This window comes from Erythrolamprus reginae, chromosome 2 (genome assembly GCF_031021105.1).
Source record: "Erythrolamprus reginae isolate rEryReg1 chromosome 2, rEryReg1.hap1, whole genome shotgun sequence".
Lineage (NCBI taxonomy): Eukaryota > Metazoa > Chordata > Lepidosauria > Squamata > Dipsadidae > Erythrolamprus > Erythrolamprus reginae.
Genome location: NC_091951.1, coordinates 121,355,751 through 121,499,929, shown reverse-complemented (window position 1 = coordinate 121,499,929; position 144,179 = coordinate 121,355,751). Strand labels below are relative to the sequence as shown.

Below are 144,179 nucleotides of genomic sequence, written 5' to 3'. Positions count from 1 at the left end.
AATTAAGTTGCACCCATATACTTTTGTGCTTCAGAAGCCAGCAAAAGTAACCAGAGGGGCCCTCTTGCAGATGGAGCCATCAGCTGCCAGTCACACCAGTTGGTCCCAGAGCTCTCAGATCAGAGGAATTGCAACCTCCCCTCCTCCAACATTTAGTATAGGAGAGCAGACTCTCCCTGTCTGAGATGAAATTGTGATATTGATGAGGTAATGCCTGATAGTTCAACTCTCCATGGAAGGACTTAAATTCAGCACATCAGGTCAGCACCTAAAGATCTCAACCTCCAAATTGATAACCAGGAAGAAAGCAAAGAAGTGAAGTGACAGTGACACAGGTGGTAGTCCTTTTATTTATAATAGTTAGTGATCGTTCAAAGCTACAGCAGCACTGAAGAAAGTAACTTATGACTCTTTTTCACACTTACAATGGTCACAACATCCCCATGGTCTCATGATCAGTGTTCAGGGGCTTGGCAACTGGCATGTATTTATTCAGACTTGAACATTTTACATGCTTGTTATGGAAATAGGAATTCTGGGTGTCTTTGACAGTCTTCAAATATTTAAATAATTCAGTTTGCACTGAAAAAGTAACTCTCAAGTTATACAAAATTCTTATGCTGCCCTAAGGATCCTGTGCTGTGTAAACTGAAATTGTCTACTTGTAAGTCAACTACTAATAAATGTGGCAATTCCAACCTGGCTATGTCAGATTGTGGCCAATACTGGTTTGGGACAATATATGATAGATAACACATAAACACTTCAATTGGGGCAAGCAACAGAGAACTAAGAATGGCAAAATCTGAAATTCAGAGGCATGTACCGGTCTTGAATATTAGATAAAAAGTTGTTTTTCTATCTTTTTATTGGGACATTTTCAGAGATTATAGCATATAACTACTTCTGTCTCCCCTTCCTCTGGGCGAGGAAAAATGTAGGCAATTTTGTAAAGCTACAAATAAGGAAAAAAATAGTTCACGTTGTTTATTCTCCTGTTTTTCAATACAGTGGTGTCAGACTTTCATGGAGGATGGAGGATGGATTTTGAATCATAGGGAAGGGTTGGTGTTGAGTGTCTGAGTCTTGTTTGACTCTTTGTAACCCTGTGGACCATAGCACACCAGGCTATACTCCACTATATCCCAGATTTTCCCCAAATTCATGTTCATTGCATTGAGGATACTATGTAACTCAACCTCTGCCTTCCCTTTCTCCTTTTGCCTTCAATCTTTCCCAACATCAGGGTCTTTTCCAATGGATCCTCTCATCTCTATTAGTGACCAAAGTATTTGAGCTTCAGCTTCAGTGTCTGTCTTTCTAAAGAACAATTAGGGTTGATTTCCTTAGGAAGAGTATAGAAAGTCTATAAAATATTCTGCCTAATTTTAATTGTTCCTTTAAAAGGTTTAAAAAAAATTGAAAAAACTTATGGAGAAAAAAATGGAAACCTTTCTTTCAGTCTCTGGAGTTACAAAATCCCGTAGTAACCAGGAGTGAGACAATAGCAGAGCAAGACCTTTTCATAGAGTCAGGATGCACCATTGCTTTTGTGGCCTTGATGTGATTGTTTAAGTCATGGGTGTCAAAATCGTGAACTGCAAGCTGGATGCATCACATGCTGGTCACGCCCACCCGTTTACCAAAAGGGGGGAAAGTTGCAATATGTCACATGATGACAATGTGCCTCTGCCAGTTTGACACCCTTGATCTAAGTGAAGTAAATTCTCTCTGTGTGAACTCAGTATCCATATCTGTATCTTTCCTGCTTAAGGTCTTTTCTAAAATTTTAGAGAAGATCAGAACCATTGCTGACTACCCAGCTAGGATTGAGGGATTGTATGAATGTGCCAAAATTGTTCAGTGTGACTTGTTTATAATTCTGACTAACTTCCAGTCCTCTTGGGCAGAAAACACATTAATTTGAGATTCTCTTGACTTTAAACCTTGGGGATAAAACTCTGTCTCAATGGGATGTATGTTCTGTCCCAGCAAGTTCTGCTTAGTGGTTTTTCTTTTTAGATTTTTATGTTATTTTTTTCATGTATAACACAAAATACAAACATACCAATGATCCTTATTCCTTCTATTTTCTCAAATGAGCCCTGTGAGCTGAGTTTTTGAGATGGGGGAGGGAGGGGGAAAGAGACACAGAGAGAGAGAGAGAGAGAAGGAGAGAGGGAGACCCAAAATCACCCAACCAGTTTTCATGCCTAACATCTACTTGTTTCTAGGCCAACACCTTAACCACAACACCAAACTGGTTTTCACTTCTGAAATTTTTCATGGGGACCCTCAGCAGCAGCCATAGCATCTATTAAGCATGATACTCTATGATTGAGGAAAGTAACAGGTCCACAATTGAGGAAGAGGATTGGTACCAGAACTGCAAACTCTTGTAGGTCTACTCTAATTTCTAGACAGTTTCTATCCACTGCTTTATTTTTGTTGTAGTTAGCTCTGGCCCAGCTCCTGCCCCAAGGACTGTGGATATGGGGGAGACATCCACATGCTGCAGGCCTGTTTTGCCCCCGGTGGAATCTGCTGATGAAGGCTCCTCTGACCAAGAAGACATGAGTGACAGGGAGGAGGAGAGTGTGGCAGACAGCTCAGAAGGAGATCAATTATCTAGCTCCTCCTTGGATTCAGAACAAGAGTTAATCCACGCATGCGGAGAGCCGTGCATAGGCAACAACAACTGAGAGATTATTATCAAAGAAAATGAAGCCACCTGTGGTTGGGTGGGGCTGTGGTAATTAGTGAGGCTGCTATAAATAGCAGCCTGTGGGTTTGGCCATTGTGGAGGATTATCTGATCCTTGTGTTTCCTGACTGCTTTACTGACTTAGACCTTTTGTGTGCTGATTTTCCCCCCGCTTTGAAACTAAACCAGGGCAAAGTGTGTTCACTTTGTGAAAAAAGGACTGTGAATTGCCTCACAGCTGCAAGCTAAGTATCACAGAACTGATAAGGGACTTGTACAAATTACCAGTTTGTTTGGAGACAAGTGCTCTTTGCTATCCCAAAAGAGGGCTTGGTTTAAGTGAATTTTCATTATAAAGAACATTGTTTTGAATTTTCAAACGTGTGTGTGTCTGGAATTGTATCTGTGCAATTTTGGGAGGATTCTACCAGAGAGCTCGACAGAACAATTTTACTCAAGTTGGAAGCTGCCTCTTCAGACCACAGGAAGTTATGAAAAAATGGGACATTTCATTCGGTGGAAAAATATCATAGTATGTGCTAAGTCCTTGTTTATAATGACTTATATAATGAGTCTTGGTCCTCAAAATATTAAGCAAATGCAGCTTTTCTTTACTGCTGCTTTAGATGTTTTCAACTCTCATTCCTTTCCATTATTATTGGAAGAGGGATTTACTTTGTACAATTCCTGCTCTAGAAAGCAATTATATCATTTCCCCAAAACAGATGTTGTAGCTATTCTAAATCGAGCAACACACTGAGCCCATAAAGTAGTCAACCACATCTGTGCAATCCCAGCTTTATTGTTTATGATTCAGTATGTCCTGACAAGCACCCCATTAAAATTTTCTCCACCGCTGAGTTAAAGTACACTCCACCCATCTTTGAACTGGCATAAAACTCTGTTGGCATGAAATCTCTTTCCGGCCCCTTTTGCATATGTTTTGAGTCACTGCTGAAAGATGAGTGTGCTACTTTTACTAGCAACATTGTTGGGTTTTGTCCTCTGATTTTGTTACTTTCCCTTGACACCGCCAGCAGGGAAAGCATCCTCCAATTAGGACACTGCAGCAGGAAGTAGAAGAAAATCTGACTTTAAACTCTGTCTGGGTTTTTCTGAGCTGATCTATCTTCTCATCCTCTCATTTGGACACCTCTCCACATTAAATTAACAGAAAAGAAAAGAAAAGAAAAGAAAGGCATTTATGGAAGGGCACCAAGACACAATTAGATGTGGAGTTGCATTTGCAAAATTTTCTGAACCACAAATTAGTCCTTGCATTTTAGCTTAATGTTTTGGGCTAATCTAGTTTTACAGTTAGATTTCAATGTCTGAGAGAGCTATTATAGTATAGATATTATATTATAAAGAGGGCTTCAGGATATCCCTGGTTAAGAGTGTCAATTTTTCTATGATTTTGTCTTGATTTTGGCAATGACATGGACAAATCCATGAAATTTTCTTGAAAACAATTTTAGAAGTGGTTTATCACTGCTCTCTTCCTAGAGCTGAGAGAGTGACTGACCCAAATTCTCCCAGCTTGCTTCCATACCTAAGACAGGATTGGAATTCCGAGTTTGCAGCTTACACCAAAGTGAGCCTTAAATATATCATATAAACATAATCATGACCAACTAAAAGACTAAGAAAAGGAGCCAGGTGATCATGCAGTCTTCCCATGCTATGTTTTCTAGCTATAGGATCAATGGGGAAATTCAAAAATTTTCCCTACCAGTTCTTTGGGGGGAGTCATGTGACTGGGTGGGTGTGACCAACTTTTTTTTAACTTAGTAAAGCATTTTTAACCAGTAGTTTAAAAGGTTTTTAAAAAGTTGTGACGGTCAGCAGTGCCTGTGATCATCAGAAACTTTTTTGTTAATTTTTAAAATATTTTCACTACCTATTCATGGGAACTGGTAATAAAAAATGCTTTAAAAAGTTTTTTAAAAAAAAGGTTCCAACGATTGTGCGGCCCAGCTGATCATTGGAACCCCTTTTATTAAACTGTCTAAAAGTGTTTTTTACTACCGGTTCGGGTTCCCCTATGTAGGATGGTATGATAATGAAGAGAACTTTCAATGGGAGAAATGAATAGGGACAAACAGACCCAGATTTGGAGGTTTTTGGAAAGCTTGGTATTTAAAAAGTCTTCTAAATTGATTTGAATGCCAATCCAGCAAGTATTTTCTTTTAATCTAGGGACTAAAGGAAAGGGCCAAGGGCCAAAGAGAAGTCTACTGTGACCAACAATTGCTTTTTTCCTTTCTTTGCCCAGGGAGAGCAAAAGAGTTTCTTCCCCTTTAAATCTGCTGGCAGCAAGGGAAGGCAGCCAAGGGGAAGGGAACAGAGGACTTGATGGTAGAAATGTCTGCTTTCTTTGCCATCACCTCCTATTCCATCAAGCCCAAGAACTGGTCAGGTGGAACATGAACTTGGCTTTAAAAGGCAAAAGGCGGAGACACAATCTCTCATTGGGGGGAACTGGTGTGTTACTGCATTGCTTCATGCCTTGATTTATGATAAAAAATTTAAAAGAAATCATCTATATTTCAAAGGGCCTAAATAGCTGCATGAAAGTTTTATCTAAAGTGGCACAGTATTTACAGGCAACCTCATCACACCAGAGGTAATTAATAGATGGATAAATTTCAGTTCTAGTTCTCATTTGCTTTCCTCCTTTGGAAAAAGAAGCATATTGCTTAGAAATAAATAAATAAAATTGCATGCCAAGAGCCTTGCATGCTCATTTTTCATGTTCAGCACCTCACTCTTAACCAATGAAACAGAGACTTATCCTTCAGAGTTTTTGACATATAAACTCACTTGTCATAGTGCTAATTACAGGGTTGGGTTCCTTCCAGTTTGGACCAGATCGCCCAAACCATTAGCAACCAGTCCATGCACGCCACCATATTTTTGGGGAATTTTCAGCATTTTTTTCAGTATTTGAATGATTTCTTTGAAAAAAGCCCTCCCAGCCACCCCCAGGTTAATACCAACTTTTATGTAACTTCAGCTGTATTTGGGGCTGAAACCATCTTCTGAGAATGCACAGAAGTGAATTTGCCCAAAGGAATGTGTGCAAAATGTGCAAACCAGTGTTGAAGGTAAGTGGAACCTACCCCTGGTGCTAAATGTGATGGGCTGCCACTGGGGAACTTCAGGCCTGATCTACTTTCCTCCACCAAGGTAATTTTGAGCTCATCACTTTTTCTCAGCCAAACCTACCTCACAGGGCTCTTGTGGCAGAGGGAAAGAGGATCAGTTGTGGGGAAGGCGGAGACGCTAATGAGCAGAATCCTGAACTCCTGCATAAAAGGTGAGCTATATAACTCTAACAAGCAAATCACCCCTTTACAAATTATATTGGGCTTAAGATTAAACAAGGTTTCTTTTGAGGGAACTTCAAAACAAGGCATGGTTTTAAGAACACATCCCAGCAGCACTAGCAGCCAACGTGAGAGCCAACTGGAATGTTTCTCCTGTCCAACGTCTGATATTTTCCCAAACCAAAATGTAGCCATATGCTTTCTCCCCTCACTCCCACTGTTTTGGCTTAACAGTAAACAGTTAAGCTGTCTCTTCATTACACATGTAAAATATTAATGTATCTGAACCTGCCTCTTTTGTCTACACCTTACAAGCAGGGGACTTCAAAGCATAAACAGGGACAAGTTAGGAGCTCAGATGTTTTTCAACCAAGAAATTATATTTACCTGAATAAAGGGGACACTGCAACAGATTTCAGAGATCATTCCATTTCCACAAATTAATAGTTATTTCAGAGGTAGTGAGAAAATGAGGAGGAAACACTAGTGTTAATGATACTGTAGTGATAATTTGTTGTGAACATAATAGATTTAAAAGGTTTTTTGATTGCCTATTTGGGATGCTTTTATTCTCTAGTTCAATTCATATTCAGAGAGAAAAAATGGTGGTATGTAATGGAAGGTTCCCCTTATCATTAGAATAATGTTAGTAATGGGATTCATGGTTTTCCCAGTTTGGGATAGATAGATGGATGGATGGATGGATGGTTGATCTGAAATTAAACAATCTTTCCATAAACCTCATAAAGTCTCTGATTTAGTTTATTGATAATAGGTTATCAATACCATCCTTACCTGATTGATAACCAATTTGTTATGATTCTTATTAAATACCCACTGATTCTCCAGCCAAATGTTTATACTATTCCAGAAATATTAATACTATTGTTGTTTTATACATGATAGTTGTATATTCTGTACTGACATTCTTTTAATTTTGTGAAGTTATTCAAGTATTGTTTGGAATTAAAATTAATTTATCAATTAAATATTAATTTATTAATTAAGAATAAGTTTTTTTGTTTATCTTTTAAATATGTATAATTAATTGTAAGAATCTGGGACTGTTAAAAAGGGTTGCAATGCAATATAATGGTATGATTTTATAACAGTGTATGTTGTTAATGCTATGTTACTTTTAACATGAATTCCAATATATGGGGTAAGAATCAGAATATAGTGTATATGTATTTGTGTATGCATGAGAGAGAAAGAGATAGAGAATGTATACTAAGAAGAATTTTCTTGTGGGGTATCTTTTTGTTATTACTAAGGTTGGATGAAATTATTTGAATTTGAAATAGCTGTTTTGAATTTGAAATTGCTCTGACCTTTCCAGAATCTAAAACTGGCTGCCAGGACTCAAATGAACCTGTTTTAAGATCAGAAGGTCAGAAATGTCTGTCTCAAACAGGAAAACTTCTGATTAGGAAAGTTTTCCACATCTCTAGAAGCCCAACTTCAATAACATATGGATAGGAGATAAAACAAGGTATCACTATTTTGAATATAGTTGGGTTTCATATCTGTATTGACAAACACTCTATTAACAAAATCAATATTGTGCTACAATATTTTTATTGTCAACATTTCTGAAACAAAACAAGTTATAAACATGGCTAAATATTGTCTTCCCTCAAGGCACAGTAATTCATTGGCAATTAATATGTTAGTATAATTGCTCCTTTATCAATGTAAATATACATTGGCCTCCGAAACCTCACCCTGAGCATCCTGTTTTAGCCAAAAAACCATCCACTAATAATATTCAAATTCTATCATTCTCTGAATGTATAGATCTGAACACTGACTGTAGCATCTGATCCAACCAGAAGAATTTAATTACCTGACTTTCATACCATTGCAAGTTAATTCCTTCCTTCCCTTCCCTTCCCTTCTCTCTCCTCCCCTCCCCTCTCCCTCCCTCCATTCCTTCCTTCCTTCCTTCCATGAAATGAAACAGTACTATATTTTTATCACTAATTTTGGGTCAACATATTGCTTGAGAATGCGCCCCTAAAAATGTGAATACATTTTGGACTGTAGTCTAAACACAAGTTTTTCTTGAAATTAAAGAATATTAAATTCATGACAACATGTCTTTCACCTTTCATTTTAAAAGCTGATTTCCATGATATTAAAAAAAATGGAGAGAAACTGTTTGAGAGGTGACATTGCTATCCCATTGTACTATCTGATTGGGGAAATGTCTAATGTTACCCACACTGTCAATTATTCATCAGCTAAATAGCCAAGCATCAATTACCTGGCTTGATTCTCTTATTCATTAAGGAGATTGAACAGCTTAATTTAACAAAGCAAAAGGAAAGTTGCTAAGTTACAAGGACTACCTGGCTGAGCTCCCTGAATGTGATGAAACGTCCTAGTCTGATTCAGTGAGAAATGTATTGAAAACGTCCACATCTAAGTTCTGGGAACATTTACAACAATTTACAGTCAGCTAATATTGTTTATCATCCAACTGGAGTACTCTTCTTAGGAAAATGGCCAGGAAAAATCAGGAGAAAGAATGAAATTATTAGATATACTGAACCATTGTTTAGAACATAAAAGAAATGACAAATAATGGATATCCATGAATTATACAATGCCTTTCCAGATGCTTTTTCAAACCCACCTTTACCTGGCTTAACAGATGGTCTATAAATGAAATTGTCCAATGGGGTAGCTAGACACTCAATGACAAAAGTGACTCTTCTTAAATACCAATTTGGCATAAGAAGATTTCCCACAAAGCTATAGTATCTTCACAATTGCTTGATTCTGTGTATGAATAGTTAATCAAATATGAAATGATTAAAGTCCTACTTCTGATGCCATAGTTAATTCTGACCCAATGCCATATCTGTGTATATGTGATGAGATATTAATACCTGTGTGTAACATCATTATTTTATTTTACACAAATACAAAAAATGAGCAGAATTTGTGTTGCAATGATACAAAGGGCATTTCAGTATTATTAGCCCTTCTTTGCAGTCAGGCTGATGCCCATGTAAAATTCTTAGTCTGTTTTTACAGTAGTAGTAATCTGTTTGGGTCCTCTCTGATCTTTTATACTCAAGTCCTTATCGAACCCAGCCAGGGCAGCCAATAGTAAGGGATAATGCAAAGAAGTAGTGTAGCAACTTCTGGAAACCCATCAAGTGTTCACTGTCTAATACTTATAAGATTTATTCATTAAATGTATTAATTAAATTTGTATTACCGCCCAATCCTGAAGGACTATACAGTATATGACTTTCATAAGTCATTTTTATATTTTCCTAGTACATTGTATATAAGGTGTAATTTTGATTTAATTTTTTTCCAATTACTGTATATAATAATTATAATTAATAATATCATAGCAAACAGATACATAGCAAATAGATGCAGCAAACAGCCCAAACTAACAAAATGATGTCCAACGTCTAAAAACACTTAAATATTATTCTTTAAAAAGTCCAAAAGAAGAAAATAATACAACAAACAGAACCAAGGTGGCACAGAGGTTAGCAGGCTATTTAAGCTGACTGTTAGCTGCAGTTTGGCAATTCACATCTCACTAGGCTCAAAACTGACGCAGCCTTCCATCCTTCCAATGTGGGTAAAATGAGGATTCAGATTGTTGGAGGCAATATTTGACTCTGTAAACCACTTAGAAAGGGCTGTAAAAGCACTATGAAATAGTATATAAGTCTAAGTACTATTGCAATTGCTAAACAAGACAAATATAACAAACGGGGGAAAATATTAACTCATATATACCTTACACCAGTGGTTGTCAACTTTGCTGGAGAGACGGAGTAACGACACGGACACAAGAGCTGGATTTAAACGGGGTCATTTTTATTAACATAAATTTGCATAATTTATTCATTACTTTGCATAAATTAGCATAATCAACTATGACCTGGAAATGGACCTGCAGGGTCAAACAAATACTTCCGGGGCGGAAATGACGTTATGCCAAAACATTCCTGGGCAACTCATGGGCGTATCTCAATGCAAGTCCAGGTGAGGGGCCAGACCATCACCTGCGACCCTGCCATGCTGTGCATGAGGGGGGTCCCACCGGCTAACCCGAATCCGGGAATTAAAGGTGCAGGACCCAAAGACAGGTTCCCCCCAGCTGCTCAGGCAGACACTCCCTCCATGAGCTTGCGGAGAACCTGTCAATCATCCCCAAAGATGCCCAAGGGAGAACGCGCGGTTGCTAAACCACCCCAGTTTTCCGCCCCTAACCTGCCACGGAGCGGGGGTCAGATCTCTATCTTGGCCCCCCGACTCCCCCCTCTAGCTGCGCCAGCTCACGCAGAGACCGCTGCAGGTCCTGTAAGAAAATGGCGTTCCCCAGTTCTGACAGGTGAACGCCGTCGGCCCGGTAAAGCCATGGCTATTGTGATAAGGGGATGGGCCACTACAACCCCACCTAGCTCCCTCACTGTTTTACCCAGAGCCCTATTCACCCTACGTCTCGCCCGGTGAATGGCCCTAAGGGAAGAGGCGTCCCTCCACACGATCCTAGGTAGGATCTCTGACCACACCACTTGCGTGGTGGGCCATACCTCGCGAAGCCTTCGCAGGTCTTCGCGTGCCTGGATGATCAGCGCCAGGCCTCCCAGCATGCACAGGTCATTGCCTCCTAAGTGCAATACCAGCCACCTGGGTGCGGCCACAGGACGCTGCCCACCCAAACCCACCTGGGCACGACCCCGAGGAGCCGCCCCCACCATACTGCCGGGCGCAGCCACAGAATGCTGACCGCCCAGCAACGCCGGTAGGAGACTCTCCCACCGCATACCTCTCCGGCCCATCCAGGCAACCTTGACTCACTGCCCCAGGGACAGCTGGGTCCCGATGGCGCTCCTGGCTGCTGAGTGGCCGGCCCAAAATATCATGCTGTGGCCACACAGCAGCGCCGTCGGTTTCGCGTTAGCCTGGGGACCTGCAAGAGGACACACACAGAGAGGTTACCTAGCCTAAGCCCTGCCTAGGGCCGAACATAACCCAAATATGCCGCTGACCGCCAGCGGCCGATCTCCCGAATCCGATGGGCCGGGAAACCAGAAAGTGCCGCACTAGTGGCGCCGCCGATGCGGAACGAATGCGTTCCATAACCGGCGGGATCCATGCCTACCCAGGCCATTGCCCTGGACACTAGCACCCAAAATTGGTAATGGGTCAGAGGGGTACTGTCCCAATGCCTAAACAGGTACCCTTGCCCTGACCCACGCAGACCACAGTAAAGCTGTAGGGCGACCACCGGACACACCGACTGGTCGGCAGCCGCACTAAGCTGGATGGTAACCCCTCTGTGTAGCTGATCTGTCTTAGACTGCCTTACTACAAGGGACACCCCCCCTTGCCTAAAGGCCAGATCAGCATACTGGAAGGCTCGGAGCGAAGTGTCAGCCTGAGACGAAGCCATGGCCTTGCTGACCCTGAGGGCCCCAAAAAACATGACACAAGTCACTGCCCTAAAAAGACGGGCCTCGTACACTGAGGCACACAGACTGTCAAAAACCCCATTAATTAAAGACAGCTGCTCCACCGTCAGAGCCCGACGAGTGTCACCAGGGGCCCCCGCTTGCTCCCTCAGCCAGCCTTCCAGCATCTTCCGGATGCGAAAGTCACCCGAAAAATCTGCAAACCCCCCCGCCTTGGACAGAAAGGCGAGGCCGGCTAACCTGGACCGGATCGTCCTAACTGACAGGCCACGCTGCCTAAGCTGGACGCAGAACTCGGCCAGGTGCTCTACAGGGACAGGCCAACAAAGCTGGTAACCCCTGCCCTGCCTGAAATCCCCAAACTCCTTACCTGCACGCTGGTATGCCCTAAGGGTGCCGGGCGCTACAGACAAGGAGATTGCCCTGGATGCCTCGTCTCTCCACCACTCTGGATCCCCCCCAGACTCCAGAGGTGGCCGGGGAACTCTTCTGGCAACTCTCGGGCCCACAGGGCCAGGGTCCGAAACCTGGACAACTGACCACGGGACAAGGCATCAGCGACCCCGTTATCCAACCCGGGGACGTGCCTAGCCAAAAACAATGCGTTTAGGGACAAGGACCTGTGCACAAAATGGCGGACAAGCCGCATGACCCTGTCGCTCTTAGAGGACAGGGCATTCACCACATGGACAACCGCTAGGTTGTCACACCAAAAGTGCACGGTCTTGTCCCTAAACTGCTCCCCCCAAAGCTCCAAGGCCACTATCAAGGGGAAGAGCTCCAAGAACGTCAGGTCCTTAACCAACGAAGAGGCACTCCATTCCGGAGGCCATGCCGACCAGCACCACTGGTCACCTAACACTACCCCGAAACCACAAGTCCCCGCGGCGTCAGAGCAGAGCTGCAACTCAGCTTCCAAAAGGAGCTCGTGCCTCCAGAAAGACAAACCATTAAACCTGACCAAGAAATCCCGCCACATGCCGAGGTCAGCCCTGACCCCAGCGCAGAGGCGGGTACGATGATGGGGCAAACGGAGCCCCTTCATCGCGTCATACAACCTCCTGGAAAAGGCCCTACCAGGAACGACTACCCGACAGGCAAAGTTAAGAATGCCTGCCAATTCCTGAAGCTGCCGTAGGGTAACCTTCCGGCAGCCCAGCATCTCATCAAGCTTCCTTCTAATCTTGAGCAACTTCTCTAGGGGCAATCTAGAAGATTGCTCCTCTGAGTCCAATTCAATACCCAGAAAGGTAATCCTGGTGGCGGGGCCTTCGGTCTTCTCAGAGGCTAAAGGCACCCCTAATTGAGCACAAAGGGCTTCGAAGTCCCGCATTAGAGCAAAACATTGCTCCGATTGCGCAGGCCCCGCCAACAAGAAATCATCAAGGTAGTGAACGACAGTGCCCAGACCACTTTGCCTCCTGAGCGCCCATTCCAAAAAGGTGCTAAAACTCTCGAAAAGAGAGCACGAGACAGAGCAACCCATAGGCAAGGCTCTGTCCACGTAATAACCCCCCTCGAAATGGAAGCCCAACAGCCCAAAATCGTCTGGGTGTATGGGGAGGAGCCGGAATGCCGACTTAATGTCGCATTTACCCATAAGGGCTCCCACCCCACACTTCCTAACCATAGTCACAGCTGCATCAAAGGATGCATACCGGACTGAACAAAGCTCGTCAGGAATGAAGTCATTCACTGACTCCCCTTTTGGAAAAGACAAATGGTGAATCAACCTAAATTCACCACTCGCCTTTTTGGGGACCACACCCAAGGGAGACACCTGAAGATTCGGGAAGGGCGGCTCCGCGAAGGGCCCGAGGACCCTGCCCTCGGCCACCTCCTTCCGAATCTTCTCCCTAACAATGTCTTCATGACCCACAACCGACCTAAGGTTGTCAGACATGAAGGCCCTCCTAACACCCATGTAAGGGATCCTAAATCCCTCCGAGAATCCTAGCAAGAGAGCGGCCGCTCTCGGGCGAGGGTGGTAGTCTCCCAACCAACCCTCATGCACTTGCAAATTGATTGGGCTGGGCCCCTTTACCCCCAACAGGTGGTGGAGGCTTTGGGGGACCCCCGCCCTTCTTTTCCGCCCCCTTCTTGGGGCGGGGACACACGGCTGCGGAATGGTTCCCCCCACAACTCCCGCATGCATGACGAAACCTGCAAAAGGGATGAAAACACGCCCCTTTTGCGGCGAACTCGTGGCACACCAAAGAGGCCCCTTTTCCGACTCCCCCCGCCACGGCCTTGGCCGGCGCGGGCGTCACAGGCTCCTCTTCCATAAAGTGACCGCTGTCGGTCCTATCACAGCCTTCCTTCCCTGACATATGCGTGGCCTGGAACCAAAGGTCCGGGACCACCATATCCCAGGGCAAGTAGGGGTCATGGGCAATACGCATCCTAAACCCCTTATCGTAGTGCCTCCATATTGTACCTCCGTACTCAAAGTGGGCTCTCGCTATGAGGTCGATGTATTTCAGCAAGGCAGCGGCCCTACCCGGCTGCCTCTGAATTACCACCGACGCGAAGGTCAAAAAAGCGTACAGCCAAGAGCTGAAACACTTTGTGACCTTCATTTTTTTAACCTTCTCCCCAGGCACCACCTCCTTGTCCTGTTTGGGGACCTCCCTGTTTAAAATGGAGAAAAGGTCGACATACTCCCCCCGCCAGATTGCCTCCTTTACCGACGGGTGGAGATGATAACCTAAAGGAGTCGTGGGCAACCCACAAGGGATGGCCCCAGGCTTGATGCTGGTGAACTGTCCCACACCGTGGTGGCCCCCGACCCCAGCACACTAAGCCCCGGTGGATACACAAAAGGGGGCGGCGGCATAATGGCCGGCGGAGGAGGGATCCAACCCCCCACCCCTGCCCCAGGTGGGAAAGATACCCGTGGCGCCCCCACTGGCGGGGCCGGCGGGGCCCAGACCTGCCCACATGTGCCCGCAGTGGCCCCCATGAAGCTGTTGCCACTCCCCAATGCGGGCGGGATGAACCCGGGACCCTGCACGGGAAGGAGCGGTGAAGTGCCTGCGTGTGGTGCGACCTCACCTGCCCCGTAAGGGGTAGAAGCCATCCACGGGGGGCCCATCCTTGCTGGGCCCTGGAACGATGACCACTGCCCCGACTGGGCCATCTGCCCGGTCTGGGCCGTCTGTCCTGCGTGGGCCAGCTGCGTAGTGTGGGCCACTTGCCCCTCCTGGGTTGGCTCCTCTTCGGGATCGGTGCCCCATGCTGTGGAGGCAGTCATGGGAAGCCCCTCCGGGCCTGCACCCGACCGCCACCACTCCAATTCATCGAGCCGCTCCAGGACCCTGGCCCAGGAGAGAGAAGGGGAAACCTCGGTTTGAGGGACTGTGGGCATAAATCCCACCCCCCCTGCCACCGGGACCACCCCCGGGGGCCCCTCTGCCGCAGCCCGAGCCCGGGCAGACGGCCTGGCAGCCCTCCTAGGCCGCACTTCTTTACCAAGAGAAGGGGAGAGGGCGTGACCAACCCCCCCAAAGGACCCTGCACTCACAAGGCAAGGCCTGCCCTAAGCAGCAGGCCTCAGAAGTGCAAACCCCCCAGGAGGCCAAACCACCAGGCCTTTTATGTACAAGGCCTCAAGCCACCCAGGAACGCCCGCGGGCCCGCGAGGCCACCAAAAGGCAGCACCCCACACAACCCCCCAACGAGGACAATGGGGCTCCAAACCGGAGCGGAGTCCAGCTGATGCTGGCTCCGCTGTAGCAAACAAGGCCTTTCGCTCCCCAACAGGCCACAAAATGGCACCCTGCACGAGGCTGCACACAAAATGGCTGCCGCGAGCAGACTACCAAATGTCTGCTTGAGGCTCTGCTGTCCGGGCGAAAAGGGAGAGCCCCGGGCCTGCTCGCCCTTATATAGGGCGAGCAGGCCCCGCCCGGACCAATCAGCAGCTGGGCCAATCAGGCCCGAACTCCCGAGCGAAGTCTCGCATCGCGAGACTTCGCTCGGGATCCAAAATGGCGGCCGCCATGAGGGTCCGGTGTCTCCTGGTCCCTCCAGCAAAGCCTGCCGCCGGGTAAGTCCGGCGCTGCTATTTTCTTTACCCTCTTTAATATCTTTCATTGCAACAAACTGGATCCCCAAGACTTAAGTTAAGATTTAAATCATAACATTTTTCAAACCTTTGTGGACCCCCTGTGATGACCTCCATGGACCAGAGGTTAAGAACCACCCCCCTATATCATCGCTAGTTGAATGCTGATTAATATCATATAATACAACAATGTTAGTTTCCCACTCCTTGCAAAACAAGTCAGAAGAATTTTAAACTACTAAACTACTAAATCTGTTTACACATTGTTTCTGTAATCTACATGCTATATTAATAACAGAATAGTTAACAATATAAAAAACAATAATAAAATTATTATATAAAAAAGTAATAAAATATTAATTATAATAAAAGAAAGACAAGATTGAAATTCCAAAACTCCTCTGTTAACAAGCAGTTATAGCAACCAAGTCATAGAAAATTTACCATGGCTTCAGTCCCAAATCATCCCCCAAATTAATCCTAACTGATTCTGGATCAAATATCCATATTTGCTTTTTAATGCCATCTCTTATAAATTGCTGATTGATTGATTAAATGCATACAATAAATTCAATCTCCAATGTCAACCTATCTTCCTAAAAAAAGACAAGATGAAATTACAGTGGTACCTCGTCTTACAAACGTAATTCATTCCGTGATGAGGTTCGTAAGTAGAAAAGTTCGTAAGATGAAACAATTTTTTCCATAGGAATCAATGTAAAAGCGAATAATGTGTGCAATCCCAAAACTCACCCCCTTTCTTTTGCGTTGCTGGGAATCCCTGCCTCTGGACTTCCATTGCCAGGTGAAGCACCCGTTCTTGCGCTGCTGGGATTTCCCTGAGGCTCCCCTCGCTGGAAAACCCCACCTCCAGACTTCCATTGCCAGCCAAAGCACCCATTCTTGCGCTCCCCTCGCTGGGATTCAAAACAGCGCCGGCAAAAATGAAAGGAATCCCAGCGAGGGGAGACTCAGGGGAATCCCAGCACTTCGACTGGCAACGGAAGTCCGGAGGCGAGGCATCCCACAGAAGCTTGGGTTTGTAAGGTGAAAATAGTTCGGAAGAAGAGGCAAAAAAAATCTTAAACACCTGGTTCGTATCTCAAAAAGTTCATTAGAAGAGGCGTTTGTAAGATGAGGTACCACAGTATTCCCCAATTAAATGTTACTTCTGGGTTCCGGGGTAGCGGCGAGAAGATGGAGGATTCGCTGCTCCTCTGAGACAACGGCAAAATTCATCAAAAAATGAGTCAATCCAGATCAGATGTTGTCTGATTCCTTCTGGTTTGTCAGCCTTTCGTGCTGGGAACCCAAAAAACCGAATGCTGCTGTGTGTGTTTGTGGCTCTGGGGACAAAATAGCCTTGAGAAACTGCTGGGAGTGATCAGCTGGGGAGCGGAAGATGGCGTCTGCTCCTACCCGATGCCCGATGCCAAGACGGAGAGGAAAGAAACGCGAGGCACCAGAAAGTGAGAGTGATTGGGGCCGTAGCGATGGAATGACAGAAGAGATGGAGGAGTCGAGTGGACGGAGCGGAGACCACCGTCGAGGCTGGGACGTGCCTGCCTGTGCCTGCCTGTTTTGTGAGACCGAGGACGCCGAGGGCGCCGAGGGTGCGGTTGGTTGCCGGCGCCGGAGGTCGTTTGGGAAGAGCGGAGGAGTTGGGAATGTCATCTGGTGGACAAGGAGCGGCAGCTTAATCCCCTGTATGGCACCAGTGAGTGAGAGTCGCTGGTGCCGAGGGGGGATGAAGGGAGCGGCGTTGGAGCTCAAGGGAAGGAGACTGAGGCGAGTTGGGGGCTGTCGTGTGGAGCTGAGGCCATTGGCTGAGATTGGACTAGAAAGAACAGAGTGGATATAGCTGGGGGAGAGTGAACAGTGGAAACTGAATTCTCGAACTTTGAGGGTGTTGGTATCATTGCTTTGCCATCTCCTCCCCCTCTTCCTCCCCCTGCTCCCATTTCTCATCCTGTATTCCCTATTGCATTACATTGAAGAACTGCGCCCCTGGTGGATGGCTCTATAACTACAACAGACTTAATGAAGGATTTTACTAAAGACATTATTATCATCCTGTTCTGGATTGGCTGATTGACTGATGAATTTTAATTTACCTATTTATTCAAGAACTGGTTTTATATTAATTGATTCTATTTATATAATTGTCTCAGATTAATTTTATAACTGACTGGTTAACCTTTTTAATTAATTAACTATTTTTAATTTTTATACATTTTTAAACTAATTTATTGGGGGGTAATTTTAGTGATGGATATTTGGGATCAGATGGAAGGTATATATGAAATGAATCGAATGAATGGTGGGACTAACTTGTAGGATGGGTGGGGTATGGATGAGGTAAATGGTAATTGCAATTTTTATAATATGAACGGGTGGGGTGAGTGGGACGGTATGTATGGGAACAATAGGGTCAGTATGAATGCAGAATTTAGCCTACCTGGCGGTAGAGAGACAGGAGAGATGAGGGTATCTTTCTCTGGGGTGACAGAGGGCCAGAATATCCCGGTCCTGCTGGGGAGAGGTAGATATGGCGGGAGTCACGGGGCTAGCCATTCTGGAGGAAAAAGAGATCGCTGCTTAATAGTGATCCCTTGTTCCGGTCCCGTGAGCTCAAACCGGACCCCTGGTGACGAGTGTAATCCGGGCCCTGGGCTCAAGCTGCTGCTACTCAATGCCAGATCGGTCGTGAATAAAGCTCTCCTCATCCGGGATCTGATCCTGGATGAGGAGGCCGATCTGGCATGTGTTACTGAAACCCCGCCCAGAGGGAGGGGTGCCTCTCTCAGAAATATGTCCAGCCGGGTTTCAGATATGGCACCAGCCTCGACCCCAGGGAAGGGGGGGAGGAGTGGCTATTGTAGCCAGGGAGAGCCTCCACCTGCGTAGACTCGTTGCTCCTGAGATCGCGGGTTGTGAGTCACTCCTTGTGAAGTTGGACTTAGGGGTTCAGGTGGGCTTGTTACTCACGTACCTGCCTCCCAGCTGTGTGTCAACAGCCCTGCCTGTGCTGCTCGAAGAGGTGGCCGGGCTGGCGGTGGAGTTCCCCGGACTCATTGTCCTGGGGGACTTCAATCTGCCGTCGCTCGGCGGTTCCTCAGGATTAGCACAGGAGTTCATGGCCATCATGACAGCCATGGACCTGACTCAAGTAGTTCAGGGTCCGACTCACGAGGGTGGACACACACCCGACATGGTATTCCTCTCGGAGCAATTGAATAGTGGTCTGAGACTAAGGGGCTTAGAAGCATTGCCTTTGTCATGGTCAGACCATTTTCTACTGTGGCTCAACCTCCTGGCTCCAATCCTCCCCTGCAGGGAGGTGGAACCGATTAGGAGGTTCCGCCCCAGATGCCTGATGGACCCTGAGGGCTTTCAGAAGGCGCTTGGGGTTTTACCAGATTCGCTCGTCCACAGCTCGGCAGAGTCTCTTGCTGAGGCCTGGAACAAGGCTGCAGCAGAGGCTCTTGACCGAATTGCGCCACTGCGACCTCTCTGTGGCACTAGACCCCGTAGAGCTCCATGGTTCAACGAGGAGCTCCGGGAGTTGAAACGCCAGAAGAGACGTCTAGAGAAGCGATGGAGGAAGAGTAAGTCCGAATCCGACTGAACACTTGTAAGAGCTTTTATTAAGACTTACAAAGTGGCGCTCAAGGCGGCAAGATGCGCGTACCATGCTGCCTTGATTGCATCAGCGGAATCCCGCCCGGCTGCCCTGTTTAGGGTGACCCGCTCCCTTCTAAATCAGGGGGGAGTTGGGGAACCCTTGCAGGGCAGTGCTGAGGAATTTAACTCGTTTTTCGCTGATAAAGTCGCTCGGATCCGAGCGGAACTCGACTCCAATTGCATAGCAGTATCGGCTGACAATGAGTCAGTCGAGGTGACTGGGGCTAAACGTCTTTGTCCATCTGTCTGGGAGGAGTTTGACTTGGTGACACCTGATGAAGTGGACAAGGCCATTGGAGCTGTGAGTTCTGCCACCTGCTTACTGGATCCGTGTCCCTCTTGGTTGGTTTCGGCCAGTCGAGAGGTGACACGGAGTTGGGTCCAGGAGATTGTCACCGCCTCCTTGGGGAGGGGGTCCTTCCCGGCTCCTTATAAGGAGGCACTTGTGCGCCCCCTCCTCAAGAAGCCTTCCCTGGACCCAGCCATGCTTAATAACTACCGTCCAGTCTCCAACCTTCCCTTTATGTGGAAGGTTGTTGAGAAGGTGGTGGCGCTCCAACTCCAGCGGTCCTTGGAAGAAGCCGATTATCTAGGGCCTCAACAGTCGGGTTTCAGCCCCAAGTCCACTTAATTATTCACATAACAACGGCAGCAAGACTAACTTATGCGCAGTGGTGGAAAAATGATGAGCTACCCCCAAATGAAGTAATAATTTTAAAAATTGTATACTGCGCAGAAATGTCGAAACTGACTATACTAGTTAGAAATGAATCGTTGGCTACGTTCAATAATTGTTGGGACCCTTTTTATAATTGGCTAGGAAGCAAAAGCGAGAACAACAGGCTACAAGATTGAAATGTCAGATATAACCTTGAACTGTTACAAATCTGGTATAAAGTAACCTATTATCTTATATAATAACATGAGACTTTATATTTATTTGGATATGAATTTTATTATTATTTGTTAACTTCTCTGCAATGTGTTTATTTCAACTTTGGCATTTAACATTTTAGATAAATTAATCGAAACATGGTAATGAGCAAATATAATTGGACCTAATTTTCGTTTTCATTACAACTCCCCTGTATATTCGCCGATACTTTTATTCGTGTTACCTGTTTGGTTTTTGTTTGTTTGCTTTGTTTGTTTTTTTTGTATTGTGTGTTTTATGTTTTGTATTGTATTATAAGTTGTATTACATGTTTCAATTTTAATAATAAAACTTTATAAAAATATATTTAAAAAAAAACAGTCGGGTTTCAGGCCCGGTTACAGCACGGAAACTGCTTTGGTCGCATTGATGGATGATCTCTGGCGGGCCCGGGACAGGGGCTTGTCCTCTGTCCTGGTGCTTCTTGACCTCTCAGCGGCTTTCGATACCATCGACCATGGTATCCTTTTGCGCCGACTGGAGGGGTTGGGAGTGGGAGGCACTGTTTTCCAGTGGTTCTCCTCCTACCTCTCCGGTCGGTCGCAGTCGGTGTTAGTGGGGGGTCAGAGGTCGACCTCTAGGTTTCTCCCTTGTGGGGTACCTCAGGAGTCGGTCCTCTCCCCCCTGCTATTTAATATCTACATGAAACCGCTGGGTGAGATCATCCAAGGGCATGGGGTGAGGTATCATTAATATGCGGATGATACCCAGTTGTACATCTCCACCCCATGTCCAGTCAGCGAAGCAGTGGAAGTGATGTGCCAGTGCCTGGAGGCTGTTGGGGACTGGATGGGTGTCAACAAACTCAAACTCAATCCAGACAAGACGGAGTGGCTGTGGGTGTTGCCTCCCAAGGACAATTCCATCTGTCCGTCCATTACCCTGGGGGGGGGAACTACTGACCCCCTCAGAGAGGGTGCGCAACTTGGGCGTCCTCCTCGACCCACAGCTGACATTGGAACATCATCTTTCGGCTGTGGCGAGGAGGGCGTGTGCCCAGGTTTGCCTGGTGCACCAGTTGCGGCCCTATTTGGACAGGGAGTCATTGCTCACAGTCACTCATGCCCTTATCACCTCGAGGTTCGATTATTGCAACGCTCTCTACATGGGGCTACCTCTGAAAAGTGTTCGGAAACTTCAGATCGTGCAGAACGCAGCCGCGAGAGCCATCGTGGGGCTTCCCAGATTTGCCCACGTTTCTACAACACTCCATGGCCTGCATTGGCTGCCGATCAGTTTCCGGTCACAATTCAAAGTGTTGGTCATGACCTTTAAAGCCCTACATGGCATTGGACCAGAATACCTCCGGAACTGCCTACTACCGCACGAATCCCAGCGGCCGATAAGGTCCCACAGAGTTGGCCTTCTCTGGGTCCCGTCGACTAAACAATGTCGTCTGGCAGGCCCCAGGGGAAGAGCCTTCTCTGTGGCGGCCCTGGCCCTCTGGAATCAACTCCCCCCGGAGATTAGAACTGCTCCCACCCTCCTTGTCTTCCGTAAACTACTTAAGACCCATCTATACCGCCAGGCATGGGGGATTTGAGACACCTTTCCCCCAGGCTTATTATAATTTATGTTTGGTATGTATGTGCTGTTTGGTTTTTTAAATTGATAGGGTTTTTAGTTTTTTTTCTTAATATTAGATTTGTGCCTGTACAATATTGTTTTATCGCTTGTTGTGAGCAGCCCCGAGTCTTCGGAGAGGGGCGGCATACAAATCTAATTTTAAAAAAAAAAGTCAAACAAATTTTAGCTGTTCTGAGTGGTAACTTTTTCATTGGTTAGCATCACTAACTATTAGGAGAAATAGTTAAAAAATAATATTCCCAGCCTAGTACCCCTCAGACAATCCTCACTTTGAAGTAGTTTTCTTCCTGAATGACTACATGGTTTTAATCAAATTTAAAAAATTAGAAGAATTAGTGCCAACCTTAAAGTTAGTTTTATTTAGATAACTATCTGTTTGCAGGTTTAAGTAGACACCAATCTTATTACAGATTTCCCCAATATTGGCTTTATTAAATTAGTATATGCACCCTTTTACTACATTTTGGCGACCAATATTTGGCAGTGATGAACTCATATAGAATGTCTGAAACTCAATTCAATTACAGGTGGCGACCTGGCAGAATTTGAAGGTGGGATCAAAGGTGTCATCAGTTTGGAGTCATTATGCTATCATAGGAATTCTATTGACTCTTATTTAGCACCAATTTACTTTGACTGTTAGTAGATCAGAGTCTTCTTTACAGCATTAAATAAACACATAGCACTTTTGAACTCTACCCCAGTTCCTGGTTTCTTATGTTTGATATTAATATGCTTTTCAGCAAAAAAAAATTGTGGATGAAGATCACACAACAACATTAAAAAATCCCATTTTGGCAGGGAATCTAGTATAGCGCACTATCACCTCATTAACTGCTATGCAACTAAAACCACGAATACTTATTTATTTTATTTTATTTATTTGTTTGTTTGTTTTGTAAAGTACATATTTGTGGTATGCAAATTTGTGGATGAAGATCACACAACAACATTAAAAAATCCCATTTTGGCAGGGAATCTAGTATAGCACACTATCACCTCATTAACTGCTATGCAACTAAAACCACGAATACTTATTTATTTTATTTTATTTATTTGTTTGTTTTGTAAAGTACATATTTGTGGTATGCAAAGATATAATAATATTCATATACATGATACTAGTAAAAAAAAAGAAACATTAGGATAGGAGATGGAAGGCAAACTGGTGCACTTATGCACGGCCCTTACTGACCTAAGTCTAAGTTTTGGGGTTTGGGTGATGATACTACTGTCTGGTAGTGAGTTCCATGAATACCTAATGTTCTTAATATATGACCTATAAACAACACCTCTCCATTTAACACCTATAAACCCCTACATGGCATGGGACCAGAATACCTCCGAGACCGCCTTCTGCCACATGAATCCAAGCAACCGGTCAGGTCCCACAGAGTCGGCCTCTTCCAGGTTCCATCAACCAGACAATGTCATATGACAGGGTCTAGGTGGAAAGCTTTCTCTGTGGGGGGCCTGGCCCTCTGGAATCAGCTCCCCCCCCGGAGATTCATGTGCCCCCCACTCTCCTTGCCTTCTGTAAGAGTCTGAAGGCTCACTTATGCCAGCAGGCCTGGGGCCATTAGATCTTTGCTCCCTGTGCAATGAATGTGTTGAGAGAATGTGGAGTGAATTGAATGATTGTTTTTTATGGTTTCTGGGTTTTTTTTAAAGATTTTTAATTAATTAATTGGATTAAGATATTTTGCATTGCATATTTTATCTGTTGTGAGCCGCCCCGAGTCCTCGGAGAGGGGCGGCATAGAAATAATATATATATATATTTATGTCAGATCACCCTGGTATATTGAAGGAACATCACAGCTCCTTTTTGCCTCTAGGCCCAACCCAGGGCCATTTCAAGGCAGTTAATTTATTCATAGCCGACAACTATATTCTGTATGTATCACATGTTTTTGGCTGAAATTTTAAAATTAAGGGAGACTAGGATGGCACCATTTACAGAACAAGGCCAAAATGATGCCATCCTAGTCTCCATTAATTTTAAAATTTCAGCAAAAAACATGTGATATATATCAATACACCAGGGTGATTCGACACAAAAATATGTAACCCTTCCCTGGTGCAGAGCTGAAGGGATTGGATACTGTAGCCTAGAGGATAATTCTCTGCCTTACAAGGCAAAGGTTGCAGGTTCAAGTCCCAGTGGGTATGGCTACCTGATGAGGCCAAAATAAGGCCGAAATAGATCTATCCTAGTCTCCCTTAAATTTCAAATTCAGCAAAAAAACATGTGACATATATATATATATAGATAGATATTTGTTTTCGTAGATTTTCACGGGAACAGGTATGATGGTCTTGGTATATTCGGGTTTCTTCCCGTGTAGGATTTGGAAATTTCTGGCAACGTTTCGACAAGGTCCCACTCGTCATCTTCAGGCTGGTGTTTCTGTTCTAGGGTGAGCACAGCGAGACCTGAGTTACCTTCCTTCTATAAATACTGGTGGCTGGGTGTGGTTTGATGGCTCAGGATTTGCCTGCTGTGTAGAAACTTCCTGGTGAGTCAGTGGGGTAACACCTGGGGTCCTTGGTGTAGCTGAGGTATGCTGATTAGTTAATGGTTGTAGATTAGGCGTGATATCCTGAGCAGTTGGAGCTTGCAGGCTACTTGATTGTTTTGCACTGTGTGTTCTGAGTCTGATTTTAGTTTCTATGGCCCTCAAACATATCCCAGCCATAGAAACTGAAATCCATTTTACATTCCATTTTACAACAGCACGAAGCTTGGAAACTTCAGCCTGATGATGGTGAATGTGATTTCACCGAAACGTCGCATAAACATGCAAAATATTACACAGGGCAAAACCCGAACTCAGAACAATCTACATATATATTGTAGAGAGAGAGAGATTAGATATAGAGATAGATAGATAGATAGATAGATAGATAGATAGATAGATAGATAGATAGATAGATAGGCAGAGCTGTCATGAACAGAAGGCTCAAAGCTCAAAAGGAAATTAAATGCAAGCAGTTGCCTACCGATACTGAAAGTATGGAAATGGCCCTGTGTTATGCATGCTGTGTCAAAGTGGTCCAGCTCAATCTGCTAGATCAGCCTTTTCTATCCATTCAGTAATGCTACAACCCCACAAATTGAAATCCACAATAGCTTCAAATAAATACAACACATTTTCATTTTCCAGTATGGTTAAAAGAAAAGAATGGCTGAAGAAATAATTTAAACAAGTATAGGCCACCTCCAAAAAAAAACGAGAGAAAAAAAATGAAAGATCATCATAATCTGTGTGGTGGCTGGAAAAGCACATTAAAGTTTATATTGGAAATAAAATAAAACTGCCAAAATATTATGAAAAGTATCACATTTCTTGAGTGAGCATTGCTAGGGTCAGAACAGATATTGCTTTTAAATATGTTTATCTGCAGATTAACATAAAAACCATTCTGTCTGGTTTCCAATAAAAGGGATTTGCCTTGCGTTCCACCTTCCTCTCAGGGGACTCGAGTTCAGATTCCACTTGCAGATGAAGATGGATGCAGTTAAGCCTGACAGACAGAGATGAAGTGGCCTGCTTGAAGTAACTCTCTAGCATCCCGAGGCATAGCATTTCAGTGGATTTTCTAACTGTTCGACAATACCATGAAATCCATCCTGTGATTCCCTCTCAGTGTAAACAGCACCATGCGAAATGGAAAAAAAGGCGAGAAATAAATAATGCTCAAAAGAATTAAAGAAATTAGATAGGAAAAGGAAAAGTTATAAATCTAGTTCGCAATCTAGTGAGAACAATTAACAATCTAGTTAGGACAATTACAAGTTCAGAAGTTGTGAATGCTCCATCACGGGAGGTTTTTAAGAAGAGGCTAGATAGACACTGGTCTCAAATTGTATAGGGAAGGGGTGTCAACCTGGTGACCTGCAGGCTGGATGCATCACACACAGGCCATGCACATCCCAGCTCCGTGAAGGGGGAAAATGTTGTGAAACATGACATGATGGCAACGTGAGGCAGTGAATTTGACCTCCGTGGTGGCGGGTCTCCTGTTTCAGCAGGGGTGGGATTCAAATGTTTTTACTGTCACTCTGTGGGCGTGGCTTATTTTTATGGGAGTGTCTTGATGGTCATGTGACTGGGAGTGGTGTGGCAGTCATGTGATTCAGGAGTGGGTTCTGAACTTTTTACTATTGCTTCTATGGGTGTGGTTTATTTTGTCGACATGGCTTGATGGTTATGTGATGGTGGGCATGACTTGATGGTCATGTGACTGGGTGGGTGTGGCTAAATGGTCACGATCCTAGATCCTCCTATGAGGATTCCTTCATCTGGACCTTTTACAATCCCCCAAAGGATTAAAGGAAACCAGATTCCATACAGATCTGAACCCTTAAGGCAAACCAAATACAAATAGTCCTCGTTTAATGGCCAGTTGCTTGGCAAGTGCTCAAATTTATGACTCATTTCCTCAGAGGTACTTGACCTATTTTTAGAGTTTTTACACACGCACATGTGCACACACACATTTATGACCAATTGCAACATCCCACACAGTCATGTGATTGAGATTTTTTTTGTTTTTTTTGCCAGTTCCCAACAATTTCTTCTGGTTTCTGTTTAAAAATGCCCAATGGGGAAAATGGACATGTTTAACAACCATGTTTGCTTAATGCCCACAAGATTCACTTAACACCAGTGGTGGGCTCCTATGGGTATGGTCAGGTACGCAGTACCGGTAGCAAAATTTTGATATTTTTTTTCTTTTTTCCCCTTCTGGGCTCTGGGTATGTTTTTCCTATCGCAGTAAATGAGGTTGAATGTGTATAATTTTAGAAGATCTGTGTGTGTGTGTGTGTACATACACTTTATATAATAGATAAGCAGGTGTGGGCTACTGCCCAGACTGGGGGGGGGGAATGCAGTGGGATAGCGAAAATGGAGCTCCACCCCAAAACACCCAAATTGCACTGAAAGATGTTGAAACAAAATGTATAAGCCATGCCCACAGTGTGGTAGTAAAAGTTTTGGTAGCCCATCACTGCTTAATACCAATGGGGTTTGTCTAAGCAGGGGTCTGCAGCCTTCAACGTCCAAAGAGCCATTTTTCTATTTTCTTTTAAAGACAGAGAGTAGCTCACTCTCTGTCTTTCTATTTCTTTCTCCCTCTCTCTCTCTCTCTCTATATATATATATATCTTCTGTCTCTCTCATCTTCTCTCACTAATCTCTTTTTCTTTCTCCCCTTCTCTCTTTCTCATCCTTCTTCCTCTCTCATCTTTTTCTCCTTTTCTTTCTCTCATGTTTCTCTTTTTTCCTCCTCTTTCCTCTCTTTCATGCGCGCACACATTCACACAAGCAGATACCCTCCTACACTAGAATCATGGGGGTGGGGACAGTGGGGAATCCTCTCACTGCTGCCACTGCACAGTGAGGTGAGTAATAATAACAATAATAATAATAATAATAATAATATAGTATAATAATAATATAGTAATAATAGTAATAATAATAATAATAATAATAATAATAATAATTTAAAAAAAATTTATTAGATTTGTATGTCACCCCTCTCCGCAGATTCGGTGCGGCTCACAACAAACAAACAGTAGCCGCCTGTGCTGCACAGGGAAGGCGGAGCTCTTCCCTCTTTGTCCACGGCAGCTACTGTGGCTGCTCCTCCACATTCCCCTCCTTCGTGAGTCAACACAAAGGGCTGCCAGCTGGTGCCGAGCTTCCCATGAAGGAGGCGGAATTATTTTTGTTGCAGTAATCCATTTCAATACATTTTTCTCACTTAATTGCTATCTCAAACCTTCTGTTTCATACTTTCCAAACATTTATGTCCGACCTTTTCCCCACCTTCTGTTCCAAGGAGTGTCCACATTTTCTTTTTCTAAATCTACCTTTCATTTGTTAAATTAGGAGATGTTTTATTTGTCTCTATCTCGTTCTCTCATATGAGAATTATACTTTTTGCTCCAGTTCTGTTTTCACTCATGTTTCTTTCTCATCTTTCCATTTCTTCTATGTCTATTTTTCCCAAGCTCTACTCTTAATTCTACCCAAAAATGGTCTGCTCCATATTCAGAACCGCCTAATCCAGAGGTCTTCAAATTTGGGAACATAGCTGGCTGGAAAATTCTGGGAGTTGAAGTCCACAAGTCTTAAAGTTGCCAAGTTTGGGGATCCCTGGCCTACCCCTGTGTAGATTTTTACCAATTACAGTTGTACCTCTACCTAAGAACACTTCTACTTATGAACTTTTCTAGATAAGAACCGGGTGTTCAAGATTTTTTTGCCTCTTCTCAAGAACCATTTTCTACTTACAAACCTGAACCTCTGAAACTGTAACCAGAAAAGGCAGGGAGAAGCCTCATTGGGGCCTCTCTAGGAATCTCCTGGGAAGAAACAGGGCCTCCACCCTCCCTGTGGTTTCCCCAATCACATGCATTATTTGCTTTTACATTGATTCCTATGGGAAAAAATGCTCCTTCTTACAAACTTTTCTACTTAAGAACCTGGTCATGGAATGAATTAAGTTCGTAAGTAGAGGTACCACTGTATTTCAGACTTTCATCAAAAACAATCAGAGCAATTCAATCATGCCTTTATTTATGTTGATTCTTTTTCATTTATATTTATACAGTAGTACCTTGGTACTCAACTGCTTTGAAACTCATCAAATTTGGTACTCAACATATTTTGACATGAACATTTTGTCCCGGAACCCACCATTTGATTGGCACTCAATGCACAAGTTCGAACTTGTCAGTATCAGCTGCCTTGTGACTCTCTATATTATTCCTTATGGGAAAAAATTGTATGGTTTTTTGGCACACATCATACCTCCCAGAACCAATTAACATTGAATACCACGGTACCGCTATATTTTATTCCTTTGTGAAAATAGACTTCTTACACCACATTTTTGAAACTGATATTTTTTATATGCAAATACTTACCCAATAGTTGCTATTCTAATTCCTTGTGGGTTTTCCAAAAGGCTGAATCTTATACAGTGATACCTCGTCTTACGAACATAATTGGTTCTGGGACGAGGTTTGTAAGGTGAAAAGTTTGTAAGATGAAACAATGTTTCCCATAGGAATCAGTGGAAAAGTGATTAATGCATGCAAGCCCAAAACTCACCCCTTTTGCGCTGCTGGGATTTCCCAGAGGCTCCCCTCCAAGGGAAACCCAACCTCCGGACTTCTGTGTTTTTGTGATGCTGCGATTTCTCTGAGGCTCCCCTCGCTGGGAAACCCCACCTCTGGACTTCCGTTGCCAGTGAAGTGCCCATTTTTGTGCTGCTGGGATTCCCCTGCAGCATCGCAAAAACACAGAAGTCCGGAGGTGGTGTTTCCCATGGAGGGGTGCCTCAGGGGAATCCCAGCAGTGCAAAAATGGGTGCTTCGCTGGCAACAGAAGTCCGGAGACAGGGCATCCCATTGGTGGAGGCTTGGGTTTGTAAGGTGAAAATAATTTGGAACAATTATAGGCAAAAAAATCTTAAACCCCAGATTTGTATCTCGAAAAGTTTATATGACAAGGGGTTTGTAAGACGAGGTATCACTGTATTTTTATTTCCTCAGCATGTTCCTTGCCATCCATTCTTTTCATGTGTTACAACAAATTTCCCCCAAATCATGTTTGTTCAAAATATTGCATTTCCCCCGCCCAAAAAAAAATTCTGTCTCATTTTCTATTTTGACCATTCTCTGGAACATAATTGTGCAACTATTACCACTTGTAAATTCTTGCTTCAAACACCTGTAACAACCTATAGGACATTAATTACTTCCCGACATAAATTTTAGCCTTCTGCCATAAACAAATCTTCATTTTCTTGAATATATCCTATTCACTTTTATTCAGATCTCCTACTGTCCTGTTTGCTGTTGTTAATTGAATCCCATGGTCATTTGGTGAGGCAACTAACTTCTGGCTCCCCATAACAAAAGTCAATAGGGATGCTGGCAGGATGTTGCAAGTTCGAGGCTAACAGGCAGGTAAGTGACTGCTGCCAGATGGCGGAATGAGTGAAGGAGATTTTCTGTAGTATAAGTGCATTAAAATGTCTTTTAAAAAAATTAATTCATGTGACTGATAACATGAGGCCTAGGTTTCATAATAAGAGACAAGCAAAAGTTGATTAAGAATGGAGAATACTTTATCTGAGAATGTGGATGAAAAACGAATACATTCTACACACGTATTACACAAATCACATGTGCTGTTGGAGGACTTTATTCTGTTTCAAATATCACATTGAAAGTGAAAGTTCCCTCCCCACCATGCTCAACTGATTTTAATATCAGACTCAAAGAAGCAGAAATGACTTTTGGCACATTGACTGCTCCCGTTGGCATAGAATGGAGAATTGTGCCCTCCCCAGGAGAGACTTGGTAATTGCAAAACAACTTTGAAGAAATTTCACCCTGAAATGTCCAAGAAAAATTATAAGCCTCCTTCACTTCAAGCTTCAACAGATATACTAGCAAAGTCTCTATTTATATCACAATGACAAATGTGAAATGACTGCAGGATCAGAGTATGATTCTGTTTTTTAAGTGTTCCCTTTATTTTTTTGAGCAGTATATATCTAAAGTTCCCAAACATTTAAACAAATGAGTGGGAGATGAATGTAGCCACTTCGGAGAGAGGCGGCATACAAATCTAAATAATAAATAAATAAATAAATAAATAAACAAACAAACAAACAAATAAATAAATATGTTTTTACAAAGACATCCCAAACATTTGTGATTTTTCTCATTGAACATACTAAGAATTGAAGTCCTGCAATTCAGCTCAGAAGCAGGTTCATTATAATTTTTTTTGTCTACTGAAAAGCTAAGAAATGAACACATAATACTGGTAGAGGATAGAGGCCACTAAAAGGTTCATTATTAATATTTTGGCTTTTTAATCTTTACAAAGAAGACTAACATCATTAAAACAAAAATAAAGGTTATTACTAATTTTACACAGTAAGCCTGTTAATTGGTGAAAAAGGAGTGGTTTAGCATAAGCAAGCTCAGTTGTAATGACAAGGAGATGTGTCCTTTCTCCTAAACTTTTTCTCCATTCTTGATCAATTGAAAGGGCTACATTTAGTCTAAGAGAGATTATTGAAGCCTGCTCCTCTGGTTCAGCGTCTGCTCACTTTGACCTGTGTGTATCAGATTCTCTCTAGTGTTGTTGCCGCTTTTAACAGAAGCCAGGTCAAATACATGGGTCATGTTCTGCTGGCCTGAAACTGAGAGATACGTTCACTCTTTCTCCACAGAGAAGTAGAAAGGACTCCAGTTTTTATCCTGTCTCCTGGGATACTCTATTTTAAAAATATTCAGCTCTGCTTTGGAAATAAAAGTGAAACTCTTGAACATTTAAATCTCTTCCACTCCAGGAGATCAGGTTCTAAAATAGATCAGGTTCTAAAATTGCCCAAAGGAGCATAACAGACACATCTTAAAGTTGCTGAGGTTGAGAAACCATGATGCAATGATCGTAAGGGAGCCATTTTGTTGCCTCTAGCTATCAATGACTGATATCCCCAGATACCAAAGGCAGAAAATTCAATTGCTTTTTCTTGTTCCTCCATAGTAATCATAAATGAGCTATTTCTTGTCACTTTCTGTTGTGGTTAGCTCTGGCCCAGCTCCTGCCCCAAGGACTGTGGATGTGGGGGAGACATCAACATGCTGCAGGCCTGTTTTGCTCCCCCCCCCGATGGAATCTGCTGATGAAAGCTCCTCTGACCAAGAAGACATGAGTGACAGGGAGGAGGAGAGTGTGGCAGACAGATCAGAAGGAGATCATTTATCTAGCTCCTCCTTGGATTCAGAACAAGAGTTAATGATACAGCCACACATGCGGAGAGCCATGCATAGGCAACAACAACTGAGAGATTATTATCAAAGAAAATGAGGTCACCTGTGGTTGGGTGGGGCTGTGGTAATTAGTGAGGCTGCTATAAATAACAGCCTGTAGGTTTGGCCATTGAGGAGGACCCTTGTGTTTCATGCCTGCTTTGCTGCCTTTGACCTTTGTGTGCTAATTTCCCCCCGCTTTGAAACTAAACCAGAGCAAAGTGTGTTTCACTTTGTGAAAGAAGAAGGACTGTGAATTGCCTCACAGCTGCAAGATAAGTATCACAGAACTGATAAGGGACTTGTACCAATTACCAGTTTATTTGGAGAGGAGTGCTCTTTGTTATACAAAAAGAGGGCTTAGTTTAAGTGAAGTTTCATTATAAAGAACATTGTTTTGAATGTTCAAACGTGTGTGTGTGTGTGTGTGTGTGTCTGAAATTTGTGCCTGTGAATTTTCAGGAGGAGTCTACCAGAGAGCCCGACAGAACACTTTCTAGGACTCAAAGTCACCTGCTTTGGTTCACTTCATGCCAGAATCCTACGCATAAGATTCAGGAAGCATTGGTACCTGGAATTTTAGACTTTATTACTATTTCAATAAAAGTAACATTAGCATTTCAGCATGGCATCCATGTTTCCGTTTGAAGTTTAGAAAACCATGTTTTTCATTTAGTCAAAACAATTTCCTTTGATGAGGAAAAAGGGGGCCTATTCAGAAACTAAACAGGAGGGCTGCATTCCAAAGTCTGTGAGTGTTTCCACAGGTTTTAAAGAAATAAGCTGAGATGGGAAAGGAGGCGATCTAACATAAATTAAGGATGTTTTTTCCCCCCTCACATCTAATCCAATGTCTTTTATTGTTTGGTTCATTGCTTTCTGATCCATCACTTATATTGAATGTATCATTGGTTTTTGTACCCTATATAAATGTTTTTGTTTTTGTTTTGTCTGAAATACTTGCCAGGGTGTGTGCATGAAAAACCCATTTTGCAGAAGTATACAGTATTTCTCAAATTTAAGGACTGGGTTCTTTCCTGCTGTATGCCACTTGGGTGCCTGAATTTTAAAGGCAACATCATTATTTTTCCTAGTGTGTTCACTATTACCATTGCAGAATTGATTTAGTACCCCAATTATTAAAACTGGCCGTTGTAATTGAAAATGCCAAATACACAGGTAGTCCTCAACTTACGACCACAATTTGTCTTGCTAAGTGAGTTAAGTGGGTTTTCCACATTTTATGACCGTTCTTGCCAGTTGTTAAATGAATCACTGCAATTGTTAAGTTAATAAAATGGTTATGAAGTGAATCTGGCTTCCCTCATTGACTTTGCTTGTTGCAAAGATAGTCGCAAAAGTTGATCACATGACCTCGGGACATTGCATCTGTCATAAATATGAATCAGGCTGAAACATAGAAGATTGACGGCAGAAAAAGACCTCATGGCCCATCTAGTCTGCCCTTATACTATTTCCTGTATTTTATCTTAGGATGAATATATGTTTATCCCAGGCATGTTTAAATTCAGTTACTGTGGATTTAGCAACCACATCTGCTAGAAGTTTGTTCCAAGGATCTACTACTCTTTCAGTAAAATAATATTTTCTCATGTTGCTTTTGATCTTTCCCCCAACTAACTTCAGATTGTGTCCCCTTGTTCTTGTGTTCACTTTCCTATTAAAAACACTTCCCTCCTGAACCTTATTTAACCCTTTAAGATATTTAAATGTTTCGATCATGTCCCTCTTTTCCCTTCTGCCCTTCAGACTATACAGATTATAGGTTTGACCTAAGGCCCTGATGCCAGCCTTGATTCTTCTCTTAATGGCCTCATTTATTCTATCCTGCACCCCGACTCTTGCATCTATCTTCAGGGGGATTGACTGGAGAATTGTTCTCAATAGCAACCCTGTCAGGTAGGGGCACCTCTCACATATCTAGGCCCCTAGGAATAGATTGATGTTATCCAAGGACATAACATCCGAAGCTCAGATGGCCGGATTGTTTGAGTGTTGCAAGGAATCCATGCTGCCCTGTCCCTTATCTGGAAGCCCAGATTGGTTAGGTTCGACCCTGGGATTAGTTCTAGCCTTGGCGTTTGAGGGGGCCCTTTGAGTAGGCCTTGGCTGTTTATGTGTGGTCGATTGATTGGCCCTCAGTGGGGAATGATCCCTCTCCAGCTGGGATTGAGGTAGCCAGATAGAATGGCTCTGGTGATCCACCTCCTCTGGACCTGGACTCTTTGACTTACCTCTGGCCTTCCCCTGCTTGGTGGTCTGCCATAGTAGGTGAGAAAAAGATGGCTACGCACCTCATGGCCCCACTAAAATGGCTGCCAGGACCTCTGGAGGCAAGAGGAAGCGATTTAGGGCTGTGGCCTTAGGATGGCCTAGGTAACTGCTTGCCATGTGGCTCGCTCTAAAATGTACCTGGTACTGAGGTAGGACCTAGCAGGGACTGAGGGCTGTGGACCTAGGAGGCGCTGAGGGCTTTAGGAGGTACTATGAGAGGGAAGTGGCGCTGGGGAGGACCTCAACCCAGTCAGGAAAGATAGTGAGTGCTGGGGAGGATTTCTCCAAGGAAGAAGCCGATTAGTCTCCACAAGAACTGGTGAGGTAGTATCCAAGGATGGAACTAATGCACATGCCCTTTGAATTTAGGATTGAATCTAAAGAGAGTGAAGGCAGGCAGAGGGGCAAAATTTCAAAATACAAATTCTATCCTGATTGGCCAAAGGGCGGTGTCTTCCCATGCTTGGAGGTTAGCTCCACCCACCATGGAGAAATAGAAAATGAGTTGCTCCCCTCCATCCTGAGAAGGAAGCCTTTTAAAGAAAGTGTTCTACAGAAGCACCTGAAATGTGCATAACTGATAATTGGCAGAGGGTTCAGAAAATGAGGGGGAAAATGGAACAAGATAAGCTGCTCTCGAGGACCTAGAGTGGGAATTTCTTCAGATCCAATTTTACTATGGCAGGTTACAGGCTGAAAACTGAAAGTGTCTTATTTTCAAAGCGCAGGTGAAAATACACAAGAATAAGAGAATTCGGGAGTTCCGATGGTTGTTTTGATTGGCAGAATTGGCCAGTGTAACATAGCATATAAAAACAGTGGCATTTAGTTAAAGCAGATAAACCCTTCCCACAAGATTGGAATGCAACTTATTGCTGTGTTGTCTAATTTCCCAACCATTCTACGTTCAGCTCTCAGTCTGCTACACTGCAGCTTCTGTACATTATGAAATGTAGCCAGATATGCAGTAAGCTCCCATTAAAGTTAATCAACGGCTTTCAATAAGTCAACTGGCATCCATTTCTTATTCTTTTACTTCTTCTCTGCCCCAGATATATAATTCCCCATCATATCATTTTCTCCATGTAGTGGCCAACCAGAAACATATACAACAAAATAACTAAGCTCAGAGAGCACCAAGGCCCTCCTGTCACCCACGAGTTATAAATATTCTTCTTTTGAGAATGGCTTGTTGAGCCATTTCTATCTGTGGATCACTATTCTAGATGGCTTTTTTATCCAGGCTTCAATCGTGTGGGCAAGAGATGTTAATGAAGAATTTTCAATTATTTCCATGGACTGATATAACCGTTCAAAACCTGTGTGATATTCATCCATCAAAGAATGTATTATCTTGCATTGATTTAGCATTGATTCAGTGGAATAACAGCTTGTCTGCATGGAATTTCCTGATTTCCTAGATGACAATTACACATTATAGGGCAGGTAAGATTTAACTGAGTGATAAATGCTTCTTTGATATGATAAATAATAATAAACCTGTCAGAAAAAAACCATTTGGGACAGTGGGTCAGAACTGTTTTTGTAAGTGGATAATTCAATTTTTTTGCATGTAAATTTAGGATTTACACAAGTCTTTAAAGTATTTCAATCTACAATCAGATCTCAAGGAATTCCAAAATGCCAAATTAATAATATAGGAAATTCTAAAGAAAGGTGTTGGGGACATCATATACTGACACTTATGAGAAAGTGGCTTTTTAAAGGGAAATGTTTTCTGAGTCAGCTCTTTTCAGAATTCTAAAGTAAAAATGCAATCTCAGCTTTTTCCTGCTATATTGTTTTAAGGTTTATGTATTATTCAGCTGGTTACTACTGCTAATATTCAACATTTTGTATCATTATATACTGGTAGCTTATTTAAGATGATGATACCATAACTTGTTTTTCGATACATTAAATTTGATAAATTAAACTTAGGATGAAAAGCGCAATATTGATTTTGGCTGGTCATGAAACTATTTTGTCTCTTGGATGGATCTTGGATTGTTTTATTATGAGTTACTCCAAGATTTGGAGCAGCAAAATATATGCGTTTTAAGCTTGGTAATGATAAACCTTATAAACATATATTCATATACACACGTACACACACCATATGCGCGCATTCACAGGTGTACACATCTTTAAAGAAAGCAAGCAATACAGCTCTTTTCTGAGTATATATTTTTTTCTCTGGAATGGTTACTTTTCCAAATTTCAATTCAAACTTTTTTTTTTTAATTTTAAACCATTCCATGTTATCTCTTTATTGCAAAAAGTCAACATGCATCTTAGAAATTCAAAGTGTAATCAATAAAACCAACATTACATGTATGAATTTAAATGTATAAACAGTTAGAAATCCAACAATATCTCCTAATATACTATTACACAAGTTCACAATCTTGTAAAAACTATAATACAAGTTAATATACATTGAGAGGAATTTAATATTCCTTTTCACATGATTTCATTAAAAATGTTGAAGCATCTCCATGGTTTGTGGACGATTATGGTTTGTTTGTTTTGAAAAGTTTCAGATGCTGTGCATTTTTATATGTAAAGATTAAAAAATACACCACAGTTAAACCAACAGTTTATATAGTAGTAGCATTAATATTTGTAAAGCTTTAAGGGGATGATTCACTGAGCATTTACATTATGACATTCTTTTTAATCCCAATAGAATGATGCATTGCTAAGTGGTTAGAAAGGGACAGTTTATATAATAAAGTTTTATTAGAATACCTAGCTTTCAAGGTATTTTGCGGGTGTATTTATACTATGCTTTTTGTTATGGCTTATGACTATGAAAAGGACAATTTCACAGCAGGTGGTACCAGAAGTTACCCAGTAACATTTTTTTTAAAAAAAAAACCAAGTTCTAATACACAACATAGGGAGTTTCATAGTTACATCAAAATGAAGGTCACTTTGAACTAGTTTCCTATTTTCTTCTTAAGTGAGTTACCACTATGCTGCCCATTACTTACATTCTCAGTAACACAATAGTATGCTTTTAATACATAGATTTAGGGGCACAACTCAGTTTTGTGCTTCTAGGCTGAGAAATTACATTTAAGTTGTCACTAAAGGATTTATGTGTGTCAACTTATAGTCAAAAACACAGGAAAGAAAGCAAAGATGGGAAAAAGTTTAATAAATCTCTCTGTTGGCCCCTATCTTTTCTCCATGAAAAAAGCTAACACTTTTGAATAAAGATATTCATTCTCTCCTGAAAAACATGCTAACAAAAGTTATCTAAAACCATATGAAAAGGAATCCCATCCAGTCTAACTGTTCCAAAAGCTAGGTAATTTCTCTTACAGCTTCTTTCAGTCAACTGTAATCTTCCAGATACAAAAATACAAGAATTCTTATGGAAATCTAGATGCTGGTAGTTTTTAGTACACAAAAAAGCAAAAATATTTACAAAATTATACATTTCTAAGAAAAAACTCTGTACAATATATATATATGTATGTGTATATCTTTCTTTCTCTTTATATATATATACATATACATGGGTATGTGTGTGTCTGTGTATGTATGTATATATATATATATATATGTATGCATATGTACATATATACGTATGTATGTATGTATGTATGTATGTATGTATGTATGTATGTATGTATGTATCTCTCTATATATGTATATATAAACCCTTTGTTCCCTCTATTATTAACTAACTGTCCAGATTCAAGCGTTTTTCTTGCTGGGTCAATATATGTGATGGCAACATATTGAGCCATAAGCATTCTAAAGATATCACAGGCAACAGGAGAAAAGCAAGGCTTTGCCTGTTAAAGAGTGTGCAATATTCGTGCTTTATTGTCATAACTTAATTCACTGAGATTCAACATTAGTAGGAATGTAGCAATAATCTAGAACACAAAGGCCTTTACATAAAGGGCAAATAAGAGCCGATAGCATACACTCTTATTCCCTTATGGATGGAATTCAAATGGGATGTGCTTTTATAACAATGTACATAGTTCCCAAAATGTGAGGGATGGGGAAAAAAATTGGGTTAGCAAGACCCGAAATCTCACTTAGGTGTTTGGACAATTTGATTCAATTAAGTACCACTATGTTAATCTTAATGTAAGAAACCTAAAAGATATAATTACATTTTTGAATTAATGCAGAGGTGGCATAGGGATTGATACAGTATTGTTTGCCTTGCTTCATCAATCTTAACTTAAATGCAGTGACATCATATGCTCCTTACATAACCTGCTGCTCTTATCTATTGCTAGGATGGGGATAACAATGGCCCTTCAAACGTTTCTAATTACTGTTCTTAAAATCACAATCAGCATGTCCTATAGTATGCTATCTGGGGAGCTGTATCAGACAGTTACACTTCCTCACCACTGACTATGAGATACAGTATACAAAAGCACTAAGAGATGACGCACAGGAGAACATGTTTAGACTTCATGGCAGCAAGAGAAATGGATTATAAAGATCAATTGCCCTTGCAGTAAAAAAAAAAAAAGTAACATAAACTCTACCAAATCTATACCATGAATTACCGGTATTTGGTGTTTTTTAAAAAGGGGGGAAGACTAGACACATTTTTATCAGCATGTGGATAAAAGAATTAAATCACTGTTTTACTTTTTTCATCAACTCCACATTAATTTTTAATGTGTGCTATAACTTGAACCCACAATATTATTCTAAGTGCTGGCTTAATATATATTATTTTAAAACAAGATTGTTTTTGATTTGCAATTCTGAGAGTTGTACTTGGATTGGCTTTTCCTTAAAAAAATAAAATGCAGCCATTAACAAATTCTAGAGATAGGGCATTTTCAAAACAAGTAATTTCACATTACCAATACTATTAAAAAATATTCCTGCTGTTGTCATTTTTAATAGATTTTTAAGGCTGATATGTTCCACAGAACTAAACTGTGAAATCACAGCAGAAGTGGTTGGTCAGTTGCAATGTTAATGGCAATTAAAAGAATGAGTAAAGATGGGAAAGAAAGAAAAGGAATCACTATCACCAATGCTGGCAAGAACTATCATTCTGATAGCCGTCTTTTGGATAGTGAAATATATGAAAAACAGGTCATTCACAAACATATGTGCAATTCTTGATTGTTTTTCAATTGAGATTTACTTAAGGTGCCTGCCACCCAATGGAAGGAATTCTGAGTTAACACATTCTAGACAATGTTGATGAATTTGACTTATTGTTCTCATCTCAGATTCCACATTGCTAACAAAAACTATGAAGCCATTGATATTTAATAAAACAAATTGATACTTTAAAATCAGAATGAAGAAAAGTTGGGCTTGAAAGACCAATATATTTCACTTTTATAAGATCACAATCATTTTTACAGCTTTGTCTGGGCCTTTGGCTGATCATAGCTATTTACTTGCTAAGTTTACATATCAAACACATTTGTTTTCTTAATGTATATATTTGTAAAAAACGAAAAACAAAAACAGATTTTTGGCTCATGGGTTTCCTTTAAATATTTTTTAAAAATTGGAGTTCGAACAATTCTAAAATTATATGCTTCCTCTTGAATTTCATCTTCTCCAAGAGCGGGATTCATCTTCGTCTTCATCTTCATCATCATCATCTTCACGTAGAAATAAATCTGATGTTTCTGTCTCCTAAAGAAAGATAAAATTTAATGTGGTTATAAAATTATAGTAATTTTACAGTTCTTCATAAGACTACATTTTTCCCCCCGGATGATCTCCAAAGAAATCTAGCTACTTTGGAATCAACTATGCAAAGGAATACTAATAAAAATTCTAGCTGTGAAATGGCAGTGATACTGAAATGCTTTGACATCAATTAATTATATTTATCAAATTTAGAATTTGATAAATATAATTATATATTATAATTTAAATTATAATATAAATGCCATCTCATTCTGCAAAGAGTACAAGAAAGAATATTTTAAAAAATGAATAGTTGTCTAATGCTCCATCCATCCTGTAATGGACTGTGAGAATAACCTTGGCAGAAAGGACAAAGGAAGAACTGCAGCCTAGAGAATATCTCAAGAGATATCTCAGGTCATAGAAGGAATGAGGGTGAGATAGCATGTCAGAAGAGACCCTCCCTAATTTCTGGAAAGCAGAGGCAAGGGAGGGAGGGGAGAAGTGCTTTCAGACTTGCAAGATTCTATTAAAAACCTTACAAATAAAAGTAGTGTTTATATTCATGGTTTTGGTTTTCTCTTTAGACTATCTCAAAGGAACCAAACATATTGTTTCAAGTAGCTTTACTTATAATATTAGCAAATTATAGATCAGAAATATTACATTATAAAACACAATCTGCTCATTTAAAAAAATATTTGCTATCAATTGACGGCTTTCAAAATATCATTAAAATGTTTGCATGCAAATATTGTTAGTACATGTATATATCACATTGCGTCAACACAATTTACAGCAGAATAATAAAAAAACAGAAATATAATTTAAAACCATAAAAATAGCATTCATTATAAAGGCTGATGGCAGAAAGAGAATAAGAGTAAGAGAACCTCTGCAAGTAGTATTTGGAGAGGGAAGGCATGATGAAGAGACACACTTCAATAGATGGCTGAAATGGTATTTTCCCCCAAATAAAACATCCCCTGATAGTAAGCCCAATTGTGCTTTTGAGTGCATGGAATAAGGCCAAATGCTTATTTCAGGGTTAAAAAAAAAGAGAAAAAAGAAAAAAAGACAGGTCTTATTTTTAGGAAAACACGGTATCGATAGGTGTCTTATGAATATATCTACTGATTTGCTTTATATTCTGTTTTTTGTTTAGGCTGAGCGGGGCAGATTGCTACAACTGCCGCTACCGGTGTGCTGTGTGTGCAACTTTGTGTAGGAAGCAAAAACCTGTTGAAATTTCACGAGGGAACGCATGTGTGAGATTTTGGTGATTTTTTGCTTTTGCACATATGCGGAAGCAATAAATCGCCAAAATCTCTCACACACCTGTCCTCTCGCTTCTGCGCACGAAGCAAAAAATACGGAAAAAGATGGCGGTGCCCATAGGAAGAAAAAAAATGGCGACCTTGCAATCCTGAGCAAATTGCTCAATCTGGCGGCAGCTACCGGTGCGCAGTCCACTACCGCACCGGTAGCAACCTATTACTGAGGCTGATGCACATAACATTCCTTCTAATTTTATCTACAGGTATCAGCACAAAGAAGTCCCAAAGTGCCTTTTCAAGAGACAACTGAACTTTCTTGTTTTTATTTGAAGACATTTTGCTTCCCATGCAAGGTTTCTTCAGCTATTAAGAAACTGAAGAACCTTCTTAGATGAGAAGTGAAACATCTTCAAAGAAAAACAAGAAAGTCCAGTTGCCTCTTGAAAAAGCACTTTTAGGACAACCATGACATGGAATACTGAGAATCTCCATAAATAACACAAAAAAAGCCTAACTGTCAGGAAAAACAAAATGGCACTCAAATCTTCAAGATTTGAACTACAGTGGTACCTTTACTTAAGAACTTAATTCGTTCCGTGACCAGGTTCTTAAGCAGAAAAGTTTGTAGGTAGAAGCAATTTTCCCCATAGGAATCAATGAAAAGCCCATGAGGAAAGAAATAAAAGCTCAGAATTTGGGTGGGAGGAGGAGGAAGAAGAGGACAGTCGCTGCCGAAGGAAGAAGGTGAGGTGAGGGGAATAACCCCCCCCCCCCCCAAAATGTTAAGGCTTTTTTTAAAAAAAAGAAGGACTCTGAGGTGGTGAGGAGCAGCATGGGCTTCCCATACACCCAGAGCGAGGCTGCCTCCCATACACTGCGCCAGAGAGAGAAACACAGGCGGGCGAGAGGGGGGAACTTCCTGCTCCTTTGACCGAAAGGCGTCTGCTGCTGCTGCTACCTACTTCCTTTTCCTTCCCATGTTGAAGAGCTCCCCTCTCCTCTCGTTTGCTCATTCGCATTGAAGCTGGCGCTTTTCCTTCACTGTGGTGACTCCTCGGTTTGGCTGAAACCGAGTTGATCCAGCCGGTGTGAAGCACTCCCTTTTGTCTTTCTGCACGTGGAGGCAACTTCACGCCGGGTGTATGGGAGGCAGCGCGAGGGAGTCACCACAGCAAAGTGGTTTATTCCCTCTGCCAGCGCCCAGAGAAAGAAAAATGCTTCATTTGCTCTAGACTGCAAAAGCCTCCTTAAGCGCCACCGAAAGGCACTTTGGAAGCCCAGAAAAGCCTGAGATGGCCGGGATTAAAGGGGTAATAGCAGGAAACTATGTGGGCCTTTGTGCCGCTCTCAAATTTCCTGGGAAATTTTTCCAGGCTCGAGTTCTTAAGTAGAAAATGGTTCTTAAGAAGAGGCAAAAAAATCTTGAACACCTGGTTCTTATCTAGAAAAGTTCTTAAGTAGAGGTGTTCTTAGGTAGAGGTACCACTGTACCTGCATTGGCAATGGTCTATCAGATATCCTCTTAAGATGTTCTAGTTCAATAGCCAATTGGTAACCAAGGCAGTTATGTCAATAGGGTTCTGCACATGCACAGTCTTTGCTGCTAGAAATTCATGATGATCATCCCAGCAGTTTCATATTGATGTTAAATCCCATGGAGAACAAAACAATGGCTTGTGGCTAGACTAACGTATGCTAATTAACCCTAGTTCTCTCCTTCCGCATGTCAAAGAAACCAGAGAAGTTCAAGCAGGATCAAGAGAGCTATATTCCCTTTGTTGTGTTATAAAATGGTGAAAGTATTGCTTATTCTGTGTACTCAAACCAGGCCTGAACTCAAGATAGAAAAAACACAGTACTGTAATAATTAATAATGTGGACAAAACCTTCTGAATCCATGGAGATGACTACAGGAATGAGTTTACTTTTTTAAGGCTGGCAGTATCATTCCAACATGGAAGAATACATGACAATATCCATGATTTGCTCTATCAACTCTTTTCACTTAACCTATAAAAGCAAAAGGAGCTAAAAATCCAGACAGTATGTGGAAAACCTGACAATTGGAACCAACTTGTCCATAAACTTTAGACTATCTAAAGAGCTCTACTACATGGGACATTTAAGAATGCAAGAAAAGTAACAAAGCAGATACAATTATAGGCATTAATTCATATTTATTTGCCTCAACAGCAAGTTTACACTATTTGCATTTTTGCCACCTTCCAGTCCAGCAGCTTAGATTCCACAGTCTTGGAGAAACATTTGAGGGTGACCGTACAAACGATATACTGGTATTTCCCATTCCTAATGTCAACAAGATCTTGAAAGAAATATTGAATTTGTTTTCTAAATGTTTTATCAAATTTTTGCAAACCCATCGAATTCCCTAGGTCTCTCTGGGAGACCACCTTCTATCAATATATGATAGAAAAGCAATGGTGAACTTTACCAACATTGGCCATGAAAACTGTAATTTCCCTTCCAAAGTAACTCCTTCATGACCTGAAGCAAAACTAAATCACTCTATTACTAAGTCTGATGACAGTTCAAGGTAGACTTATAACTATCTTTCACTGAGGTCTTCTAAGGATGAATGCTGAAGTCTACTAGGATCATTATTCTGGGATCAACAGAACATCTGAAAACAAAATCAGCAAGTTTGGTCAGAGAAATGATTGGGCAGCAGAATAAGCCCACTGACTTGTTCCAACATCAAGTAAAGGCTTCATAGAGTGATCATTCAGAGTTTTCTGATGAGCAAAATGGAATCCTATTGACCAAAGCAGTTGGACCATCAGTTCATGTTGCTAATGAGTACCGCAAAATCAGATGGTCAATGCTAGTTTTAAAGAAATTTTAAAGGACAAGCTATTAAAATATTATTCTAATACCTCTTCCTTGGGCTCTTCCTCCTCAGTTTCTGTAGACACAGAGGGTAATTTAGGTTTATGCCACGAGATCTGAAGTCGTCGGTCTTTAAACTTTAAACCTTGATTGGCAGCCTAAGATGGAAAATTTAAGAAAGAAAACAATGTGTGTTATATAAAAGAATAAATCAATGGCTATACAGCATATCAGAAAGATCTCCATTAACTGAACAGTGATTCTTTGCACTGCATAATCATCAATTTCCATAGCCAAGTTTTTTTCTGATAATTTAAGTTAAATATTAGTAACTGGCTGAATTATAATCTATTATCAGTTTAAACACAGCCACAGGATTTAAACGTTTAATGTCTGAAAACAGTTCATTTGACACCAGTATATATTTGCTGGTATTTTCAATTACAGTGGTACCTCAAGATACGAACCCCTCGTCTTACGAACAATTCGTGATACGAACCCGGGGTTCAGAAAAAATTTGCCTCTTCTTACGAACTTTTTTCAAGTTACGAACGCCAAACCCGAACTTCCGGGTTCGGCATTGGGAGGCTCCTGGGAAGCCCCCGGGCTGTTTTAAAAGGTGACCGCCGGGCTGGGGGGCTTCCCAGCAACCTCCCGAATCCCGAACTTTTGCCGAACTTCCAGGTTCGGGGTTCGGGGGGGTGCTGGGAAGCCCCCCAGCCCGGCGGTCACCTTTTAAAACAGCCGGGCGGCTTCTCAGGAGCCTCCCAACGCCGAACGCGGAAGTTCGGGTTTGGCGTTTGGCTTCCGGAGGCTCCTGGGAAGCCCCCCGGCTGTTTTAAAAGGTCACAGCCAGGCTGGGGCGCTTGCCAGCAGCCCCGACTCCCTGCCGCTCGCCCATGGCCGGCAGAAGATCGCTCTTGCCCGGCTTCCGCGCGAGGCATCAGGTCAGCATTCTGTGGGGCGGGCGGCGGGGAAGCTGGCGGCTGTGGCAGCTGCTGCAGGAGGCTTTCCCCCTCCTCGTCCGCCGCCCGCCCGCCCAGAATGCTGACCTGATGCCTCGCGGGGAAGCCGGGCAAGAGCGATCTTCTGCCGGCCATGGGCGAGCTACAATAAGCTTCCACGCCCTCGCCCGTGCCTGGCGGGAGGTGAAGAGTGCTTTGCCCAGTGCAAAGTTGACAGCAAGCAGCTCCGCAGTCCCCAAAGGAGGCTTAACCCCGCCCCTCTGTCCCACCCCTCGCCCGTATCCGGCATAACTTCCTCCTGCCTATCCCCGCTCTTCTGCCGGCCACGGGCGAGGGGTGGGACAGAGGGGTGGGGTTAAGCCTCCTTTCGGGACTGCGGAGCTGCTTGCTGTCAACTTTGCACTGGGCAAAGCACTCTTCAGCTCCCGCCAGGCACGGGCGAAAGGCGAGGAAGCCTATTGTAGCAGCTGCCACAGCGGAGACATTTGGGGTTTTGGCTGGGGGGGGGGAGGGGAAGGCAGGAGATCCGGCCCTTCATTTGCCCTCCCAGCAAAAGACAAAGCCGCACAGCTCCGCATCGCCGAAGGAGGCTTAACCCCAACCCTCTGTCCCACCCCTCGGCCGTGGCCGGCAGAAGAGCGGGGATAGGCAGGAGGAAGTTATGCCGGATACGGCCGAGGGGTGGGACAGAGTGGTGGGGTTAAGCCTCCTTCGGCGATGCGGAGCTGCGCGGCTTTGCCTTTTGCTGGGAGGGCAAATGAAGGGCCGGACCTCCTGCCTTCCCCTCCCTCCCCAGCCAAAACCCCAAATGTCTCCGCTGTGGCAGCTGCTACAATAGGCTTCCTCGCCTTTCGCCTGTTTCAGCTTTCCATCCATCCACGTCACTTCGCCGCTAAATCGTATGGCAGCAAACAATCTTTGGGGTTTTCGCTGGGGGGAGAAGTAGGACCTTCCTAACTTCCTCCCCCCCCCCCCCAGCGAAAACCCCAAAGATTGTTTGCTGCCACACGATTTAGCGGCGAAGTGACGTGAAGGGATGGAAAGCTGAAACCGGGCTGTTTCAGCTTTCCATCCATCCACGTCACTTTGCTGCTAAATCGTATGGCAGCAAACAATCTTTGGGGTTTTCGCTGGGGGGAGAAGTAGGACCTTCCTAACTTCCTCCTCCCCCCCCAGCGAAAACCCCAAAGATTGTTTGCTGCCACACGATTTAGCGGCGAAGTGACGTGAAGGGATGGAAAGCTGAAACCGGGCTGTTTCAGCTTTCCATCCATCCACGTCACTTTGCTGCTAAATCGTATGGCAGCAAACAATCTTTGGGGTTTTCGCTGGGGGGAGAAGTAGGACCTTCCTAACTTCCTCCCCCCCCCCCAGCGAAAACCCCAAAGATTGTTTGCTGCCACACGATTTAGCGGCGAAGTGACGTGAAGGGATGGAAAGCTGAAACCGGGCTGTTTCAGCTTTCCATCCATCCACGTCACTTTGCTGCTAAATCGTATGGCAGCAAACAATCTTTGGGGTTTTCGCTGGGGGGAGAAGTAGGACCTTCCTAACTTCCTCCCCCCCCCAGCGAAAACCCCAAAGATTGTTTGCTGCCACACGATTTAGCGGCGAAGTGACGTGAAGGGATGGAAAGCTGAAACCGGGCTGTTTCAGCTTTCCATCCATCCACGTCACTTTGCTGCTAAATCGTATGGCAGCAAACAATCTTTGGGGTTTTCGCTGGGGGGAGAAGTAGGACCTTCCTAACTTCCTCCCCCCCCCAGCGAAAACCCCAAAGATTGTTTGCTGCCACACGATTTAGCGGCGAAGTGACGTGAAGGGATGGAAAGCTGAAACCGGGCTGTTTCAGCTTTCCATCCATCCACGTCACTTTGCTGCTAAATCGTATGGCAGCAAACAATCTTTGGGGTTTTCGCTGGGGGGAGAGGTAGGACCTTCCTAACTTCCTCCCCCCCCCAGCGAAAACCCCAAAGATTGTGCCTTTCTTTGTTGCGCTTCCACCAGCATGGCCTGGCTGGCAGCGGAAGATGTAACCGAGCTCACGGGGCTGGGCTCGGCTCCCCCTCTTACCAGCCCAGCAGGCAGCCGCCATGGAAGGCTCCGTTCCCTGTCGGCCACGGAGACCGGCCCCGTGGGCTCGTTTACATCTTCCGCTGCCAGCCAGGCAGCGCAACGAAGAGAGGCATTCGCTTTCCTCCCGCCGGCCCCTCAATCGGGCCGGTAGGGAACAGAATGGAACCAGCCCAGAAGCAATAGACGCAGGATCGGGCCGGCAGCAGGCGCAGGGCGAGGCAGCAGGTCTGCATCCTGGGCAGGCGGGCGGGCGGCGGGCGAGGAGGCGCGGCCGAGCGGCGACAGCGGCGGTTCTCCTCACTTCGGAGAGCTTCCTGGGCATGAAAACGCGCGAATCCAACAAGAACGAAAGCCAGGAAGCTCTCCCTGGCGGAGACCGCCGGCCCCTCAATCGGGCCGCCGTGACGGGGACCACTGGCCTGCCTAGCGGGCTGGGAGGGAGGTGGAATACGGGAGGAGGAGGAAGAGGAGGAGGAGGGAGGAAGGAGAGAGAGAGAGAGGGAAGCCGCCCGGCTGTTTTTAAAGGTGACAGCCGGGCGGCAGCGTTTTTTTGCGGTTGTTTTTTTTTTGTTGCACGGATTAATTGACTTTACATTGTTTCCTATGGGAAACAATGTTTCGTCTTACGAACCTTTCGTGTTACGAACCTTTCCCTGGAACCAATTAAGTTCGTATCTTGAGGTTCCACTGTACAGAATATGTTTGCCTTAAAAAACTTGATAGAGAGAGTAGTAGAACAGTCTTAAAAAATGTAAACCATTTTACATACGTTTTCAGCTTCAGAGCGGGATTTAAATGTCAAAACAACACTTAAAGGAGATTCTTCCTCTTGAAGGCCTTCAATATCTCCAAATTGCTGAAAACACAGAAGATTAAGATTTACTTCATTTTACTGCTAAAAAAACCTGATAACCAATGTATCATGAATGATTAAAGTATACATAGGCAACCTGGTGTCTTCAAAATGTTTGGGCCTTAATTTCTAATCACTGGTTCAACTCAATGTGGTCAATGAGATGTAGACCAAAACATTTAGATAACCCTTGGCTTTGCTACAAGAATTATAGAGAGGCCTCTGATCTTTCACAATAACATTTATGTTCTTAGTCAACAATCTTTTTTCTTAGCATTTTAGGAACCACATTAGTCTCCAAATATATAGGAAAAGTATACATAACCGCTCATAAACTAATGCCAGGTGACAGCATGAGAAGTCTGGGCTTTTCAAAAACATCATAATTTTGGTTGCAAATCTGATCCTAAATGTATTTTATTTTTAAAGAATTTATGTGGTGTTTAATGGAGCACATTCTTCATCAGGCATACATAAGGTTTTACCCAGAGTTTCTAAATGGTAGTATCTTTGAAACTCAAATTAACAAATCAACATTTATTTATATAATTGACATATTTATTTTACATTTAGAAATGCTTTTCAACTATGTTTTTACTTTTGATAAACTAAGTAAAGTTATATTAGCAGTAAAAGAAAAAGTGATGTGTGAACACACAGAGAGAAAACTGTTTATCTAATTGCTATTTGTAGTTCAATTATCTGTAAAGAAAGGATCAGATCAGTGACAATTAGTTGGTATTAACCTCCAGCATTAAAGCATACTGATGTCGATTGTTAGGCACATTCACTGGAGTGTAAAGGCAATGAAAGTTAGATTAATTCCATAACTAATAATCATTGACAAGATTGTCTAGTTTTAATTCCACTAAAGGATATTTCAAAATATACTGGACAAGATGACTTTGTACAGATTAAGTACTAAACCAATTACTACAGCTGTAAAAATGAAGTTAGTTCATTTTTAGTACACTTATTATTATTATTATTATTATTATTATTATTATTATTATTATTTATTCGATTTGTATGCCGCCCCTCTCCGAAGACTCTTATTGTGAAAGTTCCGAAAGAAACAAAGATCTCAAATTGCCATTTATTATACAATACTGCACAGAAATTGCAAGTATATTTAGTTTTAGTTACTAATTGCTAACTTACTGAGAAATGTTGCAGCACTTCATCTTTCTCTTCTTCCACAAAGCCTCCAATTGTTAGTGCTTTGGGGCGGTGGTCCACTACCATGTGATTCATAATACCCCTTCCTCTTCCTCCACGACCTCTTCCTCTTCCTCTAGCTTGAGCTGACATCGCTTTTCCCCGACCAACAGGTAAGATTCCTAAACGAGCCGCCTGGGCAAAAGGAATATATGTCAATTGTTTGTGGATACTATGTACCTAACACCAGAACCAAGATGGCACTCTACTCTACAAACCTACCTCCAGCTGTAGTTGGCTAAGTTTTTTTCTCAGTTCAGTTGTATCTTCCCCAGAAGACAATCTTTTATGCAAGTCCAATTCTGCATCTAAGAGTTCTTTCTGTGCCTTTAAAAAGATAAAAGTGGTAGCAAATACTTCATTTATTTTCTTCTAATTTTTTTTTACCATACCATACCATTTAGGTTTCAATTTCCCAATATCCTAGGGAAAACATGGTGCTAAATTATATCTTGTGTGGGTGTTTTTTTTTGGGGGGGGGGGGATCCAAAATGTTAAATAGCAAAAACTAAATAAATAATTCTATATTAAGAGATATAACAAAAAGAATGGATAAGGATAGTGCTCATTAAGACCAACTAAAACATCTTGGGTAATTGGTGGTGTTGGATAAAAATCTGAAGATTCTAGTTTTGACTGAACAATGAAAAGAAATATGAAAGATGTATAACAAAATTATAATATTGAAAGAAGTAGCAAACTTTTATAAATGCCTACATTCATGTAATAGTTTGTAAACAAAGGTTACTTTTTAGCCCATGGCCATTGAATCAACTGCAGATTTTAAAATAGAAACACATTAAAACAATTGTATAACTTACTTCAGTTTTAGACTTTAGCTTTGTTGTTGGAGAAACAACAGAGGACGTTTTAAATTCATCTTTCAACTGAGAAATTTTTCCTGTTAGCTCTTTCAGAGTCTTCATAATCTCTGCTCTTTCCTCTGGTTTCATGGTTTTATTCTTTTCCAATTTTGATATTAACATCTATGAAGATCAAAATAAAAATACCATGCTATTCTGAAAATATTTTACATATAATCCATTAAACATGTTTACAAGTTATGTACAGAATTAAAACTTGGAAGTTAATGTTAAACAATTCAGTCATACCTTTTGACATTCTATTTGTTTTTCCAACATTTCCTGCTGTTTTTTCCTCATGTCTTGTTGCAATTTCATTGTCTCCTACCAAGATAAAAAACTTTGAAGTAAAAATGGTTGACTTTACTTATTATATACAATAAAGAAATACAAATCATATCTTTAGATGATCCAAAACATTGTCATTTGGATTACGCTATTTTCTTCTGCAGCATTATAATTCCCACTGATACCATCTGTGGATTTAGGGGTTTTTTTGTTTGCAAAAATGGGGCTGTTTTTGCCTTCTAATTATGCCATCCAGGATTACTGGAGGAGGAATTCTGGGAGCTGAAGTCCACTACTTTTAAAGCTATCAAATTTGAAGACCCCTGGGTTGGGGATTAGGGGTACAGGAGTATTCAAACTTGGCAAGTTTAAGACTTGTGGATGTCAACTCCTATTCCTGAGCTAGCATGACTGGAGGAGAAATTCTGGGAGTTGAAGTCCACAAGTCTTAAAGATGTCAAGTTTGAAGTTTGTAAAAAGTATTCTGCTACACTAGTATTTTATTAAATAATATATTACTACACCATTTGGTTCAGAATACTTTCCCCTTGTTTTCTACCTCTAAAATCTTGGTGCGTCTTATACTTAGAAAAATACGGTATACTGTAATAAGCTCAATGTTGCAAACAGTGCTCTAGCTGTCTCTCACTTTCAGACAACTGTAATCCTTCTATGTTGAATCAGTGTGTGTGTGTGTGTTTTACTCTCCCTGAATTTGAAACCCAAGAATTTTTCATTCTTACGAGAAGAAGATGCTTCTATGGATTTCAAATGTCTTTGGATAAGACTATAAAACCAGAGATTATATTCAGTCATAGTTTCCTCCACCAGAATAAACCTGAAAGGACTATTTGAATTTATCAAGAAGCAATCCATGTGGTTGATGCAAATCCTATTCCATTGAAAGGTTACAGTTATTAAATACAGTGCAGTAATAAGTATTTACCTGTTTCTTTTTAAGAACCTCATGGACATCATGAGATTTATTTCCTGTAACAGACTTATTTCCTGTCTTCATACTGGAAGAACTGTAAACCATCTTTGTATGTGTTGTTGAAGAAGGAAACAACTGAAAGCAGCAATTATGACAAAACATTAATGGTGCCATTAATCTTTGTTCAACTTTTATTTATGGTAATTATTTTAAAAGTATCAAATCAAACAATCTCAGATGGCATTCTGCCGATTATGCAAGGTTGAAATTTAGATTGTCTACTGGTGCCACTACAATACCAGAGCTGACAATTGCAACTTAATTGCATATCCAAATTTGCCAGAATAGGTATTTTTTTTAAAAAAAGTTAAAGTCACTATATTAAGAAACAGAAGATAAACTGATGGCTATAGTAAAACTATTTATTCTAATTTAAATAAGTTATTCCTCCTTTTAGAGATGGTAGGAATTACCTGAACACTCAAAAATTTAACAATTGTCAACAAATATACTGTACAAATCTTTTTCAACTTAGGGTTTTCCTCCAGGTGCAGAGTCCATTTTTCAGATTAACCAATGCCATTTCACGGGATCAAATCCAGCAAGCAGGTGCAAGTGGGTGACTTTCATAGCCACATTGTGTTCTGCCATCTTTGCTTGGGTTTTCTACATAGACATTTGCCATCAATGTTAAAGTTGTAAACAATGCAGGTGATAATATGGGTGTTGCTTGTAGTATGTGGCACAAACGCTGCAGGCCATTTCCCCACATTTATTAGACTTGTATGCCGCCCCGAGTTTTCGGAGAGGGGTGGCATACAAGTCTAATAAATTATTATTATTATTTTCTATTATTGATGCAATGTCCATCTGCTGCCGGTCTTATCATTGCGGATGTGGTCAAAAAGGAAAATGCCGAATGACCAATGGAGTATGCACATCTCCAAGGCATGGAAAGGGAGCACTATACAGTGCTACTGGCAGACCATCAATTTATATTCAGTTTTAGGTGAATTGGCCTATGCCCATTGCAGAGCATTGCAGTGATCCTCCGTCTCCTCTGTAGCCATGTTGCATTCACCTTCACACACACACTAGCTCATAAATAATAGTTACTGTATTTTTTGGAGTATAAGACACACCTTAGTTTTGGGAGGAGAAACTGCCTAATTATTGGGAAAAATAATCTGCCTAACAGGTATTCATCTGGCTAATCCTTTGTCTGGTCAGCTTCAGCCCATTCGTTTGCTGGTTTTGGTCACATATGCTTGCCTATACTTCCCCTGGTTGGGGATAAAAAACAGTTTCTAAAACATTTCCCTTCTCTTTCTCTTCAGAGAGAGAAACAATGATAAAAGCAGGCAAAGGGAAGATCGCTTAGCTAGCAAAGTACAGAAAATCACTTCACTCATTAGCACGTTAGAGCTATGAGCAGGATATTGATATACAGCAAGGCCCCGGGCCATTGAGCTGCAGGTTTAGCATGAATATCCCAAAGATGCTTTTTCAAGGGCTTTCTGTTTTTTCTTTGAAGATGTTTCACTTCTCATCCAGGAAGCTTCTCCAGAAGCTTCCAGAGCCGAAGAAGCTTCTTGGATGAGAAGTGAAATAAGATTTTAAGTTCATCTTAATGCTGTCACCCGCTTGTGTCTTCAAACCATAGGTAGGGCTTAATGCCCTGGCTTGCATTTTTGCTAGTTGACAGATGGGGGTTTTGCTTTCCTTTGTGTCCAACTGTTCATATTAGTCCCAATATGGATTGGCTATGACTTTTGTGAGTTTCCTTTGCTGTTGTCCTTGTGGTGTTCATTGGCCTTCTGCACATCCCAGTTCTTTTGCACACTTTCTGATGCATCTGCTTGTTGGTTCAATGACAATTTAAGTCTTATAGAGCCAAGGGATATTCTTGCAAAAAAATGGTTAACAGGTTTGAGGAGAGCAGCAGCATGCTGTGATTGGAGGAAATGTGTCTTTCTGGAAGTATACATTATTCTCTGCTATTTAAAAGAAGATACAAAAGCAGAGGGCCTCTTCAGGTCAAGCATTTGTTTTAAAAACCTTCTTCATTTTGTTAAGATGTCTAGAACAATAAAACAGTATTTAAAAAAATAAGTCTAATAATTTGAACATGCTATAGACATTTATAGCTACTGACTTACATCCTTGCCTCCAGTTTCAGAAGTCTGATTAGCACAAGAAAATAAAATTCTGCATCTATCTCCCAGCAATTTGCCTTCTTGCTCAGTTTTAGCTCGTGACCTGCCTGCAGCCTCCTGAATCAGCTGTGTGTTGGGAGGCTGATCAGTGGCTTGTGCAAATCAGGCTCTGCACTGTTTGCTACAAGGAGGTAAATTGCTGGGAGGAAGAGGCCAAAGGGTGGGACTACTTGGGTGTATAAGACCCACCCAAGTATTCCACTCTCTTTTTTGGGGGTAAAAATGTGTGTCTCATACTCAGAAAAATACAATACGTTTGTAGTATATTTTCCATATCCACTTCTCTTACCTGAACATCCTCTGTAGTAACATTGGACTGGTTAAGTAATACATGTTGAGAATCTGGCTGATTTCCACTAGTTGTTCCAAGTCGATGTTTAACTGGAACCTTGTTAAAGACATAGGCACCTGGAGTTAAAGGTTTAGCCACCTGCATGAATGCACATTAAACAGAAAAATGTTACTATACATTCACCTTTTTGAACCATCATCATAGATCAGAATTTGGGAAGATCAAAGAACTGAATTTAGAGAAGAACACTACACCTTTGGTATACTGCTGTGCACTGTTACAGGTGGAGGCTGTGCCAAAACCTGTGGCTGCACATGCAGTTGATGAAGAGGTGGCATTGGCAGCAGCTGCTGCTGCAGCAGCTGTGGTGGCTGCGGCTGTGACGGTTGCTGCTGTTGCAAGGGCTGCTGCTCGTTACTTTCCCGATGCCACAATACTCGTATAAACCGATTGTTCAACACTGCCTCTGTGCTGGAAATAGCTTTTCTTGCTTCATCGTTGGTTAAATACTGGATTAGAGCAGCTTCAGGATCATTCTTAAAGGCAACCTAAGGAACACAAATACAACATTTTTATCTTCAAAATCTAATCACATTGCAACTAAATATCTAAACCATAATTTCTAGTTGTAAGAGTTGTAAGAGAGACATTTTCATCAACATTAAGTATAAGAATTCTTAATTGATGCCATTTGTATATAATGCCATAAGGTGGCACATTAACAATGTGCTAAAAACAAGCACTCAAGTGAGTGAAGAACTGAGTTTTAACAACAAACCATCATGTTGGCAGTTGCAATAATAAAGCATCATTGCTTTAGTGTTTCCCCCCTAAACACTGAAAAAAGTAATTTTTCATATTTAACTTGGAAATAAATTTCATTGTGCCACCATCAAACATGTTACAGAAAAAATGTACTCTACTATTCTTAACATAAGATTGCGCTTTTCACTATATAATACAGAATGAGAAGTATAACTACAGTGTCACTGATCAAAGTCTGTCCTCTGCTGTTTGAGAAATGGATGAATACCACTTCCTAAGGCATTTTGTTTCCTTAGCTCAGTGATGGCGAACCTTTTTTTCCTCAGGGGCCGAAAGAGTGTGGGTGCGCACTATTGCGCATGAGTGAGTGCCCACACCCATAATTCTATGTCTGAGGAGGGTGAAAGCAGCTACTTCCGCTCCTCTGGAGGCTGGAAAACGACCTGTTTCCCAACTTCTAGTGAGCCCAGTAGGCTCATATTTCACCCTCTCCAGGCTCCAAAGGTTTCCCTGGAGCTGGCGAGGGCAAAAACGCCCTCCCCCACCCCCGGAAGCCAAAAACGCCCTCCCAGAGCCTCTATGTGAGCCAAAAATCAGTATGCTGGCACACACATGCACACTGGAGCTAAGCTAGGGCACCATCACTGCCTTAGCCAAATCTGTAATGCTGCAAAATTTTTCCAGATACTTTGGCCAGAGTAATCTCTGTGCAATTTTAAATCCATCGGCTCTTGTTGTATATAAATATACACAAAGAAATGTAATTTTAATTTTACCTGAATGTTGACAATTGTTCCAAATTTGCTGAAATGTTCATTCAACTGAGTGATATTGTTCAGTTCTGGTGGTATTTTACGAACTTCCAATTTAGTGTTCGTATACTGGCTCTTCTTCAGGAACCCTGGCTTACTCTGATTATTAGTTTGTCTGAGGGAAAATAAAGAAAATAAGGTTTCACATGTTCTTTTAAAAATTAATTTATGCAAAACAGCAATCTTTTCTTTTTAAAGCCTCTTAATATAAGAATTAAAATAACGCCAAGAGTATTCAGGGAGCTATTTTGATAGTCTGGTGGTAAAACTGTAGGCAGAGGATTTGCCATATTCAGAGTCTATATTTAGCAGAATATAGCTTAACCACCTACAGGCTTTCCACCTCTGCTTGGCACTCACTGAAAACAACACATTATTTAAAAATGTTTTTATTTATTAAATGATTTATAGAGTTTCCAGTCACTTAGCAGTTTGTTATGCTATGTTTAAAACATAAAATAAGAGTCAATGTAGTGCAATGGTGAAGGTGCTGGCTTGGAAACCAGGAGACTGTGAATTCTAGTTCTGCCTTAGACATGAAAGCTGACTGGCTGGCCCGAAGAGCCCTCACAGAGTAGTGATTTGACACTCAAATCTTCAAGATATCCCCCAAGGATTTTTGAACTATCTAATGGCAATGGTCCATCAGCTATCCTCTTCAGGTGTTCTAGTTCAATAACCAATTGGCAACCAAGGCAGTTATGCCAATAGAGTTCTACACATGCAGTCTTTGCTCAGTAACCATGCTGCTAGAAATTCCTGATCATCTCCATAGATCCAATATTAATATTAATTTAATTAAGCTAAAATATTCACAACAATTCCTGATTTTCAAGTCCGATAGTTCTTTCATGTAATATTTCTGATTTGTATTAAATTATGTAATTAATTAGCAACACATGCCCTTACTTTCCAATCCACGGTTTCTTTAAAGATGGCCCTTCTATAGCGTTCAAAATTCTCTTTCTGCTGTCTGGTTCAAGCACTACTCTGGATACATTACTGCTGTTACTTGCAATTCCAATTGGAGGTTCGGTCTGTATGATAATATTAGCAGCTGGAAGAAAAGATCAATATACTTGAAGCACATCATTGCTGCCATACATTTCTTCTGTAGGAATTACACAAGTAATGCTAATACAATATTGAATAAAATATAGTATACTCCACAACAGAAAATAAAAAAGGGGAAAAGTGGAAATCTTTTGGCTGGAGATACCATTTTCTCTCTCTAAAGTATAATTTGAATGAAAATCCAAAAATGGAAAATTGCTAACAATTCCAATTATAAGAGACACTGCATATAAGTAGCAATAATAAATTGAACAGAATACCTCTGAAAATTCAATTCAATTCAATTTATTAGATTTGTATGCTACCCTTCTCTGAAGACTTGGGGCGGCTAAAAATAAAAATTGCTTGCTTATTTAAATTACTAAAACAAAGTTTGATAAATTGGTCAATTTCTTTTCTTTCTTTTTTCTTTTTAGTTTATTTTACTGATCTTACCAGCAATCTTTTTCCTGATCAGCTCATGCATTTGGTAAAAAGTATACATAAATGTTTATGACACGTGATGTAGCTTGTATGTGTTTTTCTGTGACATGTTGTTTTTCTTTCATTTTATTGTTTGCTGCTTTTAGAGAGGAGAGCTATTTCAGAGTCTGGGAATCAGGTGGTCTTTAAATATCAGTGAGTCAGTCAGTTCCTATTTTTCCTTCATTTGTCTTTGGGTGCTTTTCAATAATTTATTTCACACCCTTGTTTTTGCTGAAATTACTCCACCAAATTTTAGAGCAAGCACATTCTAATTTATATGTTTAGGACCTACAAATTGAACAAATCTATATAAATATATGAATTGAACAAATATGTGTGATATTGTTGCAGAATGCATAAGCAGCATTAAAGATAAGATTAGAGAGAAGCTTAGAGAGAAACAACACTCTGTACTGTGTGTATGTTTGGTTTTATAATAAGGGTTTTTAGTTGTTTTATTATTGGATTGTCACATGAGGGGCGGCATACAAATCCAATAAATAATAATAATAATAATTATTATTATTATTATACTTATTCATTCCATTCACTAGTACCAAATTATTTCTGAAAAAAGTACAAAAATTATGTTTTCTTAGAATGTTTGACATAAAGCAGGAAACCAGACCCACAAATTTCGATAAAATGTTTCAGTGCAAGGAACAGGTAAAGTAAAAACAAAACAAAACAAAACAAGGGAACTGATAGGAACCTCTAGTCCTCATTTATCATATTTCTGAAGTATAAGACTCACCTTTCTACCTCCCAAAAGAGGGTGAAAATGTGGGTGCATCCTATACACTGAATGTAGCTCCACCCAGTCACCCCCACCCTTTAGTCTCTGCCTCCCAGCAATTTACCTCCTTGCAGCAAGCAGCCCAGAGCCTGATTAGCACAAGTCACTGATTATATGCCTCCCGACCCTCTGCTGATTGATTGAAGTTGCCCATCTGCTAAAATGAAAGTGAAACTAAAGCTGCACATAGGCTAATTGCTGGCAGGGAGAGGCAAAACAGAATTTTATTTTCTTGTATTAATCAGACTGTGCTGGCTGTTTGTTGTTTGCTGCAAGGAGGTAAGTCAATAACTATAAATGCCTATAGAATGTTCAATTATTAGTCTTATTTTTTAAAGACTGATTTATTATTTTTCTAGACAATTTAACAAACAGAAGCTTTTTAAAATAAATGCTTAATCTGAAGAGGCCCAATGCTATTGTATCTTCTTTTAAATAGTAGAGAATAACTATACTTCCAGAAGACCACATTGATTTTAACAGATCTGTAAAAGTATAATCTGAAATGTAACAGTGTCCTGTTTTAGTATTAAGATAAGGCAGCTGAGTTAAACCCTGGCTTAGTCATGTTTGGAGTAGATACATTTAAATAATTGGGAGGAGTTAGTGTGACTACTTTAAGAAAATATACTGCCATAATGTACATTTCACAAATTCTTTGCTATTTCTAAGGGTCAAACACACACACAGAAATACACAGTAAACTTGGTAACACAGTAAACCACCACTTGGAGTACTGTGTACAGTTCTGGACACCGCACCTCAAGAAGGATATAATGGAACTGGAAAAGGTGCAAAAAAGGGCAACAAGAATGATAAAGGAAATGGAGCACCTCCCTTATGATACCAGGTTACAATGCCTTGGTCTCTTCAGCCTTGAAAGACGGCGTTTGTGGGGTGACTTGATCGAAGTGTATAAAATCATGCATGGGATAGAAAGGTGAATAGAGAAAAATTATTTTCTCTATCACACAATACTAGGACAAGGGGGCACTCCCTAAAGCTCATAAGTAAGAAAGTGAGGACAAATCAAGGGAAATATTTCTTCACCCAGAGGGTCGTTGGTTTATGGAATTCACTTCCAAAAGAGGTCGTGATAGCTGTCAGCCTTGATAGCTTTAAGGCAGGATTAGACAGATTCATGGATGCCAAGCATATAGATGGTTATTGAAATGGATGTCCAAGTGCTGCCTCTATGTTGGTTGAGGCAGGCAGGATTCCCTTGAGTACCACTTATTGGGAGTCAATGGAAAGGGAGGGTCTTGCTTTCTCTTTCTGCTCAAGATCCCCATGAACAATTGGTAGACCACTGTGTGACACAGAATGCTGGACTCGATAGGCTTTGGCCTGATTGAGCATGGCTCTTCTTATGTTCTTATATCATCTGTGCTGGTAGGCAAATTGCTGGGAGACAGAGGCAGATTTATTTTTTTCTTGTTTTCCTCCCCCAAAACTAAGGTGCATCTTATACTCCGAAAAATATGGTATTTAGTTTTTTTACACAGACTGAATATTTTAATCCTTCCTTTCCAGACATTTCATAGTCTGGATTGAGCTACCATTTATAAACTGAATTGCTAATGACATCTTCTCCTATGTATTAGTTGTTTATGAGTAATTCTCCTCCTGTTACTTTCTCAGCCTCTCTACAATTGTCACAATATTCCAAACCCTCAATGTTTTCATATATCACACCTCTTGGATTTGTGTCCATTTCACCAGATGTTAGGCCAATAAGATTTGGACGCTGCATTGGAGTCCTTGAAAAGAACTGTCGATACTGAGATCTACCAGTACTAGTAATACTAGGAGCTTCTGGATTATAGCCATCTGGTTCATATGTATCTATTAAGAGAGAGACGGAGAGGGAGGGAGGGAGGGAGGGAGGGAGGGAGAGATAGAAGAAATGTCCTTTTTATTTTAAAATGAAGAATTTTAATTTATAAAATTACATCACACCTTTCATATGATGTCGTTCTCAAATCAATTAACAATTATAAGGTGAGGTTTTTTCTGTTAAAATGTGAAAGTACATCAATAATATTTGCTTACGTTCTGATACTGAATACAGTAGGCTTTGGGGTAGTGGAGGAGGTAGCCTTGCTCCCATTGGTGTAAGGCTGGGCACTGTAGTTGTTCTTGGCTGGTCACGGCTATTAATTAAACTGGATTGAGATGAAGGAGGTCCTGGAATAAAACAGAAATGGCAGTCAGGTCACTTACATTATTTTTATACATGATGCCCCGTCATGAATGTAGTAGGCATTTGTAGTAGGAGTATAGGAATTAACTCATTTCCTCCATAAAATTAATCAAATGTTGGATCAAACCAGCTACTATATTTTTCGGAGTATAAGATGTACTTCTTCCCCCCCAAGAGGTGAAATTTTTGGTGCATCTTATACACAGAATGTAGCCCCACCTATGCACCCCCACCCTTTGGCTTCTGCCTCCCAATAATTTGCCTCCTTAAAGCAAACAGCACACACACAGCCTGATTAGCACAAGTGAGTGATTGTTGGCCTCTCGACCATCAGCTGTTTAAGGCTGCACGCAGGAATAGGCTATGGCGATCCCTGCTGCCTGAAACTATTAGCTGCTTGTGCTAATCAGGCTGGGTAAAACTGAAATTGAAACTGAAACTGGCTGTTTGCTGCAGGGAGGCAAATTGCTGAGAGGTAGAGGAAGATTTTTATTATCTTGTACTAGTGAAGCTGCGCTGAAACTGAACCTGGCTGTTTGTTGTAAAGAGGTAAATCAATAACTATAAATGCCTATAGAATGTTCAAATTATTAGACTTATTTTTTAAAGACTGCTTTATTATTCTAGACAAATTAACAAAACGAAGAAACTTTTTAAGACAAATGCTTGATTTGAAGAGGCGCAGTGCTTTTGTATCTTCTTTTAAATAGCAGAGAATGTATACTTCCAGAAAGCCACATAAATTTTAACAGCATCTGTACAAGTATAGTCTGAAATGTAACAGTGTCCTGCTTTAGTATTATGATAATGCAGCTGATCCTGACATAGTCATGTTTGGAATAGATCTATTTAAATAATTGGGAGGAGTTAGTGTAACTACATTTAAGAAAACTTTATGACATCTATATACTGCCATAATGTACATTTCTCCAATCCATTGTTATTTTTATGGGTCAGGCACACATGGACAGAAATACACAGCATACAGTGTATATTATCTCTGCTGTTTGCCATTTGCTGCAAGGAGATAAATTGCTGGGAGGTAGAGACAGATTTTTCTTCTTCTTGTTTTCCTCCCCAAAAGCTAGGAGTGTCTTACACTCTGAAAAATACGGTACCTAACAACTCAAAGAAAATCAGTACAGGGAATCCTCAAATTATAACAGTTCATCTAGTGAGCGTTCAAAATTACAATGGCACTGAAAAAAGTGACTTATGACCATTTTTCACACTTATGACTGTGGCAGCATCCCCACGGTCACATGATCAAAGTTCAGATGCTTGGCAAATGATTCGTATTTATGACAGTTGTAGTGTCCTGAGGTCATGTGATCAGCTTTTGTGACCTTCTGACAAGCAAAGCCAATGGGGAATCTGGATTCATTTAACAATCACATTACTAATTTAATAAATGCAATGATTCATTTAACAACAGTGGCAAAAAAAGTCATAAATTGGGGCAAAACCACTTAACAATTGTTTTTTTACAACCAATACTCATAACAATTGCAACATTCCCATATTCACGTGATCAATGTTCAGGTACTTGGTAAATGACATAGGTTACAAGTGTTGCAGCATCCTGTGCGCATGTGATTGTTATTTGCGACCTTCCACCCAGCTTCCAACAAGCAAAGTCTAACGGGGAAGCCAGATTTAACAACCGTGTGATTCACATAACTGCATGATTCACTTTACAATATGGCCAAAAAAAAAAAAAAAAAAAGTTATAAAATTGGCCAGGACTCACTTAAAAACCACTTTGCTTAACCATGGAATTCTTCCCATTTGGTATTGTTACTATTACACATAATCAACTATTTTACAACAATAACAACAACAACAACAACAAAATCTTACTTGGTATAGGGATTCTAACGAGTGGTGGCGGCCGAGGATGTAAATGTGGGCCTGGCATTCTCATGTTGTGGCTTGGACCTTGGTTTGGGGGCATTAGTATTCCAGGTGGAGGAAGCCCCGGAGGTGGAGGTGGGAAAGGAATCATGCTTGGCAGAGATACTTCATCTACAACAAGTGGGTCATTTCCATGATCGAACTGACAAAGATCACCAAGTACGCAAAATCCTCGTTCTATTAAGAAAAGGGGGGAAGGAAGCCACAGAGTCTTTATCTTTTATACTGATAATAATGCTTATGTTCCTTTTCATTTTACTGTGTAGCACCATTCATTATACAAAATAAAAGAATAAAAAAAGAGGTTTTGTTGGTTTTGTTATACTAATGATACTAATGGGCAATGACATTGCATGGTCTATTTCACATGAAAATAAGCATAGGTCTTCAATTACATTGCTAAAACTGCAATCTTTTTGAATATTTTTTTCTATAAAGGAACCCATCAAACAATAATCTGAAAAAAGATTATTAGCCTACTCTTATGTCTTTCACCATAATATTTAGATTAAGACATTAACACGTTATTTGACATGAATATCAAAATATAGAGCATATTTAAGGGTGCAGACTGGAAATATTATGCAAAGAGAACTGGCAACTTGGCACCCTTTTTATTTCTCCCTATTTGTCAATCCAAGTCAATCTCAGAAAAATGACAAACAGGACACATTCTCCCATTTTATACTCTTCTTTTGAGTGGCTATCTTGTTTAGGCCCACAGGGAGACATGCGACAGCAAAATAAATTTTAAAAAAATAGCAACGTGGATTTAGGCCCGTTGAAGGCGTCTTAAATTCTCAACATTGGAGCAGGCATTTCTTACTCAAGTACAAAAATTATCATCAAAGTAGAATGAAATTAATCAGAGATATGTACATATGCTCTATATCAGCGGTACCTAATTTTGTGGTTTGGTAGCCCGGCAGAAGTGGGGAGAGGAACCAGGCCATGTGAGTGGTGGGCTAACTGACACGTGCATGCGTGCGCAGTTCAACTTGCACAAATTGAGCTGTGCAAATGCACCGGCCAGCTGCTCTCAAAAATTGAATTGCACGCATGCAGATGCACACTGGCTCACTGAGCCTGTTTCCAATTGGCCACAGCCTGGGGGTTAGGGACCCCTGATCTATATGATGCTAGTTTCATTTATATCATGTTTTGAAAATGCCACAAGAAAACAAAAGCAGAACAAGTAGAAGCCTCAATTACCATCATAATCTCGACATCGCCTTTTTGGTGGAACACTCCTGCCAAATGAATTAGGTGCGGAATGATTGCCATAGTAATTTGACCAGCTTTCTGTTGTATTTTCAGGATGGTGAGCTGGTGCTATTACAGTCACAGCACTAGGAATACACTGGGCTCCGGTGGAATACTGTTCAGCTGAGTTTATGGACGACAAAGACACAGGGTTGTATGAACTGTCCATGTCACCTCTTTCACACTTGAATTTGGCTCGCTCTCTGTGATCTGTTTGAAAATACATAATAACTTTGAGCAAATTTACACTCTCTTCCAGTTTAGTTCTTTTGAGACATCATGACTGCATAAAAATTAATATTACACTATAATAATTTATTATTGTTGAAGTAAAATCTTCAAATACTGTTAAAATCACACTTTTGATAGTAGGAAAAGTATATAGAGTTGACATTTTTTTTCAGAAAAGAAAACTACAAAAATGATTTCAATTATTAGATATTTTTTTTCGGAAATACTATTTTATCATATAATATAAATGCAATTTATAGAAGTAGGGATTATTTAGAAGTAAGTAACATGCATCCACTTCTTTCAGCACAGGCATAATTCAGAACAGATACATTTAGCAGTAGTCAAAGAATAAGAGAAGGTGCCAATCTATTAGAATATACCTTAGAACAAATTTAATAATTCTTGGCATTAAGGCACTTTATGAAGCAGTACATTAAACTGCTGTTGGAAAATGCCCAGCCAGGCAGGGAGGAGGACTCAACTGGGAATTAGCCTTGAATCACGGCACAGTTGCAAGAAATTGAGGATTGTCCCCTTCTCCCATCTCCCTGGAACCTTACCAATTCCCAAGAGAATGAAAGCAGTCTCGGGGGATTCCTGTAATATAGGTAGAATTGCAATACAGTACTCTTACTGTGTTGATCTATTGCCTAGGTCTGACACCATCTATTTTTTAAAATCAATTCTAATTATTATCAAAATTTGGTGACACATACATACACACACACACACACACCACCCCTCACACAGCATGTTTTGAAATCTGTTTTCACATGACGTCTTACTTGAATATAATAGCAACTAACCAATATTTCGACCAGCATCCCTGTCTTTGTTTGCATCTTGGTCTTTACTTTTGCCTCTACTGCGGCTCCGACTTCGGCTTAATCCTCTGCTTTTACTACGACTCTTACTTCTTCCTCTTCGCCAGTCATATTTGTCTCTGTATAAGTCATTCCTATCGTAGTATCTATCATAGTCTCTCCATTTGCCATCATCTCTTTTTCTTTCTCTGGTTCTATTTAAAAGTCAAAAGCAAAAAAAAAAAAAAAGAGGATTTTTCAAACAATTTAAAATGTCCATAGCATTAAAATATAACAATAAGATGTAGCAATACACTTTAAAAAAAAAAAACACCAAAAATAATGTATGCAACTCTAAGCTTTGAGAAAAATCATGAACAAAAAGAGATTAGCAAATACAGAAAATCAATTTTCACTACTAGTTAGAATGACTAGGGGTTCAGTATACCTGGTAGATGCATTGTTCTAAATGCAAATGCCTTCTGAAAGTTTCTTGTATTGGTAAAGTTTGTAATACTCAATCAGATGTTATCAGCATAGATGAGAAAAATATTATTGCTTTACACCAACCATTTGAATCAGTGACCAGAGCAGATCAAATACAGCAAATGAATCATATTTAACTCAAAGTGTACAGCAAGACCATCTGGGCATAAAGATGATACATACTTTCAATTATGAATAAACACAAACCTTTGCTCATTAGAATCTGAACGATTTTTCTGTGGGCTCGTGTATTTCTTCTTTTTGTTCTCTCGGTCTTCTTCAAAAGATTCCTGAAATGTCTAACAACAAATATGAAAAATGTTATCAAATAAAATCCAATGATATGGAAGACACAATAATAATAATGCAGACTGACAAAAGCAACAGATGCTAGCATTAAAAATAAATAAAGTTATTTATATACTGATTTCATTCATTGAAATCATTATAAGCACATAAATGTTTTTTTGCAGCATTCCTTGTATTAAATCAAATGGGTTACTGGAGGATATATAGAATATTCTGCATATGAACTATTATGTGCACAAAACAGCTTGTGATCCATTTAAACCCAAATCTGGAACATGCATGTTTAGTGTGGGTACAGACAAAAAAACCCCCCCGTACCCCACATTCTGCACACAGCGTTTGTGAGGTAGGAGACAATAGCAAAAATCAAACCAATAGCATGGAGCAGCAAGGGAAAATTGGGGGGGGGGGGGGCAGGAATAGGTATCCAAGTCAACCTGAAATCTAGGTGTGATGAAAGCAGCAGCAACAATAGGAGCAACAGCGAGAAGGAATGTGCTAGGACACTTGGAAAAGGGATGGGTACTTTCATTTTTTACTTATTTTGAATCTGGCCCTTAAGACAATACTACTTCATTGTGACAAACACATCAGATCCACTTAACAGTATTAAACAAAAAAACTACAGAAGCCTGGGTAACAAATAGTTTGTCCCTTCTAGCCTTTTTGGCTGTGATGGTTTTCTTGTCTACTTTCAACAACTATGGGCTCTTCTGAGCAAATTAAAATGAACACAGTTCACTCTTATGTAGTAGAAGAGCTGTCGATTTTAATACTGGTAGTTCTCAATTTATGACTGCAATTGAGCCTCATATTTTGATTGTTCAGTGAGTTTTGCCCCATTAAATGACCTTTCTTGCCAAAGTCATTAAGTGAATCACTAATATTGGTAAGTCAGTTACATAGTTGTTAAGTGAATCTAGTTGAATTTTTAAAAAATAAATTTTAAAATGTCCCATCTATTTGATTTGTAAATTTATATTTCAAGATTTTCAAGACTGATGCACTAGCAGCAGCCTATTCCCATAAAAACATTAGGCATAATGTAGCATTTTGGTTTTGAAATTCCTGACCAGAAATGGAGTAAATTAGGGCTTGCCCTTCTTTTCATAGTGAACTTTAGTGTCATGAATCCTTAGTTCTTTCTCTTTGCCTTTGCAGTTTTCAAACTTGAAGCAGTAACGCAAGAAAGAAATGCCGGGAAGGCATTGTGAGTCAGGATTCCATTGGACCTGTTCCAGGTAATTGCAGTCTTGCCAATTCCATATTTCAGGCAAGACAAATTCCAGACACTGTTGCAGGATGAATAAGGCAAGGATGGGGCCCATTTCTTTTCCTCTGTGCTTGCTTGCTCATTCAAGGATGGGGATGGGATGGGGGATGGAAAAATGAAGCATTTGACGAACATTTAAAAATAAGTAAAGTAGAAATGCAAAATGTCTGAGCAAATTCTCAGTCATCCAGGTCATGGTTGTCTCAAAGGTGCTCTTTCAAGACAAAAAAGTCCAGTTGCCTTTTGAAATAGCATTTTGTAACAGAAATGCAAAAGTGAAAGAAAAGTGTTTAATGCAGTACCTCAAGGTTTGGGCTAGGTACCAGGAAACAGTGAGTCCTAGTTCTACCTTAGGCACCTAGCCATTTTTTTTCATTCACTGGCAAAGACAATAGCAAATCATTTTTGAAAAATGATGCCAAAAACCAGCATGGGCTTGTTGCTGCATTCTCCAGACTGTATGTATTAATGTATAAAATAAACAGCAAAAACACCTTGATAGCCATTAAGCGTAGTGGTGGATCTATTACAGTTGTAGCTTGTGTGACAGTCAGAGGCATAGGAAATATTGCACAAATAGGAGGAGGAAGAGATTCAACCAAATATCAATGTATCACAGAATATCCCACAGTCAATGAAAAAATGTAGCTGAAACAAAGGCTGAAAATCCCATACTTTAAAAGAAAAGTTGGAAGTGCATTCTTTACAATTCTTTATTTTCTTGTACCTTTGTTTTTGCCCTTTTCTTTCATTTTTTCTCTTTTTTATTCTAAATATTAAGTTCTTGTTAGCTTTTTAAATTCTGTATTAAAATGTATAATGAAATTTATAAAAAATAAATGAAGACAATGTACTGACAGGAACGGAAAAAGATTTTAGAAAGTCTTGCCCAAACTTTCAAAAGTAAAATTTGTGTAGAGATCTCAAAGATGCTCTGCATGCTAGGAGATCCATTAATATTTCTAAGCTGGAACTTTGTAAAGACTAGCAGGAAGTCAGACTAGGGGGGAAAACACCTTCTAGTTGGCTAAAGGAAATGTTCGGAAGTTGTTATTTATGCCAAAATAAGTATTAAAAATGTTGATTAAAAGGGTTTTGACACCTTTGCACCTTGTCACATTCACTATTTTATTATATTGAACCTTTTGCAAGCAGATAGTAAGGAGAAATTTTCTGACAGAAAAATTAATCAGTGGCACAACTTGCCTCCAGTGTAGGTGCTCCAACACTGGAAGTTTTTAAGAAGAGACTAGACAACAATTTGACTGAAATGGTATAAAGTTTTCTGCCTGAGCAGGGGGTTGAACTAGATCTGTGATGGCAAACCTATGGCAAGCAGAACTATATCGGAGGGCACACAAGGCGTTGCCCTATGTCAGCTCCACCATGCATGAGTGCGCTGGCCAGCTGATTTTCAGCCTTGGGGAAGGCTGTTTCACCCTCCAGATACTTCAGGGAAACTTTCCTGAAGCCCCGGAGTGCAAAAACCAGCCCAATGCGCAAACCAGAAGTTTGGAAAACATACTTACAGTTTGCCTATTGTGCTGTTTTTTGCACTCCAGAGGGTTTAGGAAAGCTCCTTGAAGCCCCAGAGTGTGAAAAACAGCACACTGGGAAAATCGGAAGAGTGTTTTCCGAACTTCTGGTTTATCCGTTGAGCTGGTTTTTGCACTCTGGGACTTCAGAAAGCTTCCCTGTACCCTCCAGAGTGCAAAAAACAGCACAACAGTTAACTAGAAGTGCATTTTCCCAAACCTCCGGTTTGCCCATTATTTCACTGTCCCAGGCTTCGATGAGGCCTGTTTGCATGTGCTGGGATGGGGGGATTGTGCGCATGCACAGCGCGAGGTGTGTGTATGTGCACATGTGTGTGGGGGGAGGAAAGGGGTGTTGGCGCATACACACATGCTAGCATCCCCTCACCCCCACCATTTTGGCATGCAAACCAAAAAAGGTTCACCATCACTGGACTAGAAGAACTCCAAGGTCCCTTCTAACTCTGTTGTTGTTGTTATTATTATTATTAATTAGATTTGTATGCCGCCCCTCTCCGCAGACTTGGGGCGGGTCACAGCAGTGATAAAACAATATACAATAATAAATCTAATATTAAAAGTCAAAAATAATTTAGCATTAAAAGCCTAAAAACCCCATTATTTAAAAAGTGTACACACAAACATACCATACATAACATAGGGAGAGGGGCGGCATACATAACATAGGGAGAGGGGCGGCATACATAACATAGGGAGAGGGGCGGCATACATAACATACGGAGAGGGACGGCATACAAATCCAATAAATTATTATTATTATAAAACTACATAGGCAAGGGGAGATGTCTCAGTTCCCCCATGCCTGACGGTAGAGGTGGGTTTTAAGAAGTTTACGAAAGGTTATGGTTATTATTAAGTATGTACTGAAATTTGCAGAATGTCATATTTAATTTTGCACTACGAAGATAGTGTATCAAGACTGGTTCATTTAGGGATTTATCAAGGCATACCATTTGACTAAACTTTTGCATACATCTCAATGTTTTATTTTTGAACCAAAAGAGAAGCTTAGAGCTTTGTAAAATACCCTTTCCAATGCTTTTCAGCACTTTGTTATCAGGCTCATTTAGGTAATGTTGATATCCAAAGTGACAACTTCAACAGATACTTGTACTTTATTCAGTCTTTCAGTACTGTATTCTTTTCAAATGTTTTTAGCACAAGTCAAAGTGTGGTGAAGTAAGTAAATATTTATGATAGTCCCATATGCTTTTGTACCACTGCTTCTGTTCACAGTGTAGCAAACTTTTGAAAATTTTAACCCCTACCGTAGTTTTTAAATTAGCAATTATTAACTGTGAAAACATGGACAGTAATTTATTTATAAGATCTCTTCTAAAATTCTGTCATAAAATAGTGTGCTTCAGAGTTTCAATGGAAATTGATTTTGGAGCGTAAATCTTTGTAAGTAGAACTGCACTTTCTGAACTATAAGAGATGGTCCACACGAAATATGGAGCAGACAAAGATTTTATCTACTATATAATATTATCTAAATATTTTTGTAGAAAAAATAAGCAAAACATTTGATTATGTGCCATTAAATTGGTGACAACTTTTAGCAACTACATAGATATTCTCCATGACAATTTGTTTCTAAATTATCCCTAGGTCAGAATTTTTCTTAAATTCCAGTGAAGTTGTCCTGATGAATAATTTGATAGCAAAGAGCAGAATTTAGGAGACAGCAAAATCACTGTGTGTATTAGGAGGACTATGTGATACAAAGATATCATCTCTCACTTGACCTTATCTAAATATAGCAGAGATCTCAAATGTAATACAGTCTGAGTTAATAAAACATTAATCTTAACACAACACATGTTATTTCCCAATTACATTTACTCCTAAATAAAATATGCAGTTATGAAAGTACAATATTTAAAATGGCAGCCTCTGACCTTGTAATTAAATAAACAAAATACAAGCTATGAAGCAATATAAGCAGGACAAAAATAAAGTTTTGCATTATTCCATACAAACCTCTGAAATGGGTATAACCTTCTTTAACACAGTATTTAGCATCTATAATAAAATATGAAATACTGTATGAAAAATACAAATATAAAAGCACATTTAATGCAGTACTGAAAACTACTTGATATCACATTAGGTTTTGTCCTTATGAATGAATACATTTTCCCCAAAGATATAATGATCTTTTAGCTACAATTCTTGAATGGAGCCATCCAGATTTTATCTTTAACTTTAGACAACAGAGGACTACATGAACTGCAAAATCTATTGAATTTGTTGCATGAAAAAAGCACACATGGCTCTGAGGTTGAGTAGATTGTTTTAGATAGGGTCTTGATTCAGCCAAATCATGGCCATGTGCTTGGTTTTATTCAAGAAAAAAATCTAAATATGTGAGATGGGTGATATCTCATGTTTCACTTTCCTTCCCTATGCTGTGTGCCAGCCTGTCTGCTTTACATTCCCTATTGTCAAATTTAACTTCAAGCATGGCATACCTAACTGGTCTACACAATTACATGTTTTTTTTACTTTCATAGTCTCTTCCTTCATCATAGCTGTTCTCTTATTCAACTGGCCCATGGCTCTCAAAGGTTCTCCTTGAGTAGTCAATGTCTTCCCCATCTTTCTATCCAGTTTTCCTAGTGCTGGAAGCATCAGTACTACTGATTTTTTTTTGTTTTCACATTGGAATATATGTATTTAAACTGCATCTATGCTCAGACAAAGCACACGTGTCGTGATTCAATATGGATCAGCCAATATAGACTAGTCTGTTTCATGCATAGGACAATCCTTGCAAGAAACCTTGTATGTATTCCTGATAAATATCTGGACTGAAATGAAAGCAAATGGTTTAACATCTTCAGAGAACTGAAACATTCAATTATAAATAAGATACTAAGTGCTTCAACACAACACCACAGTGGCTCCTTATAGAATTCCTCAACCTTGGAAATTCCCGTTTTGAGAATTTGAGACTTCGCTTCCTGAATTTTCCCCAAAAGGAAAATAATAATCAACATGGCCACAACCTTTCTTATGAGTTAAATCCTGACCAGTTGACTTAGCCTATAACAGTGACGCCGAACCTATGGCACAGATGGCACACAGAGACATATCTGCTGGTATGCGAGCCATTGCCCTAGCTCAGCTCTAAAGTGCATGTGTGTGCCAGCCAGCTGATTTTTGGCTTGCACAGAGGCTCTGGGAGGGCATTTCTGGCTTCCAGAGAGCCTCCAGGGGAATGGGGAAGGGCATTTTTACCCTTCTCCAGCTCTAGGGAAGCCTTTGGAGCCTGGAGAGGGCCATCACTGGCCTATGAAATAGTATATAAATCTAAGTGCTATATCTATTAGGAAGCATAGTGGATGCCTAGCTAGAATATGTATCACAATTCTAGCATCCCATATTATAAAAAAACCCAAGTCATCCCAATTCAGATTGCTGTCCCATAACATAATTGTGCAGAAGGCTACCTATCCATGTTCTAACATCAGAAAGGGCAATATAGTGTGGAATTAAGCAGCTTCCAGGAGAAATTTCTGAAACTTGTTTCACATGCATTTCTTTTCAGCATTATATTACTTTCATTCACCTAGAATTATATTTATAAGTAATAATAATATTAGCATTAAAAGTAACAAAATCCCTGTTTATTGTAAATTACATATCTTAAAACTTGGTATATATGAATGGAAGCATAGGTCTTCCAATTATAGTGTAACATTCTAATAATTAAGATATAGGTAAGGGATAGCATACTAGGGATTATGCATCTAGGCCCATCATTTCTGTAGCCTGATTCCCAACGGCTCAAGGCCTGAAGGTGGATCATGGCCCAGGGGTTTAGGACTCCTGATGTATAGGAAATCAGATTTCTTTCAAAATAAAGGGAAAACCATATGCTGTGTTTCCCTGAAAATAAGACTGAGTCTTATATACATTTTTGTTCCAAAAGACACATCAGGACTTATTTCCGGTTAGGTCTTATTTTCAGGGAAATAGGGCTAGCAAGTAAAACTAGAATAAGGCAATACTGTTATATTTACTTACCTGGGGTTGAATCCTATTACATGTCATTAGGTCTTCTTTCTTCATAATGTGCTTTAGCTTATGCACAACCACCTTAGAGTATGTTCAATGAATATTTTTAGGGTCAATTCTGAATGGATTTACACAGAATTTCTCTAAGTATTAAACAAATTATATTGAAAAACTTACCATTGCCTCCTCTTTGATTTCTTCTTTTCCTTGATTAGCCTTGAGATCTGGTTTTACTGGTTCATTAGGAACTAAATAATCCTTAGTATATAGGCTTTCAAATAGTTTGTCAACAAAACCTGATGTTTCTGTGGGAGACAAGCAAGAAAATTAATCACATTTCTAATGAACCTAGCTTTCTAGTTTTGCATTAAAGTTGCCTTTCCCCCCCTCCATATCAATTCGACCTGAGTAAATGAACGCGCCTTAAACTTGGTTTTCCAGTAACAAAAGCATCACTACTGTACCACAGTTTCAAACATAAATTGTGATCCGATTGAGACCTGACATTTTAATTTTAAACATTAAATACTGCATGCTGGCACTGCCCTTGATTATGCCTAAAATAGTTGTTCAGGATTCAGAGTCATATTTTTAAAACTATATTAATATAGTTAATGGGAGATTGTTCTGTTTGCTGAAAACGATGGTATAAATTTTGTTTTGAAAGCAGTATAATTTCTTCAAGGCACTAATTTTATAGACTATTGAGGAAAAAAAATAATGGCTCCCATAGTGAAATTTTAGGGGGTTTCCCCCCATTGATTTGAACTGTGGCATTTGGGATGCTGACAAATATTTCCTTACATTTGGGCAAATTTGGGGGGGGGGGGAGAATCAAATGCCACCAATTTTACTTTAAGTAAAAGCATAATGTCACATTATATAGTTTCATTATAAATTCCCAAATTATGCTGGATGATTACCTTTTCTGGAGGAAATAACAATTCTTAACAATCATACTGGCCTTCCTGTATAGCATGGGTAAGGTAGGTTGTTTTCAGTTTGGACCAAAGTTGGGAAGTGGAGATGCAGTGGCTTGCTTCTTTCTACCTTGCTCATCCATGTTAGAGCTGCAGATAGGAAGTAGATGCACACTGACATATTATGTCCTGATAGGTTCTCCAAACTTAGACAACTAGGTCTACTGCATGCTGGAGTAAGATGAGCCTTGGCCTGATGAGGAACTATTCTTATAAGAAGCAAAGGGATTGCTGCATCTGAACATAGCAAAATTACAGGACTTTGTTTAATGTTTTAATCCACCAAAATGACATTTAAATTTTTTTTGGTCATTGCCATCTTTTGTGTTATTCAACTTTTTTTGGGGTGGGGGGGTGGGGTTGGGTTCATAGTAAGTAATAACTCTGATTAGCCTTTTTAGACCAGCAAAGCCTGAGTACATGCTACCACTCAATGGGCAAATGTCCCTATGTTTAGCACCAACATTTTGTAGTGAATCAGACATTTATATTTATTATCTGTCATTAGGTGGCGTTGACTGTTAGCAATCACAAATATTTTATCCATGATAATGTTTTTAATTTTGTTCAGGTCTTCCAAACAAAGGCCCATCACACTGTGACTGAATCCATCCATCTTGTTGTTGTTTGCTCTCTTCTTCTCTTTCTCAGCTTTATAGCTTCCCCAGAGAGCTACGCTTTGCCCAACATATCCCCAAATAGGATCATTTGTTATTGGTATTTCTGCCTTGAATGAGAACTCTGTTAATCTGTTCGATGTTCCATTTCTTTGTTTTTGAAAAACAAAGTTTGAAAGTGTTAATATGACACTTTCCTTTACTTGCTTCTTTACATATAATAGTTGATCTTAAAAATCAGAATAAATCTACTATCTTGATTTCTCCATTATCAACCCTAAGGCTGGTTGTTGCGTCTGTTGTCATTGTTTTGGTCTTTATAATTAATTTTAGTCCCATTTTTCACTATCCTCCTTAACTATTATTACTAGAGCTTGCAGATCCTTTGCATTTTTAGATATCAGAGAAGCATCATCAGCATAACACAGGTTACTTGATGTTTCTTCCTCCAATTTCACAGGATAGTAATCTTCCAATCCTACTCCCTTAAGCATATCCATTATTTAACTGAATAAATAAGAACAGAATATACAGCTTTGTCTCACTCATAGGATCAGTCTGTAGCTTCCTGATCTATAGATAGATTTCCCATGAAGACAGGATGTTCTGGGGCAGAAATTTATATATCTGCCCTTAATATGTTTTAATCTGCCCAACAAATGAAGGTCTTTGAGTAAATTATATACACAGTAATCCCTCATTATTCATGCGGGATGCGTTCCAAGACTACCCGTGAAAAATGAATTTCCGTGAAGTAGAAGAAATATATATTTTTATGTATTGAACGAGTATTTGGACTTTTAAAACCCACCCTCTGCATTAAACAGTTATTCTATAATGTTTCTCAGCTGGAACTACATCTGATATTTTACCAGTTTTTTTAATAGAGTACAGTAGTACTATAGAAGAATTTTATGAATTTTTAATGGATTTAAAATTTTCAATGGATTTAATGGATTTAAGTACCCTTAGAAAACCTGTGAAGTTGCAAATCCGCAAAAGATAAACCACGAAGTAGTGAGGGATTACTGTACTTTAAAATTATATTTTTAAAAGAAAAGCAACAATGTAGTAATATGCATATGTATATTCATAATACAGAATTAATAAATATACATAACTGTACCTTTTTGCAGAAATACATCTAGCTGATCTGCACAGAAAGCCTTTAGTTCTTTTTCTGGCTTGTCTTTTTTGACCAGTGCAACAACATAGTTAGCCAAGGCTGATGGATCAGCGTCACATCTGAGGAAAAATACTTTTATTAGCATATAACTTTTAGTGTCAGAAGTCTTAACACAAGATGATATGTTGTAATAAACTTCTCTGAAGATGCAGTATCTTATTCACATAGAGAAGTTTGGTACAACTTCTGGATGGGTCACTAGTATATTATATATAATAAAATTATTATATATAATAAAAACATTAACGTACAAATATAGAAGAGCAAAATGTTTCACATAGGAAGTAATGCGCCGTATTAATGATAAATTCAATGTTATTAATATTAATATAAAAAGTAAGAACATTTAATTCAGATTAGAACATAAGATTCATCTTATTTACACTTCTTCAAACTATAGAATTCTGTAGTGTTACCAGATCACAGCAAAAGTCACATGGTTTCTGTACATATAAATGCCTTTTAAAATGTTAAATGAACCTCTGTACTTTTTCCATATTATAGGTTCCATACGATATTTCCTCCATTACTACAGCCGTACCATTTTAATGCATATTATTTTACTGTTATTTCTTCGGGGTTCCTGTTTCAGAAGACACTATTTTGCCGGGGAGAATGCTTTTACGTTTTTGCCTGCCTGATCCTTGGTTAGCCTCATTAGTTTTCTCTCAGATGGTCTCTACCTTTTTTTCAAAGGTGCATTTTCTTTCCTCAAATTTTTGTTCAGTTTCTTTTCCTGCTTCTGCTCCTCCCCACTTCAGTCAGTCATCTGGGGACTTCCTGTCATTTTCTTTCCTCTCCCTTACATAATTTTCTGCTTGTCATGTCAGATTGTTCGGTGCAAAGTTGTCACCCCACCTAAACTAATAGCTTTTCTTTCTGAGTGCAGTACTACAAGTTGGTTTCAAGAGTAATTGGACATTAACTGAACTATTATGGTAATGAATCCATGCATCACCATTAATTTTCAATATTATTATATGATATCCAGAACTCAGGAGGAAACATATATGAACTGTTTATAAACAATAAAATGACCTGAATCATTTGCCCAAACTGAATATCTCTCTTAGTTATTCCTTACAAAAATATCATTCTTAAAATGTCCTAATAATCATGTCCTGAAATTATTTTAAAGTAAACTATAAACACAACTTTATTTATATAGAAATCTTTAGGTTATAATAAAAATATGCTGCCAAGAATAACCTATTTTGGGAATATATTTTGTATTATAACCCAAATATAGGTTGGGACTCAGGAGCATATTCAACAATCCAGTGATGTTTAAGTTACTAAATGATCTGATTTTTAAAATACTAACATATAAGTTATAATTGACATTGAAAGTGTTAATCATGCATTGGCTACAACTAAGCAAATAAAATCAATTGATCCATAAATCTGACTGTGAAAATCTTCAACTAGATGTTTATTGTTGAATAATAAAATAAAGGACAGACTTTGGTTGCTTGGTAATGTATGTTAAATGCACAATTGAATAGACATTTTAGGCAATCTTAACTAAAGTGCATCTTTCAATGAATCCCTAAATAGAAAATAAATGATAGTTGAAAAGTTTGAACACTCTTTTTGTTTAGTATTCCGTAAATACTTCCATTGACAGAAATAGCAACTTCCAAATATTTCCTATAATCAACTAACTCTATTCTTGCTTTTAAATATTTTTCACCAACTTGCATAGAAAGAGTTAGGCAATATTCTTAGGGTTCCTTGCATGTTTGAGATCTCCCCAAATTTTTAATATGGAAGTTTGTGGACTGTTCAGGCTATTCTAGAGCATTATTTTTGTATGTTCCAAATAATTGTCTTGTTGATAGAGCCAACCCGTTTTGGCTTTAGTTTCTTCACTGACTGTGGGACATCAGCTTCTATGATATTTTGATATTAAGTTGAATTCATTCCTCCTTTTACTTGTATAAATATTTTCTTTGTCACAGACTGCCACATAATCCAAAACATAATAGAGCCATCTTGTGTCAATGGCAGCTAAGGTATTCTTTTCTTCAAATGCTTTACTCTTTTTCTCCAAATGTATGTTGGATGTAAGGTTGTGACCAAATTGTTAATTTTATTTCATCAGTCCAAACCCCTTTGATCCAAAATGTTTTAGACCTGTTCAAGGTTTTTTGCGTACCTTAGATGATGACTTTTGTGATGAGGTTGGAGAAAAAGTTTCTATTTGGTAACTATCCCTTGCAGTACATTCTTGTATAATGAATGTTGTACTGTGGACAACTTCTCCAGTGTTAGCTAAACTTTTCAGCAGGTAATTTGCAGCACTCTGTGAATTGTGTTTTGTAGATATGTCCAGTTCCAGGCAGTTTTGGCAGAGATTTGTCTTGGTCTTCATGCTAATGTCTCACAGCCAGTGAAGAAAATGAAGCTGAAAAGAAGTTGGATAGTTCAGCAGGACAACAATCTGAAAGATACTTCCAAATCAATCATGAAGCTCTTACAGGAGAGAGAAATAAAGGATTTGAAATAGTCTGTACAGTTCCCAGAGTTGAAATTTACCAAAAATCTGTGGAGAGAAAGTTCTAGCATGCCATTCATGCTAACAGTCCCAAGGATTTCTAACCTTAGAAAGGTCTCTGCGATGAAGTTAGGAAAAAGTCCAAAAGCAGTAACAGAAAAAGTTCTGGGTGGTCAGAGGCAATATTTATTTGGAAGTTAGTATTTCTGCTGAAATAAATATTTCAAAAAGCTGACTAAGTCTAGACTTCTCTACTTTCCACATAGATTTTTTTATCCATAAACTGCTTACAAACAGCAAAAAGTTCAGACTTTCCTACTTTGTTCATAATTTTTTTTTATCCATAAACAGCCTTACAAACAGCAAATATGCCCTGAGATTTACAGCAAGGTACTGTGCTTAACTGTTCACCATATGCAGGTTGCATTATCTTCACTTAAGGATTCACTGAAATGTAAATAACTATGGGTAACTAAATTTGTGCATTTGGCTGTAGAAAACAAATACTAAATTATGAACACTAAAATAGCCTTTCAAATGTGCTTAGAAATTTGGACATACATTCATAACCCTATGATTTTATATGGTATAAAATTCAAATGGAGACCACAGGTTAGAAATGCCAATTGCTTATGCAACAGAATAATTCAATGTTATTCTACCTCATTTTATTTTTATCTTAGGAATCCAAATCAGCATTCCAGTTTAAGAATTTAATTCACGAGACATCAGAACTACTTAAAATAGGCTGTAAAGTTTGGAATAACATAGTTAAGTATTCAAGGCCAAAAAGAAAAGTTAATAATTACAAAAAATTAGGAATGGAGATAGTTTAAGTATATTGTCTGGAACTTTGACTCATCATTTTAAATGTGATGCAGCAGCTGATGCAGTAACATGTACACTTCAATTTTTTAAGTGTCAGTTTGAAAAATTAAGTAGTTTGTAGTATAAGCAACAATTTGTACTTATAAATATATATGCAATTATAGTATAACACAGCTATGCAATAAAATATTTTCCTCTGTCAAAACAACTGACACAATAATCAGAAGATACAAAGTTGTATTCCAAAAGCTTCTCATGAATGTCTTGAAAGATATAATAACTGCTGTTTTGGTCAACCACTAGACAAAGGAAAACAATTTTTTTCTGGATTCAAAACTTAAAAGGGTCAGAATCTCCCAAAGTTATGTAAACAAGGTGCTTGGGTAAAAAAAAATGCAGAAAACCTCTTGGTATTATGTTAGTTTACCAATACCATCGAACGTGGCAAATATGTATGTATGTATGTATTAGCCGGTTTCTCTTTCTTCTAAAAGTTTTCCACCCTCTTTTATTTTTTTAGTACTCAACTCAACCCCAAATTTAGAGAACGGGCCAGAGGGAATGATGGGCAATTTCTTCTCCGAGTTGTTAATAGTATATGATCCACTGCCCTAAATAAACGTTTTTGGTTTGTTTTTTTAACTTCCCCGCAGCGCTTCTACCAAGAGCCTCTCTCTCTCTCTCTGTCAAACCCTCATTCTCCGCAATACTCTCAAACCACGATCGGGACGTTTTGGGAACCAAGTAGGCGAGTAAAACCCCCGCGGAAACTCAGGCGCTTCATCACCCCCTTCATCCTCACGTGTTTCTATCTATCCTTCTCCCAATCTCCTGATTCCCAGCTTATTCTGTAGCTGTTACTATAATGCCTTGCTCGGAATCTAGGCGGAGGGAAGGACCCTCCACGCCACCGGTAGGACCCCGCGCCCTCTGCTCTCTCCTTGGAGTCTTTCGGCTTGTGTTAGCCCCAGCTCCACGCATCCCTTGCGGGCCCCTTTCCAAGCCAGACCATCCTTCTTCCTCGGGTCAAGCCCCATAATCTCCGCCTTAAGGTTCCCAAAGTCCCCTCACCCTACGCTTCCCCCCTACCCCGCCCGCCCCCTCCCGGCGCCTCTTCCGCACCAGCCCGCACTCACATCGGTTCCAATAACTTGGCCAGCCAGGACTTGAGCGCGTCCACGTTCTCTATGATCATGGCGAAGGCGGTGGCGGTGCTGCAGTTACACTTCGGGCAACATCCCTCCTTCGTGCCTCCCCCCGCCTTGATTCCGGTTCTTTCTTCCCTCTCCCGCCAACGAGTCCCTCGCCAGCAGCAACAGCAGCAGCAGCACTCTGATCCTCGCCCCTCCCCCCTTTCGCCGAGCCTGGGCCTAAGTCAAGACCAGGAACTAGCTAAAGCGAGAGGGCGCAACGTAACCTGCTGAGTATCGGAGAAGGGGCGGGCACCCGGTTTCGCAGCGGAGCCAATCGGACGACGGAGCCGCGAGGGAAGGCAGCCAATCGCGCGACAGCGCCCCCTCGAGCGGAGGGAACCAATCCGAAAGCTGCTGGGAGCACAGTAGCAAGGGAGTGTGTGTGTGAGTGGTGGGGGGAACACCGGCGGGAGGCCTCAGCAGGTTAGGTCGAGCCAACACGTATTGAAATCTTTGTAAAGAGAGCTGCTAATTCCGGGGAGCTGCCGCTGAAGCGCGATGGGTTGGAATGCGCGAAACCACGCCGCGTAAAAAGTGTGTTTCCGAGCTTTTGCCGGATTTATTCCTACGTACAACGCATGTCAATCAGGCATACACCAAGTCGGAAATGAATTGCGTTCTGCGTCCTGTTAATTCCCCTAGGCTGATTTTTTTCACACTATTTTTAAGCAAATGCGTGATGATTGACATTCGCATTAGGGAAGGCTTTGTATTGAGTTCACGAAAGAATCTCTTTATGTACAGGTGTACTGTATACTATAGAGCCAAACTAAATTGAGTATGGTTACAATCTCTCATTTCCCAACAATTAGGATATAACTTCCAGCATCTGATGAGGTTAAGAACTTAAGATGAAAGTTGATACGTCAAAAATTTACATAATCTAAACCCTCAAAAAATAGCATGTGCTATGTGAAGAATATATTAATACATCTATTAATAATAGTTATATGTAACATGAAAATATTTACCAAAATGCATATGATTTACACACTCATCACGTACAGTATTTACCTACACGGGCACAGAAAAGCCATAGTGGTACAGTATAATGGTTTACATTTTTGTAACGGAATGGGGGAAGCAAATTAATAAATAAAAAACAACTTTAAATCGTCTTTCAACCATGGATACCCTATGAATTGGGCCAGTCTCACTTAGCCCAAGCTACTTTATTGTGTTCTAGAGATAAAATCAAGACAAATAATACTGTATCTAAATATTTTGAATTTCTGGCTATAATGAAATTCACAGCAATTGGAAATTGTATACAGAGACACTGCATTTGCCCTTTCCCACTTATGCTATTCCTAATATTTAATGATAAAAGTTTAATCCATATTTTTTATATACGGTGCTGGTTTTTATGAATGTTATTTAATAAAATGTTCAAAGCAAAACAATGCAGAATAATTTTATTTTCATTCATTTATCAAGATAGCCAAATTGACAGAAATCAGATCTAATCACTTGATACAGAATCTTAAAGAGTTGGAAAATAAGGCGATGCAGCAAAAACAGTAATATGGGTCTAAAGGAATTTTAAATGACTATAATATCTCTTCTGTAAACTGAACACTCTGGAGCATACATTAAAATTTCCAGTCATAACAGGCACTTCTGGTCATATTTTGAATGCCATTGCTGCATTATTACTGTACAAGTTAAGTTTAATTTTGTTAGTACTTTGATTCCCTGTGCATATTGTTATATATGTGCAGTTCAGAATATTAATGGTAATATTGCCTATGTAGTAGTAAATATTGATTTTAATGGAATTTCCTAATAATTTTGAATTTTTAACTGCGTATAAGCATAAATCTTAAAAAGCCATCTTCTATTTCTTCAGAGTGTTCAAGGTTTAGAGGAAAATTATTTTAAAGAAAAGAACTGAAGAAACATCACTATTGTATGATACTTAATTTTTCTAGAAATACCTATTTTTCCCTCATGTTAATTTTTTGTCATCAATGCTGTATTTAATTGATTTTTTAATATGCACAAGGATATGTTACTTAGCAATGCTTTGCCTCACAGGCAATTTTGAAAGCTTGTATTTTTAACAAGAGATGGTTTAACAAAATCCTTTATTTCTGGGAATGCTTTTTCACTTTGAGAAACATTGCAATATGATATCAAATTGAACATCAAGTGGCACCGAAAAGCTTCTTGGATCACAACTCTTGCATACTTATCAAACTTTCAGAAACAAATATTGGATGCCTTTGTCAGTGAGCCTCACATAGGAGTAGAGTGCATTCAACTTGTTTTTCCTTGGGCATGCATTTTAGAATCAACTCCTAAATGATAGCGTTCATATAATCTAACCAACTTGAATGTCTTAATTATAATTAATTATATTTACTTTACGGATGGAAGGCATTGTTTTCAGTAGGAAGAAAAGTGTTTGAAAACAAAAGAATGCAAACAATCAGCATTTTTACAACATTTTCAATTTTGCAACAGCTTGTATACAAGTTATTTCACCTCTATTCCTCCCGCTTCCCTTATGACATCAAATACTGTTTACATAAACTTAATATTTGGATACTCCTATTGGTTAACGTCGATAGGTTTCATTTTCTCGGTGCAATATGGGAAACGTAGTATTCAATTCCAGGACCTCGCGGTTTGTTAAAAAAAAAAAATCCCACGCGACAAGCGCTCCAAATTAACGCTTGGTTTATAGCGAATTGTAGTTCAGCTGGCGGGTATCGTGCGTTGTGTTAGTTCTGCGCAAACTCAACATCCCAAAAGTCTTTGCGAAGGAACCGGATCCGTCTTTATGATAAATGCATTGTGGGAGAACCGGCGGCGTGGAGAAAGGGGGTGTCAACTGCAGGTGGAACTCTTTCAGACTCTCGAGGAGCGATGACGGTGAATATCGGGTGACAGCGTTTCTTGGATTGATTTTAGGGGGCGAGCTAGCAATTGGGACATGAGTATGGATAGGAGGAGGATCAACGATTAGCATATAAGGGCTTTTCCTGAGGATTGTCCGAAATCCCCGCAATATTTGCAAGACATCTGGTTGGGGAAGGTTGACCTAATGGATGGAGCATTCTCCTTCCCTCCTTGTATTTCAAGTCCCATATTCCTCCACGAACATGCTGACTGGGGATTAATGCCTTTATGACGCCTAGGTTATCTTTTGCTGGAAGCATATTAAAAACAAGGATAAAAGAATACATGGACGTTTCGTTTCAAATATTTCCTTACGATACCAGATTATTTGCCCTGTTATTATTTTGCTTGGGTTTCTGATTAATTAGATGACTTTCTGGTTAATATCTCATTTGCAGACTTTAACAACAAAAAAAGGTCTTTTGCACAAGTCTCTAGGAAACCTTGTCCAATTTACAATGGTATAGTCAAAGTGAGAACAAGAGTTCATTGTTTTTGGAGATTGTCTTCTGTGAAATTGTTAAAGGTATTAGATTTTCTGTTTTTTAAAAAGAAAAGTTCTGAGGACTCTTAGAGGATAGATTATGCTGTTGTTAGCACAAACTAGTAAGATGTATTGGTTTTACATATAATAAAAGTATTATAGTAAATTTCACCCAATCTTAGAGTGAGACTTTGATTGCTTTATCCTAAGTGTGATTACCTGGTTAATGAAAATAATAGTTTTTGAGATATATGTTTTTGATTGTTTTTGCTCCTGCTTGAGTTCATTTTGTTTACCTGCTGTGTGGGTTGGTTAGCTGTTTTGCTTTGATTGTAAGCTGCTGTTTAACCAAAAGGGAAAAGTAAATATGTTTTGATAAGTTTATAGTGCATTTTGGAGTTGTCAGGTAAATTTCCAATTGATGTGCTAATTGTAAGCGTAATAATTTTTTCACTTTGCCTTTTGGTTCAATACATAGCATTATGACCAGTGGAACTTGGGGCTTTTCTGCTTCATTAATTAAGAACAACTGCCAGATTCATATTCAGCTTGCATAACATCCCAGGCTGTTATGTATATTTACACACCTCCAATTGTCATACTGAAGGGAACAGGGTGTCAAATAAAATTAAGCAATTTTGTTTATTTATTGCATTTGTATGCCGCCCCTCTCCGAGGACTTGGGGCAAAACAGTATACAGTATATATATCTAAAACTCAAATTAATATAATTTGTCTCAAATTGTGAAACCCAATTTCCATTTTTGAAAGAACTTTCCTTTTAGGCTAATAAAAATTGTCCTCACTTAGTGAGCACTCCTTTAGAAACCATTCAAAGTTACAATGGTGTTAAAAAAACCCTTACAGTTGGTCCTCATTGTTGTGGCCATTACAGCAACCCTGCATTCATGTGATTACAATTTTGGTGCTTGGCAACTAGCATGTTTGTGACATGTGCAGCTGTCATTTGATCACTATTTGCAACCTCCACAGCTGATTTCCAACAAGCAGAATCAGTGGGAGAGCTGACAGGAAGTCCCAAGTCACAGTTATATGGCATTGCAATTACTGTAATGCTCTTGGGTGATTCATTTAATGACTGCAGCAGGAGCTGATGTCATCAGTGACATCATAATTGTCATATGCTGTGTAACTTTTATGTCTGTATGCTTAATAAGAGTTGCCCTGTCCAATTGTGGTTGGTAAGTGAGGACTAGCTGCATACCCTTAACACTGTAAATGCTATGAAACGTCTACCAAATAGAAAAATAAGTAACACAACTTACAATTGAGTAAATGTGAAAATATGATTAATTTTCATATTTTCACTTATTTAGATAATTGGAACTTTCATTATCCAATCAATGTGGAGGTATAAATCTTCTACTAATTTATAGTAGATTATTTTTAAAATGTGACAAGAACTAAAATGAATTACTGAACTAGCACAACTTGATCTTTTGCAGGCTTACATTTCTTAACAAAATAAGTATTATCTGAACTCAAATGAAAAGGAAGGCAGTAATTTTATTTTATTGATAATATTTATAAGTTCATAATGTTTTTGAAATTTTTGTAAGAGATAATATCTGGAGAATATTGTAGAGTTAATATCCAGGATATAATGTTTGTGTGCAAATTCAAAGCTCTGACACAATAACGTACAACATTATACTCTTTATACTAACATAAATTATAATATTTAAGGTAATCACACTAATTAGGGATTATTTGTTCTTTCAAGGAACGGAAAGGGACAGCTAAAGTTGACTTCTTGAAAAAGATAGAAGAGGAGATCCAAGAGAAATGGCACAATGAAAAAGCATTTGAAGTTAATGCAGAAAATGCGGCAAGTCATAAAAGGTGAGAATACTCATTTCATATGTGGCTGAGAATTTCAATATTTGAGTGTGTACATTTTAAATATAAAGCGATTTTTTTAAAAAAAATAGGCTATGTATTAACTTTAATTTGATAGTAAAAAATTAGTATTAAACAACATTTAAATTTAATTTTTTGAGTAGTAGCAACCTTATGGATAGTATAATGAGTGACATAGAATCTGTCTCTAACAAAATGTTTTTCAGATACAATATGGGAACTACTATAGAGGTTTTCCTTCCTAAAGAGTGAATGCAATATAACATTTACCTTTAAAGTGTCCTTTCAGAAAGCTGAAGTCCATGTGAGATGTAAGCCCAGTTTATGAGCTAGGAAATTTGAAAATAACTTTCCATATAGGACTAAAATATGTGTATCATTGGAAACATCAAATTCAGTGTTGACTAATTTCTGTCATTTTGCTTAATGAAAACTGAAATGCAGATAGTCCTGAAATTGCAACTATTCATTTAGTGACTGTTTGAGGTTCCAATAGAACTGAAAAAAGCGATATATAACCAGCGATGGGCTATTAGCTGGAACGCTAAATTGCATTGCCGCCACGGCTCGTAAGTGCTTGCGGGGCCAATGCAACTTTGCTTCTGCACCTGTGGCGGTAGCGAAATTGTGCATGGAGCCGCAAGTACGCCCATGTTTCTGCATGCGCGGAAGCAAGAAAAACCTTGCCGAAACACGGGCGCACCTGCAGCTTGGTGCACGTTTTTTCTATCTCCACAGGTGCAGAAACAAAATCGCGCTGGATAATTTTTTGTGACTTTTTGATCAGCAAAGTCAATGGGCAAGCCAGATTGACCTAATATCTCCATTACTAATTTACAGTGATTCACTTAATAACTGTAGCAAGAACAGAACAGAAGGAACAGAAATTTTGGGTACAATTGTATAAGTTTCAAATGTGCATCTACATTTCTGAAATCTCCAACTTGATTTATTATTTCGGACTTCTTTAAGAAGAAGAATTTAAAGAAATAGATGACAAATACATAACAACTTGTTAGAACGATAGCAAGGTTGGTAAATCAACAGAGATACACTTCCATAGATTTTTTTTTCTGAACAGCTGAATCAGCAATACACATACACAAGTATATAATATGACAGAGGATATAATTAATCTTTTTTTCATTATGTTGCCCATAAGAAGTTAAAAGCAGTGACATCTAAGAGATTTCTTGTGAATCAGGTCCAAATATAGCTGACGACATGGCCATATCCATGTAGTTTTCTTGATAATGGTATGGAAGTGATTTGCTACTGCCACTTCCTCAATTAATTTCTGGTTTGACCTACTGTTCTGGGATTTCTAGTAATTTTCAACCAGCTGAACAAAGCTAGGTAAGTGCTGCCATCTAGCTGAGCGCATTTTAAAGGACACACACATACTTAAAATTAATACATGAATTTTATACACACACACACCTAAATACATGAATATGTAACACATATGCTTGGAATTCTCTGTTATTGTGGAGGTTTGTATTTAAATTAAGAAGCTTAGGTTACTTATGGAGAATTTTTTTTACAATTCTCCTTCATTCTCAATATTCTTTCCTAACTTTTTGTGAAGTTTTTCAAAGGTATTCCTAATTATGAATTAGGAAATATTCTATTGGATGAATTTGTTGTTCAGACACTATGAAATACCCTCCACTGTATTTAATGATATGCAAACTTAATCAATTAAAACCCAGGTTTAGTAGCTTAAGTCTTTTTTAATAGGGTATCATTCAATTAATATTTCTATAACATTTTAATTTTTATACAAGGTCACTTCATTTGTTTCAAATGTGGCATTCAGAGTTCCTGTAAATTGAATATTATATTTTATACTATATTGCAGTGACAAATCATGAAATATTTATAGGACCATAATCTTATCTGTGTTTAAGCTGAATTTCTGAAAATCAATTGATTTTTTAAAAATTATGTTTTAAATCTTCATTTAGCAATGGGAAATATTTTGCTACTTTTCCTTATCCATACATGAATGGCCGGCTTCACTTAGGACACACATTTTCTTTATCGAAATGCGAGGTAAGAATTTTTATTAGTGTTTTTGTGCATCCCTTCCAAAGAAAATAGAAATAGAAAATAGAAATTTATAAGATCTGCTGTTTTTATAGTGATACATTTAATATTTATTTATTTGTGTAGTCATGTAGGTAACTCTGAGTGGCTCATCGCAGGTTAAAAAAAACATTAAAGAAAAATAGGTTAAAAGAAAAATTCAGACATATAAAAATAACTAAATGATGTTGAAATAATCTTATTCTCTTTGTTTTAATCCAGAAAGTTTTCATTTAGAGCAAGGGTTCTCAAACTCTTCAACTCATTGGCCATGGCATTGCATATTACCAGTGCATTTATTATATGTAATTACCTTTGTTATATTAGTAAATACAGTGAACCCTCGAGTTTCGCGTGTTCAAGTATCGCGAAAGGGCTATTTCGCGAGTTTTCAACCAGGAAGTAAACTCCACCATCTGCGCATGCGTGCCCTTCCACACATGCATAGATGGTGGAGTTTCCCCGCCGGGCAGAGGCTTCCCTGGGTCTTCCCCCTCTTGCCCCCGTAAGACCCCAGCGGCGGCGCGAGCAACGGCGTGGGCGGGCGGGCGGCACGCGCTTGGGGACATCCCAACTCCGCTCCCCAGCTGGGGAAAGCGCGCGCGTTTGGGGACTCCCTAGATCCGCTCCCCAGCTGGGGAGCGGATATAGGGAGTCCCCAAACGCGCGCGCTTTCCCCAGCAACGCGCGCGCGTTTGGGACTCCCTAGATCCGCTCCCCAGCTGGGGAGCGGATATAGGGAGTCCCCAAACGCGCGCGCTTTCCCCAGCAACGCGCGCGCTTTCCCCAGCAACGCGCGCGCGTTTGGGACTCCCTAGATCCGCTCCCCAGCTGGGGAGCGGATATAGGGAGTCCCCAAACGCGCGCGCTTTCCCCAGCAACGCGCGCGCGTTTGGGACTCCCTAGATCCGCTCCCCAGCTGGGGAGCGGATCTAGGGAGTCCCCAAACGCGCGCGCTTTCCCCAGCAACGCGCGCGCGGTGGGGACTCCCTAGATCCGCTCCCCAGCTGGGGAGCGGCTGGGGAAATCGCGCGCGTTGCTGGGGAAAGCGCGTGCGTTTGGGGACTCCCTAGATCCGCTCCCCAGCTGGGGAGCGGATCTAGGGAGTCCCCAAACGCGCGCGCACCCCAGGCGCGAGCAACGGGGTGGGCGGGCGAAGGGCGGGCGGCAGTGGAAGCAAAAACACCATCTGCGCACGCGCAGATGGTGTTTTTACTTCCGCACCGCTACTTCGCTAAAAATCGATCATCGCGTGGGGTCCTGGAACGGAACCCTCGCGATGATCGAGGGTTCACTGTACTACTTTAATAGTACTACAATCCTAACAATAACTTTTGTAATGACTTTAAGAATGCATTGTTCCATGTCTAAAACCTCTGTTGTAGAACAGAATTTATAATCTTAGAATCACAGGTTTACTCAAAGCCGTCCCATTGAATGCAGTGAAAATTATGTTGATTTGGCAGTTGTATCATAAATAGCCATGGGATTTCAACTGCTTTTAATTCCTATCTTTAAAAGACATTAAAATAAATTCCTTCCTTCCTTCCTTTCTTCGTTCCTTCCTTCTTTCCTTTCTTTTTCTGTATCTTGCTTGAATTTTCCCTAAGAGAAGTAAATTGCTGAGGCATTTTAATAAATAATTTCTAGTTTAACAATTTGTGTTTTATCTTCCCCTCTTTTTCCTATTGTCAGACATTAATGCTTGCTCTCATTGTCATGTGTCTTACAGTTTGCAGTTGGATATCAGAAACTGAAAGGAAAGAAATGCCTATTTCCTTTCGGACTTCATTGTACTGGCATGCCTATTAAGGTAAAATCACTTGATTCTATGGACAAAAATGCATTCTGTTTCTGAATCAAAAGAAATGCATTATTTTAAATCTATTTTACTTAAATGCAGCAGGTATGTCGTGTACACATTTGGTTTGTATACTAGAATTGTCCATCTTAGGAGACAGGTGATTCTGGTGTATTGTAATACATTACGATAGATTCAATTCACAAAAGGTGTTATGGAGCAAAGATTTGTTAAAACAATCATTTCTGTTTCCCGAATCACAAAGCTACAGTCGAAACTGCCATACCCTTTTTAGGATTAAATCTAAAGTATTTTTACAGTCCTAATAATCCTTGATCACGTGGATGATCTCAAAGTTGCTCACATTTATGGTAAAATTTGCTTTCTTTGGTATTAAAAGTTATATGACCAGCCCAGCTCTGAGCTTGTATGTTTTTTGCAGATATTTTATTGCCAAACTACGTAATTGCCATCTGTTGTAGAAGGAAATGGGGTTGCACAGTGCTTCTAGCAATGATGCTGTTATCTACTGTACTTAGGTAATGAAAAATCCAAATTCAGAGAGCAGCAAGGACTCCACAGTTCACAGTTCTCTTTTAATGGTAATTTTAAGTATATTCAGTGGATTTAGTCCCAGTCAGTGGGACTATGGGAACAATCTGTTTTTAAGGTTGAATTTGGCTTTTGAAAGACTTCTCAGTTATAAAAATCATTGGTAAAACATGGGTAGCAAAGAAAAAGCTTCCAGAAAGTTGAAGGAGTTACAGTCCAAGAAAAAAGATAAGATTAAAGAAAACATCTGCTCTTTCCATAGAAGAATGTTTTGAAGATTTTTCAAGTTCGAGTTACAGTCCAAGAAGAAGATAAGATTAAAGAAAACAACTGCTCTTCCCATAGAAGAATGTTTTGAAGATTTTTCAAAACAGCTTTTATGTTTGCACAGATGGAGATGGAAGTATCCTTTTACTCTCTTTGGAAAACATTTACTCTCTTTGGAAAACATTTTAAAGAATTTAGCAGGGTCAGAGAATGAATCACTCACCCATTGCGTGGATCAGAGTAAAACATGTACAGCATTATCAATTGTAACTGTTGCCACAGAGCAGCAATAAGAAGCTAATTTTAGAAATAATAGTAACCAGTAGAAACAGCTGGCTGACTATGTGACCAACCATAAGAATATATAAATGTATGCGGCACCATCCAGATCTCTGGAACATTTTCTCCTAGGCATGTGCTGATAAGCTGAAACGAGAAATGGAGCTGTATGGCTGTCCACCAGAATTTCCAGATGAAGAAGAGGAGGAGGAGGAAGAGGAGCTAAAGCAAGAAGTGATCATTAAGGATAAGGCTAAAGGCAAAAAGGTATTAAAAAGCAAGGCTGCAGTAGTTTTCCTTCCTTTATACTCAAGGGCTATATCTAACTGGGCATACCATCATTTATTGTTTCATTTTTTTCTGTATCTTCTTCTTTCTCTCCCTTTTCTCTATTCACGCCATCCAGTTCTATAGCATTCTTTCTCCCTTTCTCCCTTCCCAGTGATAAAATCCTGAGCTGCTTGCTTGCAGGAAGCTTTTGAAATTATTCATAAAGCTACTGGTAACCAGCTTTGATTTGCAGTATGAATAATTTATGGTTCCTTTAGAAGATTATTTACATTTTGCAATACAACTATAAATTTGTAGGAATTCTCATCTAATGTGAAATATTTAATGAACATTTCTGTCCTTCTATAACTTTAATGATTTTTTTAATGCACATAATGAAAATATTGCACTTAACCACGAGTTATATAAATTTTCCCCTGTTGTTTAAAGAGTAAAGCTGCTGCTAAGACTGGCTCTTCAAAATACCAGTGGGGCATCATGAAATCTTTAGGCCTCTCTGATGGAGAAATAATAAAATTTTCAGAGGCTGAACATTGGCTTGGCTACTTCCCACCTCTGGCTCTTCAAGATTTAAAACGCATGGGACTAAAGGTATTACATATTTCTTATGTTGTTGATCAAAAGTAGTTCATTTTTAATACTTTTCTAACTTTTTATTGATATGCAGGGCTTGGATTGCACATAGAAACATAGAAGACTGACAGGAGAAAAAGACCTCATGGTCCATCTAGTCTGCCCCATACCATTTCCTGTATTTTATCTTAGGATGGATATATGTTTATCCCAGGCATGTTTAAATTCAGTTACTGCGGATTTACCAACCACGTCTGCTGGAAGTTTGTTCCAAGCATCTACTACTCTTTCAGTAAAATAATATTTTCTCACGTTGCTTCTGATCTTTCCCCCACCTAACCTCAGATTGTGTCCTCTTGTTCTTGTGTTCACATTCCTATTAAAAAGACTTCCCTCCTGAACCTTATTTAACCCTTTGACATATTTAAATGTTCCGATCATGTCCCCCCTTTTCCTTCTGTCCTCCAGACTATACAGATTGAGTTCATTAAGTCTTTCCTGATAAGTTTTATGCTTAAGACCTTCCACCATTTTTTTAGCCCGTATTTGGACCCATTCAATTTTGACAATATCTTTTTGTAGGTGAGGTCTCCAGAACTGAACACAATATTCCAAATGTAGTCTCACCAGCGCTCTATACAGCGGGATCACAATCTCCCTCTTCCTGCTTGTTACACCTCTAGCTATGCAGCCAAGCATTCTACTTGTTTTTCCTACTGCCTGACCGCACTGTACTGCCTGACCGCACATAGGCTATGAGATGTATCTATTAGAAAACTGTCCAAATGCATTCACTTTTTGGGGGATGTTAGGTTTGAGATTTGATATTCTTCTTAAGGAAAAACAATCTGAAGGACTGAAATAGTATGTAAAGATTTCTTTTGCTAAAGATAGATAACCACACCACATTACATTCCAGTTTCAATATTTAGAATGTTTAAAAGCATTTTGCTTGGGAATAATGATTACTGTTTGTGAAATACAAAACTAAATGTCTCCCTTCTCCGTGGCGCTAATGTCTTTGGATTCCATCCTATGAATGACCTTTATTTCATGACTTTCTAGGTAGATTGGAGACGTTCCTTTATTACCACCGATGTCAACCCCTATTATGATGCTTTTGTAAGGTGGCAATTTCTAACTCTCAGAGAAAGAAAGAAAATCAAATTTGGAAAACGGTAAGAATGCTTTCTTGATATGTCCATTTATAAAACATTAAGGGGAAGGAGGGATCGCTGCTTAGTAGCGATCCCTTCTTCCGGCTCCTTGAGCTCAACCCAAGATACTGGTGACGAGTGTAATTCTGGCCCTGGGCTCAAGCTGCTGCTGCTCAATGCCAGGTCGGTGGTAAATAAAGCTCTCCTCATCCGGGATTTGATCCTGGATGAGGAGGCCGACCTGGCTTGTGTGACCGAAACCTGGCTGGGCCCAGAGGGAGGAGTTCCTGTCTCGGAAATCTGTCCAGCTGGGTTTCGAGTGTGGCATCAACCTCGACCCCAGGGAAGGGGAGGAGGAGTGGCTATTATAGCCAGGGAGAGTCTTTGCCTGCGTAGGCTCATTGCTCCAGAGGTTGCAGGTTGCGAGTCCCTTCGTGTCAACAGCCCTGCCTGTGCTGCTCGAGGAGGTGGCCGGGTTGGCGGTGGAGTTCCCCGGACTTATTGTCCTGGGGGACTTCAACTCGGCGGTTCCTCTGGACTGGCACAGGAGTTCATAGCCACCATGACAGCCATGGACCTGACTCAAGTAGTTCAGGGTCCGACTCACGAGGGTGGGCACGCACCCGATATGATATTCCTCTCTGAGCAATTGAGTAATGGTCTGAGACTAAGGGGCTTAGAAGTGTTGCCTTTGTCATGGTCAGACCATTTCCTACTGCGGCTTAACTTCCTGGCTCTAATCCTTCCCCGCAGGGAGGCGGAACCGATTAAGTTGTTCCGCCCCAGACGCCTGATGGATCCAGAAGGTTTTCAGAGGGCGCTTGGGGTCATTCCAGATACACTCGTTCACAGTCCGGCAGAGTTTCTTGCTGAGGCCTGGAACAGGGCTGCAGTAGGGGCTCTTGACTGGATTGCGCCGTTGCGACCTCTCCGCGGCACTAGACCCCGTAGAGCCCCATGGTACAACGAGGAGCTCTGGGAGTTGAAGCGCCAGAAGAGACGTCTGGAGAAGTGATGGAGGAAGAGTAAGTCTGAATCCGATCGAACACTTGTAAGAGCTCATATTAAGACTTACAAAGTGGCGCTCAAGGCGGCAAGATGCGCGTACCATGCCGCTTTGATTGCATCAGCGGAATCCCGCCCGGCCGCTCTGTTCAGGGTAACCCGCTCCCTTCTTAATCAGGGGGGAGTTGGGGAGCCCTTGCAGAGCAGCGCTGAGGATTTTAACACGTTTTTCGCTGATAAAATCGCTTGGATCCGGGCGGACCTCGACTCCAATTGTAAAACAGAGTCGACTGACAACGAGTCAGTCGAGGTGACTGGGGCTAAACGTCTTTGTCCACCTGTCTGGGCGGAGTTTGACTTGGTGTCACATGATGAAGTGGACAAGGCCATTGGAGCTGTGAGTTCCGCCACCTGTTTACTGGATCTGTGTCCCTTTTGGCTGGTTTCGGCCAGTCGGGAGGTGACACGGAGCTGGGTCCAGGAGATTGTCAACGCCTCCTTGGGGAGGGGGTCCTTCCTGGCCCTTTATAAGGAGGCACTTGTGCGCCCCCTCCTCAAGAAGCCTTCCCTGGACCCAGCCGTGCTTAATAACTACCGTCCAGTCTCCAACCTTCCCTTTATGGGGAAGGTTGTCGAGAAGATGGTGGCACTTCAACTCCAGCGGTCCTTGGAAGAAGCCGATTATCTTGGTCCTCAACAGTCTGGATTCAGGCCCGGCTACAGCACAGAAACTGCTTTGGTCGCGTTGATGCATGATCTCTGGCGGGCCCGGGACAGGGGCTTGTCCTCTGTCCTGGTGCTCCTTGACCTCTCAGCGGCTTTCAATACCATCGACCATGGTATCCTTCTGCGCCGGCTGGAGGGGTTGGGAGTGGGAGGCACTGTTCTCCAGTGGTTCTCCTCCTACCTGTCCGGTCGGTCGCAGTCGGTGTTAGTGGGGGGTCAGAGGTCGACCTCGAGGTCTCTCTCTTGTGGTGTGCCTCAGGGGTCGGTCCTCTCGCCCCTGCTATTTAATATCTACATGAAACCGCTGGGCGAGATCATCCAAGGACATGGGGTGAGGTATCATCAATACGCTGATGATACCCAGTTATAGATCTCCACCCCATGCTCAGTCAACGAAGCAGTGGAAGTGATGTGCCGGTGCCTGGAGGCTGTTGGGGCCTGGATGGGTGTCAACAAACTCAAACTTAATCCAGACAAGACGGAGTGGCTGTGGGTCTTGCCTCCCAAGGACAATTCGATCTGCCCATCCATTACCCTGGGGGGGGAATTATTGACCCCCTCAGAGAGGGTCCGCAACTTTGGCGTCCTCCTCGATCCACAGCTCACATTAGAGAAACATCTTTCAGCTGTGGCGAGGGGGGCGTTTGCCCAGGTTCGCCTGGTGCGCCAGTTGCTCACAGTCACTCATGCCCTCATCACCTCGAGGCTCGACTACTGTAATGCTCTCTACATGGGGCTACCTTTGAAAAGTGTTCGGAAACTTCAGATCGTGCAGAATGCAGCTGCGAGAGCAATTATGGGCTTCTCTAAGTATGCCCATATCACTCCAACACTCCGCAGTCTGCATTGGTTGCCGATCAGTTTCCGGTCACAATTCAAAGTGTTGGTTATGACCTATAAAGCCCTTCATGGCACCGGACCAGAATACCTCCGGGACCGCCTTCTGCCGCACGAATCCCAGCGACCGGTTCGGTCCCACAGAGTTGGCCTTCTCCGGGTCCCGTCGACTAAACAATGTCGTCTGGCGGGACCCAGGGGAAGAGCCTTCTCTGTGGCGGCTCCGACCCTCTAGAACCAGCTCCCCCCTGAGATTAGGATTGCCCTCACCCTCCTTGCCTTTCGCAAACTCCTTAAAATCCACCTCTGCCATCAGGCATGGGGGAACTGAAACATCTCCCCCTTGCCCATGTTGTTTTGGTATTAGATTGATTGTATGCGTGTTTCTTAATATTCTGGGGTTGTTTTTTATGAATTTTTAGCTTAAAATTGTAATTGGATTGGTGGGTATTGGATTTGTTATTATGTATTGTTTTTATCTTGTTGTGAGCCGCCCCGAGTTTTCGGAGAGGGGCGGCATATAAATCCAATAAATCTAATCTAATCTAAATCTAATTAAGCACAGATTCTTGTTATTTGGCCAACTGTAAGAATGGTGTGTATGCACATGAGTGTGATTTTCTTTTTATAATAACTTTTTAATGGGGTTTTTAACTGTTCGACTTCTTTTACTGTTTTGTATTTATTTTTATTGTACTTATATCGTTGTTGTAAGCCGCCCTGAGTCTTTCAGGCTTGGGCGGCATAGAAGTTGAATGAATGAATGAATGAACGAATGAATGAATAAATAAATATTTAGTTGCTTGAATTATGTACAGTACTAAAAATAATTTGCTTATGGGTTCTCTGAACCATCCATCCCATATTTATGATTTTGCTTGGTGACAGATTTTTTGGCATATTGCAGAACATTAACACCTGATATTCCCTAAATTTGAATTAAATCAAACAAAAAAAACCAAGCACAGTGATCAAAATAATGCAATTAAATTGGAAATACTTATGTCTCTCGATAATAGAATAGAATAGAATAGAATAGAATTCTTTATTGGCCAAGTGTGATTGGACACACTAGGAATTTGTCTTTGGTGCATATGCTCTCAGTGTACATAAAAGAAAATATACATTTGTCAAGAATCATGTGGTACAACACTTAATGATTGTCATAGCAGTCAAATAAGCAATCAGGAAACAATCAATATTAATAGAAATCTTAAGGATACAAGCAACAAGTTACAGTCATACAGTCATAAGTGGGAGGAGATGGATGATAGGAATGATGAAAAAAACTAGTAGTAATAGTAGTGCAGACTTAGTAAATAGTTTGACAGTGTTGAGGGGATTATTTGTTTAGCAGAGTGACGGTGTTCGCGGAAAAAACTGTTCTTGTGTCTAGTTGTCTTGGTGTGCAGTGCTCTGTAGCGATGTTTTGAGGCTAGGAGTTGAAACAGTTTATGTCTAGGATGCGGGGGGTCAGTAAATATTTTCACAGCCTTCTTTTTGACTCGTACAGTATACAGGTCCTCAATGAAAGGCAGGTTGGTAGCAATTATTTTTTCTGCAGTTCTGATTATCCTCTGAAGTCTGTGTCGGTCTTGCTGGGTTGCGGAACCAAACCGGACAGTTATAGAGGTGCAGATGATAGACTCAATGATTCCTCTGTAAAAATATATCGACAGCTCCTTGGGCAGTTTAAGCTTTCTGAGTTGGTGCAGAAAGAACATTCTTTGTTGTGCTTTTTCAATGACATTAATAAGTACATAGTTATAGAAGAGCAGTTATTAGTTGGTGAAAATGAAATGGATGGGAAAGGAAGGGGTGTTATTGAAAGAACCTTTTTGCATTGTTTTTATTATACTTTATTTTGATATTCCTTTTTATCTTTATTGTTTAATTTCTTTAGTTAAGCTTATTTAATTTAAAAAAATGAATATTTAAAGGTAAAATCTTTTTTAACATAAATATCAATTTTCTAATTGAATATAGTTCTGCTAAATGATGGACAGAATGTAGCTTAAATAATTTATTGCAAATGTCTAAGATTATACCTGCCAGTAAGTAGTCTATGATTGTGTACCATTCAAATTGAATTCTACCAGGTCCGCAGTTTTTCCTAATTTCATGGCTTAAGTTGTCCTAGAATTTATTGTAAATGATATCATTGGTTATGGCAGCTTTTTAAAATCCTACTTCAATATTTCTATCCAATTAATGATTTGTGGTTGAGTCACCGCTAGTTTCAATGGACACAGCTGAGTATGGTATATCAATAGATTTTGTCTCCTTATATAAATAATCTTTGTTAGCCTGAACTCCAAGTATAAAATGTTGCTTTATTTTCCTCTTTCATTCAGTGAGCCAATAACTTTCCAATTTTCTTTCTTGGTTTCTTATAGTTCTGATTAACACATTTCAAAGAATATTAAAATTGTTTTGAATGTGGTAATACCATTTTATATGTGGCTGCTAAAGATACTTGGTATAAGTGCCCAGTTCAGTAAAGCACTATTACTTATAGTGGATCCCTTTATGGTTTCTCTGGGGAAAATGTAATGAAAAGAATGATGCTCCTGCACAATTTTTCCTTGGAATTAGTCTACATAATGGGAAACTATCTGGCATGGGTGTTCAGTTGCACTAGCCAAATGCAAAATACTCCCTGTTCAATATCTGGTTTGTATGCACATTTTAACAATGACTTAATTTGCCTTGTAGGTATACCATTTATTCACCAAAAGATGGTCAACCCTGCATGGATCATGACAGACAAACAGGAGAGGTAATGAAGGGTTTTAAAAAATAGGACTAAGTTTTAATGAGTTGAGATTTTGGAGATTAAACCTAGAAGGCAGGAAGGAAGAGGAGGATCAGGGAAAATGGCCACCCTGCCATCTTTCACTACTGTTTCCTGATTCTTTCTGGGAAGCATTTTCTTTCTTTAAGGGTTAAGTTTGGACCCAATTTTATACTGGAATTGTATTCAGTCATCTAATTGACTGAAACACCTAAACAGAAAACTAAAGGAAATTAGACAGAACTTAGAAATTATTATCAATAGTAATAGTAGTAGTAGTAGATTAACCAATCTTAGTATCTTAAAAAAAAGCCAAGGTGTGTTCAACTTGGTTAGTATTTGCTAGACTCTCAAATACCAGGAGTCCCAAATTGAAAAAGTATTCCAGATTAAACCAGTGGTGGCTTCTTATATATCATTGCCAAGAAGATGATATATGACTATAAGGAGAATTGAGCTTGATTTAAGAACCCTTTTTATAGTATTGGGATGCAAATAGCAGAATTAGGAAATATCATTTTAAAAAAATTTGGTAAATTGGAACTGAGTCAATTTTCAGAGACAATAAAAACAGAAAGTCATCTAGGCACTCAAGCTTCTGGAAAAACTGCTTGGATGCTAGCTCTGGTTTTGTGTCATCTGTAGCTTGTTTATACTAGATTTGTGCTGCCATGTTGGTTGAGGCAGGCAGGATTCCCTTGAGTACCATTTGTTAGGGGTCAAGGGAAAGGGAGGGTTTTTGCCTTCTCTTTCTGCTCAAGATCCCCATGTACAATTGGTAGAATGCTGGATTCGATGGGCTTTGGCCTGATTCAGCATGGCTCTTCTTATGTTCTTATAATTTCTATAAAAACACCAATTTCTTGCGTTATTTTCTATTTGGGAGAGTGTGACATAATTCATTCCTTATTATTGATAGTCGAATTATGTAATGGTTAATGTTAAAGATGCCTTGAAATGTATATAGCAACTGTCTGCAACTTTTTTTTTGAAATTTTTTAATTGGTTTTCAAATATATTTTAAAACAGGCAAATAAATAACAACAAAAGACAGACACATTAAACAAAAACAACAACAAAAAATTATATCAGCAAACATCCAGCATTTCTGCATTGCTACATCAGATATTGCATTAAATCCTATAATAATATACATATTAATTACAGTATTGTATGATTGTATGTGATTGTATGAAATAATACGAATATTACTGTAACTGTCTGCAACTTTTTAAACCGGTCATGCGATTCTGGGAAAAGATTCAGATGATTTAAGGAGTTGCCGACAGGTATTATCTGAGTTATCTGAGTTACTTCCTCTTGTAGCTCCCATCCTAACTCTGAAACATACTTTTCTCTTCCAATCCAAAGTAATGTATTAATTTATTTACAAACATTATAAGGTCACCTATATAGAGTGTGGTCTAATGTATAAAGACTGGTTTGATTGTGTAGTTGTAATAGATTACAAATGAAACTGACACAATTGTTTATTGTATCTTAGGGTGTGGGACCACAAGAATACACACTAATCAAAATGAAGGTGATAGAGCCTTACCCTCTGAAATTAAGGTAGGCCTCAGCATAATTACCAATACTGATGTTAGTGGAAAAAAAGAAGAAAGCTAAAAGTTTATTAAAAACACGTATTAAGGGTTTTTAAGGTATGTTCAGATATGTGCGTCTTTTTTTTTTGTTGATGAAGCAGACTAAGATTAGAATAATTTATGTCATGTAGATTGATCAGTTAAGTAGAAATTTTCACATAGAGGACAGGATACCACTGGATATCAGTTACTGGGAGAGGAATAGATTTTGCCTTCCTGAATCTTATTTGTGGCATTCAACATTAGAAAAGTTGAAAAGAACTGAATAGCCTTAAGCCTTAAGGAATGCATCAGATGCATCAGGTTGTATTGACAACATGGAGCTAGATCAAGATAAATGCTTCGTTATTCTTGGATCTCTGCATGTGGCTTCCTTTAGAGAAGATGGTAATTTAGGTTATATGGAAAAATACACCAGATGGATTCCCCCCCACCTTGGGATTTTGAATTTATTGATATAAATCCTGATATAAATCCTCTACAAAATGAACAGTCATTTTTATAAGTCAGAGATGTGCTGTCTTATTTAAAAAAAAATTCCTTGTGCAAAGATTGGGGGAAAAAGAGGGGAGTCCCCATAGTGAACAGGCTTCATTGTCAACTTAGAAGGGACAGCTTATCAGTAAGATGTATGTCCCAAAGATACTGTTTCCATAGGCACCTATACTTTCTGGTTTTTCTTTGAAGACGTTTCATTTCTCATCCAAGAAGCTTTTTCAGCTTCAGAGCCGAAGAAGCTTCTTCCATGAGAAGCTAAATGTCTTCAAAGAAAAACCAGAAAGTCCAGTTGCTTCTTGAAAAAGCACCTTTGGGACAACCATGACCTGGATGACTGAGAATCTCCATAGACATTTAGTGATGCACTTTGGGATGAACACCCTAAGACAATGTTTCAAGGTATGTTGGCATAGATTGTAGAAAATGCTATTTAGCTTTTTGCTTTTTATCTTTTAAGTGTACTTTTGTTTAAAGATATTTTTCTAAACTGTTCTTTCTTTCTTTTACAGTGGCCTTAGAGGAAAAAATATCTTCTTGGTAGCTGCTACTTTGAGACCAGAAACCATGTTTGGGCAGACTAATTGTTGGGTTCGGCCTGATATGAAGTACATTGGGTTTGAGACTCAGAATGGGGATATTTTTATTTGCACACAGAGAGCAGCTAGGAATATGTCCTACCAAGGCTTCACAAAAACCAATGGGGTGGTACCTGTTGTGAAAGAGTTGATGGGAGAAGTGAGTATCTTGTGAACGTTACTTCTAAACAAGGATCTTCTAAGAAAAAATGAAGCCGATTCTGAGGACTTTAGATTTGCTTTGATATATACTGCTCAAAAAAAATAAAGGGAACACTCAAATAACACATCCTAGATCTGAATGAATGAATGAAATATTCTCATTGAATACTTTGTTCTGTACAAAGTTGAATGTGCACAACAGCATGTGAAATTGATTGTCAATCAGTGTTGTTTCCTAAGTGGACAGTTTGATTTCACAGAAGTTTGATTTACTTGCAGTTACATTGTGTATAACACTGTATATTGTGTTGTTTAAGTGTTCCCTTTATTTTTTTGAGCAGTGTACAATACAGGTAGTCCTTAACTTATGGCCACAATTGGGGCCAAAATTTTATGATTTTGTGATTAAATGAATCACAATTGTTAAGTTAACAATACAGTTGTTAAGAGAATCTGGCTTCCCTATTGACTTTATTAGTCAGAAGGTGGAAAAAGTGACCGCACATGACCCCAGAAGACTGGAGCCATCATAAATATCAAGTCAGTTGCCAAGTGTCCAAACTTTGATCACATGACCATGGGGATGCTGCAAAGGCTGTAAGTGTGAAAAACAGTCCTAAGTCACTTTTTTCAGTGCCATTGTAACGGCCACTAAAGAAATGATTGTAAGTCGAGGACTACCTGCATAGATTCTAATGCAGTGGCTCTCAACCTTTCTAATGCTGCGACCCCTTAATACAGTTCCTCATGTTGTGGTAACCTCCAACCATAAGTCTAGCACCAATTCTCTCAACAGAGCTTTAAGCTGATTGGCAGGAAGGTCAGGTCACCCCCACTGTAACCACCTGATTGGTTGGATTGGAAAAATATGTTCCAAGGCGCTAGAATAGAAGCTTTAGTTCCTAACACCATGGGAAATTTGTCTTTTCCCCTGGTCTTAGGCGACCCCTGTGAAACGGTTGTTTGATTCCCCCCCCCTCCCAAGGGGTACCGACACCCAGGTTGAGAACCACTGTTCTAATGTCTATGGAAAGTCTCAAACATCCAGGTCATGGTTGTTCCAAAAGTTCTTTTCCAAAAGGCAACTGAACTTCCTTGTTTTTTTTTCTTTGAAAACATTTTGCTTTTCAACCAAAACGCTTCTTTAGTTCTAACTCTATGCCTTTCATGGATAGTGCATCTACAGCTATTTCAGAATACTGAGCTTGAAATCAGCTCAAATGATCAGAACCAGTTGAACACTTCCTTGTAAAAAAAAAAAGAAAAAAGTTCAGCTCCTCTTGCTACCCCTGGAGGTCCCTTAGGTTTCTGTGGGTACTTGTCATGAAACTGTTTGACCAATCTATTTATCAACACATCTGAGCTCTTCACCCAAGTAGCTTCGGATAGTTGCACCAGGTATTGCAACCGGTTCCTACGCAGTTTAGAATCCAAGATTTTCTTTTGATTGATTGATATTTATTTAATCAAGCATGTATTACATAATATATATAAGTGTAAATATGATTATGAATATATGAAATGGATATGAATAAAAGGGAATATTAGGATAGGGATGGTAGGCATGCTGGAATCCTTATGACGCACGTTAAAGACCTCTTAGGAATGGGGTGAGGGCGACAGTCTAAGGTTAAAGTTTTAGGGGTTTGGGGAAGAAACCACAGAGTCAGGTAATGCATTCCAGGCATTGACCACTCTGTTATTGAAGTAGTACTTTCTGCAATCAAATTTGGAGCGGTTTATCTCATGTGTTTTCCCCTGCACCGTGTTGGGTTTTGGGGCTGCCTGATCTATTGGTCTGATCTGGGAGCCTACCGCTGGCTTTAACAAGCTGCTGTGAAAGATCAGATGCTCTTTCTCTAACAAGCAGAGTAATTTAAATTGTTCTGTAAGGGGTTGATCACTTTCACTATAGGAAAAGGCCCTATGAACTTTGGTTCTATTTTTTTGCAAGGGAGTTTGAACATAGCCACAATTTCAATTTAAAGTAGCATTCCCAATTTTGAAAGTTCCTCAGTGGTGAAATATTTTGCATACGTCAACCAGAGGCACATGCTTCCCTTATTTTAAACGTAATTCTCTTTCTCTGTAGGAGATTCTTGGTGCTGCACTTTCTGCTCCTCTGACATCCTATAAAGTCATCTATGCTCTTCCAATGTTGACTATTAAGGAAGATAAAGGTAAGTACTACGGCATTTTAGCACTCGTTTTTTACAGGAGAAAGATTTTTTTACCTTCCTATTGATTACTAGGCCCAGAAACCAATATCTGCACAAAATAAACTTCCAAAGTGTCTTATTTCTGCCTTTTCAAGCAAAATAGTCTTTTGTATGGATTCCTTAAGAGGAATGTTAGCTCTTATGTATATGTATCAAAACAAGAAGATGAAATAAACTACTGTGTTTTGTCTCCTTTAAAATATTGGGATTCTTTACAGACATGAAGGTACTCAAAGTGACTCCCATTTTCTTGTCCTTTTATTTTGACTTAAGCTTATCTACATATTCTCTTTTATAATATGATTTTTCTTGTGCTAGTAATGAAGAATTAGTCTTTTATCTATAATCTGGTGCCTATAATTGGTAGTAACTACCATTTGATTCATTATTTGACCATGTATTTTGGTTACTGCTAAAATATATTGGTTTTATATAACTATTACTTATGGGAAAAATGTGCATAAAGGGGTCTTTAGTAGTGATGGTGTACTTATGGCAATCATGCCACAGGTGGCACAGGGAACCATATCTGAGGGCAGGTGAGGCATTGCCCTATGTCAGTTCTAGTGTGCTAGATTTTCAACCTTTTTTCACTCTCCCCAGGCTTTAGGAGGTGTTCCTGAAGCCTGGGGATGGCAAAAAATAGCCTAACAGGTCAACTAGAAGTTCAGAAACAAACGTCCGGTTGGCCCATTGGGCCATTTTTTGCTGTCCTCAGGCTTCAAGAGGCTTACCTGAACTCTGGGGAGAAAAACACCCCAAAGGGCCTACTGTAAGTCTGGAGGCTTCATGAGGAATGTGTGTATGCATTGGGGGTGGGTGGGTGGGGGTTGTGCGCATGTGCAGGGGAGATAATTGCATTATGGGTGTGGGCATGCAGGCACGTTATTGTGTACACGGACACCCTTTTGGCACTCAAGGCAAAAAAGGTTTGTCATCACTGGTCCACAGGATTTCACATTCAGTCCTATTAATACAGTCATGGGGATAGTCTTCATCGCTGTAATGATGGATAAACATTCACTGGGGAGTCTCAATGGCCATTTTTTCAGGGCTCTAAATTTAGGATAAAGTTCCTTTACATTGTCAGATTTATCCTGACTATGAAGATTAAGGAGAATCTTCATAACCAAAAGGCAAAGCTAAAATATACAACTTCGCCCCTTGTTGAGTTTACATTTAGTTTAAATTCTGTCCTAGCAATGTGTTGATCTGTGCTTTTTCACACTTCCTTGTAAGGTACTGGAGTGGTTACAAGTGTACCATCTGATGCTCCAGATGACATCGCAGCCTTAAAAGATTTAAAGAAGAAACCGGTGAGAATCTTAAGAATCGCGGATAACCTCTGAATGTATTGGCACCTGGTACTGTTGGCATACCTTTATATTGCAGTATTTCAGGCAGAGTCTACTCACAGCCTGATGGGGCTCAAGGTTGACTCAACCTTTCATCCTTCCAAGGTCGATAAAATGAGGACCTAGGCTGTTGAGGGCAACAAGCTGACATTTGTAAACAAATTGGAGTTGACCACAAAATATAGAGAGGTGGAATAAAGCTCTGCTAATAATATTAAAAAGAATTGGAAATTTCTTCATTCTTGTTTAGAAAAATCACTTTGTAGAAGAGCTGGGAAATACCCTTTTAATATGGTTTTCGCCCTTTATATAAGTACAGTACTTGTATTAAAGATATGTTTCCCAATTGATCTGAGCATTTTATAAATTGGTGAAAGAGATTTTTTTTGTACAGGTGGCTGGTGTTAACGAGTCAGCTTGTGCAGAAGGAACAAACATCTCTTCAAGTTCAGGCTTTGCGGATCTGATCTCTGTTATTTTGTTTCTGATTTTCTTCATAGGCTTTTCGAGGGAAGTACGGCATCAAGGATGAAATGGTCTTGCCTTTTGAACCTGTAAGTGCAGAAGGAAATTATTGCTATAGGCGTTTTTGCTAAATGCTAGTATTTATAAGTCTGCTAAGTATTGGTGAAACAAGGCAGACAGTATCTTCCAGTTAATGTAATAGACTGATGTGACATCTATTTGCTGTTTTCTTAACACATTTCAGATGCTAAATCTTGCATTTAAGTTGGCATTTTTGGAGGGGCTCATTATCAAAACAAAAGAAATATTTTTATATCTGGAAGAGATGGGAGGAAATGCCATTTAATCCCCAGCTTGTATTCAGTTAAATCAGGGTTGACAAACAGCGCTTGCTTTTGTACATTCTTGAAAACAATTCCTGAAGTCTGAGAAACAAGATTCCTGAGAAACTGATTGTCTTGAATGTAGCCCTAATGCTTTTATTTATTTTGGAAATGCTTCTTGTTAACTTGGCATGTGCTTTACTTAATGCACCAGATTATTGTAAGCATTGAGCACACTGATTATTGGGTGGAAAATTCCCATGAGTATAGCTTTGTAGTAGCACAAAAATAACTGCAAAGGGCTTAGCAGTTCATAAGGTTTTTGCACTATTGAAATGCTGGGCTGCTTTTCCAATTAAATGAGCAAAGGCAAAAGAGATTTGACAATTGTTGTAGATCCTGACAGCCTGATCTCACCCATAGGCAAAGGAATCTTCAACACAGCCCCATTCATTATTTTAAAGAGAAATGTTCCATTGCACGTCTTAGGAACCCTCTCTTTGCTTTATTTATTTCCGAGGCTGGGTTTGTACAATATCCCAGATACTTTAGTCAGAGTATAATTTAATCGGTGTTCTGAGTAGAGGAAGTTGAGCTAATTTAGAAATCTGTACTTACCCATCATTCGCTTAACTATAGTTAGCTCCCTCTGGGAACTCAGTTTTGTAGACACAAGCCGAATGGTAGTACATTCAGTGTAGGATAGAAAATGAAAAGAAATAAAAATAAATTCATTTGCTAATTAAACATGCACCTTTCTCTTTTTGTTTGCCAAAAAGCTCAGGATAGCCAGATTGTAAAACAGGTATAAAAATGCAACTGAAATTATAAATAATATCTCAGTTAAGACCATAGCTAAGGAGGTAATCTGTCACACTTTGAGATATCAGTGAAGTAAAGTAACAGTAGCTACTCAGTTAACTTCTAATTCAGCAGGCAAACCAACTCAGAGGTGAAATGTCTGCTCCAATAAAAACATCTTTGTTTGATGGCAGACTGACAACAGATAGGACCCTAGACTCTTCTCACTCTTGCAAAGAAACTCTTTATATCCTCAAGTTGCGCAAATTGAAACTATCCATTAGAAGGGGACAGGCAGAGGCTACTGTTGCCGTCATTGCTTTGGATCCATTATAGCAAGCAAGTTAGTAGAGCATGAGATATTTAAGCTACCAAGTGCTGTGTAAAGTGGTCACAAAATACTATTTTTGAAACTGGGTTAATGGCTGCTACATAGAATATTGATAACGCTGGTAAGTTCTGTTAATATTTTGATTTTGTTTCAGAAACAACCCAAACACCCAGATTTGATAGAACAAATAGCCACATACTATAAGTTAAAGATTCTTACACATGAGTACAATTAACATCCCTTTTCCTTTATGTTTTACGCTTCTAGCCCACTAGGCTGAAAACAAGATTTGTTGAGTTGATCAACCGTAAAACGCAGTTCCTTTTTTGAAGGCTAAAGGAATCAGGCTTGAATTTCCTATAAGATTCTTGATTGCTTGCATGATTGAAAGCTACTGATTCACAGCCCTGTCATTATATTCCCAGATACCTATCATTGAGATCCCTGGGTATGGCCACCTTTCTGCTCCACTGGTCTGTGATGAGCTGAAGATCCAGAGTCAGAATGACAGAGAGAAACTCGCAGAAGCCAAAGAGAGAGTATACCTGAAAGGATTTTATGAAGGAGTAAGTTAAACTGAATGGAGGGGAAAACACCTTCCTTTTGCTTGCCTGCCTTACATATCTCCCTTTCACAAGTTAGGAGGTGTGGAGTTTTCTGAAGAATATGAAATCTGCCCAAAGTCCCTATTATCTCTGAGCAGACATTCCCGCAGTTCTGCACTAGCAGTAGAAGAAGAGGCAGCTCCAAACATGAGAAGCTGTTCCTGCTGTCGGCCCATACTTATCTACCTGTTTGCCTGTAGACAAAATCTAGCCAGTGTGCTTACCTGTAGCCCATGCACCATCCATATATGCCTCTGGTTTCCAAGAAGCAAAAATGGGCTACCCCCTCCCTCCTTCTGCTCTGTTTTGCTCAAGGAAATGGTTGCTTTAGAGCACTCCTTCCCATTCTGTTTTAACTGTCCAGTCTCTTAGAATGAAAAGAGTGAGACCACTTTAGTTTACCTAGATTCTAAGTGAACCAGTGCTGATTCTAATCTCTGCAATGACTACTCTTTTCAGGTAATGCTTGTGGATGGATTCAAAGGCCAGAGAGTTCAGGACGTCAAGAAGCTTATTCAGAAGAAAATGGTAGACAATGTATGTAACGGTTTGTACGTGCGTATGTTAATTGCCTTAGCAGATAGAAGCACCTGGACTTACCAGCCAAGCAGGTTTGATCTGATTAGTATGTAAACCTCAAGGAAATCTTAGGGCTGGAGGCTAAAGTATTCCAGAAAGAGGCAGTGGCCTATGATTTTCTGTTGCCATGAAAGCTGTGCCAACATGTCTGCAGGAATCAAGGTTCTGCTTGACGTGCTATTATTATTATTATTATTATTATTATTATTATTATTATTATTATTTTTAGCACACCATCCTTTTGATATTCTGAGGTCTGAACATAGTTTTGGTGGTTTGTTTTTACAAAACCATGCTGGATTTATTTGGAATAGAATTGCATGAGAAATAGCCCTGTGGAGGAGGTTGCCAAAAAAACATCTAGCACTGAAGATGTTACTTAGATCAGCATAGAAACATAGAAGTCTGACGGCAGAAAAAGACCTCATGGTCCATCTAGTCTGCCCTTATACTATTTCCTGTGTTTTATCTTAGGATGGATATATGTTTATCCCAGGCATGTTTAAATTCAGTTTCTGTGGATTTATCTACCACGTCTGCTGGAAGTTTGTTCCAAGGATGTACTACTCTTTCAGTAAAATAATATTTTCTCATGTTGCTTTTGATCTTTCCCCCAACTCACCTCAGATTGTGTCCCCTTGTTCTTGTGTTCACTTTCCTATTAAAAACACTTCCCTCCTGGACCTTATTTAACCCTTTCACATATTTAAATGTTTTGATCATGTCCCCCCTTTTTCTTCTGTCCTCCAGACTATACAGATTGAGTTTATTAAGTCTTTCCTGATAGTTTCATGCTTAAGACCTTCCACTATTCTTGTAGCTCGTCTTGGTGGAAGGTCCCCAATCTTTCTGGCTCCGTGGACCAGCAGCGTCGGTGGGGATGGAGGGGGTGGTTTTGCGCTCACAGCCTAATCCTGCACATGTGCAAATGAACTTCATATGCTTGCCCACCACTAGAGTGGCTCAGTTCCCAACAGGTTGTGTACCGGTACTGGTCTGGGGCCCAGGGGGTTGGGGAATCCTGACTTAGATGGATAGTGAAAAATAACAGCAAGAAAACTACCAAGCTCAGAGAACACCAAGAACTCCACCAATCGCCCGAAATCAAACATATTTATTTTAATGGAAAAATAAATTACATTTTGCCTATTCAATCAAATAGAAATAATGGAGTTTTAAAAAATATTTTTATTCATCAAAGTTTGCTGTTTTGTTTTCTGCATTTAAATCTCCCCCCCCCCCCCGCTGCTTGCTTAAAGCAGCTTATATTTCAACATGCACCACAGCAGAGAAGGAGAGATGCATTTTGTCTCCGAAACTGCCATACTTGATTAAACTCTCAAGAATTTTAAGAAAGACTCTCTTCTTAAATACCCCTTCCCACTATTTCCTTAAAAACTTGTGCAGCTGAGCTATTTGTGTTGGAGGGTTTTCTTTTGCACAAAAGTGTATTTTCACATTTCAGTCACAAGAGGACAGTGCAGTAGATATTTGTAACTTCTGTATGCAATATGTTCATCTATTCTCAACGGGACATAGGGCAGAGTAAGCCTCTTCGCCTGCGTATAGGGGAGAACGGAATTAAACCATGCAAGTAGTCTGTTCCCATAACACTTTCTGTGGTGTGAGATTTTGCAATTTAGGCATTAGAGAAACTTCCATTGGGCACCTTTGCAGCTATGGGGAAGAGGAATCAGATCAATCATTTAAGGACAGGGTTTTTTTCCTACTGCCTTGGACAGGAAAACCTTGTGTGTGCTCTCCTAGGTGCAGTAAGATGCACAGTCTAAGACAGGGGTTGGCAACCTTAAACACTCAGAGAGCCATTTGGACCCTTTTCCCACAGAAAAGAAAACGCCGGAAGCCACAAAACTCTTCCCGTGCCTGACTATACCTGAGCGGCTACAAAACTAGCATATATAGTTGAATTAAATATTTTATTTTCTTCTGAAACTTCTCTTTTCTTGGATTTATCCCTGGTTGGCCTACCAGGGGTCAAAAAGCTCAAAAAAATTTGCACATTGGCAGTTGTGACACATATTTTGAGTGACAGGGAACCACAGCAGAGAGATGAAAGAGCCACATGTGGCTCTAGAGCCGCAGGTTGCTAACCCCTGGTCTTAGAGAACTGATACCAAAATAGAATTCAAAAAGAACTTGCATGGGTGAAATTTTAGATAGGGAAATTAAACACAAATCACAATGCATTTTGTAATATCTATTGTCCGTACAGTATATTGAATTCTATGAAAGAAGGGATTATCACGCAGACTTGCAGAGATTCTTAGAATCACACCCCTCCCCATCCGAATTGCTGATGTAAAGCATTAAAATGCTAAAATAATCATAATCTGATTTCATATTTTCCACTTTGTTGTTTCCACCTTATAAACCCCAATGTTCTCCCTGTTTCCTTATTTCAGGGTGAAGCAATGATTTATATGGAACCCGAGAAACAAGTTATATCTAGATCTGCAGATGAGTGTGTGGTAGCTCTCTGTGACCAGTGGTAAGTTGAAAATAAAAGCCACAGTTGCATTGATTATCACTTTCTGCTTTGTGTGACTCTTTCAAGTTCTTTCTGCTTGTTTTAGGCTTAAAGCCATGCTTTCCCACTCATTGCTTATAATAAAGCATCTGGCCTATCTCTGTCAACATCATCTTTCTTACTCTCTACAATATCTGGCTCTTTTTTCCAAGGTATTTGGATTATGGTGAAAAAACCTGGAAGCAGCAGACCCACGGATGTCTGAAAAACCTTGAGACGTAGGTGTGGGGATTGTGTCAGGGAGGAGGGTTAACACACAGGTATGACATAGAGGTAATGAATGCTTTGGTTTCCCCAGATTTTGTGATGAGACCCGAAGAAATTTTGAAGCCACCCTGAATTGGCTCCAGGAGCATGCCTGCTCAAGGACTTATGGCCTAGGTAAGAAAGTTTCTCTATTGATCAGCCAGTAACTGTGTTTTATAAATCAACACTTTTATTGTTTTGTTTTATTCATTTTCAAAATATTACTGACCCATTGTTATGTAACTGGAAAACCGGTGAGAAGATATGGTGTATGAGCAGCTCAATTTTCAACACACAATCCTTTTCATGGATTTCTATCTTCTACAGTGTGTTGATTGAGAACTGAGTTTGGTCAACAATACAAATTCCTGTAGTGCCCAAACATGTTTAAGTCAGATTTCTCGTGAAAGTGGCATGTTTGCCTTTGCATTAATATAATACAAAGTATTACACGGTCAGAGATTGACTAAGTATCCTTTTGACAATTCCCTCTCCTCATCTCTTCCATAACTGCAAGAGGATAGAATATTAATTGTCAATGATTAACAAGTAATACAATATTTTGTCATTTCCAGGAACTCGTATGCCTTGGGATGAGCAGTGGTTAATAGAATCTCTCTCTGACTCTACTATCTACATGGCCTACTATACGGTGGCTCATTTTCTGCAGCCTGATAATTTGAGTGGACAAGGAGAATCTCCACTGGGCATCAGGTGAGAAGGGAGAGGTGATAAGGTGTGGTTAAGTGCCGTCTCTTGAAAATGTTGCCTTGTCTTGTAAGAAATAAAAAGTAAATATTCTGTAAGTCATGTTGCATTCAACAGTGAAATTTAGGGTTCCATATTTTATAATAATAAAAATATACCATATTTTTTGGAGTATAAGACACATGTCTAATATTCTGAATGTAGCTTTTTCAAAGCTTTTTTCCCAGCCCTAACGAGGTGCTAACTATCTTCCTGGCTTGCAGGCTTTTTCATTGCTACTCTCTCCGAAGAAGGTTTATTTCAGCCCTAAGTCTTTGCAGGTTTTTTTCATTGCTACTCGCTCGGAATAAGGTTTTTTAAAGCCCTAACCAGGGGCTAAAATAATGTGCTGAAGCTGACCAGATTAAGGATGCTAGTCGGATGAAAACTTGGTAGGCAGATTCCCCCCAGCACCACCAATTTTCCTCCCCAAAAACTAAGGTGCACCTATACTCCGAAAAATATGGTATACCAAATTTCTGAGACTGTTTTACTTAATTTCACCCTACAAAACTCAGCTGAGTTTAAAGAATGAAATCATATTTAGTGATGGTGTATGTAGCAATCATATCAAATAGGTGCTTGGTTAGCAGAGAAACCTGCAGCCTTTCTTTCTTTTTATAACTTTTGCCTATTATACACAGAGCAAACCAAATGACAGAGGAGGTATGGGACTACATCTTCTTTAAGACAGCTCCATTCCCTTCAACAAAAATCCCTAAGGAGGCTTTGGATAAACTGAAGCAAGAGTTTGAGTACTGGTATCCAGTGGATATACGTGCTTCTGGCAAGGATCTTGTTCCCAATCACTTGTCTTACTACCTCTACAACCACGTAGCCATGTGGCCAGATCAGAGGTGAGTTTGCAAAAAGGTGCATCTCCAGCTGTATTAATTCAAGTAATCACAATCTGTGCAAAAAGGACAAAAAGGAAAAGAAGTCTGAGCAGGCAAAACTATATTAAAATGAATTGTTCTTTTACAAGAATATGGAATTAAAGTACGGTACCAGTTTGTAACGTGTGTAATTAATACATTGCTGAATCACTTCTTGTTGGCTATCTAGTCTCCCAGTGTGAATTAACTGACCTTAGAGGTAGGCTCTGGAAGCTTTACTCCTTTACTCCTTGGCCAATTTGAATTTGTACAGGTGCGATGTCTAAGAATGGTACCTTGTATTCTTAGTTTACTTTCCACTGCATTGGACTTTAAAATACATTGGAAAGTTTTTGGCTCAAGTAACGAGTAAATCTTGCAGATTCACTGAGATCCTCCCAATCTCCATAAGGAATTCCTTGGCTGGTGTGGGGCACACTCATGTGTGACCCAGCTAATGAGCTTTGAAAGACTGCTTATCTTATGATGCCTAGAATGCTTGTTAGTTACCTTTTTTCCCTTCCCCGTCAAGCTACATTATTTTGCAGATGAAAGGGCTACAATACCAGTAGGTGGGAAAACGACTCCTGCAAGGATAATTAGTTAGTTTTTTCTCTGTCTGAAGGACATCTGGCTCACTTTGCACTACTGAAGCAAATGGGGTGAAATCAGGATCCCATGCTTTCTGCACAGTGCATTGGAAGGGATGGAAAGGTTTTTTTTATTTTTACAATAGGTATTTTTCTTCCCTGTTGTCTCTGCCAGTTATGTAATAATTCCGTGCATTCCTCTGAGTCATATTTTATTGCTTCAACTTGTTAGAGGCTAATTTGCTCCAGGCTCTGAATAGCTATTCTGGCAATTAAGGGAGTGAAAGAATCTTTGGGAACTATTAGAACTATCCATAATTCTTCAATACTGTAACCTACAAGGTGATTTAAGATTCATGAAAGTCATGTCAGTTGATAAAGAGATTCTGGTTAAAGCAAACACCACTTCAAACTGTGTTATATTTTTATTCAACTTACAAGAGCTAGTGTTCGCCATTTCCACTGGAAAAGTATGTGAAGGCCAGCAATCTTAAAGTGATGAATTGTAATGAGACAACTAGTGGCCCTTCCCCTTTAAAAATGAGCATTATTGGTTGCTAGCAGTATAATTTTCTTTTCACAACATGAGTTTGATCCAGCAGGCTGTTGGAGCACTGTTCTGTGGATATATAATGAAAGTGAGATTTGTTTGAGCTTGATGAAAAAAGCTACGTTTGAAGAAAATAAAAGACTATTCCACTAAGGGACCCTTATCCCAGTACAGGGGTAGGCAAAGTTGGCTCTTCTGTGACATGTGGACTTCAACTCCCAGAATTCCTCAGCTAGAATGATTGGTTCAGGAATTCTGGGAGTTGAAGTCCACAAGTCATAGAAGAGCCAACTTTGCCTATCCCTGTCCCGTATGAAACCTTTTGGTGGGAGTATCATGATTTTTTGGCTGCTATGCATCCTTAGGGGCTGGATGGCCCTAAATTAATTCTATTGGAGAATATGTAGATAATCATCTGTAAAGTTTAAATAAGTTTGGGTCATGTAGCTTGGCAATGATCTTAATTGTACAACTAAATCTCCGAAGCAGAAAAATGGGTTGAAGTAATTGTTACCAATGTACAGAAGATGCCACCACTTACTACATCTAAAGCTTCACATATTTTTTGAACACGCAATAGAGAACTTGGATTTAGGATTAAGACTTGGTGCACTTGATGTTTTACGTACTTAATCAGAATTTCTTCATAAATTTATATTAAAGCTCAGATCATATTATAAGTCACAATTACTGCAGAATCATAGCTGATTCTAAATAGTTCACAAACTTTCTGAAAAATTGTTAGACTATTTGGAGCCTGGAGTAAATCTGCCTCCAACCACAGGTAGTTCTTAACTTACAACAGTTCATTTAGTGACAGTTTAAAGTTACAATGGCACTGAAAAAAGTGACTTATGACCATTTTTCACCCTTATGATCATTGTAGCAGCCGCATGGACATGTGATAATGAGATGCTTGACAGCTGACTCATATTTATGATGGTTGCAGTGTCCCTTTTTGTGACCTTCTGACAATCAAAGTCAATGGGAAAGCCAGATTCACTTAACAACAATGTTACTAACTTAACAACTGCAGTGATTCATTGAATAACACTGAAAGGTTGGGAAATGGGGCAAAACTCACTTTTAACAACTGTCTTGCTTAGCAACAGAAATGTTGGACTCAGTTGGGGTCGTAAATCAAGGACTATCTATAAACAACAAATTCCTCTACATGTTCCCTTTAGTGAAGTATTTTTGATGTCTCTGTTTCAAGGTAAGTCGTACATTGAGGATTACCTGTATTTGATGGAAGACAATACACAGAGGAATACAAAGCATTATTACGTTATTGGCATAGCCAATAAGGAAAAAAACAATCCTAAAATAAATATTAGTGTTTTTTAAGACAGTGTTTTTAAAACAGTGCTCTCGTTTAAAAATTAGAACATTGTTTTGAATATCACAAATCATGTGGAAAAATGGAATTCTTGTCTTCCAATGCAGAGAAAAATGGCCTGTATCTGTCAGAGCAAATGGGCATCTTCTCCTTAATTCAGAGAAGGTATGATTATGTCTTTTTGATCTATACTGAACATTTCTGATGACTGTGGGTATGAATTAAACCCTTTCTCAGTTTAAAGAGCAGCAAGTAATATATTAATTTGTGATATTGCTTGGGAAAGCTGAACTTACATGACTTAAAGTTCTTTTTCCAAATATAGAAACACAAGCAGAAAGTTTATAAATGTTTAATGGCTAGACTTTCCTGTCCACATCTTTTTTCTAGAATACAAACAATAGATACACATTTGTTTTTTTATTAACCTAAACAGACATTTTGTAGTGCCGGTCAAACATATATTTGTGGCCCTTTTCTGTTCATGAAATTTATTGAAACCTTGGTTTCTCTACCTATGCCCTTAAATGAGAATAACTTTAGACAAATACAATCTCATAAGAAAGTTGTTTTCAGAATCCTGCACAAAGAAGATTGAGGTTTCTATTGACAGTATTGAATTTGAGCTGTAGAACTGATATTAATACTCATAGTACAAACAGCTGGGATGAAGAAAACTTTCTAATGACTCCTAGTGACTACCTGGACATACCAATGTTTGTTTCTTAGACATCACAGCCAAAATAGGTAGTCATTGTCTTCTACAATATTTTGGTGTCTTTTTCACAGTCTAGTCTACAATCTTGATTTGATTATAGCACTGAGATTTCCGGATAGTTTCCCTCACCCCAGGATTGGTCAGGGTTTTTCAAGATTTGTTGAGGGCAGCTAGGTGATATTTGCAAGTTTGTCTATATGTATTTTGTCTGGGTTGATTTAGCAGTGCTCTTTTTAATAGCTAACATATAAAATATACTCTTTCTCTGCCCCCATTAGATTTAGGTTTGGGGTCTGATTCTCATAGATCATATTTTAAATATATATTTATCTCCTGATTTTGTTAACAGATGTCTAAATCTACAGGCAATTTTCTTACTTTGAGTCAAGCTATAGATAAATTTTCAGCTGATGGTAAGAAGACACATTGCATTATGTTTTGAATTTTGAAAACTCTACTTGGCTGAATAATATATCAATAATATAATGTCTATCTTATAATAGAGTTTATATTACCCATTTTATAGCAGTTTATCTAATCAAAGCAGCCTTCCCTGTTTTTAAAAGAGAAAAATCTTGTTGATCAGCATATGAAAAAACTAAATGCATAACCAATTGGAAATTTAACAAATCAAAAATCACATTTTTATAATTGCTGGTGTTCCTTCCCAATGAAAATACTTATGCTGAATTACAAAGTGACAGAGCCACATCCTCTAGAACAGGGTTGTTAAACTTGACGTCGTCATGTGATGTATCAGGACTTTTTCCCCCTTTGCTAAACTGGGTGTGGCCAGCCAAGAGTTTGGCAGCCCTGCTCTAGAAGATCTATTTTTCCCAGTTATCCATGTGGGTGCTTTAGGATGTACAAACCACTTTGTTTGATTGGTAATCATAAGGAAGTGGTTGCTTGTGTATTCATGCAAATACAGAGAAAGCCAGGGAACAGCACTAAACCTTCAGTGAATGAAACGATTTTGGTGGCGTTAAGTAGGGATGCTTTACTTATATAACTTGATTTGAAAAAAAAATGCCTTTTTGAATGGTTCGTGCAGCCTTCTTTCATAGCAAAAGTGGTGCCTCCCAGCTGTTGGGCTGCATGTCTTTTGCGGTTACTTTATAAAGAGACACCTCTTTCCCTTTCAGGCATGCGGCTGGCGCTGGCTGATGCAGGCGATACTGTTGAAGATGCAAACTTTGTGGAATCCATGGCAGATGCCGGCATTCTCCGCCTCTACACATGGGTGGAATGGGTGAAAGAAATGCTTGCTAACTGGGACAGTTTAAGAAGCGGGCCTGCCAGAACCTTCAATGACAGAGTTTTTGCCAGGTATATTTGAGGAAGGGTCAACTTGTTTGCTTAAGGGACATTACATTTTCTGAAAATAAAACACAAATTAATGTTTTTTGGCAATTTTGCATGATCCTATGTTAGTATTGCATGATCTGATTTCATTTATGGCAGTCTTACAAGATTCATGAAATTTTGGATTTAATTCCAATTCTATTCTAATTCTAGCTTTCTTCTCCCTTAGTGAAATGAATGCAGGCATAATAAAGACAGAACAAAACTACGAGAAGATGATGTTTAAGGAAGCTCTTAAAACTGGATTCTTTGAATTTCAGGTAGGGTACCTGTTCTTCAGAATATAGATGATTAAACATTCGCTTCTGCCTTCTAGCACAAATGTTGTCAAAGTAATTTGCAACTAACATGAACCATGTATTAATAGTAAGCTAAAACAAACAAGTATAAAATTGTGATTAAAAGAAATAACACTTCCAATAATAATGTTCATGCATTTGAATTTGCATTTGAAGCTACAAATTACAAGCAATGCAGATTTTCACAATCTGTCTTTTCTTTAAAAAAAATGTTTTTTGTTTATGTTAAAATATTGTGTGTTGGATCTATCTGGAGAGGGGGAGGGGGAAGGGGGAGGGGAAAGAAAGTTGCCTCAGTACTTCAGGGCCAGGGGATGGTGCTATAGAATACAGGTACTTTCCATCCACTCTCTGCTTTCAGTTGGCCAGAAAAGCAACACTGGTTGCCAGGGCTCTGTTTCATTGGTATGGTATTTAGAGGATGGATGCCAGATGAGATAACCCTTAAAAGATAAATATGGGCAGTGAGTGCTATCTAGACACTGCTATATGGAACAGGAGGTAGAGGCAGAGTGAAGAACCAGAGAACTAACTAACTTTCTTTCTTTCTTTCTTTCTTTCTTTCTTTCTTTCTTTCTTTCTTTCTTTCTCTCTCTCTCTCTCTCTCTTTCTTTCTTTTCTTCCTTCCTTCCTTCCCTTCCTTCCTTCATTTAATTCAACTTTTTGCCGCCCAATCCCAAAAGACTCAGGGCGGCTTACAACAACTATGTAAATACAAAACAATAAAAAATAAGTCAAATTTAAAATCTAAAAAATTATAAAACCCTAATTTAAAAAACCATAAATTAACCAATCACAACAACATGCATACTAAACATTCATACGATTTGGCCATGATAGTTGTTAATTCATGGCCCCCCCAGGCCTGCCGGCAAAGCCAGGTCTTTGTGGCCTTGCGGAAGGTCAGTAGGATGGGAGCAATATGGATATCGGGGGAGGGGGAGTTGATTCCATAGAGCCGAGGCGGCAAAAGAGAAGGCTCTCTCCTGCAGCCCTGCCAGCCTGCATTGCTTAGTTGACAGGACCCGGAGGAGGCCAACTCTGTGTGCTCTTATTGGTCTCTGGGAGGTATGTGGCAAGAGATGGTCCCATAAATAGCCTCGTCCTGAGCCATGTAGGGCTTTATAGGTAACCAATTTACCAGTAACTAACATGAAAGTTTATGTTGGAAGGCTCATCTTCTCGATCACCTTGACTTTATTATGTAGGCTGAAAGGAAAAAAGGCTAATCAACAGCTAACCAGACTGTGTTTTCCTACAAGGTTGGGTTGCAACCCATTACCATGTTTCTTCCTGTCGGTTGTTACATTGGTATTTATTCTAAGGCCATGTTCCTTCTCCCTCTCCCCCTCCCCAATGCTATTCTATAACATTGTCGCAACTATTAAAACTAGAAGACTGCAGCAACAACTTCTTCCCTATTTCCCTATATTTGTACGTGAAAATAAATAATTGGCCATACCAAAGAAGGAGCCCTTTTTGGAATCAACCTGCCAACAGCAACCCCATGATGGAATTCCCTGTGTATCCAGCAATCAAATAGTGGAATTTATGGGCGCCAGCTTCAGTTTAGCAGAACCTAAGGGGGCCACATTCTACAAACAGCTCTAGCAGGACAATCTTAACCTTCCCAGTTTGTCTCCCATCTCAATGGGCTTTGTGTAGCCATCCGACCTCATTTTATAATTTTTATTGGCCAAGTGTGATTGGACACACAATAAATTTGTCTTTGGTGCATATGCTCTCAGTGCACAGGAATGGAATGGAATTCTTTATTGGCCAAATGAGTTTGGACACACAAGGAATTTGTCTTTGGTGCATATGCTCTCAGTGTACAATAAAATAAAAGGTACATTTGTCAAGAATCATAAGGTACAACACTTAATGATAGTCATAGGGTATAAATAAGCAATCAGATCATACTAGGAAACAATCAATATAAATGGTAAGGATACAAGCAACAAGTTACAGTCATACAATCATAAGTGAGAGGAGATTGGTGATAGGAACGATGAGAAAATTAATGGTAATAGTAATGCAGACTTAGTGAATAGTTTGACAGTGGTAATTATTTGTTTAGCACAGTGATGGCGTTTGGGAAAAAACTGTTCTTATGTCTAGTTGTTCTGGTGTGCAGTGTTCTATAGTGTCGTTTTGAGGGTAGGAGTTGAAACAGTTTATGTCCAGGATGTGAGGTGTCTGTAAATATTTTCACAGCCCTCTTTAGTATACAGGTCCTCAATGGAAGGCAGGTTGGTAGCAATTGTTTTCTCTGCAGTTCTAATTATCCTCTGAAGTCTGTATCTGTCTTGTTGCGTTGCAGAATGGAACCAGACAGTTATAGAGGTGCAGATGACAGAATCAATAATTCCTCTGTAGAACTGTATTAGCAGCTCCTTGGGTTTTCATGCTCTGATAGCATCCCAAAGTGCTGTAAAATAAAAGTGAAACTAAACATGCCTGGGATAAACATATATCCATCCTAAGATAAAATACAGGAAATAGTATAAAGGCAGACTAGATGGACCATTGGGTCTTTTTCTGCCGTCAATCTTCTATGTTTCTATGTATTTTAGAAGATTATTAAACTCATTATCTGAAAAAGATTGCAGAACCCTGACTAAATGTAAAATGCAAAGATTGACTTTGAACTTTAAACGTAACTGACTGCTGAATTATAGACTTTTTGAGAATGATCTGTCTTCTATGTTAAGCAGCAGAGATTTAGCATTTAGATTTAATCTAAATAAATTAGAATTGCTGCAGTTTATTTGGGCTATTTCCTTAGGAGTTAATTATCAGAATTGGCAATTAGAATTGAAAGAGAAAATAAATAAAGGCCAAATAATTAAAGAAAATGAATATTTATAAAAAAAATATCAAAAGACAAATGGATACAAAAACTCTATTCTACTTTCAATTGCTCATAAGAAGGAGAATGTTTTTCATAACTGTCCATGAGGTGTCAGCAGTTTCCCAATATATAGACAATAGTTGGTAATAATATGCCCTGACTCCTTTGTACAACCACATTTCAAGGATATGGTTCAGCTCTCTGAACTCTGTAGGCATAATAATAGATCATATTTATTGCTTCTATTTTCCACCCTTCCTTATAGTAGTTTTTGATATTGGGTGATTCAAAATGACAGTACGTAGTATACCACTGCAGTTACCCTTGACTTTTATGTCTATGGCGATGTACTTCTCTTTCAAAAACCTTCACAATATAAAGCTATGTGATATCCAACTGGCAGGCTTTTATTTGGTTCTAATTCCAACTAGTGCTTAGGTCTACAAAACTAAAGCAGTCCCTTTTAATAATCTATTTGGGGAGTATAAGTGGTTTACAAGCAAGGAAGTGGTCTTCGATGCCATGTTTCTCCATGACAGCTGGAATGATTTTAACTGTGCTTTTGCTGGCTTTCCTTCAGGCAGCGAAAGACAAGTACCGGGAACTTGCCGTAGAAGGAATGCACCGAGAATTGGTGTTTCGGTTTATTGAATCACAGACTCTCCTGCTAGCTCCAATCTGCCCTCATGTGTGTGAATATATTTGGAGCTTGTTGGGCAAGGTATTGCTTTTCATTCACTGGTGAGCGAGGGAGGGATTATATGTTGCAGAACGGTGGGAATATTGCATCAGATTCTTCACCCCCAATCCGTGTGTGTTAACTATAAAGGCTGAATCCATCATGAAGGCTTCATGGCCTGTGCCTGGGGTAGTAGATGAAATCCTGGTCCAGTCTTCCCAGTATTTGACAGAAGTAGCCCATGATCTCCGTCTGCGTCTAAAAAACTACATGGCACCAGGAAAAGGAAAAGTAAGCATCCATGCCGTTTTTACTGCAATTATTGTTTGAAAGTTTCATGCATTTTGCTAAGCAAAACTTCCCTTGGTGTGTTCTAGAAGGGCAACAAAGAAGTACCGCAGAAGCCATCCCACTGTACCATTTATGTGGCCAAGAACTATCCTCCGTGGCAGCACATCACACTGTCGATTCTACGAAAACATTATCAGGTGATTCTCCTGCCTAAGTTTCTCTCTTATATTTCTAGCCTTCTGTTTATTCAAATGAGGACCATAAATAAAACATGGGTTAAAAACCAGCATGATAATACACATCCAGAATCAGTCTAAATAAATATTTAGGAAAATAAGGGGAAAAAATTCTTATTTACTAGGCTTTTAACTTTTAATTGATTTTAGTGTAGTGGTATGAATTAAACCTTTCATTACATTGCATGTCCCATCATGCTTTGTGTTTTGCTTTCTTGGGTGTTTACATAAACTGAAAGAAATGAATAATTAAAGTTGTAATTAATAGTTATCAATTATTAAGTAATAATTAAGAACGGAAAGTTATTTGAACGTGGAAGGAAAGAAAGGCAATACATAAATACCTGCAGAAAAAAGCAAGGTTTACTAAGTGAGATGTGTGGTTGTGAATGAATTGGCCGACTTATTTTAATATATTGGGATTTTAGTTTGTAATTTTTTAATTGATTAGATTTGTTGTTGTATTGTTTGTATTGTATCTTGCGAGCCGCCCCGAGTCTTCGGAGAAAGGCGGCATACAAATATAATAATAATAATAATAATAATAATAATAATAATAATAATAATAATAATAATAATGTCAATTGTAAAAGGCCGCTTTACTGGGATTGGCAAACATAATTCGTCGCTACATCACACAGTCCTAGGTGCTTGGGAAGCGCCCGACTGGTGAAGAAATACGAAATCCAGCATAGTGATCTCGATTGCTGTGCTGTATTGACATAATACAGATCGTGCAGAATGCGGCCGCGAGAGCCATCGTGGGACTCCCTAGATTCGCCCATGTTTCTGCAACACTCTGTGGCCTGCACTGGCTGCTGATCGGTTTCCGGTCACAATTCAAAGTGTTGGTAATGACCTTTAAAGCCCTACATGGCATTGGGGCAGAATACATCCGGAACCGCCTGCTACTGCACGAATCCCAGCGGCCGATAAGGTCCCGCAGAGTTAGCCTTCTCCAGGTCCCATCGACCAAATAATGCCGTTTGGCGGGCCCCAGGGGAAGAGCCTTCTCTGTGGCGGCCCCGGCCCTCTGGAATCAACTCCCCCCAGAGATTAGAATGGCCCCCACCCTCCTTGCCTTTCGCAAATTACTCAATACCCACCTTTATCACCAAGCATGGGGGAGTTAAGATATTCTTTCCCCCTAGGCCATTACAAGTTATGCATGGTATGTTTGTGTGCATGTTTGGTTTTACTATAAGGGTTTTTAGTTGTTTTATTAATTGGATTGTTACATGCTGGTTTTTTATCATTGTTGTTAGCTGCCCCGAGTCTGCGGAGAGGGGCGGCATACAAATCCAATAAAATAATAATAATAATAATAAAATAAATAATAATAATAACTATCTTTATGCTCCCTTTTATTAACTTATTAGCCCCATATTTTATTTTTGCCACAAGACTAAATGGAACCAACGAGAGGGCACTAGTTAGATGGTGGGAGAGCTTTTGCATTTCTGCCCAGATTGGTTAGGGACCATGTGGGTAGCCTTACCTGGAGTTCTACGTCACTGCAGTGAGGACAGTTGCAAACCATTGCAGGATAATATTTAGGATTTGTGAAGTGGCAGTATAGTAGAAGTATCGTTAGGCTAGTGGAGTGCTTTGCTTTAGAGGGAAAAGAAAGAAAGAAATTTGCTTCCTTCTCCCGCCTATTTTGGCAACACAGTCTTGGAGAATTCATGGGGGCTGAATTAGGATTGGATCTTTTCAGACAGCTTGCTTAGTTAGCTTGAAATAACCGACTTTTTTTTTTGGTTGCAACTCTCTCTGACAGAGAAAAGTGAGTTATAGATGTAATATTCAATAGTGATGCCTGGGACAGAAATTTCTTTCGCAGCTTAAGATCCTGCAACCCCAGTTCAGGCTGTCAACACTGCATCGTTGGCTATCATATCATTTGACAGCCAATTGGTCCCCTTTCTTTGTTTTTGTAGTTCAGGTAGCCAGCAAGAATCAGGAGCCCTCTTGATATCTTTGTGGACAGCTCAGCAGGCTGGGTGTGATTACTCAGCTGTGTTCTGCTCGGTGGACCACAAATTGTGACAGCCCGAGGGAATAGCTGTCCTAAATGATTTTGAGCAAGGTGTGATATTTAGAGCATGGCCACATATAGAAATATAGCTTAGCAGGATGGAGGGGTTCTCAGTCGTCTTCTAAACTCATTAAAGAATAACTTTTAAACAGCAGCATTTAAAATTGGGGTGAAGCAGTTCTTCAGGGGGGGAAAAGGGATCTACAATGAGGTTTAAGCAAATAGAAATGTTAGCAGATAATTGTAGAAACAAATTCGTTCATCATTTTGACTGTTCTCCTAACCTTTTTGGGGAGAAGATTATAGAGAAGATAGCTGGGTGATAGCTTCAGAAAGTCCTGGAGGAAGTAGATTGGGGTGTCAAACTAGTGGTCTGTGGGCTGGATGTGTCATGCATAGGCCACGCCCACCCCAGCTCCGTGAAGGAGGAAAACATTACGACGGCAACGTGACGCTGCGAGTTTGACACATGTGAAGTAGATTGTTTGCACCATTTCACTGAGCTTCAGAACTGGGTACAGTATTAAGATTGGTGAAGAAAATAAATAAATAAATCAAATCGAGGGGTATGTGTGTTTTCTATTCCTATAGAACTGACAACGGGAGAATAATTGGATCTTGTATGTTTTTTTGTTGTAGACCAATGGAGGACAGCTTCCAGACAACAAAATAATTGCCACTGAACTCAGCTCCTTGACGGAACTGAAAAAATACATGAAAAGGGTTATGCCTTTTGTAGCAATGATTAAGGTCAGCCTTTTGCTATTTATCGCTGCAATTCTGCTTATAGGCTTGCTTCTTTTATGAGACTCCTGGAAATTATGCAGAGATGTGGAAGAAAATGTAAGTATGACACAGAATAGAATAGTAATGTGGAAACACAACTTTAAAAAAAATCAGAGGGAGAAAAAATGAGCAGGATGATACAAGTTGTTTCTCATCGGAACTATTTCTGTTTCCGATTAGTATGCATTTTGTATTAGATGTCCTGATATAAATAATTATATTCTCTCTCTCTCTCTCCCTCCCTCCCTCTCTCTCTCTCTCTCTCTCTCTCTCTCTCTATCTATCTATCTATCTTGGTTATGGTTTAATTACATCCAGGCTAGACTGTAATATATTTTATACCTGGCCCTCTGGAACCAACTCCCACCAGAGATTAGAATAGCCCCCACCCTCTTTGCCTTTCGTAAGCTCCTCAAAACCCACTTCAGCCGTCAGGCATGGGGGAACTAAGATAATCTTTCCCCCTAGGCTTCTACAATTTATGCATGGTATGTTTGTATGTATGATTGGTTTTATAACAGGGTTTTTTAGCTGTTTTAGTATTGGATTTCTACATTCTGTTTTTGTCACTGTTGTTAGCTGCCCCGAGTCCATGGAGAGGGGCGGCATACAAATCCAATAAATAAGTAAATAAATAAATGAATAAATGAATGAATGAATGAATGCTTACCTGTGAAATCAGACTCTATTTTATCCTTCCTTCAGGAGTTATGAAGGTATTATGCTTATTGCTGAGCATATACTGTACTTTGAAGTGGTATTTTATTTAAGTTAATTTTATTGAACATTGCTTATATGTAATAAGGACACATTAGTATGTGTTGTGGAAAATAACTTTGGAGGGTATAGCAGACACGTAAAAAGGTGAGCAGGTCGATGATTTAACATTGGACATGGCTGAATTTTTCCATGGGGTTACTTGGTAGGACTTTGCACGTGAAATTGCCAACCGCTGTAATTTTCAGCTGATATCTTGCTTAACCGATGAAGGTCTGCTTGCTGAATTTTGACTGAATGTTTCCGGTGGTGGTGGTAGAAGAACAGGTCCAGGGATGTAAGTGATGATACTGGTGGATCTCCCCCTGATTGTACCTTGCCCTGATAGATTCCTTGAGAAGGTTGTGCTTTGAAGCCTTATAGGTAGATCTCAATCAATTAAACATTTAAGAACATAAAACTTTGTTTGTGGCAATAACACTTTCTCCCTCTTTACATAATCATGATTAGCTAAATGTTTTATTTACTTCAAACGTCAAATGTACTGGCATTCAAATAAGAATTCAGCCCAAGTAGGGGAAAGCAACATAATTTTAGCAAACTTTAAAAATTTAAACTAAAATGCCAGATTATATTAGTGGTTGCATTTTACTTAGTGTGTTTCTTGGATTGGAAAAGCCATTGCGTTGTTATCAGAAAATGCCTTCTTCTGTCTGTGGCTGCAGCAAGGATTTCCATTTTATTCTGCAGTTTTTAGCTGCAACACTGCATAGTAGTCTGTCTTCTCAAAGAGAAAGATTGCTGTGATGTTTTAATAATGGGGAAAAACAATAAAAATGTTTTATTTAGGCCACATTTACATTTTCTTCCTTTGCTATGAATTACCTGAACTACGTTAGAAATCTTAATAGATTTTTAGTGCATATGTTGAAGATATTCTGCAATAAAGTTGTGTGTCATTTGATGATGAACACAGGGAGTAAAGTAAGGCTATGACAATATATTTCACAGCAGATATTAATTTTAATGAGTATTATGTACTGCACACTTTAAAAAGGATAGGTTTTTATTTTGGGGGGTGGGTGGGGATGTAAGAAGGAACATTTCCTCTATTTGTGTAGAGACTGGTTTGTTTCTCTTGGGGGAACATATAAATCCCATCAGAGCACATAAATACTAGACGTCCATTGTTTGTTTTTCTCAGTTCAGCACTAATCAAATGGTCTTTTCCTGCTGAAGCATAACACTTTCAGGATAGGTGGAGAAGAATAAGATAACAGTGATCCCTCCCCCCCAAAAAAACAAAATCAGTGTTAGTTATTTGGATTAGGAATCTGAGTTGCTGTTGCTTTACTACTATAACTATCTGCTTTCCCCTTGCCTCACACCTTGAGAGTAGCCATACGGCACCATTGATTATGCAGTATTCAGTTTCATTATTTTCTAACCTGTATCTTTATTGGGCACTTCTTAAGAAGTACGAAGAATGATTGCAGGAATCTGGTATGGCCACTCTAAAAAAAAGAAGGACTAGGGGGGACATAGCAGTAGTCCAGTATGTGAGGGGCTTCCAAAAAAGAAGAGGGAGTCAACCTATTTTCCAAAGCACTAGAAGGCAGGACAAGAAGCAATGGAAGAGAACTAATCAAGGAGAGAAGCAACTTGGAATTAAGAAAAAAATTCCTAACAGTGAGGACAATTAACCAGTGGAACAGCTTGCCTTCAGAAGGTGTTTCATTACTGGAGGTTTTTAAGAAAACACTGGACAGTAATCTATTTCAAATGGTACAGGCATAGGGCAGGGCTGTCAAACCCCTGGCTTGCGGGCCAGATGTATCAAACGCTGATCACGCCCCCGCCCAGTTTAGTGAAGGGGTATGTCACATGATGCCACCGTGACGGTGTGAGTTTGACACTCCTGGTATAGGGTCTGCTTGAGCAGGGAGTTGGACTAGAAGACCTCCCAGGTCCCTTTCAGTTGCATTTTGATTGATTGATTGATTGATTGATTGGTATTAATTTTAGTCTGAATTGAGTAGGTATGTAGACTCATACCTCATTTACCTTGGAATATTGTATTATTTGCCAATTCTCTTTCAGACACCAAGAGGATTATTTGATAGTCATAGCATGTGCATTATGAGTTGGCAAAAAAAACCCATACTTTTTTTTGCATAGCAGTCCCTTACAATCAAAATTCAGCAAAATATTGGAGGGAGGCAAAGAATATCCTATTAAAGTATATGAATATCCCCATATGGCTTATGAGCTGCAAGTTCTACTTACTTTCAAAATCTGCCCCTCGGAGATGTCTTGTTTTCTGTGCTTGCCAGAGTTGCTGGGGGGTGGGTGGCATATACATTTAGTTAGTTAAAGAATAGTGATAATAATAGAAATACAGTGATCCCTCGATTTTCGCGGCTTCAAACTTCGCGAAACGCTATACCACGGTTTTTCAAAAAATATTAATTAAAAAATACTCCACGGTTTTTTTTTCTATACCACGGTTTTTCCCACCCGATGACATCATACGTCATCACCAAGAATCACTTCTCTGTCTCTTTCTCTTTCTTTCCTGTCATTCTCTGCTTCAATCATTTTCTCATTTCTCTTTTTTTCTCCCCTTTTTTCTATCATTTCTCTCTCTCTTCCTTCCACTCTTCTCTCTCTCTCTTCCTTCCACTCTTCTCTCTCTCTCTTTCTTCCTCTCTCTCACTCTCTTCCTCCCTCTCATCTCTTTCTTTCTTTCCTTCTCTCTCTTTCTCTATCTCTCCCCCTCTTGCTCTCTCTCTTTTTCTCACTTTCCCTCTCTTGTTTTCTTTCTTTCACTCTTTCTCTCTCTCTTGCTATCTCTTGCTCTCCCCCCTCTTTCTCTCTCACGCGCCGGCCCGTGCACCCACCAGCCTCCGGAGAATGCCTGTCCTGCCTCTCTTGCAGCAGAGGAGAAAGAGAGGTGGAGCGGGCGGCGAGCGGACGGGCGAGCGGCGGGCGGGCGAACGGGCGAGCAGTGAGCGAGCGGCTGGGCGAGCGGCGGGCGGGCGGGCGAGCGGTGGGCGAGCGAGCGGCTGGGTGAACGGCGGGTGGGCAGGCGAACGGGCGAGCGGCGAACGGCGGGTGGGCGGCGGGCGGGTGGGTGCCTACGGGGAACGGTGGCCGCCAGCGCTGCTGCAGGAGGACCCGTGTCCGAAGAAAGCAGGTGAGAGGGGTAGTTTTTGGCTGTCCATAGCCAAAAATGGTGTTTTTACTTCCGCGCCGCTACATCACGGAAAATCGATTTTCGCGGGAGGTCTTGGAACGTAACCCCCGCGAAAATCGAGGGATCACTAGTTTTTTCTGTTTTAAAACATTTTTCTAAATGCTTTTTTATATATTAAAAAGTAGATTTGAGACAAAAACAAGCTACTTTTAAGAGCTTTCCAAATCGTGGCTGGAATTGGCAATCTTCTGTAAACTGTAATGGCTCTGTTGGGACTCATAGACCAGCTGGGAAACCTACTAAAAAAGTTCTATCAGCATTGCTGCACTTTAAAACTTGGGCTTTTTGCTGTTGGTAGGAAAATTTGGAGAAGAAGGGATCCCGTGTGCTTGATCTGGAGCTGGAATTCGATGAACAGGCTGTCCTGCTGGAGAATATAGTCTTTTTGACGAATTCCTTAGAGGTGAGCATTTGCTAGGAAAGCCTTAATGATATTCAGCTCTTGGTAAGATTCATTGTTTCTGGAAAATCTCTACATTATTGTCTTTCAAACTTGGTAGTTAAGATGAGTGGACAGCTCCCAGGATTTCTCAACCAGTATGCTGGTTATGGAATTCTGGGAGTTGGTCCACACATTTTAAAAGTTGCAAAAGTGGAGAAACATAGCTCAATATCCTTTGTTCATCTTCAATCCCTAGCTAGTGATACAAAGTCTATCTGCAAGTGTATCCGTGTATGAGTGTGTGTGTGTGTACTGTACACATGGGTCTTAAAAGAAAACATTGCATATTTATTTTTCATTTTGAGTCACAATAACAATCCAACTCGGGATATGCAACTACAGTGATCCCCCGCTCATTGCGAGGGTTCCGTTCCAGCACCCCCCACAATGAGCGGGTTTTCGCGAAGTAGCGCTGCGGAAGTAAAAACACCATCTGCGCATGTGCAGATGGTGTTTTTACTCCCGCAGCGCTAGTGAGGAGCCGAAGATTGGGGGCGGCGCGGCTGTTTTAAAATGTCGCCGCCGGCATGGGGGGCTTCCTAGCAGCCCCCCAAACCCGGGTTGGGGGTCCGGGGGGTGCTGGCAAGCCCCCCATGCCGGCGGCGACATTTTAAAACAGCCGCGCCGCGCTGGCTGTCGGCGCTTTTGAGCTGAGTCCCGGAGCGAATTCGCTCCGGGACTCAGCTCGCAAGCGGCGACAGCCAGCGCGGAGAAGCCGTTCGCTGTCGCTGGCTGTCGCCGCTTTCGAGCTGAGTCCCGGAGCGAATTCGCTCCGGGACTCAGCTCAAAAGCGCCGACAGCCAGCGCCAGCGAACGGCTTCTCCGCGCTGGCTGTCGCCGCTTTCGAGCTGAGTCCCGGAGTGAATTCGCTGCGGGACTCAGCTCGAAAGCGGCGAGAATGAACGGCGTGGGCGGGCGAAGGGCGGGCGGCAGCGAGGAGTTTGCGTGGGCGGTGGGGAAACTCCTTGCTGATGCCCGCTGCTTGCCCTCCCGCCAGCAAGAGGGGGAAGACCCAGGGAAGCCGCCCAGCAGCTGATCTGCCGGGCGCCATCTACGCATGCGTGCCCATAGAAAAAAAGGGCACACATGCGCAGATGGTGTTTTGACTTCCGGGTTGAAAAATCGCAAATTACCCTGTTCGCAATGGTCGGCCGGGGTATTACTGTATTCAGCATGGAAGTGGAAAAATTGGCTTCAAGCAGGTGGCCATCCTTGATGAATCTGTGGGTGCCTCTTTAAAGAAGCCAAACCTTTTCCAGACTTGTACGGTAGCTACTCATCCTGGGAAAATACATCATCTTGTTGTATCCTGTCAATAATGCAAGGATAATAATAATAATAATAATAATAATAATAATAATAATAATAATAATAATTTATTAGATTTGTATGCCGCCCCTCTCCGAAGACTCGGGGCGGCTCACAACAACGATAAAAACAATATAATGGCACAAATCTAATATTAAAAAACTAAAAACCCTATCATAATTAAAAACCAAACAGCACATACATACCAAACATAAATTATAATAAGCCTGGGGGAAAGATGTCTCAAATCCCCCATGCCTGGCGGTATAGGTGGGCCTTAAGTAGTTTATGGAAGACAAGGAGGGTGGGAGCAGTTCTAATCTCCGGGGGGAGTTGATTCCAGAGGGCCGGGGCCGCCACAGAGAAGGCTCTTCCCCTGGGGCTCGCCAGATGACATTGTTTAGTTGATGGGACCCGGAGAAGGCCAACTCTGTGGGACCTTATTGGCCGCTAGGATTCGTGCGGTAGCAGGCGGTTCCGGAGGTACTCTGGTCCAATGCCATGTAGGGCTTTAAAGGTTATGACCAACACTTTGAATTGTGACCGGAAACTGATCGGAAGCCAATGCAGGCCACGGAGTGTTGTAGATACGTGGGCGAATCTGGGAAGCCCCACGATGGCTCTCGCGGCCGCGTTCTGCACGATCTGGAGTTTCCGAACACTTTTCAAAGGTAGCCCCATGTAGAGAGCGTTGCAGTAATCAAACCTCGAGGTGATAAGGGCATGAGTGACTGTGAGCAATGACTTTTTCCATTGCATAGCTACCTGATTTCAAACTCAGGAAACGATATGGCTTCTTTAAAGAGCCATCTGTATGTTCGCCAAGTGTGCTGTTGTTTCCTCTGAAAGCACCATTTCCAGTTTCTAATCTGAATAGCTGCCTAATCCAATCAAATCCTATAAAATGCTCACAAATGAGAAACATTTAGTGGAAGAATTCATCCAGAATTAGAGCCCTGAAATCAATATTAATGATCTGCAAGTGAAACCAGAATATAATAATAACATGCTCCTTTCCTATTATCACCTGAACAGATGTACGTCTTGCCCTATTGAGATTGCTGTTTTCCCTCAGGTTGAGAAAATTATTGGAAATTCTCAGCTTTTTGGGGTAGTGTTTATTCCTCCTCTAAATTTAATGATTCTTGCTAAAAATAGGAATTTCTACTTCTAACTAATTTAAGTGGGGATTTATTTAGTTAAGTTTTTTAGCTGCTCAATTTTGAATTTAGAAAAATTCTGATGCAAAGGATTGTGATTACAATTAGTATATTTATCTCAATAACAAGTCTGTTGGCTATATTATTTGTTATTATCTTTTTATATATCTTTTTATATATCTTTTTAATGAGATTTGAACAGTTACTTTGAAGAAAGTAAAGGCTTTTATGTGTGGGAAAAATAATGGAATGTTGGAATCTGTGTGCAATAGTTACTAAACCAATCAAACATCCCATGACTTTGAAACTGCCAAACTTGTTCAAAGTGGAACTTTTCCTCGCTCAGACCTCTAAACATGAGATACATTTAAATCTATAAAGAAAAAGAATCAAAGCTGTGGAATTTTTTAAAATAAGAACTCGTTAGTTAATCACAAACATGATTTTATTTAACAATGAAACTCTCTGATACAATTGAATTTCCTTATTAATCTATTTGAACTAATTTTTTGAAAACAATTTCCCCATTTTCTTCTAAAGCTGGAACATATAGAATTAAAATTTGCCTCTGAAGGAGATGAGAAAATAAAAGAAGATTGCTGCCCTGGAAAGCCATTCTGCGTATTCAGAGTAGAAGTAAGTTTGGTTTTGCATTAAAGGTTTGTGTCCTTCTCCACTTGTGCCCATTTTTGGAATGGGAGGTCTATTGTCAGACACTCCTAGTTACCTCTTGATTGCACTATTGTTGTGTCTACATGGGACTGTCCTTGAAGAGTATCTAGGCCCTTGACGGCAAACCTATGGCACACGTGCCACAGGTGGCACGGAGAGCCATATTGGAGGGCACGTGAGACTTTGCCCTGAGTTAACTCCAGCGCACACGCGCGCGCTGGCCAACTGATTTTCGGTCTTGGGAAAGACCGTTTTGCCCTCTAGATCAGCGTTTCCCAACCTTGGCAACTTGAAGATATTTGGACTTCAATTCCCAGAATTCCCCAGCCAGCGAATGCTGGCTGGGGAATTCTGGGAGTTGAAGTCCAGATATCTTCAAGTTGCCAAGGTTGGGAAACACTGCTCTAGATGCTTCAGAGAAGCTTCCCTGAAGCCCCAGAGGCAAAAAAATTGCCCAAACCGGAAGTTCAAAAAAACCCACTTCTGTTTTGCCGTTGTGCTCATTTTTGCACTCTGAATAGTTCAGGAAAGCTTCCTGAAGCCCCAGAGTGCAAAAACCAGCACAACGGCCAAACCGGACGTGTATTTTCCAAACTTTCAGTTTGCCCGTTGTGCTGTTTTTTGCACTCCGGAGCTTCAGGAAGCTTCCCTGAATCCTCCAAAGTGCAAAAAACGGCATAACGGCACACTGGAAGTGCATTTTCCGAAATTCTGCTTTGCCCTTTGTGCTTTTTTTTCCCCCCCACTCTGGAGCTTTAGGAAACTTTCCTGAACCTTCCTGAGTGCAAAAAAACAAAAAAAAAAGCACAATGGCAAACCAGAAGTGCGTTTCTTTGAATTTCCAGTTTGCCCATTTGGGCATTTTTTTTCATGTACCGGGCTTCAGTAAGACCTATGCGCATGCACGGGGGACAACACATGGTGGTGTGTGCATGAATGGGGGGAGGGAAGGGGTGTGGGCATGTCACATATGCTAGCATACCCACCCACCCACCCCCTTTTGGCACTCGAACTAAAAAAAGGTTCGCCATCACTGATCTAGGCACTTCAGCTGGTGCTAAATGCATGGACAATTAGGTATGCTCCCCAAACTGCAGACATTATACCTCTGCTGCATAAGTTGCAATGTTTGCCAGTTTGCTTACAGATCCAATTTAAGGTACAGGATCATGTTGTGGCTCCTGTCAGCTCTAGGGAGTTTCATCAAGTGGCATCTAAGAGGAAAGCCTTTTGTGCTAAATATATTTTGATTCTGTGACTCTTTTATACCCTTTTATCTCCTACGACTCTATAAGATAAAAGGGTCTACAAATGTGATAAATAATAATAAAATAAAATAAAATCCTAGCGGGTAAATTTCAATCTGGAAGTCATCATAGAACATGATTAAACATGCCTGGGATAAACATATATCCATCCTAAGATAAAATACAGGAAATAGTATAAGGCCAGACTAGATGGACCAAGATGTCTTTTTCTGCTGTCAATCTTCTATGTTTTGATGTTTCTATGATGGTAGTTAAGGCTAAGGCTGCTCCTGAAGTTTACTTAAGTATCTGTTTTTGGTTATTATAGAAAGTTGCTGCTTCCTACTTATATCCATGGAATTTACTAGAAGTCTCTGAGAACTGAGCCTCCCTTGAAAGAGTCACCACCCCTTGAATTAAATATTTCTCTTGTCCAATTGTGTCGTTCTGTACCGAGATTGCTTTGTGTAAGGCTTGACCAATGAGAAGTGATTATAGAACACATCTATAGTGTATAAAGACTAGAAGATGAGGCAGATTATCTGTATATTCTTACTTGGTCAATTATTAATAGTAATAGTGCATTGGGGCTTTTTCTGTTCTTGCTATAGTACTATTACTTTCATTAATGTTCTATTTTAATTGTGAATGTTGTCTGGATAATAACATTCCTAGACTAAAAAGAATACAAGTGACAACTCTAAGCATAATGAGGAGATTCAGATGTTTTCTGTGTTTATATACTGTATTCTGTCCTAGCTCAACAGTAACTGCTTGCAACATCCGTGTTCTATCACAATATTTAGTTTTGCTTTGCCCGGCCACCCGCCGCTCGCCGCTCGCCCGCCCTTCGCCCGGCCACCCGCTGTTCGCCCGCCGCTCGCCCGCCCTTCGCCCTTCGCCCGGGAAGTTCGCCAGGAGTCAGCGGAGAAGCGGTGCGCCTGTTTTAAAACGATCGGAGCCGGCCTGGGAGGGCTTTCCAGCAACCCCCGAGCCCCCAACCCGGGCTCGGGGGTTGCTGGAAAGCCCCCCCAGGCCGGCTCCGATCATTTTAAAACAGGCGCGCTGCTTCTCCGCTGACTCCTAAAGCGGGGAAGTTCGCCAGGAGTCAGCAGAGAAGCGGCGCGCCTGTTTTAAAACGATCGGAGCCGGCCTGGGGGATCGGAGCCGGCCTGGGGGGATCGGAGCTGGCCTGGGGGGGCTTTCCCTTTCAGGGCGGGTGAGCGGCGGGCGCGGCAGCAGCGAGGAGTTTGCGTGGGCGGCGGGGAAACCCCAATCTTCGGCTCCTCGCTGCTGGGAAGTAAAAACACCATCTGCGCATGCGCAGATGGTGTTTTTACTTCCGCAGCGCTACTTCGCGAAAACCCGCTCGTTGCGGGGGGTCCTGGAACGGAACCCCCGCAATGATCGGGGGATCACTGTATATTGAATGAAAATGCTGGAATATTACTGAACAGCATAAACTCGACCCCCTGTTTCAGGACACACGGCATATTACTTATTGTGCAGGTAGAAAGACTGAGCATTTGGCTGTATTAATTATCTTTTTGTGACAGCTTTGGTCAAGGCTATTGAATTTCTTACATGTGCCTTATTTTTGAATTGGATTCAGTGACAGTTTCTTTTAATAAGAAGACTCTGTGCTTCAATCAAATGGGCAGATTTAACTGTTAAGTTAGAGAATAGTTTAGGAACCTGGAACTGCAATCTGATGCATGTCAAAAGCTTGGGCATGATAGAAGCCCTGGCAGGAAATTTGACAGCTTGAAACAAAATGACGATGAATCACAATTTGCAGTATGGGAAATAAAATCTTGTTAGAGAAATGAAGGGTGAAGCTTTTTTTACTTACTGCACAAGTTATGTTTATTTACTATTATATACATTAACTTATTTATTGTATCTCCTAGAGCTTCATCAGTGTACTGTTCTTACAATCTTGTGATTTTCCTGATGTGTTTTCATTCTGCTCTATTATTATAACTGAGTTCTCTCCCTGATATTCTGATTTCATTGTTGGCCCAAATGCCCTAGTTGATTCCAACCGATTCCCAACAAGTTTTAACCACTGCAGTTTTCTTTTTCTTTTGTATTTTAATACTAGATTTTAGATTATTTTTCCCCCTCTTTTTGTTCCGTAGCAACTTAATTCAATCTCTTTTGTGTAGCAGTTTTAACCTACTTCCTTTGCCCACCAATTCACTCTGTTATCTGTATTATTCTATTTTCTCTGTTAGCCTTACTTATTATTATTATCCATATTAAGATCCCCTCCAGCAGTTTCCCTTGATTTGACTGTCATCTTGTTCTCATCTCATAATTTATGACAGCTGTATGTCTTGTCCTGGACATGACTCACTGATTCTGGTGTTAGCATCCACATTAGGGTTCCTTCTCCCCTTTGTCCCTTATTCTGGTGCTGCTCTTGGCTGCTTTGGCTTCTGGTATGACGGTCATTTGCTGAAGGTGGGGAAGGGCAACTACCCTTTTTCTTCTACCCCAGTCTTGCCACTCTAAATGTCTTCTCTTGGGACCCAGACCATCACTTCTAACTATCCTGTTCCTTTGGGTTACCAATCACGTCTCTTCCTTTGCACCATTCGGCCATTTCATTGTCTTTTTAGTTATAATTTTATTAAAAGTTTTAATTTTAATGAAAATTAAAGGAAAAAATTAATACAAAACAAAATAGAATAAAAAGGACAAAAAGAACAATGAAGAAAGGAAAAAGCTAAAGTACAAAAAGATAAAAATGGCAGAAGAAAAATAGTAAAGAAAGAAAAAAAAGATATAAAGGAGTGCCTGTGATTTCCTTTACAGCAATTATACATACAATTGTACAATTATCTTTTTCTCTAAAGCATGGGCGTCCATCACTTTGGCTTGGTTCACATTGAGTGAAGAGGAATTGTTTTCACCTGCATACTTATTAGTTCGATTTCTAAGCCGTCCTTCTCAAGAACTAAGGGCTGCTTACAATATAAATAATATATAAAAACGCATTAGAAACATATATAAACTATATAATACAATTTTATAATGCAAAATGACATAATAACATTAAAAGTTAATAGAATAGAGTAGAGTAGAGTAGAATAGAATAGAATAGAATTTTATTGGCCCAGTGTAACACAAAGAATATGCTCTCAGTGTATATAAAAGAAAAGATAAGTTCATCAAGAATCATAAGGTATAACATTTGTGGGGCTACATTACTAGCTGTGGGCTGGTGGTTAGACACATCTATTCTAAAGATATATTATTACACTCTCTTTTCTATAATAAATCTTATTGTCAACTCAAAACTATACATCATAAATTCATTTCCCCCTGTTTTATGCAAGAAGTACATAAGGGGTTTCCAGTCAATGTTTAAAATGTGGATATTGGCTTTTTTGTAATCAAACAAGTCATTTTGGCCACCTCAGGAAGTTCTGTCATCTCTACCAACCATTTCTCTGTTGTAGGTATTGCCAGTTCTTTCCATCTTTGTCTGTACAATAATCTTGTTGCCTCATCAAGAGTTCTATCACTTTTTTCCTCACTGTTTATCTATCAGTTCTGTAATAATATCACCACCACAAGAGCATACCTGAATATAATGCAGAACATGGGAAATCTGACAACTGTGTCAGTAATGAGTGCAGATAATTTATAACAACATAGAATAAATTATTCTTGTATGGTAAAATGAGCCGGGGTGGCGCAGCAGGTAGAGTGCTGTACTGCAGGCCACTGAAGCTGACTTGTAGATCTGAAGGTCAGCGGTTCAAATCTCATCACCGGCTCAAGGTTGACTCAGCCTTCCATCCTTCCGAGGTGGGTAAAATGAGGACCCGGATTGTGGGGGCAATAACCTAGCTCTGTTTTTAAAAAAAGTGCTATTGCTAACATGTTGTAAGCTGCCCTGAGTCTAAGGAGAAGGGCGGCATAAAAATCTAATAAATAAATAAATAAATAAATAAATGGTAAGGTATGTGTAGCACAAATGGATGCCAGCCTTATTGATAGGTATAAACCTATGTATTGTCGATCCCCAGTTGACTTTGAAAATTCCAGGCAAAACAGTGATTGAATTTTTTTTTTCTTTACAGCCTGGTGTGTCTGTCTGTTTAATAAACCCTCAACCAGCAAATGGGCACTTTTCTACAAAGATTGAAGTCAGACAAGGAGATGGCCGAGATGCAATAATAAGACGGTTAATGAAGATGAACAGAGGAATCAAAGGTAAGATGTAGACTCAGGTTCAAGTAGACTCAGGGCAGTAGAGAAGAAGCTGGTAACTACAGGCCAGTTAGCTTGACATCAGTTGTCGTTAAAATGATGGAGACTCTACTGAAAAAGAGGATAAATCAGCACCTAAAAAACAATAAATTATTGGACCCAAATCAGCATGGCTTTACTGAAGGCAAATCATGTCAGACTAATCTCATTGATTTCTTTGACTATGTCACAAAGGTGTTGGATGAAGGTGGTGCCGTGGATATTGCCTACCTGGACTTCAGCAAAGCCTTTGATACGGTTCCACATAAAGAGCTGATAGATAAATTAGTGAAGATTGGACTTAATCCCTGGATAGTTCAATGGATTTGCAGCTGGCTGAAGCATAGACACCAGAGGGTTGTTGTGAATGGCGAGTATTCTGAGCAGAGTCAGGTTACAAGCGGTGTGCCACAAGGGTCTGTTCTGGGTCCTATTCTTTTTAATATGTTTGTGAGTGACATAGGGGAAGGTCTGGTAGGGAAGGTTTGCCTATTTGCCGATGACTCTAAAGTGTGCAATAGGGTTGATATTCCTGGAGGTGTCGGCAATATGGTAAATGATTTAGCTTTACTAGATAAATGGTCAAAGCAATGGAAACTGCAGTTTAATGTTTCCAAATGTAAAATAATGCACTTGGGGAAAAGGAATCCTCAATCTGACTATTGTATTGGCAGTTCTGTGTTAGCAAATACTTCAAAAGAAAAGGATTTAGGCGTAGTGATTTCTGACAGTCTCAAAATGGGTGAACAGTGCAGTCAGGCAGTAGGGAAAGCAAGTAGGATGCTTGGCTGCATAGCTAGAGGTATAACAAGCAGGAAGAGGGAGATTATGATCCCGCTATATAGAATGCTGGTGAGACCACATTTGGAATACTGTGTTCAGTTCTGGAGACCTCACTTACAAAAAGATATTGACAAAATTGAACGGGTCCAAAGACGGGCTACAAGAATGGTGGAAGGTCTTAAGTATAAAACGTATCAGGAAAGACTTAATGAACTCAATCTGTATAGTCTGGAGGACAGAAGGAAAAGGGGGGACATGATCGAAACATTTAAATATATTAAAGGGTTAAATAAGGTCCAGGAGGGAAGTGTTTTTAATAGGAAAGTGAACACAAGAACAAGGGGACACAATCTGAGGTTAGTTGGGGGAAAGATCAAAAGCAACATGAGAAAATATTATTTTACTGAAAGAGTAGTAGATCCTTGGAACAAACTTCCAGCAGACGTGGTAGATAAATCCACAGTAACTGAATTTAAACATGCCTGGGATAAACATATATCCATCCTAAGATAAAATACAGAAAATAGTATAAGGGCAGACTAGATGGACCATGGGGTCTTTTTCTGCCGTCAGACTTCTATTTCGGACAGATTTTAGAATTTTTTAGAAGAAATAGAAAACTATTCTGGTCTCCACAAGCCTATAGCACTGTATCTAGATCTCTTGTCTAAGACCAGAACTGAAACTCAATAAATAAACATGGTGAGTAATAATCTAAATGGTTGCTAAGGGAATGGGAAATTGCAATTTAGGGGTTTAAAGTGTTAAGGGAAGGCTTGTGATACTGTTCATAACCCAAAATAGTGTATTTACTTCCGCATCTCTACTTCACGGAAATTCGACTTGAAGGAGTTTGTGTTGAGGTTCTGAAACTTAGAGGAGGCTAGTTTTAAAACTCCAGAGGTGCAATTGGTACTACTGGTGATAATTACTGGCTTTCACCAGATTTATAATTTCAGTGTGAGTGATGCATTAATTTAGTTGTATGTGTCTTGAGTCATTGATTCCTACTCATTTCATACTTTTTCAATGAATGAACCTTTGAGCCTTATCTTTCTGGAGGTATAATGCTAGAGGTGGCAAGCATTCTCTCTATTTCAAAGCAGTAGGCCATAATGCCTTGCAATGTTAAGGAACTGAAGCAAATGGACTTCCTTACTCAATAGCCAGAAATGATACTCAGTGTTGTGGTGAAAAAGTAGTTCTTTCTAACTTGCCAAAAGGAAATTAAGTTAGTAGAAGCCAAATATGTCAAATTTAATGATGAAACCACATTAGTAATTTTAGACTATACAAAGCAAAGCTGTAATTTTCAAATAGAAAATGCTTCCAAATCAGTGTTGTAACAAGAATTGTCTTGAATTTCTGATTATGGAAATTTCTTTATTACCATTACATTATTTTCCTTATTCTAAAGCTTACATTTGGATACATGTGCCTCAAGAGAGACTGAAACAAAAATGCATGTTAACATCAGCATGATTATTAAATGCTGCTAATCCCAGTAAAAATATTAAGAAGGGTTTTTATAAAGGTACTTCAGTTTAGGAAATCTCTGTGGTGAAAAAGATGCAGTGGCAGATGGACAGTTCTGACTGACAATAAATTTATACGGTGAGTGGTGAGGCAATATAGTGTAGGGGTTATGATGCCAGCCCAGCATGCGGAGATCTGGGTTCTAGTCCACCTTTAGCTACAGAAGCTCACATAGTGATTTGGGGTGAGTCAAATCAGCTCATCCTACCTCACAGCCTTATTGTTTGTTGTAAGATAGGGAAAGGAGAGGGAAGTTTGACTCCTTGGGCAGCTGAACAAAAAAGAAAAATAGAAACCTAACAAATAAACAATCCGATAAATGTTTGTGGGGCATATAATCATGTTTTGCTGAAGCTGATGTTCTATCATATCAGCTCAATGATGAGTGATTAATGCTTCCTCTTCAAAATTTTTAGTCCTAGGACGGGAAAAGGAAAGTTCATGACACTGTCTACATAGGTCTCTTCTTTTTTACTGCAAAGATTCTTTTCTAAGAACGCAGATTGTTAAACTTTAGATTTTTAAGTTAATTCCACACTCTCCTTCATAAACTGAATGTTTGAATTCTTACCATTAATCAGTAAAAGCCTTTCTTGGTAAGAATTGTAATCTTTTATTTAAACTCACCGAGTTTTGAGCCTGAACTACAGTTGCTGTGCTGAAGATAATTGACAGAGCTCCCTTTAACAAGGAGATATTGTCCTGTTTGCTCTGTGATTTTGTTGATCCCAGCAAACTTTTTATATTAGAACGATAATTTATCTTCTCATCACCTCAGCTGTTTGTGTGTTTTGATCTTAGGGAAAGGGACAATTTTCATATTTCGAGGTGAATCTGTTTTCTTGAAAAACAGTTGAGGGGGGGGGGGTTATATAACTTGTCTTGCCAGATGAAAGCAGTACAACACATTTCAAACTTGGGCAGGCAATTATGAGAGATCCACAACCAGACTGTTTTGAAGTGAATGGAAAGCCATTGAGACTAAATCAGTAATTCTTCTGAATGGTTGTTTCAGAAGATGTTATGGCTAGGCAGGCACTTAAAAAAATGATAAAAGGGAGCTGTGAACTTAGAAAGGCTTAAAATAGCAGACTCATTAGGAAAATTTTGTTTAGCAATTCTTTGAAAAGTGGCTTGTATGTTTGAAAAGATTTCTTTCTTTTCAAAAACAAAAAAAGGCATTGTACCTTATGACAAAACAGATAATTTAGCTGCTTTTATTGGAACATTTTCTGGTTTTATGGAAAGAATAGTATCAAACAGTTTGTAATAGCTCCTTCCTTTCCCCTTCACAATAGCATATAAAATAATATCACCAGTAAAACCATTACTTGATTTTTGTCTAAACTTTCCCTCTAATATATTTACTAGAAATAAAGAAATGAAATACAGTACAGTGGAACCCCGACATAAGAGCTGCTCGACTTAAGAGCTACTCGAGATAAGAGCTGGGAGAGGAGAGACATTTTTTTATTTTATTTTATTTATTACTTGGATTTGTATGCCGCCCCTCTCCGCGATACGAGCCGAGAAGAGCCGGGCTGGCTTACTTTCCTTCCTTCCCGCGCTGATGCAGAGCCACTCGAACAAAGCGTCGCGCCCCTCTGATGCTTTCGGCGGCTTCCGAAGCGACGCTGGGCTCTTTTGCCGCCAAAAGCGTCAGGGGGGCGTGACGCTTTGTTCGAGTGGCTCTGCATCAGCGCGGGAAGGAAGGAAAGTAAGCCAGCCCGGCTCTTCTCGGCTCGTATCCCGGCACTTGGTGAGTGGAGAGGCGGTCGCCTCCCCTGCCGCCCCACTCTGGGGGTCCTTGGCTTCTGCTGGGGGTGGGGGGATCCGAACGCTGTTTTGAATTTCACATTCCGAGTGGCCCAAACGCCAAAGGCGAACTTCCGCACCTCAGGAGTTAGCTCGCAAACGGCGCGGCTGTTTTAAAACATCGCTGCCGGCCTGGGGGGGGGGAGAGGGAAAGGGGGGAGAGGGGGGAGAGAAAGAGAGAGGGAGAGAGAGAAAGAGAGAGGGAAAGGGGGGGAGAGGGGGGAGAGAAAGAGAGAGGGAAAGGGGGGGGAGAGGGGGGAGAGAAAGAGAGAGGGATAGAAAGAGAGAGAGAGTGAGAGATGCTCAGTGAGCCTTTCTTTGAAGTTGCCTTTCTTTCTTTCTTTCTTTCTCTCTCTCTTTCTTTTTCTCTCTTGCTCTCTTGCTCTTTCATTCTTTTTTCTTTCTCTTTCTTTCTTTCTTTCTCTTTCTTTCTTTCTTTCTTTCTCTTTCTTTCTTTCTTTCTCTTGCTTTCTCTCCTTCCTTCCCTCCTTCCATTTCTTTCATTCTCCCTCTCTATTTTTATTTCTCTTTCATTTTCTTTCTTTCTCTCTTGCTTGCTTTCTTTCTTGCTCTTTTTCTTTCTCTCTTTTACCTTCCCTTCCTCTATTTCTTGCTTTCCTTTTCCTTCCTCCCTTCTTTCCTCCCTCTACAGGATTGGGTGGCAGTGAAGTTACTCTCCCCTTTCATAAGTTTCCTTGCTTCCTTCCTCTGTTCCTGTCCCTTCACCCTTTCTTCCTTCCTTCCTTTCTTCCTTCCTTCCTTTCTTTCCTTCCTTCCTTCCTTTCCTCCCTCCATTTCTTGCTTTCCTTTTCCTTCCTCCCTTCTTTCCTCCCTCTACAGGATTGGGTGGCAGTGAAGTTGAATAAATAACTACAGTTTAATGAATAAAAATAAAAGTTTGCCATGTTGATTGTTTTGGGTAAAAAGAGGAAGGGAAGGAAAGCTCTCAGCTTATCATCTTATTAATAAGTAAAGTTACATTTATTCTTGCAATGTCTTTTTGCATAATTTAGACTAACTTTGTGAGTTTTTTGAGGGCTGGAACCAATTAAAATTATTTACATTAATTCCTATGGGGAAAAGTCGTTCGAGATAAGAGCTGCTCGACTTAAGAGCGCAGGTCCGGAACGAATTAAACTCGTATCTCGAGGTACCACTGTACTAAAAAAGAGCCTTAGAGAGTTTTGTAAATGAGAGTTTAGCTTCCAGAGAAGTAACTCCTTACAATTTGTTATAGTTGCTGTTAGATTTTCCTAAAACAGTCTGAAATTCTTTGCCTCCAGCTCTAACTATTTTTAAATGGGATAATTTTAAAGTGACATCTTGCTATTTTTTTCAGACTATTGGACTATTTAATAGTATTTCACCAAAATAGATACTTGCTGTTAAGAATCCCTTAAAGTAAAGCCATTTGGGATTGATTATGATCTAAAATTATAACAATGAAGAGAAAGGAGGGGTTTGATGGAGGGTTTGCTTATTTTTTGTGATTGTTGTCAACCCTGCACATATTTATTCAGTGCAGCTTCAAGTATATGCATATAGATTTTTCTTGGTTGTAATATATCAGAAAAAACAATATCATACAAGGTGACTTTTAAAATCAGTTGTTGTAACAGGATTTGGACATGTTTCACATGTGTTTTTTAAAGAGAAACTTAATTAACATCACAATGTTGGAAAGAGATATTTAAGCCAATACTCAGTTTACAACCTTTTATCTAATGGAGATAAAGATTTATCTAATTAATAAAATACGAACTACTAATAAATGGTCTAATTAATTGTCGAATTAATTAGATTTAACGGATGTTCAGTCTCTGCAGGAAAATATCTTGTGAAATGTATATGCTCAAATAGAAAATTAGCCTGGTGAGAGTCAATATAGGATTGCCAGGGAAAAGGAAATATGCCAGTACAGTATATGTAACCATCATGAACAAAAGATAGATTGAAATGGGACAAAGACTAACGAGTAGAAAGGGAATGTGTAGTTCTTTAGATTAGATTTTCCTGGTGTGTAGATTAGAGTTGCTTATGTACAGTTTTCAACTTCTTTCCCAGTAGGAGGTAAGTGATTCCATTGAGATTCATAAAATTAAAAGGGGGTTATTCAGGCCTTTGAATCCAATCTCCTATGTAGGTCAGGGATTTAAATTAATGTATCTTCTGTGTTTGTCTATATTCTACTTGTATATATCCAGTGAAGGGCAATCCATCACCTATCTGAGTAATTGTTTCCATTATCAAACTGCATTTATTGTAGGGAGGATTTTTTTGCAAACAATATAGAATAAAGTTCTGACTTTGTGTGACATCCATTCAGTTTTTTGAAAACCGCTATCATCTCTCTCCACACCCATGGTTAAATATTCTAAACTCCTTCAATCTCTCTCCATGGGATTTTTTTTTTTGTCCTTTGATCATTGCTTTTCTCTGAATCTATTTAAATTACTCTGAATCCTTTTTAATGTGTGGTGCCCAGAACTTAAATACGGTACTATGATTGAATCAGACTCATGTAAAAGAAGTGGAACCATTTCCCCTATAATTTGGAAATGACATTGATTCACCCTAATATTGATTTTTTTTGTCCCAGCAACATCATATTGCTGATTTGTATTCAGTTTTGCAGGCAAGATCTTTTTCACAAGTACTGTCACCGAGCTAATAAGTATTTGATTTTTAAGTGTAGAACCTTGCATTTCATTCTGTAATTTTCAGTTAATTCCTCTAATATTTAAAAAGCATTTTGAAATCTATTTTTGTCTTTTAGCAACACCATCCAATTTAGTGTTACCTGGAAATATATTAAGTAATTCCTCTATTTTTTCCCCATCTAAGTCATTAATAAACACAGGTAAAGATATTAAGATAATGTCTTGGTAATGATGAGGAGGAAGTGACACTTCTCAAGGACTAGTCAGCAACCTGAGTGAGCAGATGAGAGACTTCTTTGTGAAGGGCCCATTTAAAATGACCGCTGATAAACAAGGAGCACAATTTAAGGAAGAGGTTCATATTTCTAAAACATTGCATTAAAAATAGCAGTGAAGAAAATTTAGTTCTTTAAAAATGTTCTGTTGCGTTAACATACAGACGGTAATTGGTTAATTCATTCGACGACTTACTGAAATACCATTAAAATCTACATTCCACTAAACATCATTAAAACAATTAAACGTCTTTTTGGGAATTCCTCAAATCCCTTCTGGAGTCAGTGCTTACTTAGTAATTGCTCCTGGAACTTTAGCTTGACACAGAGCTGCAGTGTATCTTAAGAGGGGTGGAATTGTGGGTAAAACTCTGCCTCCTTATGTAAACATGATTTGCAAGTCTAATAGAACATTCAGGGAACTCAAAGCCTTCATACATCTCTGTCTGGATGGAAAAATGGAGATACTTCTCTAGGTGATTCTGCTGAATGAGTCACATCTTTAATCAAATATCATGGGTATCTCACTCCTCTCTTGTCTTTTAATTAAGCTTTAGTTCTGAAGGGTTTCTTCATCTATCTTTTAAAGCAATGGGCCCAAAGAGCACAATGTAAGCCTGTATCAAGGCACTCTTTCAGGAAGCTCGGAAACAACAACAACAGCTTATATATTTTTGTTATGTCTTTTGCATCAGCCTTCTTCTGATTTGTATATTGACTTTGCCTCACTTACAATTATGCCTTTAAATTCTTTCTTCAGATCTTTCCAAAGTAAAATTAATGCGATTTGACGACCCTCTCCGAGGACCCCGACGTGTTCCGGTGCTTGGAAAGGAAGATGCTGAGAAGTCCCCAATTTTAGATGAAGCTGTCTTTCAAATAGACCTAGCTCAAAAGCGGGTCCGGCTCACTGAGAATGGACAGACAACTGATATTGGAGATACATTGGTCTATTTAGTTAATTAGATTTTGCAAGTGTTGGGTTAATCAGTGTTGAATCTTTAATCAACCTGGATGCTTTTCAGACTCTTGGTAAATTCAGGCAAACTTAACTTTAAGGGGCAGGGCGAAATGTACATTTGCATGGAGATCAATCTGCAGTTTTTAAAATGTGGATAACAATAAATCTATTTTCCTTGCCTGAGGCTTTTCTTGAGAATGTCCTTCCTAATTCAAGCCAAGAGACAGAGGTTTTTTTAAAGAAAAATAATGCTTATGTAACTTGACACGCACGTGCAATATTGGCTCTTATAATAGCAATACTGGACTATTTATACATAGTGGAAATATTGATATGTCAGAAGTGAAGTCACCCTGGTCTTTATTTAGAGTTGGCCATCCTTTTGAGAGAAGGCGATCCCAGTAACTGGGTGTGTGACACCCTTGAGAGCAGAAAAAGTAACATGATTCTAAAAATTTCCCCAGAGTTTTGCTTCCATTTGAATTTTCCATTTGGACTTGCATGGATCAAGTGTTTCATTCAGTCAGCATACCGTGAGGGGAAGGGAAAAAATTGGAACTCTGTAGAGTCAGACGTCACTTCAAGTGAAGCAGGCCCTTTGTTTTCCTTTATACCAGCCTTCTCCAGTTTAATGAGCTCTCTTATGTTTTGGTCTACCTTCCATTGATATTAATTAATATAGCAATAGCACTTAGATTTATATATCATTTAATAATGCTTTACAACGCTTTGTAAGCGGTTTACAGAATTGGCATATTGCCCCTCACAACCTGGGTCCTTATTTTACCAACCTTAGAAGGATGGAAAGATGAGTCAACCTTGAGCCCCATCCATCAGGATTGAACTCTTGGCAATGAGCTGAATTAGTCTGCAATATAGTACAGTCTAATCATTCTAATCTAAAGGTGAAATGACAAGGAATATTGGGAGAAAATACTGGTGTTTGTCTGAGAAGTCTTTGGAATCATGAAATCCCGTGCCAGTTATATGATGTATTTCATTTAGTTCTCTTGTTGATCGCCTTCAGTCTGAGTTACTGCTGTAAGAATCTTACATTTAGCCAGTTGTAAGCTTTACAAAGGAGAAAATTCACATGCTGAAGAGAAATGAT

At 40.0% G+C, this 144,179-nt stretch overlaps 2 protein-coding genes across 9 annotated transcripts; one reads left to right on the top strand and one right to left on the bottom strand.

The window, feature by feature from the left end:
* Positions 1 to 36,073: 36,073 nt before the first annotated feature.
* On the bottom strand, positions 36,074 to 78,889 carry RBM27 (RNA binding motif protein 27). Of its 6 annotated transcripts, none has more exons than XM_070739359.1 (23): positions 78,597 to 78,886; positions 74,076 to 74,194; positions 71,530 to 71,657; positions 71,362 to 71,433; positions 69,313 to 69,354; positions 64,399 to 64,490; positions 63,709 to 63,920; positions 62,618 to 62,878; positions 61,352 to 61,582; positions 59,341 to 59,475; positions 58,984 to 59,133; positions 55,863 to 56,010; positions 54,918 to 55,068; positions 53,631 to 53,924; positions 53,374 to 53,514; positions 50,881 to 51,003; positions 49,896 to 49,970; positions 49,605 to 49,769; positions 49,006 to 49,110; positions 48,727 to 48,918; positions 47,482 to 47,568; positions 43,719 to 43,829; positions 36,074 to 39,550 (listed from the first exon to the last, which is right to left on the bottom strand). In XM_070739359.1, the coding sequence occupies exons 1-23, from the start codon at positions 78,653 to 78,655 to the stop codon at positions 39,464 to 39,466; spliced, it is 3,180 nt and encodes a 1,059-aa protein (XP_070595460.1). In that variant the 5' UTR covers positions 78,656 to 78,886; the 3' UTR covers positions 36,074 to 39,463. The 6 variants fall into 6 exon arrangements, with proteins under 6 accessions (XP_070595460.1, XP_070595465.1, XP_070595461.1 ...); XM_070739364.1 differs by lacking the exon at positions 71,362 to 71,433 and adding an exon at positions 76,294 to 76,542 and having other exon boundaries at positions 78,597 to 78,789; XM_070739360.1 differs by lacking the exon at positions 71,362 to 71,433 and having other exon boundaries at positions 78,597 to 78,889.
* A 2,449-nt stretch (positions 78,890 to 81,338) lies between these two features.
* LARS1 (leucyl-tRNA synthetase 1) lies at positions 81,339 to 143,252 on the top strand. Of its 3 annotated transcripts, none has more exons than XM_070739367.1 (33): positions 81,450 to 81,530; positions 83,786 to 83,904; positions 85,890 to 85,977; positions 87,743 to 87,823; positions 88,351 to 88,413; positions 89,042 to 89,176; positions 89,630 to 89,791; positions 90,839 to 90,951; positions 96,214 to 96,277; positions 97,797 to 97,864; positions 98,907 to 99,132; positions 101,227 to 101,314; positions 102,593 to 102,669; positions 103,209 to 103,262; positions 105,054 to 105,194; positions 105,693 to 105,770; positions 108,236 to 108,321; positions 108,513 to 108,578; positions 108,659 to 108,741; positions 109,182 to 109,320; positions 109,998 to 110,210; positions 112,815 to 112,872; positions 113,775 to 113,838; positions 114,571 to 114,754; positions 114,960 to 115,050; positions 118,524 to 118,664; positions 118,773 to 118,913; positions 119,000 to 119,110; positions 121,827 to 121,937; positions 126,245 to 126,349; positions 129,397 to 129,492; positions 134,870 to 135,002; positions 142,868 to 143,252. In XM_070739367.1, exons 1-33 carry the CDS (start codon positions 81,525 to 81,527, stop codon positions 143,071 to 143,073), a joined length of 3,591 nt encoding a protein of 1,196 aa, XP_070595468.1. In that variant the 5' UTR covers positions 81,450 to 81,524; the 3' UTR covers positions 143,074 to 143,252. The 3 variants fall into 3 exon arrangements, with proteins under 3 accessions (XP_070595469.1, XP_070595468.1, XP_070595470.1); XM_070739369.1 differs by lacking the exon at positions 81,450 to 81,530 and adding an exon at positions 82,003 to 82,083; XM_070739368.1 differs by lacking the exon at positions 88,351 to 88,413 and having other exon boundaries at positions 81,339 to 81,530.
* The last annotated feature ends 927 nt before the right edge of the window (positions 143,253 to 144,179 follow it).

Coding starts and splice junctions, on each gene's coding strand:
- RBM27 (XM_070739359.1), bottom strand. CDS start 78,655: ATGATCATAGAGAACGTGGACGCGCTCAAGTCCTGGCTGGCCAAGTTA. Junction 74,195..78,596: donor GCCAAGTTATTGGAACCGAT/GTGAGTGCGGGC, acceptor ATTTTTCCTCAG/ATGTGACGCTGATCCATCAG. Junction 53,925..54,917: donor GAACAATTGTCAACATTCAG/GTAAAATTAAAA, acceptor TGTGTTCCTTAG/GTTGCCTTTAAGAATGATCC.
- LARS1 (XM_070739367.1), top strand. Junction 102,670..103,208: donor AAGATTTAAAGAAGAAACCG/GTGAGAATCTTA, acceptor TTTTCTTCATAG/GCTTTTCGAGGGAAGTACGG. Junction 108,322..108,512: donor GTAGCTCTCTGTGACCAGTG/GTAAGTTGAAAA, acceptor CTTTTTTCCAAG/GTATTTGGATTATGGTGAAA.